General features: G+C 43.5%; 2 protein-coding genes and 1 pseudogene across 6 annotated transcripts in view; 1 reads left to right on the plus strand and 2 right to left on the minus strand.

Moving 5' to 3' along the window:
• Positions 1 to 43,919, minus strand: part of OSBPL9 (oxysterol binding protein like 9) — a 139,696-nt gene extending 95,777 nt beyond the window's left edge. For 2 of the 5 annotated variants that reach the window (XM_040978553.1, XM_040978552.1), the window contains exons 1-2: positions 43,581 to 43,748; positions 14,534 to 14,584 (exon numbers count right to left, since the gene is read on the minus strand). In XM_040978553.1, the coding sequence (XP_040834487.1) occupies positions 14,534 to 14,584; positions 43,581 to 43,691 (162 nt within the window). In that variant the 5' untranslated portion in view covers positions 43,692 to 43,748. Of the gene's footprint in view, positions 1 to 14,533; positions 14,585 to 43,580 lie in introns of all 5 variants that reach the window. The other 3 variants (XM_040978554.1, XM_040978551.1, XM_040978555.1) reach the window with 3 other exon arrangements.
• A 19,951-nt stretch (positions 43,920 to 63,870) lies between these two features.
• LOC121155320 (calreticulin-like) lies at positions 63,871 to 104,983 on the plus strand. Its single transcript, XM_040978614.1, has 9 exons — positions 63,871 to 63,970; positions 85,460 to 85,561; positions 87,963 to 88,166; positions 92,468 to 92,562; positions 93,731 to 93,940; positions 96,768 to 96,881; positions 97,652 to 97,795; positions 102,711 to 102,803; positions 104,735 to 104,983. Exons 1-9 carry the CDS (start codon positions 63,871 to 63,873, stop codon positions 104,981 to 104,983), a joined length of 1,311 nt encoding a protein of 436 aa, XP_040834548.1.
• On the minus strand, positions 72,971 to 82,923 carry LOC121155299 (annotated as a pseudogene).
• Positions 104,984 to 116,438: the final 11,455 nt, after the last annotated feature.

Raw genomic sequence — 116,438 nt, forward strand, 5'->3', positions numbered from 1 at the left:
GGTTTTCTTCTTGTCCAAAGGTTTTTAAATTTGAATGTTGCAAAAATCTATCAATCATTGTGATCATAATTTATGCTTTTAAAACATTTTGCCCTACCTTGATATCCTATTCTTCTATATTTCTCCTAATTTTCAATTTTCATTTTAAAAATTCTGGAGTCCGGGCCCAGCGGCGTGGCCTAGGGGCTAAAGTCCTTGCCTTGAACGCAAAGGGATCCCATATGGGCGCCGGTTATAATCCCAGCAGCTCCACTTCCCATCCAGCTCCCTGCTTGTGGCCTGGGAAAGCAGTTGAGGACGGCCCAAAGCTTTGGGACCCTGCACCTGTGTGGGAGACCCGGAAGAGGTTCCTGGTTCCCGGCTTCGGATCAGCGTAGCACCAGCCGTTGCGCTCACTTGGGCAGTAAATCATCGGATGGAAGATCTTCCTCTCTGTCTCTCCTCTCTGTATATCTGACTTTCCAATAAAAATAAATAAATCTTAAAAAAAAAAGATAAATTAAAAAAATAGTATGAGGAAGCAAGTAAATTTCATTTCTTGTTAATGGACACTGATTGACCAAGCATCACTCCGAGTGACAGTTGTGTATTTTCCAATGCTCTGAATATGCCAAATTCCAAAACATGGTTGGTTCTACTTATAACTGTTCCAATTCCATTGATCTGTTTCCTTCCCCTGTAAAACCTTAAATTACCATAAATGTACAAAAAGTCTTAACATCTGGAGTGGCAAACTGTCAGCTTTTTATGTTTTAAAATTTGTTTTTTATTCTATTATCACTTTAAATTATTTTAGAATCACCTTGTCAAGTTTGTCATTAAGCCTAACTGTTGTTTTCCCTAGACCTGCACTATGCCTACAGATTAACTTGGAGAGACTGAATATACAATGCGATATTAATTCTAAACAGACATAATTTTCCTTTATTCAAGTCTTCCTTTAAGTTTCAAAAATGTGTCACGGGCCCGGCGCGGTGGCGCAAGTGGTTAAAGGTCCTCGCCTCGCACGCCCAGGATCCCATATGGGCGCCGGTTCTAATCCCGGCAGTCCCGCTTCCCTTCCAGCTCCCTGCCTGTGGCCCGGGAAAGCAGTCGAGGACGTCCCAAAGCTTTGGGACCCTGCACCCACGTGGGAGACCCAGAAGAGGCTCCTGGCTTCGGATCGGCATAGTATCGGCCGTTGCGGCTCACTTGGGGAGTGAATCATCGGACGGAAGATCTTCCTCTCTGTATCTCCTCTCTGTATATCCGCCTTTCCAATAAAAAATAATAAAAAATAAATCTTAAAAAAAAAATAAATAAAATAAAATAAAATAAAAAATGTGTCACAATTTTTCTACTTTGAAGCGATGCATTTATCCTAGAAATATATTACCAGGTAACTTAAGAGTTTGTTTTACTACTGCAAATAGAGTTTTTTAATGTTAATTTTTAAATTGTGTGTGCGATATAGAACATCACTGATTTTTATGCATTGATGTCACATCCAAAAACTCTACTGAACGTTATTCTCATAGTTTTTGGAAGGGCTTTTTTTTTATTTATATATTTTGACAATCTTTACATAGTTAATTAGGGTAAAAAGGGTCAAAGGCTATAGGAAAGTGTGTAAGACTATTATTTTTTCCAAATTGTTTCCCTCATGTTTAAAGGGGGATATTAAGGAAGAAGGCCCCCAATTTCCCACCCTCCCAAGTTCCCGGATGTAGGGTATGCTCTGAGGTTCTTGCTCAAGTAGTTTTGATATTTCAACAGTTATGAATCGCTGCCAATCTTGCCACTCCAAGCACTATGAAGTCCTTGAGGATTCCACTGATTGACCTAGTCCATCATAGAGTCTCTGTTTACTCCATATTTCACTGCCAAGATATAGCTGAGATGGTTGGTTGACTTGTTCTGTCTTCTCTGTTTTCTTGGTTAGGGTTCTGAGTCCAGCATTTTGATTGGGGAGATTTCCAATGAAACTTTGTCTGAGGTGTTCTCAGACCTGATTCTTGTATGTGCCAGCAAGTACAGGGCCCGGCTCAGTCCATCGCCCTGATCAGCTGGTGGCTGCAATTGCTGCGTTGGTTCTGTTTTCACTCCCAACTTCCACTGGAACCAATGGGCGTTGCAGTCCAGCCTGGTTCTGCCCAGCACATACTCGGCTCTCGCATAAACCAGTGGGAGCTGCAGCCTAGTTGGAGCGACCCGCAATGACCCCCACCAGGCCCGCCCCCTTCCCTGGTTTGCCAGTATGTGTAGCAGTAGTCCAGTCTGTCCCACACCCCATTCCATCCCAGCTGCTGTCCTAGTTTTATGCCCTCCCGTAGAAGTGGTAACCCAAGAGGGATGAGCCCACTGTTTCCCTCCCAGGCCTCTCCCACTCCCAGATTATGCACTCTCCAGATAGTTCTGTGGTTTGACTTGACAGAACTAGCCCCTAGTGCCAGCTTCTGTCAGCTGATGCTGTGGCTAAGCCCAAACAACCCTCACCCACTCTAATTTTGTTTGTACCAGTAGGAATAATCAGTCCAGCTTGGCTTTTCCCTGATCTAGTCCACATGAGGCGTACAGGTGTTGTAGCCCTGCCTAGTCTGGTCTGTTCCCATCCCAGCCCACACTCTCCAGTGGGAGTAGCTGTCCAGCAAAGGAACCTTCCCTTATTCCCCTGCTGGCTCTGCCCCCTCCCTTCCTTGTCCTCACGCTTGCTGGTTGGGCACTGCGGTCCCTTCCCGTACAGGCAACCTCACCTTGGCATTCCGTATTGTGTACTAGTCTTTGTTGCGACTGAACCTGGCTCGACCCACACTGTCTGGTGATTGGATGTGCCAGTGGATGACATGGACAGATTCAGCCTGGTCTTCCCCCGACCCCTGCCAATTGTATGCCAGTGGGTAACTTTCCATGGCCTGTTCTGGGCTGTTTCCTATCATGTTTCTTGAGGTTACCTGCCAGGTCTGTGTCCTGCCAGGGGAGTTGCCCAGGCTCTGGAGAGGCTTTTCTTAATGCAGACAATTACATCATCTGCAAATATCACTGATATTTGTTCTTCTCTCCTGGTTTTTTAAAAGATTTATTTATTTTTATTGAAAAGACAGATTTATAGAGAGAGAGAGAGAAAGACCCTCCATTTGCTAATCACTCCCCAAGTGGCAGCAACAGCCCGCACTACGCCAATCTGAAGCCAGGAGCCAGGAGTTTCTTCCAGGTCACCCACACAGAGGCAGGGTCACAAGGCTTTGGGCCATCCTCTACTGCTTTCCCAAGCTATAAGCAGGGAGCTAGAAGGAAAGTGGAGCGGCAAGGACATGAACCGGTTCCTATATGAGATCCCAGCGCTTGCAGGGTAAGGTTTTAGCAATTGAGACACTCCACTGGGCCCCTCTTCTGATTCTTTACCCCACTTCTGTATCCTATTCTTTCAATGCCACATTTGCCAGAACCTCTACAGAAGGTATTTGGCCTGACATGATAGCCTAGTGGCTAAATCCTCGCCTTGCATGCTCTGGGAGCCCAAATGGGCTCTGGTTGGTGTTCCAACTACTACACTTCCTACACAGCTCCCTGCTTGTGGTCTTGGAAAGCAGTAACAATGGCCCAAAACCTTGGGACCCTGCACCCACATGGTAGATCCAGAAGAAGCTCCTGACTCCAGGCTTTGGATTGGCTCAGCTCTGGCCACTGTGGCCACTTGGGAGATGAACCAGCCTATGGAAAGTGTCTGTCTCTGTCTCTCCTTCTCTCTGTAAATCTGAATTTCCAATAAAAGAAAAAAGAACATTACCTGAAGATACTAATTTTGATTCTTCCTTACATGCCTTCTATTTTTTTGTTCTTTCCTTATTTTATAGCATTCACTAAGATCCTGGTGTGTAACATTGCAAAGCAGGAGCAAAATTGGTGCCTACACCTTTGTTGCCGGTTTTATAAAGACAATAGTCACACAGCTTAACTATTAAATGTACGCAGCCCTTCAGCACATATTCCTTATTAGGTTAAGAAATTCTTCCCTGTCCCTAACTTGGCTAAGTCTTAAACGCATACTTTATTTTTCACTGATGCTTCCATGCTTGACAGATAGCCATTAGTTTTTCTCTTTGAATTCAACAACAGGGTAAGTTAATTAAAGTTAAAATCAGCATTCTATTATTCTCAGAATAAATCACATTTTGTTGTAACACTTAATAAGACACTGTTGGGAAGAGTTAACTATATTTTGTCTAAAATTTTGATAGCTACATTAATGAAAACATCCTTTCCTATTGGTCCTGAATGGCAAGCTTTATGGTTCAGTAAACTGAACTGTCGCCTATGATCATAACATCGTGTATGGGCGCTGGTGTGCTGGTTCAAGTTGCAGCTGTTGCACTTTTGATCCAGGCTCCTTGCTAACAGATCCCAGGAAGGCAGCAGCAGATGACCCAAGATCTTGGCCCTCTGCCACCTATGTGGGAGACTGGGACACTGGCCCAGCTCTGGTTGCTGTGGCATTTAGGGAGTGAACAAATGGATGAAAGTTTCTTTCTCTCTCACTCCTTCTAACTCTTACAGACAAATAAATAAATAATTTAAGTCCTCTCTTTTTTCTAACCTTAATAGGATACAATATAGAACCAATATGGTTAAATGTTTGATAAACCTAACACCTCATTTGTGAGTAGTTTTAAAATTTATTTCATTTGGGCCCAGCATGATAGCATGGTGGTTAAAAGTTCTCGACTTGCACACCTGAGATCCAATATGGGTGCTGGTTCTAATCCCGGCAACCCTGCTTCCCATCCAGCTCTTTGCCTGTGGCATGGGAAAGCAGTCAAGGATAACCCAAAGCCTTGAGACCCTGCACCCGCATGGGAGACCCAGAAGAGTTACCGGTTCTTGGTTTCGGATTGGCTCAGCTCCAGCCATTGCGGCCTATCGGGAAGTGAATCATCAGACAGAAGATCTTTCTTTCTGTCTTTCCTCCTCTCTGTATATCTGACTTTCCAATAAAAATAAACAAAATTTTTTAAAAATTTATTTAATTTTTATTGGAAATGCAGAGTTAATAGAGAAGGAAAGAAAGAGATCTTCTACCCGCCGGTTCACTCCCCAGATGCCTGCAATGGCCAGAGCTGGGCTGATCCTAGAGCTTCCTCTGGGACTCCACGTGCATTCAGGTGCCTAGGACTGGGCCCTCCTCCACTGCCTTGCCAGGCCATTACAGGGATTTGCATCAGAAGTGGAATCACTGGGACTTGAACTGGAGCCCACATGAGATGCTGGCACCACTGGAGGCTTAGCCTGGAATACTACAGCATCAGCCCTTGAGAGCCCTTGAATAGACTTTTTAAACCATTGATTAAATTTCTTTGATGGTTATGGTACTTAAAAAGATTTATCTGGGACGAGGAGTTATGGCATAGTATCTGCAATGTTGGGCGCACTGGTTCAAGTCCTATTTGCTCTACTTCTGATCCAGCTCTCTGCTAATGTTCCTAAGAAGAGAGCAGCAGAGACCCAAGTCCTCAGGCCCCAGCTCTCCATGTAGGAGACCCACTGGAGTTCCTGGCTGCTGGCTGCAGCCCTGACCCGGCCTCAGGTCAGCCCTTTGAGGACTGAATCAGCACACAGAAGACTGACTTCTCTCTCTCTCTCTCCCCTCCCCTCTTTCTTTCCCCCCTCTACTACTACACCTTTCAAATAAATAAAATGAAGTCTTGAGGAACAACAACAAAAAATCGTCTATTTTAAAAAGTGACGAAAGGGAAGAGGGAGGGGAAGATAGAAAGAGAAAGAAAGAGAGAGAGAAATCCTTCACTTGTTGGTTCACACCCTAAATGTCCTCAACAGCCAGGGCTGGGACAGGCTGAATCTAGGAGTCAGGAAGTTCTTTAGAATTTCCCACATGGCTGTCATGGCTCTTATCTGCTGTCTTCCAGGCAGCCAGACTGGAGGCAGAAAGCTGGGACCAGAACCAGAACTTCGACATAAATACAATATTCCAAACAGCAGCTTAAAATTTACTGTACCACAACACCCATCCTAGAGTACTATTCATTTTCTACTTCTTAATTCTTATGATTTAAACTGGCTTAGTAATCATTTATTCCCATAGAAATACTTGAAATTTATTGAGAAAAATGTTTTATAGTAGCTCCCTGACAGTTTTTTACCTTCACTATCTATGTACTTTTCTCTCCTTTTTTACTCTTAATATTGTTTATTTGTACCTTTGCTTTCCCCTCAGGCTATGGGTTTATATCACTGTTTTTCATAAAATCAGCTTTCAGTTTGCTATTTATTTCCCATTTGAGTAACACATTCTTCATTATGTTCTTATTTCTACTTTCTCATGTTACTCTTCTTATTCAGACTTCGTAAATTTAATGATTAGTTCATTAATTTTCAATCTTCATCTTATAAAATATTCATTTAATATCATAAATCACAGACATCTTTAGATACAATTTTGACACATGGGTCCTTCATTATCATTCAGGCTTAAATATTTCAATATTTCCATTATGATTTCTACTCTCACTGATGAATCATTTAGGACATAGGCTTTGTTAAGATTTCTAATTTATTCACTGTTGTCACAGAATGTCACCTATATGACAGAGTCTTTGCTATTCTTTTTTCAAAATTTAAATTTGTTCCATACTTTTATATAGTATTAATCTTTTTTTTTCTATTTTCTTGCAGTTAACATTTGTCTGGCTCAGCTCCAGCTGTTGCAGCCACTTGGGTTGTGAACTAGTGGACAGAGGATCTTTCTATCTGTCTCTCCTTCTCTCTGGAAATCTGCCTTTCCAATAAAAATAAATACATCTTAAAAACAATTTTTTATGTTGTAATTTGGGTCTTATCCCTAAGAATCTCATTATGCAGATTTCAAAACTTGCACAGAATATGAAAGAGGATTTCAAAACTTGCACAGAATATTAAATAAGAAATTCATTTTTGAGTAAAATCTTCTCTTAACTCATGTGTATTCTGTTGTGATGTGCATCTTCCATGAGCTTTTTGAGGATCCCCCTCTTACATGCAACTGTTCTGAAGCCTGAACCACTTGTGATCCCAAATATTTAGATACTCAATTTGTAGTCGATCCTGCTGGTTGGAATGTTACTTTAAGTCACACAAGATTGTTTGTTCAGAAATATAAAATGTGGACCCAACGTGGTGGTCTGGCAGCTAAAGTCCTCGCCTTGAACGCATGGGATCCCATATGGACGCTGGTTCTAGTCCAGGCAGCTCCACTTCCCATCCAGCTCCCTGCCTGTGGCCTGGGAAAGCAGTCGAGGACGGCCCAGAGAATTAGGACCCTCCACTCGTGTGGGAGACCTGGAGGAGCTCCTGGCTCCTGGCTCCTGGCTTCAGATTGGCACAGCACCAGCCACTGGGTCGCTGTCTCTCCTCCTCTCTGTATATCTGACTTTACAATAAAAATAACATAAATCTTAAAAAACAAAAAGAAATATAAAATGTTTTATTTTAAAACATTGGGAAAACATTAAAAGATAAATATCCATTATTTATTCAGACATATTAACTATAAATCTTCTAAAATGTGGCAGGCACTTCCAGAGAGCTAAACACTGAGAATAACATCATCTTCTACTCTAATACTAATAATGTTTGATATGGTGACAAAATCAAGAAGACTCCATAATCATTCAAAGTCATCGTCTTTGGATTCAACTTAATTACACAAGCTAAAGTGTTTTCCAATATATTCCTGACACTTGAAGCTTCCACATGAACTTCACAAATATTAGCAGAAGCATTTTTTTTGCCTGTGTGTGCCCAAGTACTGGTACACTGGTGGTCTATACCCACAAGACACTGGTTTTATGCCAGTCTAAGTGTCTTCAAGCATTTAGAAGACACTTAGAAGTATTAGAAGCATCTTCATGCATTTTGAAATAATTTTCCAAGTCAGTACACATTCTTTTTCCTCTACCACACCCGGATACAAACAAAGCATGTGTGCTTGGAGAGCGGGGGGTTGGGTCTGTTGCTGCCCTGGGGAGTAGAAGCCAGGGAAACTGCCTCGAGACCAAAGCCATCCCAGAGAAGCTGTGGCAGTGTCGCAGACAGTGGCCACTTCTGCAAGGCCTAGATAGAGCTCACAAAGTGCCATTTGGGTGCAGGCTCCCTGCATCCATGTGGGAAACCTAGAAGAAGTTCCTGGCTCAGCTCCACCCCACTGCAGCCATCTGGGGAGCAAACCAGTGGATGGAAGATCTTTCTCCCTTTCTCTTTTATTCTCCCTGCCTCTGTGTAATTCTTTCAAATAAAAATAAATAAGTCTTAAAAAAAAAATTAAGTCCCAAACACTGTGCTACATACTTTAATGTATCAATATGTTATTCACAATTCTATTAGCAAATGGTATGACACAGCACGATCTTCATTCCAGAAGTAAACAAAATAGTGTCTGGAGATGAACGGATGAGTTACCTTAAGTTCCAAAGCTAGAAGGTGGCAGAATCCAGTTCTGAATTATTTTATACAAACCTATTTTTGCTTCTACCTCACACTGCCTCTTTAACATTGCTATTTTATCCATTTTGTAGATATTACCAGAAAATGATAATACTTTTGCTTTTGGTTGGTATATATGGTAGAGGGCCCCAGAATACAAGCAACATTTTATTTATTCATCAAGGCAAGAGCACCACCTAGTGGCACAAACTTTGTAAACAGAACAATTGTCAGTGTTTTTCACTTCTCTGCTTTGTTCCTCTATTATTTATTATCATAATTATTATCATTATTATTATTATGGCAGAAGTAGAGAGACAGAAAGGTGAATAGATGAAGAAAGAGATCACCCACCCAACAGTTCATTCCCCAAATGGCTGCAAAGCCAAACCTGGATCAAGTCAATACCAGGAGCCAAGAACTTCTTCAAGGTCTCTTGTGGTCACTTTGGACATGTCCTGCCACTTTCCTCAGTCACTAGCAGTCAGCTGGACTGGAAATAGAGCAGTCAGGACAGGAATCTGGATGCTGACAATGCAGCCGTCAGCTTACCTCACTACACCACAATGCCCACTGGCTCCTCTGTTTCTACACTGCTTTGCAACAACTTGAGGTCATCTCCACTCACTCACCTGGTTCAGACAAATGGGAACTTAGCACCGTTAAGAAATGAGTGCAATTTTGGAATGAGGTAGGCTCAAGTTGAAGCCCAGATTCACAATCACAGTGATCTAGGTAAAGTAGTTTTTAAGTCTCAGCCTTGTCATCTGTAAAATGAAGTAACACCATTGACCAACAGGGTTGTCAGCGGAATCTTAGTGAAAATTATCTGGCATAGTGTCTGGTCTGAGTTTCTCCATGTTTCTTATCCCTTCTCTATTTTATGTGGTCTAAAACCACATGGGTGGTCTGCTTTATTTTACAGAAAAGATATATCAACAGCTCATACTGTGTCTTGAGGATAAACAAATTCCATAATGCTTTTGTATGTAAATCATAGTAAGGAAAAAATCTACAATATTTAACTCACTGTTTTTATAAGTACTTAGAATTATACTGATAAGCACATTTTTGGGTATATATTTACTATGTGCGTGACAATTTGGGAAGTTACTACCTAGTAGAAAAAGCATGCAAGTTTGTGTGTAATATCAGCAGCAAGTACTCACATGTCTGTTAGCAACATGTTAAGAGGAAGGAAGGGGAGAACCCAACCTGAAGGGAAGATGTGGAACAAAAAGCTTTCACAGAAGAGAAAGTGTTTGAAAGTCTGCTAAGAAGTGACAGAGAGGAGTGCAGAGCATTCGGGACACACACGCCACACCAGAAGCCACAGTGAAGGCCGTGCTTCACTCAGCTCTCCCCCTTACTGTGATTTAGGGCCAATTTCTTAAGCTCTACGAAGATTAACATTTGCAGAGGTGTGAAGCTTGCCAAAGGTCTGGCACACAGTTCCCATCCAGCAAATGATCAGTGTTAACAGACAGCAGTGACGGGAACAGTGATGACGGCAGATAAGACGATAATGTCTGGATTGCAAACAGGCTTGGTGAGCTATCACTGACTGTACTTCTGATCCTGTCCTTTCCCCACCCATCATCGCACCCTGTGTTCAAATTATACAACACAGCCAAGTAATTATCACAAATTTCAGCATGAATGATAGTAAAGAAAAGAAAATTCAAATTTGGGAGTTGGTAAATAGCTTACCTCTTCCAAACAACAAAGCAAAGGGGTAAAAAAAGGGGGGAGGGATTCAAACTCATGTCTTTCCGGTTCCTCCCTGTCATTCTACATGGTAAGCAAACTCTAAGAACAACTATTACTGTCTGAGCTCCTCCCCTGAGTGTGGATAGAAACTGTGAAATCAGTAATATATCTGGTGGTTCTAATCCAATCATATCTAACCAAGAAGCCTTACAAGCAGAGCATTTTCTGCAGCTGGCAGCAGAATGAGGGAGGGGTCAGAGGAGACTCAACGCACAGGAAGAATTCCTTGTACGTGTGTGACCTGAAAGTGGACAGATGGAGTGGGCCACACGGCAAAGTCCACATGCTGAGAGCAGATCAGAACTGACAGCCAGCAAGAAAAACAAGGACTCCGGCCCCAAGAACACAAGGCATTGAATGTTGCCAGGGCCCTGAATGGGCTTGGAAAGGATCTCTCAGCCCCCAGGCATGAGTACAGCCTGTGAGAACTCTGACCTATAGAACTGCGAGGTAACAGCAGGGGGGCTTCTCTGTATGCGGTGGTAAGCGAGGCTAACATGAAATCTACCTCTCACAGCCAGTGTTAAAGCACACAGCTTAGGGGTATCACTTACACACTCACTTCGGCGCGCAACAAGCCCCATTGTCGCTACAGCTTCTTCATCTTTCCCATCTGACAAGCATGAACTTGTCATTCCCCCAACCCTCAGCTCCAGCCTCTGGGAACTCCCTTTGTACATTTGGTTTCTATGAATCTGATTACTCTAGGTACCTTTATGTAAGTGAAATCATGCAACATTTGTATTTTTCTGATTGTTTTATCGCAGCATAATAGATTTAGTTCATTCCTGTTTTCACATGTGCCAGAATTTCCTTCAGCACTAAATAATATAGGGCCTGGGGCAGTAGCCTAACAGCTAAAGTCCTTGCCTTGAACGCTCCGGGACCCCATATGGGCGCTAGTTCTAATCCCGGCAGCCCTGCTTCCCATCCAGCTCCCTGCTTGTGGCCTAGGAAGCCCAAAGCCTTGGGCCCCTGCACCCACAAGGCAGACACAGAAGAAGCTCCTGGTTCCTGGCTCCTGGCTATTGCGGCCGCTTGGGGAGTGAATCAGCAGACAGAAGATCTTCCTCTCTGACTTTCCTCCTCTCTGTATATCTGACTTTCCAATAAAAATAAATAACTCTTTTTTAAAAAAGAGTAAATAATATTGCATTTTTTCGGTTTAATGCATTTTGTTTATCTCTTTACCCATGGAAGAACACTTGGGTTGCTCACTTCTGCCTCCTGCTTGTTATGACTGCGGATGCAATGGAAAGGATAGGATGTGCTTGAGTCCGTTCACAACTCTCTCAGATTATATATAAATGGGTGCTGTTAAAGTCCATTCATTACTTCGAAAACTGGGTATGGAAATGGGAAGAACCACAGTTGTCGTGCTTCTTGGAACTATAACCAACCAACACATGGAGAGAAATATCTTCTTATAAAACCATTTTTTATAAAAAAAATTAAAAATAAATAAATAATAGACCTTCATGATTTGCAACCGCTAATGAGTTAATACGGTAGTTACTGTGTATCAATGCCTGGTAATATCAATAAAGAACTAAAACTAGACACTGTGCGCTTCCTGCTAAAAGAACAGCAGATCTACTGTCACCCCAAAAGGACTAAATCTGAGTCTGATTTAGTCTCATGATATATTTCTTTTTTTTTAAGATTTATTTATTTTTATTGGCAAGGCAGATATACACAGAGGAGGAGACACAGAGAGGAAGGCCTTCTCTCTGATGGTTCATTCCCCAAGCGGCCACACAGCTGGACTGAGCCAATGCGAAGTCAGGAGCTTTTTCCAAATCTCCTATACGGGTACAAGGTCCCAAAGCTTTGGGCCATCCTCGACTGCTTTCCCAGGCCACAAGCAGGGAGCTAGATGGGAAGCAGGGCTACCAGGATTAGAACTAGCACCCATGTTGGATCCCTGTGCACTCAAGGCGAGGTCTTTAACCACTAGGCTCTCGTGCCAGACCCTATATCAGACAATTTTCACAAAAAAGACAAGGGACAGAGGAACACAGCAAAATGTATCAGTTGTACAATCAGTAAAACCATCTGATTTTTGGTCTAATAGGCCAAAGGCTTTGAATAACAAGTGGATAAAATGTAAATGAAAGGCATTAAGTTAAAAATAAGATAAAAGTAGAATTTAGAGATATTCATAAGAGTGATAAAAGTCCAAAAAATAATTCAAGCAGTGATTATATAGCAGTGGTTACTTTAGGACACACTAAAGGGGAATAATTTAATTGGGGCATACTAGAAAGGCTTCAGAGACAGTGGGTAAAATCTTTCACCTAGCTAGTGGTTATGATGGTTAATAATTACCGTAACTATACTCAAAAACAATAAACAAAACAAAAACAAACAATGCATTCACTGAAACAATGAAGCAATGGCCAAAATCCAAAAAAAATTCAACTGAAGTGTTGTCTCAACACAGCTCTGCCAAAGTCTCACTCCTGACCCAATCTCAAGCCAAAAAAGCAGTTAATATCAGACTGAGTGGGAACTGAGGTCAATAGAAGTGCTTAGGAAGGCAATTAGACCAAGCAAACAAAAGGGATATTAAGAAGAAGTAGTTTTCATAAGTAAGATATGTTGAATTATTAAAAACCTTAATGGTACCACATATACTCCAGCTGTGCAAATGCAAAGCAGCTCCAATTTCCATCCCGCAAATCATTATTCCTGTAGAGCTGAGATCATTTTTTCAAAATAATTTAGTTTCTTAAGTTATTCTCAATTCTGTCCAATACTCTTAGAAAAAGCAACAGTATGTCAAATATATTCACATCTTGAAAAATAGGAATGCAGACAAAAGATGGCAAGAAAAAAAAAAAGCACAGGATTCAAACAAACAAACAAAAGTGAAGGCTCCTAGCTGATTTACCTAGCTGTGACCAAGCTCAGTACCTTCTTCAGGGAAACGGAGCAGCAGAAACTAGAACTCCATCATGCTTTTGTTCTTGTTTTTATCTACTTGGACAATGGTGGTAAAAAAAAAAGCACTTAAAATGCAGCAAGAGGTTTGGGTCTATACTATTAAAAAGATGGGCACTGGGCCCACCTCAAAAGCACAGCGAGAATGAACTAAGATGTGCTCTGAGTATAAAGTAGATGTGAAAACTGCTATGGAACTGGTCAAAGTGTGCTTAGTGTAAAAGGTGAGCTTCCAAAGGCTAGATTAAAAAAAGAATATAAACTATCTTAATAATTCTTACTGTTTACATGATAGTATTTTAGATATATTGGCCCAGACAAAATATTAATTTTGCCTGCTTCTAACATTTTAAATGTGCTACTAAAAATTTTAAATTCTACATACAGTTCAAGTTATATATTTCTACTGGACAACACAGCTGTATATACCACCATCAAAAAATGTAAACCAGGAGGTAAGCACAAGAAGCATGATAGCAAACAGCCCCAGCCCAGAAAAGGCAATGGAAAGTATCCTACTGGCATACATTTGGCATGGATCAGGGGCAGACCAGGATGAACCAGGTCACAAGACCCACTGGCGAATCCGAACACCAGAACTCAGACTCAGATCCCTAACCATGAAAAGGCAGAGGACAAAACAAATAAATCAACTACCCCAGCGATATGTTGGCAGTGAAAAACAGGGCAAATGGAGACTCTAAGCTAGACTACCTCAATCAGAGGAATCCTCAGTGACCTCATCGTGCTAGGAATGGTGAGACTGGCAGCAATTCATAACTGCTGAACTATCAAAACCACTTGTGCAAGACCCTCAGAGCATGCCTGGGATGGGTGGGAGACTAGTGGGGCTTCTCCCTTTTACCTCCCTCTTTACCCAAGATGTAGAAAAAAAAAAATGTGTGAAAATGGTGGTCTTACCCATTTTCCTGTAGCCCTTGAACCTTTGTGCCCTAATCAATTATGTAAAGATTGTAAAAAATATAATTTTAAAAAATGGGAAAAAAATAACGGAGACCAGGACAAATCAAGCAACTAATAATGGAAACCTTTCAGCTTCTTCTATTGCTACTATACTACCAACAGCACAACTCAATTATTTTCCAGCCCCTGTCCCAGGAATTAAAACAAACAAACAAAAAACCAGTAGGCCATTGAACCACAGATATCACATTAAACCATAAGTCAAAATAACATTCTAATCCTGGTTGTGATACTAATAGTTACTCAGGAAGTCAATTTTCTCCTCTGAGATTTCAGCTGCCTTCCCTAACAATGACGTGAAGAAGCTATATTATATTTAGATGTCTATGATTTTATCAAAGTACAATTTCTATCAAAATTGGTGTTCATGAAATTGAATACTCACTCTAAGTCTAACACATCCTCTGCGAGAGCCTCTCATCATCTTGTCCTTGGACTGAAACAAAAACAAAACATTCAATTAATAAAGGATTAATTGATAAATTGTTTTTAAGAGAAAAGGCTAAGGTTTATAGTGATATTCACCTCATCTGTCAATTACTTATTAATAGAAGAATGATCAGATTTTAAAGTAAAGCAGTTTACAGAAATCAGACAAGTGGTCTATATAAATTAGCCAATCATAAAACTGCACAGTAATGTAATATACATTACATTCAATTCTTTTTTTTTTTTTAAAGATTTACTTTTATTATTTTTTCATTGGAAAGGCGGATATACAGAGAGGAGAGACAGAGAGGAAGATCTTCCGTCCGATGATTCACTCCCCAAGTGAGCGCAACGGGCCGATACTATGCCAATCCGAAGCCAGGAGCCTCTTCTGGGTCTCCCATGCAGGTGCAGGGTCCCAAAGCTTTGGGCCGTCCTCGACTGCTTTCCCAGGCCACAGGCAGGGAGCTGGAAGGGAAGCGGGGCTGCCGGGATTAGAACCGGCGCCCATATGGGATCCCGGGCGTGCAAGGCGAGGACCTTTAACCACTTGCGCCACCGCGCCGGGCCCGACATTCAATTCTTATTCTTTTTTCATACCCCTTAATTCTAGATGAATGTGTCTCATACTAGTAGATGTTCATTTTATCTATTAATCTTTATTTTGTTTCATAAAGAGAAAGAAATAAAATCTTACATCTGCTGGTTCATTCCCAAAATCCTGTAACAGTCAGGATTGGGCCAGGCTGAAGCCAGGAATCCAGAATTCCGTCTGGCTGTCTGTCTCACATGATGACAGCAGCTCAACTACTACAGACAGCGTCATCTACTGTCTTCGAGGATGCAGCAGAAATCCTGATCTAAAGTACCCAAGTCCAGAACCAGCATTCAAATACGCAACAAAAGCACCCCCCAAGCAACAGCTTAACCTGTGGCAACAAGTCAGAGTCAGAAAGTGGCAAATCACCTGAAAGAACCATGCTTCTGGATGATTCTGACAGCACAAAGGACCACACCTCGAGAAACCATGCTCTCAGTTTACCTCCTTGTAATTTCCCAGCGAGGTCACTTTTTTTCTTTTTTCCTGTTGCCTCTGTGACTCCTCATTCAATGTTCCTCGGTTCAGAATATTCTTGACCCAGATTCCTGACTGGCTAACTAACATCTATCAGGTACCTTAGCTTTCTCACTTGGTAACACACAGGGAGCCCCTCCCTCTGGGTTACAATGGCAGGTTTCATTGGCTGACTAACCCAGAGGAATGCAAAACCCTTAGATAGTAGGAATTTCATGACTTAATGCTTCAGAAGAATGTCTGTTGTCTATTAGGTACTCAAAACCCAATTACTGATAAACGGTGCTTGCCCTTTCTCTGTCCCTCACCAGGCTGAGTCATTCAAGGGCAACGGTAGACACAGCACAGCGGTTACTTTCACTGACTATTCTTACATGAGTCCTATATTATCCCACCCATGTAAGATACATAGTACAACAAAACAACAACAATAAAATCCTTCATCAGAATTCAACAAATATTAAATACTGGCACAGCTGGTATTTTTCTGTACCAAAGTGAAAAGAAACAAAGCAATCCAACACCATAATTACATTTTAAAGAAAACTATCCTCTTAAAATCACAGGAACCCTGTGCATTCAATCTCAAGTCATTAAATTCAGGCTTGTAAGTGATATGTGGTTACTCTTATTATTTTATGCACAAGAAAGAATAACACATGTATGAGGAAAAGAAAGTTCCCAATACCAGGCAGGACTAAAAAGAGTTCTTTACCAATAACACGATTAGTGGGAACACAGCAAAAACATTAACTGAAGCATTAAACAGCCCTTTTATCATTCCATATAACCTTCTCCAAAAGTACAAAGGCAAAATACAAGAATGATAATCAGGTTCAAAAATACACAATGAGGTGAGAATGCAAAGTTAATTCAAACAAGGTAAGAACCAACATATTTGTCCTTGATCCTCTTCCACCATAAAACAGCTCAAAAACTAAAATTATAATAAGCAAAGAGCAAGATAGTTCTCAGTGACAGTATCACCAATTGCATTATGGATGAGGAAAAAACAGAAAAAAAAACACTGAAGATAATTAAAACATTACAAGGAAATAATTGGGAAATTTCAGAATGTGGAACATTCTACAAAAATAACTGACTCAGTCTCTTGCAAATGTCAACAAGAAAAAAAAAAAAAAGTAGAGAAACTCAGGAAAGACTAGCATGTGTGGGCCCAGCCTTGTGGTGTAATGCATTACGCTGCCACTTGGGACGGTTCTACTCCCGCCAGTGCTAAGCCTGGCAGCCCAGCTTCCCATCCAGCTCCCTGCTTGTGGCCTGGGAAAGCCTTGGGACCCTGCACCCATGTAGGAGACCCAGAAGAGCTCCTGGTTCCTAGCTTCAGACTGGCTTAGCTCCAGTCATTGCTGCTGCTTGGGGAGTGAACCATTGGACGGAAGATCTTCCTCTCTGTCTCATCTGCCTTTCCAATAAAAATAAATAAATCTTAAAAAAAAAAAAAATCCAACCTCTGCTAAATGCACCTGGGGAGGCAATGGATTTTGGCCCAAGAGCTACTTGGGATTCTGCCACCGATGTGGTACACCCAGATGGAGTTCCTGGATCTTGGCTTCTCCCTGGCACAGCCTCGGCTGTTGTAGGCATTTGGGGAGTGTACCAGAGGATGAAAGATCTCTACTCTGTTTCTCCCTCTCTTTTTGTCCCTTTCAAGTAAATAAAAACTTCCTCAAATGAGTAGCTGGGAGAAGAAGAATTAAGCAGGCAGGCAGGCAGGCAGGCACAGTTACCAAACGGAATAAAGTGAATGTAAGTAGTATATGACTAAAGGCGTAAAGTGCTAGAAGGAAAAAGATTAGGAGAGAGAATCCTGAGGTGATCAGGTCAGGTTTAAGTTTAAATCCGGGGATTTGAAAAACAAGAAGAAAGGCAGATAAAGGAGGAAAGAGCAGAAAACAAAAGGTCATCCCAAGGCAAGGGAACAGGAACAAAGGCACAGAAGCAGAAAATTTTACTTTCTTTTCTATTCACAGGAGATTATAATTAGGGACCAGAGTGCAAAGAGGACCTCAGATGGGAAGCTGAAAAGATTACTGGAACCAGATCCTGAAGGATCTAAAAAGAAATACTTCATAAAGAAACTCAACTTTGCTTAACAATGACTAGAGAAATATTGAAGTTTTACAAGGAGGAAAAGAGACATTCTCAAATATGTAACACTTAAATAACACTTAAATCCAGGACTTGGGGGAAAAACGGCAGCAGTCACAATAGATTCTCACTCATCAATCCCCTCTACATGACTTTATACACAGTAAGCTCACAAGACTTTGCATGGTAAGAATTCTTTACATATTGGAAATTACAGTGTAAACCACCTAATGTTAGACACTTCATTCTGCAGGTTGCAGCAGTTTGATGTAACAGGCCAACTGAGAACAGTTGCCTTGCAAATAATTCCCTGTCCAAATCTACACTCTACTAGCCTCAAATTCTCCTCCACAACAACAGAGGAATTGCAGTCTAACCAACCAAGCTCTCAGCTGACTAGAGAGAAACTGGTGAGACTCTATCTCTCAGAATATTCTAGTAAGACTAACTCTAGGAGCCAGTACCATGACATATCTGGTCAATCTTCCGCCTGCAGTGACAGGCGGAACCATATGGACACTGGTTTGTGTCCCAGTCGCTCCACTTCCCACATAGCTCCCTACTAATGGGCTGGGAAAGCAGTGGAGGGTGGATCAAGTCCTTGGGCCGCTGGACCTACATGGAGAGACCAGAAGGATGCTCTGGGATCCTGGCTTCAGACTGTCCCAACTCCAGCTGTTGTGGCCATTTGGGGACTGAACCAGTGGATGAAAGACTTCTCTTTCTCTGTAATTTTGCTTTTCAACTGAAACCAAACAAGCATTTAATTAAAAAAAAAAAAAAAAAGACTAGCTCCAAGGAAAGGAACCTTTGTTTTTTAGGCTACCATCTCCATACCTGTTTGAGATTTCTCTTTAAAAGGTTCCACACACCAACCCCACCAATAAAGAAACCTATTAGGGCTGCTGATTCCAAACATCCTAACAATACTGTGGGAGTAGCCATAGGTAACGAACACCTCAGAATACTCAGTCTCTTCAGTACATCCCCAACGTGAAAAAAATCCATTTTTTCTGTAGACCTAAATAGATACTTGCCTTGGCATTGAGTGTTAACCCCAGGAAGCCAAGGAAAAGCCTAACCCCCAACTGTTCTGATAACAGTTGTTGGTGCAGCCAATACATTCATAAGCTCCTACTGAAAAGCAATCTAGCATGGGGTTAAGCAATCCAGAGCAGTTTTCTGCCAGTTGTAGAATAAAGGAGAAAATTAATAAATGAGTAAAATCTGAACAATTTTATTTTTTCCATGGTAACAAACTTTAAAGAGTTAACAAGATCTGGGCTTGGCGCAATAGCATAGTGGTTAAATGGCCTCGCCTTGAATGCACCAGGATCCCATATGGACACCAGTTCTAATCTCGGCAGGCCCCACTTCCCAACCAGCTCCCTGCTTGTAGCCTGGGAAAGCAGTCAAGGATGGTCCAAAGCCTTGGGACCCTGCACTCGCATGCAAGACCCGGAAGAGCTCCTGGCTCCTGGCTTCGGATTGGCTCAGCTCCAGCCATTGCGGCCTCTTGGAGAGTGAACCATCGGATGGAAGATGTTCCTCTCTGTCTCTCCTCTCTGTATATCCACCTTTCCAATCGAAATAAATAAATCTTTTTTTAAAAAAAAGAGTTAAAAAGATCACTAGAAAAAAAATTTACCTTGCCAAAATTAATTTCATCAATTAGTCTAAAGAATACATTGGCGACAGATATACCTATATGGACACAAGCAGCAAGGGACTGAATTTTATGCTCCCCTGAAAATCCTGTGTTGAAACACTAACCCCAAGGTGTTCATGCAAGAAGTTGGGGCATCTAGGAAGTGATGAGATTGTGAGGGTAGCGTCCAGGAATTGATGAGCATCTTTATAGAAAGAGGCAAAAAGAACACAATCTCCCCTTCTTGGCATGTGGGACACAGCAAGAAAGCACATTTATGACACAGAAATCAGGACTACAACAGACACTCAATCTACCAGAACCCTGACCTTGAACTTCTAAGCTGCTAAAACTATGAGAATTGAGTTTCTAGTGTCTATAAGCACCCAGTGCCTGGTATTTCATTAAAGCAGTCCAAATAGACTAAAACACACATACACATATATCTCTCACACCAATCCCATATTCTTTCTCTCTGTCCTCTTAACTCCCCAACAGCTACTTTAGGGAAAAGGACAAGAAGCACAGCGGGAAAAAAAAAGGTACAAATCATGCTATCTATATGATAGCTAAAGTAAATAGGCTCTGGGCTAGCACAATGACTCAACTAATTAATCTTCTACCTGCAAGTGCTAGTATCCCAAGTGGCACTGGCTTGGGTCCCGGCTGCTCCACTTCTCATGCAGTTCCCTGTTTATGGCTTGCAAAAGCAGCAGAGGATGGCCCAAAGCCTTGGGACTCTGCACTCATGAGGGAGATCCAGAAGAAGTTCCTGGCTTTGGATCAGTTCAGCTCTGGCCATTGTGGCCATTTGGGGAGTGAACCAGTGGACAGAAGATCTTTCTGTCTCTCCTTCTCTCTGTAAAATCTGCCTTTCCAATAAAAACAAACTAATCTTTTTAAGATTTATTTATTTTTATTGGAAAGGTGGATATACAGAGAGGAGGAAAAGCAGAGAGGAAGATCTTCTGTCAGATGGTTCACTCTCCAAATGGCTGCAACAGCTGGAGCTGAGCCAATCCGAAGCCAGGAACCAGGAGCTCTTCCGGGTCTGTCAAGCGGGTGCAGGGTCCCAAAGATTTGGACCATCTTCAACTGCTGTCCCAGGCCACAAGCAGGGAGCTGGTTGGGAAGCAGGACCGCTGTGATTAGAACCAGTGAGTATATGGGATCCCGGAGTGCACAAGGCGCACACCGCGCCACTGTGCTGGGCCCAAAATAAATTAATCTTTAAAAAACAAAATAGTAAATTGTCTTCACTGCTTGAGAAACTATCAATGAAGAAGAAATTGTATAGAAAATAATGTAATTTCTGTTACAAGTGCTTTTAAAAAAAAAAAACTTACTTGAAGAGCAGAATTACATAAACAGAGAGAGAGAGAGAAAAAGAAAAAGGTCTGCTGATTCACACTCCAAATGTCCACAAAGGCCAGGGTTGGGTCAGTCCAATGCTAGGAGTTCCCACAGGAATGACAGGGGCCCAGAGACTTGGGCCATCTTATGATGTTTTACCAGGTGTATTAATAGGAAGCTAGATCAATAGCAGAGCCCTGGGAGTCCAGGTAAGTATGAGCAGTGATGTAGGATATCCGCCCAGGCTTCCTGCTGGGGATCCTAGCTTCCCATTCACCCCTGCTAGGTGGGGGGAGGGTCCTGGGCTTGTCCAAGCCCGAGGTCTGAGAATCTTCTCTGTCCACAGTGACCTCCTACACTGGGGACAGATCTCACCATTGCTCAAAGGTACTGGGGTTGGGAATAAGTGGGACAGATCCAGGCTGCAGCACCTGCATGAGTACCCTAAAACAGGGTGTGAGGAAGGCTGGGCCACACCAGCTCACACAAAGGCCCGGATGGATGGGATAGGACATGTCAGGTAAGGGCCAAGCACCTGCTAACATGTGTGAGATCTGGGTCTGGAAGTAGCCCAAGTGGGGGACCCTGGGAAACTCCCCTAATGGGATATAGCTCCCACTGACGAGCACGTGGTCCAGGACCGGGTTTTGGGCAAGCTGGGCAGGGTAGCTCCAACTGTTGGCAAATGTGTGAGCTGGTTTTGGAAGGGGGTAGACCAGGCAGCACCAGGCAAACCATAGCCCACTGAAAGTGCAGAAACCAGGAGGGAGTGCAGGTCATGCTGGGCTAGGCTGCCACATCTACTGGTTTGCAAGAGCCAGGCATGAGAGCAGACTGAGCAGGGCCAGGTTGCAGCAACTGCCAGTGAGAGTTGGGACAGAGGCCAGCTGAGTCAGGCCAGGCTGCAGCATCCAAAGGCAAAGGCCACGACAGTGGAGGGGCTATGTCAAGCTGGATCAGAACAACCACTGGCACGCGCAAGATCTGTGGCTGGGATCAGGCCTGGTTGGGGAGCTAAGTGGACCCCTTGGTTGGGTTGTGGTGCCCACTGGTGAGCATGGGGACCAGAATGGGGGCTGCAGTCTGGACATGGATGCAGTCTCCCTCGGCACGGGTTGGACTGGTTTGGAGCATGCAAGACTGGACTACACTCCAGCACCCATTGGAGCTCGTGAGAAGGAAGATGGGTGTGGGATGGGCTGGGTTAGGTCTCTGTCCCTGCTGAGCCATGCATGAACTATGTCTGGGTATGGACCAGGCTTGGCTGGGCTCTAGCATCCATCAGTAAGAACCAGAATGGGTGAGGGCTGGTCAGCAAAGGCCACTGGTCCTGCTAGGACAGGAGGTGGACTAAGTAGGTCTGGCCCATGGACCCACTGGTATGCACGAGATCTGGCATTGGGAGAGGTTCTGATGTAGGAGCTTGGCAAATCCTTTGTCAGGACACAGTCACAGCAGGTAAGCACAAGAACCAAGAAAGGGAGCAGCCCAAACCAGGACAGGTTACAGTACCCACAGGCTTACCTTTAGGTCAGGACTCGGGCGACCCAGGCTGAGAGAGTTCATATCACCCACTGACAAATCCAAGAGCCAGATGGTGTGTGAATCATGCCAGGCCGGGCCATAATACCAACGAGTTCACATTAGGGCCAGGACTGGGGGCTGGCTGGGCTGCTGGGCTGGCTAGGCTATAATCACAACCAGCATGAGCAGGAACTGGGGGTAGGTCAGGCTGGGCCACAGCACCCATTGGCAAATGCTGAGGTGAGGCGGGCCATACCAGACTGGGCTGCAACGCCCAACCAGCACACGAGAGACCCAGGGGAGAGTGGGCAACCCCGCCAGGGGGCTGCAGGGAGTTCCTCTGCTGGACTACCACTCCCACTGGTGAGTGTGAGAGTTGGGACTGGGAGCAGATCAGGTTGGGCAGGGCTACAACACCTGTTGGCCTACATATAAGCAGGATCAGGGACAAGCAAGGCTTGTACCTACTGGTATAAGCCAGAGGGTATGAGGGTTGGTTGGGCTTTGCTGCAGCATCAACTAGCAGATGCAGGCACAGGGGCTAGGTTGAGCTAAACTGCATTACCACCTGGAGAGTACAAGATCCAGGAGTGGGAGTCGGCCCAATAGGGAAACAGTGAGCACCTCCCTCTTGGGTTGCCATTCCCATTGGTGAGCATGAGAACCAGGACTGGGGCAGGCATAGCTAGAAAGAGAGTGGCGCTTGCCAGTACATGTGTGAACTGGGCAGTGGGGCTGGTTGGGTTGAGCTAGGCTTCAATGCCCATTAACATGCATGAGAGCTGAATGGGATGTGGAACAGACAGGACCAGTCTGGTACGCATACTGGCAAGCACAGGAGTCAGGGCAGGAAGCAGGCCTGGTGGGGATTGTTACGGGTTGCCCCAACTAGGCTGCAGTTCCCACTGGCTTGTGTGGGGCCAAGTGTATAGTGGGCAAGACTGGGCTGGACTGCAACACCCATTAGTTTGTGTAGAAGACAGAGCTGGAGGCAGAACTGATCAAGCAATTGCAACTAACAGTGTGCGCATAGGCTAATTTGGGTGAAATTCTGTGCCAGACCCTGTATTGGCATGCACACATAAGAATCAAGTCTGGGATCACCTTAGATGAAGTTTCTTTGGGATCCCCTCAACTGAACTCCTGGACTCAGAACCCAACCAATGGAGGAAACTGCAGGTTCCATGCCCTGACTGTGGAATGCATGTGTCAGAGCTGGGTCTCCTCAGTGGCTTAGATAAAACAGTGGACAGCATATCCAGATGCACATGGGAAATAAAACAGTACCTTATAGTCTGTAGAGGACACCTGGTACCATAGAGAGGATGGAGGGCAGAATGAATCGATCAACTACCCCAGCCAAGAGTTGGCAGTGAATATCTGCGCAAATGGAGACTCTAAGATGGACTATGTCAGCCAGTGGATTCTGGAGAGATTTCAGCATGCTTGGAGTGGCAAGATCGGCAGCAATTTAAAACAGCTGAACTATCAAAACCACTTGAGCAGGACCCTCAGAGAATGCTCCACTTCGGGGAACTTGGGATGGTTGGGAGAATAGGTGTGGCTTCTCTCTTATCCCCCAGAAACAGGAAGGAAAACAGAGAATGTCAAAACATGGTCTCACTCACTTTCTTCTAGCCTTTGACTCTTCGCACCCTAATTAAATATGTAAAAATTATTAAAAAGAAAGTGTATACAATTTTTTAAAAAGTGGAGTATCCAGGACTCAAAAAAGAGCTCACATGGGATTTCTGTGTCACAGATGACAGCTTCACTTGTTCCACAGTGCTGGACCTTGTTTGTTTTGTTCCAAATACATCCTGCTTTTCTGTACATTTCCATGCCTCCACCTCTGAATCCTTACATACATGAAGGGAAGAAGCTTATCCAGGTACCTCTCCCCTAGTCCCACAAAACTTAGACTTTCATATTTTATATGGCTCCCATGAACATGTGCATGTAATATATTTCTATGTTAATATGTCTATTGCCATTTTATTCCAGTAGATTCAAGCATTTAATGAGGGAAGAAATATTCCTTCCCTTTGCCTCTATACTTCCATTCAGGCTTGTCAAATACTGTCAAACTCTACCCCCTCTATACATACTATACACACACACACACCCCAGCCTACTTTAGTAATAATAAACCACTTCAGAAAAAGAGCAGAACAAGCATCAAAATAAAACATATCCCCTTCCCCTCCTTCAAACTTACACAGTTCTTTGGAGCATTTCCCCACTCAGTTTCTTTACTCGGGTTCAATTAACTGCTTTCTCCTCAATTTAAAGATGTTTCTATACCCTTGTTACTCTATTATATTATAGTGGTTTGTCAGTTCTCCTAGTTAACTGGTCAGTAAAGCTAATTATCTTTGAGCTACTGTTATCCCCACCCTATCTTCCAGAACTTAATTAATACCTGGAACCTGGAAAATATTACATAAATGTTTGCTGAATGAATACTTCCAAGTGTCCCATTCATTCACCAAACAATTCACTCAACACACAATTCACTTCAATCCCAATTCAAGCTATTCAACACTTTGAATAAGACAGAAGAAATGTGTTTGCTTTTCCTCAAAACGCTGTATTCTTCTGATTGGTTGTTTATTTTTGGTTTTGTTTTGAAAGGGAGAGTGACAGAGGGGAGAAAAAGAGAGATCTTCCACTTGGCTGGTTCATTCCCCAGATGCCTGCAGCAGCTAGGGTTTGGCCAGACCAAACCCAGGGGCCCAAACTCTATCGGGGTCTCTGACATGGGTGGCCAGCAGTGTCTGAATCATCATCTGCTCCCTTCCAGGGTACACTTTATGTGGAAGCTGTATCTGAAACAAAGGCAGGATTCAAACCCAGACTATCTATTTTGGAATGTAGGCATCCCACACAGCAGCTTAACTCTCTGAGTCTATATACCTATCCCATTCTCATTTGTTTTTAATCAAATTTTCAGAACTGCACTTTAAAATGTTGCCATAAAAATTAGACATTAGTAATAACTCCCAATTACGGTATACACACACTAAAGCAAATAAAATTTAGCACTATGTAACTATTTAGCTGTATCCTAATTTTAATTCCTTAAATCTATCTCCAGCAAAATTACAACATCAAGATAAGCTCATCATACTTAATGCATACAGTGTGTGCTCAAACTTCTCTTATTAAGTTAGTAAACTGACTCACAATACTAACTTGTCAGTATACAGTGTATTAGAGGCTGGCTGTAGTGTATGGGACAGACAGAAAGGGATAAGAGGTAAATTTGCCAGGAGGGTAACAATACTCTAAATTTTGACTGGGATGTTACTAATAAGGCTGAAAATAAATGTCAAGACACATCAAAGTATACACTTAAAATTCATGTTTCTACTGGCTAGAACTATACCTCAGTAGAAAGTAAATAAGTAAATGTACTTGCCAAATTCCACAAACAACATTACTTACAACAATTACAATTAGGATGAAAGATCTACCACTATAATTTCCGTTCTATTTGTGAGAGCACAGGCCCTTTAAGTCACCCTGAAAGCATTTAATGTACTAGAGAACCCTCATGAATTACTGCCCTGAACATCATGTTGTTGCAAAGCCATAACAACAGCAACTCTGACTCATAATCACAGAACATTTTCCCCATCATCCACCCCTTACATTTTCACAGAGAACCCCCTTATCCCCACACAATCCAGCTACAGATGGCCTTTTTTTGAGCAGCAGCCTTAGTGTCTTATGTACCCCACAGATGGAGCCTTAGGAAAACACATTAACTCCAGAAACAAGATGGCAGTGACGTTGGGGATCTTTTTTTTTTTTTAAGAGTTATTGTTATTGAAAAGTCAGATATACAGAGAGGAAGATCCTCCGTCGGATGGTTCACTCCCCAAGCGGCCGGAACACCCAAATGGGCGCCGGTTCTAATCCCAGCAGCCCCACTTCCCATCCAGCTCCCTGCTTGTGGCCTGGGAAAGCAGTCTAGGACAGCCCAAAACCTTAGGACTCTGCACCCATGTGGAAGACCTGGAGGAGCTCCTGGCTTCAGATAGGCACAGCCCTGGCTATTGTGGTCACTTGGGGAGTGAATCATCGGACAGAAGATCTTCCTCTCTGTCTATCTGACTTTGTAATGAAAATAAAATAAATCTTTATATATATATAATACAAGGTCATCTTAAAGAGACAGAACAGCCTGGAGGTCATTATACCAAATAGCATAAAGCACTAACTAAACTAGAGAAAGACCAGAACTAGAACCAGCAGGCCAGGAGAGAAATTTTGTTGACTCAAAGATTGAGCACTAAATCTGAAAACAGCACATTTTGATGTCAATGTCTGAAGCCATTAGGTATCTATAAGTAAAATTCCTTCAGTCTGCTGCTGTTTTACAAATCTGGCTCTCATATAGCTTGCTTTCAGAGAGTACATGCATCAATAAACTAATCATATAAAGGTAGAACCTTCTTAGCAGTTACATTTATTGTAAGATATTCAAGTGGACTGCTGGCTTGTACAGCAGTGAGCACACTGCACAGTAAATGCTGCATCAAATGCTTTCACCAACTTCAGCTTTTGTTACCATTTTCTGAGCAGTTGTTATGCACTAGACACTGTGCTGGTACTTTAAAGACAATGTCATTCTCACAATAACCTTGTGGATAACAGGCTCAGAAGACTCAGTAATCGGTCACAGATTCACAAGTAGTAAGACAAACAGGATGTGAACTCAGGTGTGACTTCAAAATCACAGTCATGCCACCCCCACCATAAATCCGGTGAATTTAAGTCTTCCAAGTTTTTCTGAGTCACAATATCTGAGTGTGAAATCAGTGATCCTTCGAATTAAGTCACATAAACATGGTACCCTCAACTTCTAAACTGTCTCGGCATTCACACTGTGAGGCTACCAGGTAGAAACAAGGGGTCCACATTCTTTATCCTAAGATAAAGATCCTTCTGGATCAAACGTGCTCTGGAATCTGCAGCTTTAGAAAGGCAGTACACACATGGCACACAACTGTGTCACACCTGCAGTAAGGCCTAGGGTACAAGCAGATTGGTTTCAGCATCGAGAGCATTGATTTCTACAACATAGCATACAAATAGATGTACACAGTGAAACAGAGATGACAAACAGACACAAATCTCAAGACAGCTTGTCTCAAATTGGTACAACTAAAATTTAGGGCAAAAAACTTGGGGAGTCAGCGTCTTGCAAAATTTTGGGTAAATAACTTGGACTTACATTTTGACTTAGTTCTCTACTGTACTGTAATGTGCCAAGTTTTTAAAAAAAGATTTTTACCTTCACGTCAGAACACAAAATAATTCTATTGTTGTTTTGCTTCTCAAATACTGCAAAAAATCATAAATAATTCATTTGATTTTTTTTTAAGATTTATTTTTATTATTTTTTTATTGGAAAGGCGGATATACAGAGAGGAGAGACAGAGAGGAAGATCTTCCGTCCGATGATTCACTCCCCAAGTGAGCGCAACGGCCGATGCTATGCCAATACGAAGCCAGGAGCCTCTTCGGGGTCTCCCACGCAGGTGCAGAGTCCCAAAGCTTTGGGCCGTCCTCGACTGCCTTCCCGGGCCACAGGCAGGGAGCTGGAAGGGAAGCGGGGCTGCCGGGATTAGAACCGGTGCCCATATGGGATCCTGGGCGTGCAAGGCGAGGACCTAACCACTTGCGCCACTGCGCCGGGCCCATTGACTTGATTTTTTAAGAGAATTAATTTAAGTAAATTATGGGGGAGTGCTAAACTCCAAGTAATTTTTAAATATTAGTACTTCTGCTACCCAAACTATAAAATAGTAACCTATTACTATCATTTAACTGCACTTCTCCAGCAAGAATTGCCAAAAGACCTTTTTCATGTTTGAAAAAGACTGATTCAGGACCCACAGTAATAGGAATATGGAAAAAAATTACACCACAAACATCTAAAGATAGGAAAATCTTTCTAATACCCAATAAAAACCTAATCAACCAGAACCATGGCATGTTATATGCTTGGTCCTAATTCCAAACTCATTCATTCTACAGGCCTTAATTTAGAACAGGGTTATGCTCCCAAATCATGTTCCTTGTTCAAATCTGAAGTTTTGGATCCAAAAAATTTTCGCAAAGAAAGAAACTATTAAAAATAATTTCCAGGTCAACTAAGAAATACATTTTAAAGTACATTCTGTAACAAGACATGGAGTAAAACATGGCTATGGAGTTCAAATGCTACCTAATAGATGATTCTCTCAGAAATTATCAGTGCTTAAGAGAAACCAGAATTATGAGAATAAGGAAATAGGTCACTAATTCAAGAGCTATGCCAAACTTTCAAGGGCTTGAGAAGTTCATGAGATACGAAAAAAGAGTTGGAAAACTTGATTTGTACATAGAAATTACTGTTAAGTTTCAACGGCTCCAGACTTCTGCCTGTCCCAGCCCTAGTTAACGGAGGCATTTGGGAGTGAGCTGGAGCATAGGAGAGCTGAAGGCCTACTTTGGATGGTTTGTTAGAGAAAGTCTTGTCTGAGCAGTGACGTGTAAATGAAGATGTATATAAGAAGCGATTAGTCATGCTGACTCAGGGTGCTGTAATCAGTCCAAAGAGGCACAAATTATACTCAAAGGTCATGAAGCAGGAAGACATCTGAGGCATTCTAGCAACAGAGAAAAAGCACTAAGGTACAGAGTAGTGAGCAAAGCGAATACTGAAAGGTGACTAGGCAGAGCAGATAAAGCCTAGGTCACAGTAAAGAGTGGATTTGTTTAAAATGTAAACAAGCCTGTTTTGAAAAAGTTAAAGAAAGGGGAGCGACACCAAGAGAGCTTCCATCTGCTAGTTCACTCTCCAGATACTGCAACAGCCAGCATCGGGTCAGGCAGACACCAGGGAGTCAGAAGTTTCTTCTGGGTCTCCTACATGGGTGCAGGGGCTCAAGCACTCAGGCCATCTTCCACTGATTTCCTAGGAGCATTAGAGGTAGCTCAATCGGAAGTGGAGTGGCCTGGACTCAAACCAGTGTCCACTGCTAGCCGTAAGAGTAGATCTTTTTCCTATAAGTCCCCAGAACTTAAAGAAGAGAATTAACATGATCTTATTTATTTCTCTCTTTCTTAAACATGATGTACAACACTGATAAAACTGTTTCTAGAGATTATTGAAACAGACAACAGTTAAAAGATGAAAAAAATCACAATGAAAGTAATGCCTAGGGCCCCGCACAATAGCCTAGTGGCTAAAGTCCTCACCTTGAACGTGCCAGGATCCCATATGGGCGCTGGTGACCCCGCTTCTCATTCAGCTCCCTGAGTGTAGCCTGAGAAAGCAGTCAAGGACGGCCCAAAGCCTTGGGACCCTGCACCCGTATGAGAGACCCTGAAGAAGCTCCTGGCTCCTGGCTTCAGATTGGCTCAGCTCCAGCTGAGGAGTGAACCATGGGATGGAAGATCTTCCTCTCTGTCTCTCCTCTTCTCTGTATATGTGACTTAGCAATAAAAATAAATAAATCTTAAAAAAAATGTAATTTTGAAATAGCTTTTCAAAACAAAGTTGAGAGGCTGTTTCAGGAACAGGACTAAGCAGGTTCAAGTTCTTGCCTAACTAGATGAACTCTGGTCACTCTTCCTTTTGACTGCAGCACATGAGAAGAGCAGAACAGTCAGATAATTACATTGTGACCAACAATCTCAAGACACTCAGGAAGTTATCAGAGTCTTATTTTTTGGGCCTGGCGCAATGGCATAGTGGTTAGAGTCCTTGCCTTGTATGCACTGGGATCCCATATGGGCACCAGTTCTAATCCAGGTGGCCCCACTTCCCATCCAGCTCCCTGCTTGCGGCCTGGGAAAGCAGTCAAGGACAGCCCAAAGCCTTGGAATCCTGCAAACCTCCCCGCCCCGCGACCCCCACCCCCATAGGAGACCTGGAAGAAGTTCCTGGTTCCTGGCTTCAGATTGGCTCAGTTCCGGCCATTGAGGCCAATTGGGGAGTGAACCATTGGATGGAGGATCTTCTTCTCTGTCTCTCCTCCTCTATGTATATCTGCCTTTCCAATAAAAATAAATAAATCTTTTTTAAAAAATTATACTTTTTGCATGGACCTTTTTACCAAATACATCTCCTATTTCTCTAATTTCTATTGGTCACTCAGCCTGTGTTCTTCAGAAAAAATTCCAGCTAAGGAACTTCAAACACTTTGCTTATCCACATAAGCTCCTACTTCTTCCCTAAAATACCTATTCAGTGCTATCTGAATCTAGGTTTCCCAGATCCCAATTCCTCAGACTCCAAACAGAGTTCATCTGCTTAAGTCTCTGAGCTTGAATTTATCAACAAGAGTTATGAAATTTTACAAAAACCAGATGAGACACCACAGTTGCCTAAATTTTACAGTGGAAAATTTTACAATGGAAAACACAAATGATCTCGATAAAATTGTGGGGCTTAATGAAATGTTACACTAGGTAATGTCAGAAAAAGCCCACAACAGTGATTAACATATATTACAGATTTGTGGTAGACTGCATTTCCCAAATTGCCACAATAGCATTTCTGATTCCACATACTTTTCTAGAACACTGTCACTCCCTCATCAAGAAGCAGATTTTGTGTCTCCTCTTCTTGCCTGTGGGAAGGTTTATATAACTGCTGCAACTAGGAGTAATGCCCAAAGGAATAAAGCCATTGAAGAAAGACTACAGTCATCACTCAGTTTTGTTTTCCATCATTTCAGTTACCGTGGTCAATTATGCTCCAAATATATTAAATGGAAAATTCCAGACATTTTAAAATTCATGAGTTTTAAATTGATGAATAAGGAAATTAGTCTAGTGCCCATATCCAACATTGGAATGCCTTAATTAGATTACTGCTCATGGCTCCTGGCTACAACTTCCAACAAATGCAGATGCTGAAAGGCAGTGATGACAATTCAAATAATTTTATCACCCATGTGGGAGACCAGAATGGAGCCTGTTCCTGGTTCAAGCAGTTGTAGGCTGTTGCAGGCATGTGGGAAATAGACAAGAGTTCTCTCTCAAGTAAGTAAGTAAATTATTTTTTTTCAAATTTTATTTATTTCATTCATGCAATTTTTAAGACATATTTATTTTTATTGGAAAGTCAGATATGGAGAGAAGGAGAGACAGAGAGGAAGATCTTCCATCCGCTGATTCACTCCCCAAGCGGCCGCAATGGCCAGAGCCGAGCCAATCCAAAGCCAGGAGCCTCTTCTGGGTTTCCCACATAGGTACAGAGTTCCCAAGTTTTGGGGCAGTCCTTGACTGCTTTCCCAGGCTACAAGCAGGGTGCTAGATGAGAAGCGGGGCCACTGGGATTAGAACAAGTGCCCATATGGGATCCTGTCGCGTGCAAGTTGAGGACTTTAGCCACTAGGCTACCGTGCCAGGCCCAGAAAATATTTACATTTTAATTGCATGCATTCTAAGTATAATAAAATTTTGCACTGTCCCATTTCATTCTAGCCAAGACATGACTCATCCCTTTGACCAGCATATCCACATGTAGTTTACCCATGCACCCACTAGTCACTTAATAGCCATCTCAGTTACCAGGTCAACTGTGGAGAAATTGCAGGGCTGCTGTTCAAGTAACCCTTACTTAGTTGCTTAACACTAAATCATAATACCTACATCAATCATTTCATTTCCTCTCATCACATAACACTACTATAACAACAAGGGTGAGCACAAAACAATAAGATATTTTGAAGAGGGATTACTTTCACAAATGTTATTATGTTGTTAAAATACTCCATTGCATTATCCATTATTATTTTTTACTATTCCTAATCTTAAAGTTTAGTTTACAATGGAAATGCATAGATCCATATAGGGGCAAATTCTACTCAATTCCACGCAGCACCAGCCAGTTCATATTAGAGCCAGGGCTGGGGGCTGGCTGGGCTGGGCTGGGCTAGGCTGCAGCACCCACCAGCATGAGCTGGAACCAGAGACAGACCAGGCTGGGCCAGGCTATAGCACCCGCCAGCAAATGCTGAGGTGAGATGGACCATAACAGACTGGGCCACAGCACCCACCAGCACATGCAAGACCCAGGGGTGGAGGCTATGAGCCCGGTAGTGAGGTTGTGGGGGGCACCCCTGCTGAGCCACTGTTCCCACTGGTGAGCGTGAGAACTGGGATCAGGGACAGGTCAGGCCAGGCAGGGCCACAACACCTGTTGGCCTGCATGTGAACAGGATTAGGGGGAGAGTCAAGCTGGGCTAACCAACTGCACCTGTTGGTGCCTGCATGAGCCACAGTAAGTGAAAGTTGGATGTGATTTGCCACAGCATCATATGGCAAGCACTAGGACTGGGAGCAAATCCTGTTAAACTAGACTGCACAACGACCTGAACAGTACAAGATCTGGGAGTGTGCCCAGCAGGGAAACCATGGGCATCTCTGTGATGGGCTGCAACTCTTACTGGTGAGCATGAGAAACAGGGCTGGGGGCGGGCCTGGATAGACAAATGGTGGCATTCGCGGGCATGAGTATTGGCTGGAGAGTGGGGAAGGCTGGACTGAGCTAGGCTTCAATGCCCATTGACAAGTACAAGAGCTAAATGGGATATGGGACAGACTAGAGCAATTTGCTGCAATACTGGCAAGCACAGGAACCAGGGCTAGGGGTGGGGCTGGAGGAGGTTATTGGGGGTCACTCCAATTAAGCTGCAGTTTCCGCTGGTGTACATGAGGGCTGAGTGTATGGCGGACAGAGTTGGACTAGGCCACTGCACTCATTGCTTTACGTAAGAGATGGGGCTGGAGACCGAACTGACCCAGCAATTTCAACTACCAATTTGTGCATAGGCTGATGTGGGTGACAGACTGAGCTGCACCCCATAATGACAAGCACACACAAGAGTCAGGTTGGGGATCACTTCGGAGGAGGCTTCCTTGGGGAACTCCCAACATGGGGGGAATCACAGGATCTACGGTCTGACCATGTAGTATATGTGTCAGAACTGAGCCTCCTCAGTGGCTAAGACTGTGCAGCGGACGGCATGCCCATATGCACATGGAGGGTATGGCAGTCCATTGCGGCCTGCAGAGGACATCTGGTACCATAGCAGAAGAAGGAGGACAGAACAAAGGACAGTGAAGCATTGATAGCAAATATCTGGGTGAAGGGAGACTCTAAGGTAGATTATGTCAGCCAATGGACCTTGGAAGAATGTTCTCATACTTGGAGTGGCAAGATTGACAGCATTTTAAAACTACTGAAACCACCTGAGCAGAACCCTTGGAGCATGCTCCACAACAGGGATCCTGGAATGACATAGGGTGACTGTTCCCCATCCCCAAGTACTGAGACAATTAGAGGCTCAGTTCAGCTTGCCTTCCATTCCCCCAGAAACAGGAAGAAGAAAAAGGAAAATTTGGAAGCAATGATCTCATTCACTTTCCATTAACCCTCAACCTTTCCCACCCTAATCAACTACGTAAACATCATCAAAAATAAAATCTATAAATAAATGAAAAAATAAAAATTTAGTGCAATGTGACAATGAATGAGACACTATAGCAGTGGCATAAGGATAGACATATAAGTGAAATAGATTTACAAGTCCAGAAATAAACCTTTACATTACAGTCAACTGACTTTCAACAATGATGTCATTGTGGTTTTCATGTGCTGGAAGCTTGACCCCAAAGTATTGATCTGAGAAATGATCAAACACTTTAGCAATAATCATGCCTTGAATAAATCTCACTGACTATGATACTGCGACTGTGCAAAGCTAAGATCTAATGGAACCTTAAGTGGGAGGGAATTGGGGTTTGGTGGCACCACTCTTAGAAGGGACTAATGCTTGTGCTGAGAGTATATATCAGTTACATTGAGATGAGGGTGGCTATAAAGTGAAGCCACTCCACACATTCAGTCTCTTTCAAATGTGTCACTCACCACTGTTACTCATGCCCATACCATGTGATGCCAACCACCATGAGGCCTCCACCAGAAGCCTCAAAGATGTTTGGATGATGAACTCAGAACTCCAGAACGGTGAGTTAAATAAACGTCTCCTATAATTTTCCTAGTCCAGGTTTTCTGTCATAACAACAACAAATGGATTAAAGAGCCAAGACAATTAAATGGAGAAAGAATGTCTATTCAGGGCCCAGCACAATAGCCTAATGTCTAAAGTCCTCGCCTTGTACACATTTAGGATCCCATATGGGCGCCCATTCATGACCCAATGGCCACACTTACCATCCAGTTCCCTGCTTGTGGCCTGGGGAAGCAGTTGAGGACAGCCCAAAGCCTTAGGACCCTGCACCCATGGGGGAGACCCAAAAGAAGTTCCTGGCTCCTGGCTTTGGACCAGTTCAGCTCTGGCTGTGTGGCCACTTCTGGAATGAACCATCGGATGGACAGAAGATTTTCCTCTCTGTCTCTCCTCCTCTGTGTATTTCTGATTGTCCAATAAAAATCAATAAATCTTTAAAACAAATGTCTATTTAACAAATAGTACAGGATAATCTACATACAAAAGAATCAAGTTGAGCCCGCGCCATAGCAAAGGATTTTAAGCTATTGCCTGAAGGAAGTGCCAGCATCCCATATGAGTGCTGGTTCAAGTCTTAGCTGCTCCACTTCCAATTCAACTCCCTGTTGATGACCTGGGAGAACAGTGGAGGATGGCCCAAACCTTCAGGCCTCTGGATGCATTTGGGAAACCCAGAAACTACTAACTCCCAGTCAGAATGGCACAGCTCTGACCATTGTGGCCATTTCGGGAATGAACTAATGGATGGAAGATCTCTCTGTCTCTTTAGAAAAAAAAAAAAAAAAAAAAGAATCAAGTTGTATCTTTACCTCACATCATACTAAAAACAAATAAAGTATCAAAAACCTAAACTGCATTAAAAGAATAAAAGTTGGGCCCGGCGTGATAGCATAGTGGTTAAGGTCCTTGCCTTGCACGCACCAGGATCCCATATGGGTGCTGGTTCTAATCCCAGCAGCTCTGCTTCCCATCCAGCTCCTTGCTTGTGGCCTGGGAAAGCAGTTGAGGACGGCCCAAAGCCTTGGGACCCTGCACCCGTGTGGGAGACCCAGAAGAAGTTCCTGGATCCTGGCTTCGGATCAGCATAGCATCAGCTGCTGCGTTCACTTGGGGAGTGAATCATCAGACAGAAGCTCTTCCTCTCTGTCTCTCCTCCTCTCTGTATATCTGACTTTCCAATAAATAAATAAATCTTAAAAAAAAAAAAAGAGAGAAGAAGAAAAGAAAAAAGGGAGCTGGATTGGAAGCAGAGCAGCCCAGACACAAATCAGCACCCATGTGAGATGCCAGTGTCGCAGGTGGCAGCTTTACCCACTACATGTCTACACTGACACTGAGATCCCACACAGTTTTAAGCTCTGGATGATTAAACAAAAGCCACTGTTGATAATATAAACTCAATCAGGTTTTAAAGAACCATGGAAACAAAATTTTGCTATCAGTATAGTGTGTAACACTTACAAGGTTATGGGAACAAAAATTTCAGTTAGATTTCTGCATCTCACTGCTAAGCCTACTTGAACGGTTAAGGACCTTGGACGTACCATCCTCTAAAGTGTTACACCGTAAAGCTTGAAGGTGATAATGCTCAGCACACACTGCCATCAAGGACTTTACAACTTGTACAGATAAAGAATGTTTTAGAGATAAGGTTAGTTATAACAAAGTGAAATGATTAAATACCCAAAAGAGTTATATGAGCAAGACTCGGGAGTTTTGAAAAAGGGGGGGGGGGGAAAATCAAGACTGCCAACCACATTCAAGCAAAGCAAAAGATAAATTGTTCATACTCTTCCTCCCACTGATACCACCTTTTGAGTTAAAACAGGTTTTCTTTTGTTCCTTTTACAATGTAAAGATTCCTCTATTAGAACTAAACTATAGATTTAGGATGGCTAATACAAAATTCTGAAATCTGAAATATTTCCAAATTGAAAACTTTTTAATGCCAATATGGCATCAGAAGAAAATTCCACACTTGACCTCACGTGTGATCAAAATGCAGGTGCATTAAAAGTATTAAATACAAGTAATTAAGACTAGATGTGTAAAGCATGTGAACAGAAACAAACCTTATGGTTAGATTTGAGGCCTATCTCCAAACTACACACACACACGTAAATGTTGCAAAATCTGAAGGAAAAAAACCTAAAATACTTCTAGTTCCAAACATTTCAGATAAGGGGTTCTTACACATATTAAAATATACCAAAAAATAAATAAATAAAACATACCATACACGCTTAATGAAAATCACAGTCGATATAATCAGGAACAGCTTATTTAGGAGAATATAAGTTCATATTTAAACATTTATGAGAATAGCACTGATATCTTTCTGGGAAAATCTGAACTATCTCTTTTACATATGCAGAAGACAAATATATACACTAAAGCTGTTTGAAAACCTAAAATCTAAAAATTAGGCAATTTTTTTTTACCCTTTTTCTAGTTACTGCTAAGCACTGCCAAAAAAAAAAATTCTAAATGTGTTTTGCCTAGCAGTGGTTTTAAAATGCAAAGTCATTATGAGTCTCTTCCAGTCACTGTTTAACAGTAAAGAACAGATGGTATCACTAATGTTTCCCTTTACAAAGACTATCTTGAATGATCCAGGTAATTAATTCATTAGCTCTAACCTTCTCTTCAAAATGTGATTAAAAAATTTCAAATTAAGAAGCAGGTTTAGACTTAAGGGTAATGACAAAATAATCCATATTTTACAATTTCAACTAGTTTCTCATATAACCCTCTAGCTTATAGTTAGCTTATAGTTAGTCCCATTTCTTTACTGTACTAATTATATCCTAACTATATTCTCTCTATAAAAAATGTTTATTTATTTGAAAGGCAGAGTTGGGTCTGATGCAATAGCTCAGTAGCTAAATCTTTACTTTGCATCCACCAGGCACCCATTCGTGTCCTTGCTGCTCCACTTCCCACCCAGCTCCCTGCTTGTGGCTGGACAAAGCATTAGAGGACAGCCAAAGTATCTGAGACCCTGCACCCATGTGGGAGACCTGGAAGAAGTTCCTGGCTTCCAGTTTCAGATCAGCTTAGCTCCAGCCAATGCAGCCACTTGGGGAGTGAACCAGTGAAAGGAAGATCTTTCTGTATCTCATTCTTCTATAACTCAGCTTTTCCAACAAAGATAAATAAATCTTTTTTAAAAAGAAAGGCACAGTCAGGGCCTGGCATGGTGGCCTAGCGCCGGGATCACACATGGGCACCGGTTCTAATCCCAGCAGCTCCACTTCCCGTCCAGCTCCCTGCTTATGGCCTGGGCAAGCAGTTGAGGATGGCCCAAAGCCTTGGAACCTTGCACCCGCATGGGAGACCTGGAGAAGTTTCTGGCTCCTGGCTTTGGATTGGCGCAGCACCGGCCACTGCGGTCACTTGGGGAGTGAATCACCGGACGGAAGATCTCTGTCTCTCCTCCTCTCTAGCTGCCTTCCCAATGAAAATAAAATAAATCTTAAAAAAAAAAAAGGGGGACAGTTAAAGAGAATGAAGAGAAGAGAGAGAGAGCACTCTTCCATCTGTTGGTTCACTCCTCAAATGGCCCTAATGGACAAAACTGGGCAGATCTGAGGCCAGGAGCCAGGAGTCTCTTCAAGGTGACCCACATGGGAGCAGGAGGTCAAGCCATCCTCCACTGCTTTCCCAAGCCATCAGTAGGCAATGGATCAGAAGTGGACTGGACTGGAGTCTATAGGGGATGCCCATGTCACAGGTAGAGGCTTACTTAATGTGCTATGCTACATTGCCAGCCCCACTATCCTCATTTATAACATGAAACTTGCTTTACATTCCTGCATGTTTAAACATAGCAAAACACGATCCCTAACAAAATCCAGACTATAGAAAACTCTACAGAGCAAATGACCAGGTCTTTCAAACAAGAGATAGAATGAGAAACCCATAGATTAATGGGACTCATGAATTTTATTTGTAGATCTTCTTTGGAATATTGACTGAAACCAAATGGTGAGACATATTATGTTTGACATAATCAAAGGAACTGAGAACCCTGGATACTAGGCATTATTAAATTAGCACTGCTATATAACTGCAATAATGATATTTGGATACCATCCTTTAAATAGAGAGACCTTAGCTTGTATAATCATATGCATGAAATATGCACAAATGAACTACAGTAATATGGAATCTACTTTAAAATAATCCAATGGAGAAGGAAAGAGGCAATGAGAATACTGCTAAAACGAGATTGGCTATATAATGACAGTTATACAAGCTAGATGACAGGAATTCATTTTTTTCCCCTCTTTCCTCTTATACACATCAGAAATCTTCTGTATTAAATTCTTTTCCTCTGATAAAGCACACTAACAATCCTGAAACTGCTCGCCACCGCCCTGGAGATAAGGTTCAAATTCATCCTTATCAACATTTGCCAAAAAGCCTTTCATTCTCTGGCCTCTGCTCAGTTCTCCAGCTCATCTTTCATTACCACCACTTTCACAATCCAAGTTACAGGGCTGACAAGCTAAAAACAAAACAAAAAATACCAGAAAGTTCTTTTTCCTTTTATCTCAAGCAGTTGCCCCTCCACTCCCATGGTTACTTCACACCCATTCAGGTAACAGCAAACCTGCTTCTTCTATTACACCTTTCCTAACTCCCCAAGTAAAACCACCCATGAACCCCTCCCCTCTCAATACCATAGCTCTCCTCATATTAGCTCCTAATTGATATATCCCCCAGCTGACAGCATGCCTGGAGTCCTCTTACTTGCCACTTTAACCCCAATTCCTAGCAAAGAGCCAGGCATGCAGTATGTACTCAATAAACACCGGATAGCCACTTCAGATGAGGTTTCTTTGGGGACCCCTTTGTCCCACAACTGAACAGTTGGAACTCCAACCACAGGAGGAATCAAAGGAACTGTAGTCTGACCGTGGAGTTGCGTGTATCAGAACTGGGCCTCCTCAGTTGCTAAGACAGGACAGTGGATGGCCTGCGCAGATGCACATGGGAAACACGGCAATCCACTGAGGCCTCCAGAGGACATCTAGTACCACAGCAAAGGATGGTGGGCAAAACAAACTGGTCAACTACCCCAGCCAAGCGTTGACAGCAAGTATCTAGGCAAATGCAGACATTGAAATGGACTGTGTCAACCAATGGACCTTAAAAGGATTTTCTCATCCTTGGAGCAATAAAATCAACAGTATTTCAGAACTATCGACACCACCTAAGCAGAATCCTCGGAGCATGTTTCACACCTGGCACCTTCAATGACATCAGGTGGCTGTTCCCCATCACCAGGTGCTGATATGGTTAGAATAGAGGGTGCAGCTTCTTCCCTTCCCCGGCCCTTTCCCCCAGACCAGATATAGGAAGATAAAGAAAATTGGAAACAAGGGTCTCATCCAATATTCCCTAATCCTTGATCCTTCCCATCCTAATCAGTGATCCACATGGCCATGCATCCTTCTTAACTATGTAAACATCATCAAAAATAAATCTTTAATAATAATTTTTTTAAAAAGTTGTTAAAAAAAAAAAAAACACTGGATAGAGGTCAGCATTGTGGTGTAGCAAGGAAAGCCACTGCCTGCTACACTGGCACCCCATTTAGGCACCAGTTCCTGTCCTCTTCTCCCAGTCCAACACCCTGATAATGGCCTGGAAAAATAACAAGCTGGCCCAAGTGTTTAAGTCCTGCATCCACATGGTAGACCAGGAAGAAGCTCCTGGCTCATGGGGCTTCCACACCTGACTCAATGCTGGCTCTTTTGCCATCTGGGGAATGAATCAGCACTTGGAAGGCTCCCTCCCTCTCTCTCTCCTCTCCTCTCTCCTCTCTCTGTCACCAACTTTCAAATAAATAAATAAAAAAAAATTTAAAGGCACTGGATAAATTCAAAAAGGACACAAACCCCACTTACGTGCTACCTTCCAACTACTTCTGTGCCTAGAGCCCTCAGTCTTCCATCCCTTCTCATCTTCCTTTGCGATTATGTTTCACATGCACCGTTGGGGGTTGACATGACTTTTTCCAAATGTATAGCCTTAGCCCTCTCTGAGTATCTAATTTTTTAAAATTCCACTAAAACATTACGTGCTATAACCCAAGAGATCTTTATCCCCAGGCCTGATTTATGGGCCTAACTGCCTTCTGGGTTTAATCTCCTATTATCTTCCACATACACCTTTACACTAAAGCTGCTTGGAAATTCTCAATATCCTCTTAATGTACATTACAGTCTCAATATACGCACATTCTTTCGTACTCCCTGAAATGCCCGTCTCCTTTTACCCTGAAAGCCTCAGCTCAAATACCTCCCTGGCCTTTTCCAGCAGCGTTCTCATAGCACTCTATTATTTCTATTGCGGGATTTGTCACACTTTTTAAAAATTAAGCCTCAGTGTCTTCTCTGCCACATCACAAGTTTCTACATGGAGAAATTTGCTCTTTGTCAGGGTTATACTCCCAGGATATATAATATAATGCCTATTACAAAGCTGGCCTTAATAAATGCTTGCTAAATGAATTACAGTCTATTACATTTCTAATAATTGAGTTTGAGCTAAAAAGACTGCCTAAATCTACTTTCCTCAAGGTGGTAATCAGTAACTCTTTCAAAATTCAAGCGTCACAGATTGTGAAAACAATAGGAGAATATAAAACGCAAGAATTAGCGCAACAACCACTCTATTCCCTGTGGTTAAGTCTGGTGAGGCTCCAGGGGTGAAGCAAAGCTTGTGTTGACTGTATTCCGTTCACAGTAACTGCAGCAAGCCTAATCCAATTTTGCGATTAACTCGGTATCAGTTCTCATACAGGCCAACTTGAAAGCAGGACCAGTCTGGGTCTTCATCTTACCCTCAAACAGACCTTCAATCACAGAGCAAGACTAGAGCCCACAACTTCAGAAACAATGAATAAAATCACTTGCTCTTCACTGCCCTGCTTAACAGACTGTACAGCTAATTCTTCATTTAGGCAGCTCCAAGCTATCAGCTACAGACAAATCACCAATGTCTGTCCTCAAATCCTACTGCAATGAAGCAGAGTGCCCAAGTAGATATAGCTCTTCATCAACATTCAATGTGTCTCGTATATTCCTATGAAATGAATGCCTATCTTCCCCCACTACCTCATAGTTGCCAAACTTTTATAATTTGGTTTGGGTATCATTTTATTTTCACAAAACAGCACATGATTTCCTGCATGAAAACAGCTTAACACAGAAGTACTGGGGGGGGGGGGGACTTCTAAGCTGTCATTAGCAGGAAATACGATACCGCTGAACCATTACGTTGTAGATCAAAAGGTAGTTTAAATGTGAAGGAAAAATAAAAAGTATATGAAAAGCCTTTGTGTAGCCAGTGAGATGGAGAGTCACTCATCCAAGTACTCAAAAACTAAAAAGGAAAGGAGGTAGAAAAAGAACACATCAAAGGAAGAACAACAGCAAAAAGGAAACTTCTATCTGGACTAGGAGCTGCCAACAACCCCAGATCAGGGCCACTACGGCCCTTGACTGAGACCATAAAACTCTGGATTTATAGAGTAACTTAATTCCACAGTGCCACTCACTGAAATTATCGTACCTTGAACAGGTTCCATGAGGTTTTCTGACTATCACAACTTCTGAAACCCATTATTACCCTACATTTATCTGAGTCATGGGATTTCATAATTCCAGGCTTTTCAGAACATAATATTCAGCTGCTTCTCTTTCATGCCTTCCAAAAGATAATCTTGAACAATATGTGTAAGACTCATTCATGTTTAGCCTTTTTCCCTTTAAAAATTATGTCGAGAAAGGAAGTGGATGGTTGAGGATGGCGGAAGAAATAACGTCTACTTTCGCAAGCGTGCCTTTAGTAATTCACAGCTTGCACTTTTCTCCCCCCCCCCCCCCCGCCATAGTGGAAGAAGTAAAGTACAGTGGGAAGAAAGAAGGCTGAGAAGTCGGCACCCTGATTTCACCACTTAACTGCTGCTATGTGATCTTGAGCACACTGTGAAATGGGGATCTTAAAACAGGGATAATGAAGACCCACCTCATGGAATTACTCAGTAAGATGAAGTGACCCCCTAGATTGGACTGGAAGCTCCAGGGAAGAGAACGGCTCCTGACTTCCTCACCGTGGATTCCTGCCAGTAGCTCCCCCCCCCACCCCACCCCACCCCACCACACACACACACACACACACACACACACAAGACAAGCAGGAGCTCCGTATTGTGTAAATGAGGGAAGAAAGACATTAACGTTAGCTCTTCTTTCATATTCTTATTTTTCTTCACCTTCAAAGAATCCCTGAAGCTTCCAAGACATTCTATCTTTTCCTTTGAAGTAGCTGCCTCCCTCTCCGTGGTTATTATTAACTACACTGCATTCCAAGAAAGTACCTTCGGAAGTAATTTCCCTCTAGTTCCACCCACCTTCCATTTCTATTGCAAATGGGGCGGAGGCGATCATCAGACCAGATTCGCAGGCGTTCATCGGTTTGGCCACAGCCACTGACACGTGCTAGCATCAGCGAGTCCCTGAACCCAGTCCTCCTCCACAATGTAACTTTCAAGGGACACCGCACTCTCCCTCTTCTTTCCCTGGGTTAACAAAAGACTGGCGCGGAGGACAGCCTCTGCTCTCAAAAGTTAAGCGGTCGCTGGCGGTCGCTGGCGGTCGCTGGCGGTCGCTGACGCTCGCGTCCCGCTGCACCGAGGGGTGCGTCCCCTGAAGGAGACACTCAGCCCCGACTGACAGGAAGATTTCAGACCCCTCGGTGTGGGTCCGAGGGTGACCTTTAGACCTGGTCAGTCTCGTCTAGCCACTGTTCAGAGAAAGCGGTGCAGGGGAGCTAAGGGGTGGGGCCCGGCTCACAGAGCCTGGGGTGGGCACAGTGTAAAGTTCACGACAGCAGAACAACACAGCACACCAGGCACGGCCGGAGCCTCTCCATCAGGACCCACGACCACCCATTTCCGCTCACGGCTGGGTGGGACCCCACCACAGCCTGACACCAGACCTCACAAAAAACTCGGCTCGCCCCCACTCCGTAAGTCAGACCGACTGGCAGTGCCCGCATCTCCTTCACCCCCATTGGTTGTCCGGGACGCAAAGCCCTCCCTCACGAGGGAACCCTCCCGTACGGCGGCACCCCCAGCCTAGCAACCTCTCAGCCCCGCCACCCCAGACCCCGGCCCCCGCCTCCACACCCGGAGCGCGGCGCTGGGGTGCTCGGAGCTTTCCCCCCGAGGGCTCACCGTGTAGTAGGAAAGCAGCCCTGCGTTGTAGTCCAGCACGAACCAACGGTACTGCCAGCCCTTCATCACGTTAGTCCATTTGCTCAGCGGCCCTTCCACGATGGACGCCATCTTGGGAGCCGCTAATGACAACAAACGGCCTGACGTCACTCGCCTATATGGCCTTCGGCATGCGGGGGGCGGGGCCTCCAGGGCGGGGGCGGGGTCGAAGGCGGCCTCGCGCTGTGGATTCGCCGAGCCACGCCCACTACGAGTGCTTTGGAACGCGCCGTGTCGGAGTGCCTATTGTGCTTACGAGGAGTAACAAGCCGGGGATGTGAAAAGGCAGGCACGAGGATAATTAGGCGTGCTGATACCTTACCCGTCCAAAAGATTTCACACGTGATACTCATTTACGCGAATACATCGTTAAACAAGTATTTGCTGTGCTCAAGGCAGTTTTCTGGACGTTAGGAAATAGCACAGCCTTCCTGATGGGTGAGGGAGGCGGGAGCAGGCAAAGGTATATAGTAGGTTCCATGAGAAAAAAAAAAATAGTAAATGTCATGGAGAAAAAACGTTAAGGCTAGAGAGAGCTAAGACTGCTCCTTTAAGTTCCCAAATTGAGAACACTTGAATGAAAAAGTTAACTTTGAACAACAGAGCCAGAAGGAGGAAACCCCCCTAAGGCAAAGGAATAACAGACCGTGAGTGTGTCTGCTGTATTGAAGGGACAGCAAGGAGGTCAGTATAACAGGAATAGCGGATCAGGGAAAAAGTGGCTGACCAAGTCACTTACCACTTGCAAGGGCAGTGTAAGGCGTTAATAGCCACCTGCAATATCCGGGCATTCACAGTTCAAGGCCCAGGGAATACAACAGTGAACGCCTGTTGTAATCTAAGAGCCTACATTCCATCACAAAAACAGCTCTGCGATCCTGATAGCGGACACTTTCCCGCAGAGTGACGGAGTTGACCTAATCGAAGAGAAAGCCAGTGCACGGGTCCGTCAGGTTGGACGGTCAGTGCAGGCTTCTCAGAAAGGGCCATGCAGAGCTAGAAACTGAGTCTGTGCTTGGCTGGAGGAATTCCGGAAAGCGAAGTAAGATCAACAAGGGTTTTTGTTTTGTTTTTTCAGACTAAAGGTGCTAAGAAATGTTATTTTACTGATTTTCAGGAGAGGGAGAAACGTGAAATCTGGCAGAGGGAGACAGAGCACAGAACATGGGTTTGTGAGGTGGAGGCAAAATGAAGCAGTTTTTGTCTGGAGGTTCAAACTTTAGGAATTAAGCACATGAACTCTGGAGCCATGCCGCAGTCACAGGCCATTTAGCAACCGTGTTGGTTAGGAACAGAACATGTATGTTATAGTGGTCACCTCAGAACATAATGGAGCTCAAAAAAATTGCTATTGCCTAGTGACCTGGAGCCGTTTGTACTCTTACTGTATTGTGTAATTCAGATGTTTAAGGATGGTGCTGCTGTAAACATAGTCATCTGAAAGCCGGCCAGTCCTAGGAAAGCATAGCACACACAATTAGGTACAATACTCAATATTTGATTGTGACAAAAAAAAAATGACTGTGTTATTGGTGTATGTATTTACTATTTTGTTTATTATTATTATTTTACAGTGTGTTGATTCTTATTTTTAAAAAGGGGGAAGGAAAGTTTGAAGCCAGTGCTGTGGTTCAACAGGCACCACCACCTGCACCACTCGTTTCCCATATGGCTGCTGGGTCTATCCCTGACTATTCCACTTCCCATCCAGCTCCCTGCCTGTGGCCTAGGAAAGCAGCAGAGGTAGGTCCAGTTCCTTGGGCCCCTGCACCTATGTGAGAGACCTGGAAGAAGCTCCAGGCTCCTGGCTTCAGATAAGCTCAGCTCGGTCATTGAGGTCATTTGGGAAATGAAGCAGCAGATGAAAGATCTCTGTGTCCTTCTCTCTGGGGTAACCATGAAACAACCTCCGGCAAGTCCTCCAGGAGGTATTTCAGAAACAGGAGATGACTGTGCCACTGCCCTTGAAGACCTTCCAACGAAATGAGATGTGGAGGCAGAATACAGTAACACTAATGATCCTGACATCCTGTGTAGTCCTAGGCCAGCAGGTGTGTTTGTGTCTTAGTTTTTAATGACAAAATTTGAAAAGTAAAAATTAAAAAGTTTAAAATGGGCTATAGATCCTCTTCAGTTGTGTAGCACCTAGACCCTCTAGATTTGTGCAAGTCTACTCTCTGATGTTCACACAGTGATGAAACTGCCTAACAATGCAATTCTTAAAACATGGCCTGGTTGTCACTATACCTCAGTTTGAAACCCAGATCCATTACTTAGTAGCTATGTAGTGTTAGGCAAGTTTTCTAATTTCTCTATGCTTTAGCTTCCCCTCACATTCACTCTTTAAGATGTGACTCACAACACTAACTGCCTGCAGAGGATTGCTTTGAGGATTAAATGAGCTTATAAGGAGCTTACAACAGTGCCTGATGGACAGTAATGCCTGGATAACCAGGGCACAGATATGCACAACTGAGCATAATACAAAACTGCTCCCTTGCCTTTTGGATATTTTATTTCTGATTAATTTCACCATTTGTTATCTTTTCTGTGCTAGAAATTCTGCCAGAAATATTATATGCCTTATCACATTTAACCATCACAATAACTCTGAGTGTATCAGATGCCACATTTTATAAATAGGGAATCTGGGCAGGAGATGGGGAGCTTGCTGTTATGGCACAGCAAGTTAAGCAGCTAAATGCATTGCAGACATCCCATATTGGAGTTCTGATTCTAGCCCTGCTGCTCCACTTCTTATCCAGCTCCATGCTAATGCACCTGGGAAAGCAGCAGAAGATGCGTGGGTCCTGGCATCCTTGTGGGAAAGCTGGATGGAGTTACAGGCTCCTGGTTTTTGCCTGACCCAGCTCAAGCCACTGTGGTCATTTGGGGCATGAAGCAGAAGACACAACCAATTCTCTCTCTCTCCCACCCTTTCTCTCTCTCTCTCTCTCCAATTCTGCCTTTCAAATAAATGAATCTTTTAAAAAGAGAAAAATTTTAAAAAGAGAGCAGGAACACTACAGTCTTAGAACCTTGCTCAGTGCTGGGCCCACAAAGGTGCTTAATCATTGCTAGATTCTGATGTATGTTTTACATTGAAACTGATCTACTAAATTTCAAGGATAATGCTGAAGGCATTTCTGACATTTACTTGTTTAATCCCCCCAGTAATCCTTCGAGATTTGGATTGTTGGGGCTGGCATTGTGGCATAATTGGTAAAGCTGCCTGCTGTTGGGCCATAGGGGCATTGCATATCTCAGATGCCCCACTTCCAACCCAGCCCCCTGTTAACAGCCTTGGAGAAGCAGAAGAAGATGGCCCAAGTGTCTGGGCCCCCTGCTGCTCATGTGAGAGACCTAGATGAGGTAACTGTCTTCAGCCTGTCCAGTGCTAGCTATTGGAGACGTCTGAGGAAGCAAGGTCTCATGCTTTCTGTATTTCTGCGCCTCTGACTTTAAAAAATAAATATGTATTATTATAGAGAAGAACACTAGAACTTGCCAAAAGTTACATAACTAGTAAACAGAAAACTAGAATTAGAATCTGGGTCTTTTTACCCTGGATTCATTTCATCTAGCTGTAAGTATTTGTGTATAAATAAATGTCTTGTATATGACCCAGGTATAAATGATGTTAACTCCTAAACATCATAAGACAGAAATTGGAACTAGTTTATCCTGCCATTTGGAAGAAAAATAAATTGGAAGACATAATTTTTTTTTTAGATTTAATTTTTATTATTTTTTTATTTATTGGAAAGGCAGATATACAGAGAGGAGAGACAGAGAGGAAGATCTTCCGCCCAATGATTCACTCCCCAAGTGAGCGCAACGGCCGATGCTATGCTGATCTGAAGCCAGGAGCCTCTTCGGGGTCTCCCACGCAGGTGCAGGGTCCCAAAGCTTTGGGCCGTCCTTGGCTGCTTTCCCAGGCCACCGGCAGGGAGCTGGAAGGGAAGTGGGGCTGCCGGGATAGAACCGGCACCCATATGGGATCCCGGGTGTGCAAGGCGAGGACCTTAACCACTTGCGCCACCGCGCCGGGCCCAGGAAGACATAATTTTGAAAAGATTTTCTTGGAACAAAACTGAAGATAAGATAAATAGGGATCTTATTGACAATGGGAAGACAAAGAGGCTTTTTAAAAAGACAAATAAGAAATAAGGAGTCCAGGCTTGGACAATGACATCAGGGATGGATAATAGAAAGATACTCTTACTGTGTATTTACTAAGAAAGGGTTTGGAGATAAGATTTTAAAACAATGGACGGGACAGGGAGAGACAGGAGAGGATCAGAGACAACACCAAAGTTTGAAACTTGTGTAATGACTAATCATGTAAGTAGCCACGCTTGGGTTCTATTGAAAAGCAAACAACAAAAATGGATTGCATTTTTTCAAAATAACAGTTCCTTCCTTTACACAGCTGTTCAGAAATGTGATTTTTTTTTGTTTTAGTCTCTAGCAAAAATAATTTCTAACTTTTTCACAGCCTGGAGTGTAGGTGCAAATTACTCCATACTGCCTTCTGTTGTTGGTGGTAGACTGCTTTTTCCCCCTAAACTTCTCACCAACTGCTTTTTGTTTTGGCCATTATTATTGTCATATTTGGTTGGCATGTGTTATCCATTAAATAAAACAGCATTTCCAGAACGCTGCCTTCTTAAAGGAAAACAGAAAATTATAGGAAGCAGTCCTTTGCTGGGTGTAGGGGAAAAAAAAGGAGATTATGCTCAAATTTAGGAAAAGTGAAATGAGACATGGCTTATTCTGTCCATAAACAAGTCCTGGATAGTTCCTATCCTTCTTCTAGTTGGAGAGTAAGAAGCATCGAGTTTAAGAAAACTTGGCTATGATTTGGAACCTAAAAGTATTTAGGGAAGGGAGAAAAAATATTTTAGGACATCTAGGTTCTATGAATGTTTTAGTTAGAGAAAAGAAAAATGAACTGATCTTTTATCCTTTCCTTCTTTTTTTAAGATTTATTTATTTGTATATTTATTTATTTATTTATTTGCAAAGTCAGATATACAAAGAGGAGGAAAGACAGAGGAAGACCTTGCATCTGAGTGAGCACAATGGCCAAAGCTGAACTGATCTGAAGCCAGGTACCAGGAGTCTCTTCCAAGTCTCCCATGCGGGTACAGGGTTCCAAAGCTTTGGGCCATCCTTGACTGCTTTCCTAGGCTGCAAGCAGGGAGCTGGATGGGAAGTGGAGCTGCCAGGTATAGAATCAGCGGCCATATGGGATCCCAGCGTGATCAAGGCAGGAACTTTAGCCACTAGACTACTGCACTGGGCCCTACCTTTTACTTCTAATGTTCTACAGATCCCAATCCCAGATACCCTAAGTTTCCAGGGTTTTATTGATATCCTTCTCCTTTAGGTAGAACTGATTATTCATCCCTTTGTGTCTTAAAAAATTTTAACAGAGCCCAAGACATCTTTTTTCATTTTATTTATTTCAAAGGAGAAACAGAGAGATACATTCACAGAGAGAGGAAGAGAGAGAGAGCGAGAGAGAGAGCAATATGTAGAAAGAAACCTTTTGCTTGCTTCACTCCTTCACTCTACACTAACTGGATCAAGAGAACCAGAACTCCAGTCTCTCACATGGAATTGAAGGGACTGAAGTACTAGGCCATTACCATAGCCTTCCATATAATAATATGAAACACCTGATAGCATTGTTTTGTTTTGTTGTTTCTTCTTTGGTGTCTAATTCCTCAACCTAAGGGTTTGGTCATTTGTGCAGCCTCAAGTTTAGCACAGAGCCTCCTTGTTAGACACTAAGGCAGTGGCAGTGGTGCCAACCTGCCTAGCGGCTACAGCCGATCTTAAGAAAAGGGGAGGCATAGAAACATAGGTTTAAACTTACATTTTATATATTTATTTGAGTTGGCTTGGAGGAGCTAGTAGATTAGAGGAATACATCTTCGATACCATTTGTCTCAATATACGTAAGTCAAGGGGGCCCAACGCAGTGACTTAGTGGGTGAAGTCCTCACCTTGAACACACCAGGATCTCATATGGGTGCCGGCTCCAGTCCCTGCTGTTCCACTTCCCATCCAGCTCCTTGCTTGTGGCCTGGGAAAGCAGTTGAGGATGGCCCAAAGCGTTAGGATCCTTTACCCGTGAGGGAGACCTGGAGGAGGTTCCCAGCTCCTAGCTTCAGATTGGCACAACACCGTTGTGCTCACTTGGGGAGTGAATCATTGGATGGAAGATCTTCCTCTCTGTCTCTCCTCCTCTCTCTATATCTGATCTTGCAATAAAAATAAGTTACTCTGTAAAAAAAAAAAAAAAAAAAAGGAAAAAGGAAATTCAAGGAAAAAGTAGTTTCTTTAGGTAATTGACTTGCTTGCTCCTAAACCTCCAGTATAAGAATGCTATTTATGGGCCCGGCAGCATGGCCTAGCAGCTAAAGTCCTCACCTTGAATGTGCTCCCCGGATCCCATATGAGCACCAGTTCTGATTCCAGCAGCCCTGTTTCCCATCCAGCTCCCTGCTTGTGGTCTGGGAAAGCAGCTGAGGACAGGCCAAAGCCTTGGGACCCTGCACCCATGTGGGAGACCTGAAGCAGGTTCCTGGCTCCTGGCTTTGGATTGGTGCAGCACTGGCCGTTGCGCTCACTTGGGGAGTGAATCATCAGACGGAAGATCTTCCTCTCTGTCTCTCCTCATATATATATCTGACTTTGCAATAAAAATAAATAAATCTTTAAAAAAAAGAGTACTATTTATGACATAGCAGCCCACATTGAGTATGAAACCAATTTGCACTACGCTCCTTGCTTTTGCTTTCTGCTTCCCTCTCTGTCTCTCACACTAAAACCTAGCACATTTTTTCACCTTAATGTTGCACTCATTTATTGTTGTGATAGCATATTTTGAATGACTGCCTCCTTGCCTATCTCTTGCTATTCTCTCATCCTGGAATGTCCTTCCCCACTTTCGCTGCCTAGGGAAAGTATTAGCATTGAAATCCCAACTCAAATGGCAGTTCCTCTTTGAGATAGTCTGTAGATTATCACTCTGGTGTCCACTCACAGCTAGAACTGATCTTCCCATTGCTATGTTTCATACCAAGATACACACTCCTATAACTCAGAAGGCAATTCTTTCACACATCCTTAATAAGTGTGACGTGGAATATTGTGACAAGACAATGCGATGTTGTCGGATATATATGGTTTAGAAGGGCAACTCTGCTGTCATGAGGACTGATGCCTTACCAGAGTCAGGAAAATCAGTCTCTGAGAGTCAATGAGCCTGGGTAAAAGCATGGACAGAGTACATGGAAAGGTTAGGATGAAGACAAGAAAGGTTGAGATGCTACGAAAGGAGAGGAGTCAGGTGAACTCCAGGTTGGAAACACATGAAAGAGAGAGGGTTGGAAAGAACGCTGATTTCTGTTGAACATGTTGAGTGTGTTTTTAAGAATTTATTTTATTTATTTCAAAGACAGACTTACAGCAAGCAGGAGAAACAGAGAAAGAGAGATCTTCCTTGACTGGTTCACTCCCTCAAAAAGCCAAAGGCATGACCTGCACCAAGAGGCCAGCTCCCAGAATGTGTTGAGTTTGAAGCAGGTGACACATCCAAATGAAGACTCGTGGTTAACGAGCAAGTCAGTACATTTATTTGAAGGTGAAGAAAGACATCTAATATTAAGATAACAAATTTCAAGACTGCAATACAGTGAAGGTGGCTGAAGGGATAGGCAGCACTGAGATCACCCAGGATGTAGAGTGTGGCACAGGGTGAGACTCTAGAGGACAGCAACAGTTAGAGAAGAGGCCAGGGGAAAGTCAGAGAATGAACAGTTAGAAAAGAGAAAGAATGAGAGAAGCCTGAAGAAGTCCAGACCTGGGGGAAAAAAAAAAACCCTCAAAGTCAAATGCAGAATATTAAGAACCCCCACACATCTTTCTCTGTGAATCACAAGGTCTTCTGCAGGCGGGTACAGGGAGCAAAGCAGGAGGGATGGGTCAAGGGTAGATAAACATAGTGAATGTCAAGGTGATACAGTATATAAGGCAAGAGGGTGGGATTCGGTCAAATGAAAAAGTAGCAGAAGGCCAGGCTGAATTTGAAGATACTACACATACTGTACTGGTAGCACTGATTTATTTGTTGTGGCATTTTCTCCCAGCAGCTCTTAGCAATGTGACTAGGAGAAGAGGGTACGTGTGGCTGGAATTGTCCAAGGTTAGGAGGATTTATAGGGTAGGTGTTCCCCTACTACCACCCAGTTGAGAAGAAAGGAGTTGAGAAGATCAAGTTAGAGCACAGAAAATTCACAATAATGACAAAAGAGAAGGATAGAATGGCAGAAAGGACTCAAAGAGAATAAGAGAGATGAGAGGGTAGAGGTTGAAATCAGAACAAGGAAGAAGCTTTAGAAGTTAAAGGTGAAGCAGTGACAAATAATTGGAAGGCTGTGGATGTAGCCATGAAGTGGAAGCTGCAGTGTAGAGAGAAGTACAGGTTACCAGAGATCTCAAAGCCAAAGGACCGGGAGGCCACCATTCCTGGTGCTTTCTGTGTGGTAAGCATCAAATTCCTCACAGAATTATCTGTATGACAGCAGGGATTGGAAAGCTGAAGAAAGCTGTAAGTCAGGTATCATGATCTCAATGAAGTAAGTTATCAAATAACAGCCATGACAAATGACAGATCCTCTGTGATGCTCAAATTTTCCCAGGGACTTAAGCAGAAGACAAAGAGAGCCAGGTTAACTTTAGCGAATCATTCAAGTTTACAACTTCTTTATAAATATCTGTTATCCAGAATCTCTGTTGAGAAAGATCTTGCACTGCTCTACTCCCCAAATCCCAATAACAGCTGGGACTGAACCAGGTTGAAACCAGGACCCAAAAACTCTATCTTGGTCTCCTGCATGGGATGTGGCAAGAACCCACCTTCTTGAACCATTACTTTCTGCCTTTCAAGGTTCACATTAGCAGGAGGCTGGATCAAAGACAGAAATAAGAATTAAACCCAGGTACTCCTACACAGGACATGAACTTTCCAAATGCCTGCCCCCAGGTCCAGCTCTTAGATTCAATCTTCCTGCTAAACAGAGCGTACGGAACAACAGATGATCAGATGATGGCCAAGTGATAAGGTGTCTGCCACCCAATGGGAAACCTGGGTATCAGCCCAGTCCAGTTCTGGCCACTGAGGGCAGCTGGAGGATGAATCAGTGATGGGCATGCTGTCTCTGTCTGTCTCTCTGACTCTCTGTCTCTCAAAATTAATGTGAGTAATAATGATAAAAATAAAACAAATTACCACCAAGTTTCCCACATGTAAGTTGAAATTTTTTTCTCTCCAAACCTAAAAATTGTTTGCTCAATTCTCATTGACTTGCCGTCAGTTAATTTACTTTAAACCGTACATGCTTTTGTTTTGTTGTGTTTTTTAAACATTTTATTATTATTATTATCATTTTATGATACAAATCCATAGGCTCCTGGCATTTCCCTTATCCCTTCCCCAAATCCCCCCCCCCCACCTAGTTCCTCTATATCATTACTAAGATGTAATTCTTCATACATAGTCATATGTCCATCATTGTGGGCATGGACAGTGGCAGAGAGTCCAGCATCCTATTGTCAAGATAGTGAACAAGGGCCCGACAGCATGGCCTAGTGGCTAAAGTCCTCGCCTTGAACGCACAGGGATTCCATATGAGCGCTGGTTCTCATCCCGGCAGCTCCACTTCCCTTACAGCTCTCTGCTTGTGGCCTGGGAAAGCAGTCGAGGATGGCACAAAGCCTTGGGACCCTGCACCTGTGTGGGAGACCCAGAAGAGGTTCCTGGTTCCCGGCTTCAGATCGGCACAGCACTGGCTGTTGCAGCCACTTGGGAAGTGAATCATCAGATGGAAGATCTTCCTCTCTGTCTCTCCTCCTCTCTGTATATCTGACTTTCCAATAAAATAAATAAATCTTTAAAAAAAAATAGTGAACAGGTTCATTGTAAGTAAATCTTTGTCCGGAAGTTGAAATGCATACTGCATTGTATCCTCACATCTGGATGTTACTCTCCATTTCACAGCTACTGTACATCCCCTTAAATGAAAAGTCATAATACAAAATCAACAATAGAAAGAAAAATAGAAATTTACAATGCCATGAAGTTAAATGACATGTTACTAGATATGACAGTCTCCATTATACACAGCTACTATACATCCCCTTAAATGAAAAACCACAAAACAAAATCAACATCAGGGAGAAAAAAGAAATTAACAACATTATGAAGTTCAATAACATGCTACTACATGACTAACGTGTAGCTGAAGAAATGAAAATCAAGAACCTTCTTGCAGAAAATGATGCTACTGTATGATCTATGAGTCATTGAATGATTTAATCAGAAGAAAGTGTTTTGAACAGATGAAACCAACAGAAAACAACAAAACCCATGTGATATAGTTTCTGCTGGTTTTTTTTTTTTTTGGTGAAGTGTGTCTCTTCTAAACAATGAATAGATGGGTTTTGTTTTTTAACCCAGTCTGCTAATCTATGGCATTTGATTGAGCTTAAGCCATTTACATTCAGAGTTTAGTATGTATGGGTGATAAATTGGTCCTGTCATTTTAGCAATAGGTTGTTCATTGATTTAGTCTCCTGTTGTCATTTTACTGGGATGTTCTTCCCATTTGCCTTTGGTTTTGGTAGGTGCTATTCCTCTTCTCTGTCAAGAGAACATCTTGAAGCATCATTTGTAGGGCAAGTTTGAAAGAGGCAAATTCTTTTAACTGTTCTTTACTCTGAAAGAATTGTATTTCATTTTCAAGATAAAATAAAGCTTTGCTGGATATGTTATCCTAGGCCGACAATTTTTTTCTTTTAGAATCTGGAATATGTCACTCCATTCTCTTGTTGCCTGTAGAGTTTCCTGTGAGAGATAATTGGCATTTCTTTATATGTCAGTAGATTATTTTTTTCACGTGCACATCTAAGGATCTTTTCCTTAGGTTTGGTTGAAGAGAGCTTGAAGATCATGTGTCTTTTGATCAAGGTTGTTGGGAGTTCTGTGCCCCTCCTGGATCTTGTCTCCCAATTCTTTCCTCAGATTAGGGAATTTTTCCTTGATTATTTCCTTAAATAGATTTGCAAACTCAGCTTCTCTTTCTGCACCTTCCGGGACTCCCATAACTCTTATATTTGGCCTCTTAATAGTGTCTTCCAATTCTTGAATACTTTTTTTGGTCTGATCCAGCTCTGCTTCTAGCTTTTTGTTTGCTTCCCCCTGATGACAGGAAATATATTCCAATTCTGAGATTCTTTGTTCTGCTTGCTTCATGCTATTTTGGAGACTCTCCACTGTACTTTTAATTTGCTCTACTGTATTCTTAATTTCTGATATATCAGCCCTGATTTGCTTTACTGCTTCCTTAAATTCTTTGAACTCTTGTATATGCTTCTCATTTTTTATCAGAAGCTTTAAAATGAGTCTTATGGATTCTGTATTCCCCATTTTCTTGATGTCTTCCTCAGTGAACTCTGAGGTTGGCATAGGGTTTTGCTCCTTTGCAGAGGAGTTTTCAGTAATGTTTATTGTGCTTTTGTCTCTTCTTTTGCTCTTGATCATTGTACCTCTGGTTAGCAGAGTCTTTTCCTTGGGGCAGGTTTCTAAGCTTTGTCAACCACAGGTCTACAATGCGATTTTACTTATTGAAGTTGTCACACAACTCTTTGCTTGCAGCCACTTGTGCCACAACCTCCAGCGAGATCCAGGTCTGGGTTCTTATGTCAGATTTCCACCGTGGTCTCCATATCCCCAGCTCCTGGCTCACCACTCGCCACTTCCTGTGATACCGTGCTGAGGCTGCACCATTGTCTCTGCAACCTTTCTCCCACTTCTGGTTGGAGCAGGTCCCAGGATTAGAGACACCAGGTGTCCTATCTAGTTAGGTTGTTGGTGGCACTGATCTTGCTGGAACCTGTTGGACGTTAGGTCTGTGTGCCACATGGATCTATTTTGACCAGTACAATGCCACAGTTGTATTATTTTCCTGCAGGTCCATTGCAATTCATGGACCTCAGGGAGTTCTCGCGAGCTCAGCACATGCACAGTTCACTGTTGTCCCCTGCAGTCCTAAAGTTATTGCCACAGTGTGCAGAAATGGCACCTGATGCACCACTACTAGAGTTCTTGATCTGCCGGCCATCAGGTCTGAGGGCTCCCCAGACCTGTCTTGGGTGGAACCTGTAGAATGCCACATTGCTGCAGTTCACTGAATCAGAAATGAGTTTACTCCCAGCTCAGTGTATGCTCAGTCCTTTCCCTTGCCTTTGCCTCCTTACGCAAAATGGCACCCAATTCAGCTCTAGGGGGCTGACTCGGCTGTGAAATCCACCCTGTTCTCGCACTGCCTGTCTGGGATCTGCTGCTCTGTCTCTGCTCCTGGTCAAATCAAACAGACCAGCAGAATGGACAGTTCCTTGTCTGGGCTCACCTCCCAAGCTCCCAGTGAAAGTCCCTTCCTACCTGGTTGCTGGTGGAGTTCCTGCTGCTGGTGGAGTTCAGATCGCTGTTAGCTGAATGCCACTGGAGTATCAGTCACTGCAACACCACACTGCTGTGCCCACTGCTTTCCTGTGTCTGTCAGTCTCCAGGTACCCCTCTGCTGTTGTTCTGTCCTTTCCTATTTCCTGGAATGTGTCCTCTCTGCTTCATCCTGATTAAATGTTTTTCTGTCCGTTTAAACGTGTCCTTATCCTATTCTGCCATCTTGATTCTCCTGTACATGCTTTTGTTATTCCTGTTTTGTTTGTTTTTTCATCTGCATCTCTGAGCTTGTTTTCTTATCCACCTTGCTAGCTTTCGAGAGCAGGAACTTCACTGTATGCTGATTTTTAACTAAGTGAAATCATATATTTGAAAATTGCCTGCACATGCAATGCATGTTGTTATTTTTCACCTTATTTTGTCAACATGTTTGCATACCTACCTGTCATTGTGCAAGCAATTAAAGATACAGAAAGAAATAAGATTCATCTTCTGATTAGTTATTTGATGAGGTAGGGTTAGGCCTTGTAGCATAGAAGGTTAAGTCTACATGAGATGACTGTTGGTTTGAGTCCTGGTACCTCTGCTTCCAATCTGGTTTCCTGCTGATGCAGCCTAGGAAGTGCCAGATGATGTCTCAAGTGCTTGAGCCCTTACCACCACATGGGACACTCACAAAGAGTTTTGGGCTCCTGGCTTCAGTTTGGCCCAGTCCTCTGCTCTGGGAAGTGAATCAGCAAATGGAAGAGTCATTCTCTCTCTCCTTCCTCTGTTGCTTTGTCTTTCAAGTAGATGAAAACAAACATTAAAAATAATAATTTAGTGAAAGAGACAGATTTGAATGTATAGAAATACATTTTTCATAGCCACAGTTTCATTGGGGCTGTGATTGTGGTACAGCACATTAAACTACCACCAGTGTTACCAGCACCCCATATGGGTACCAGTTTGAGTCTTGACTGCTCCACCTTGCATGCAGCTCCCCTGCTAATGCACCTGGGAATTCAACAACAGGCGGCCTAGGTGCTTGGGTTCTGCAACCCCATGGAAGACCCGGATAGAATAATAGACTTTGGCCTGGCCCAGCTCCAATCATTGCAGCCATTTGGGGATTAATTCAAATGATGAAATATTTTTTCCCCTCTCTCCCTGTGTAACTCTGGCTTTCAAATAAGTAAATAAATGTTAAAAAAAAAATGATTATATAATGAAACATACGTTGAGATAGGACATGATGGAAAGGTTTTGCAAGATCCAAAAATAGAATTGATTTGCTTAAGGTAATTTAACTTTCTGCATCAGTTCTGAGGGGCAAATCATATTGAAATCCCAGCTGCTTAAGAGGGAGATGTTGGGCAGAAGTGGCTGTTCGAAGAACTCTCCTCCTGTTGCCGGTGTCCGGAGTTTGAATGTGCAGCTAGCCCTGCAGAACTAAAGACGCTGCCTTTTACAGCAAGAAGCTCTCACAGCCTGCAAGGTCTCAGCTCCTAAGTGGAAGCATATCAATTACAAAGCGCAAACCTCCTATCTAATTCCCAGGACTACTGGGTGATTTCCACAACATGGGCCTTAGTGCATAATTTATGCACTCACTTTGTAGCTTTGTAATTAAATCTGCAGAGGATTTGGAGAGACATGGCTGTCCTGGCACAACTCCCTGCATCTGTAAAATCCACTCTACTGCAGCGCAAAGCCATGGCATTGAGCACTCCCCTGCCCCACCCAGACAGCTAATGACAGATTGTACTATGGCTGCAATTAAGTAGGAAGTAGACACTGGACAAATAAGCAAAATTAACAAGCATGTGAATTGATTAACCCACATATCCTTCCAGACTGAATTCCCATTAAATTCAGGGTCTTTACCACACATTTCAACTTCCTGATGTATATTATGTGTGTCCTAAATTTTCTCCCAGGAGCACTAGTAAAATAAATCTAACATTTATCAAGTGTTAATAATCTGGTATTCTGGCCCCCTGTGAGTGATTTCACATTCATTTTATTTTTAACATAATATCTATTTGAAAGTCAGTTACAGAGAGACACAACACAGAAAGCTGCAACCACCAGGGCAGCCAGGCTAAAGCCAGGAGCTTGTTCTGTTTCTCTCACATGGATGCAAGGATACAAAGAGTTTGGCCATCTTTCTCTGCCTTTCCCAGTCCAGGAACAGACAGCTGGGTCAGAAGCAAAGCCACTGGGACTCTGACTGTGAGTTCCTCTCTGGCAACAGGGAGACCAAACTGGCAACCATTGAAATGCCAGTCCCAGACAGTGGCTTTATCTACTGTACCACAATACAGGCCCTACATTAATCTTATTGGGAATTTGTTCAATATCAAGAGTTTCAAAGTGCCCATTAGGGAGCATGACTTGGTTTGTGCCCCAATACATGTCTAAGTATCTGTAGTAAACTTTATACCAACACTTCACAACTGAAACTTGAAGGAGGGGGATGTGAGAATTTGATGAGCTCAATAATTGGCTCCAAATCTAAATTATTCATTAGGCCAAGAAGACACAATTCTTAGGGCTCAGGGGCAAGACCATGTCTTTTTGATTTATTGATTTTTATTGGAAAGGCAGATTTACAGAGAGAAGGAGAGACAGAGAGAAAGATCTTCTGCCTGCTGGTTCATGCTCCAAATGGTAGCAATGGCCAGAGTTGAGCCAATTCAAAGCCAGGAGCCAGGAGCCTTTGCTGGGTCTCCCACACAGGGCAAGGGTCCCAAGACTTTGGGCCATCCCTCAAGTGCTTTCCAGGGCACAAGCGGGGAGTTGGAGGAGAACTGGATCAGCTGGGACATGAACCTGAACCTGTATGTGATCATGACCCACAAGACAGTATCTTTATTTTAATCTTTTTCAAAAACAGAAGAAAGAGCCTGGTGCAATGCCTCTGTGACTAAATACTTTGCATGTGCCTGGATCCTGTGTGGGATGAAAAATAAAGTATCAAAAAATAAAATAATAATAGTATAATGATAATGACAGTGACGTTTCTGGTCCAGGTTCTGGCTACTCCATACTTCTAACCCAGCCTCTGACTGATGTGCATTCTTGGAGGCAGCAGGTGATGGTTCAGTACTTGGGCTGGAGCTCTTGATTCCTCCTTTCAGTGGAGCCAACCCTGGCTAATCAAAGCCGTTTGAGGAGCAAAAGATCCATTGATCTACTGTCTATCTAATCTATTGTTCTCTCTGTTTCTGTCTCTTGGCTCTTCCAACTCATCATTCTGCCTTTCAAATAAATAAACACATTTTTTTTTTTAAAAAGCATAATGTGGCCCTAATTACCTCCTAAATCACACAACTAGGTTAGGCACAAGATCAGTTAGGGCCTGCAAGCAAGACTCACATTTGGATAGATGCATCTAGAGGTTGAAAACTGTGCTTTTGTTTCTCTTCCTGTGCCTGGCTCATAAAGATAACTCAATAAACACTGAATTGAGTCACCCCAATGGATATTATACAGTGATGCTAGGGTTTGAATGTATGTGTCCTTGCAAAATACATATGTTGAAACCTGCTTAAATGCCAAGTGATGGAATAAAAAGACAGAGCTTGGAGAGGTGATTATTGTCCTATTAAAGAGCACTTTCGAGAGCTGCCTGTCTAGTCCTTCCCTCTCTTATGCTATGAAAAAAACATGGCACTAGTCTATGGCCATACCACCCTGAACACGCCCGATCTCGCCTGATCTCGGAAAAGACATGGCACTAGTCCACTTTCGTCTCCTTCTACCATGTTATGATGCAGAAGACGCTGAATTTGCAGGCATCCTGCTCATGGACGTCCTCCAAAACTGTAAGCTATAGATGTCTGACCTGAACTAGTTATTCAGTCTTAGGGAGTTTGTTACAGCAGCACAAATGGACCAAGACAAATGAATGCTGCCTTATTTTTTTTTTTTAAGATTTATTTATTTTTATTCACTCCCCAAGTGGCTGCAACAGCCAGAGCTGAGCCCATCCAAACCCAGGAGCCAGGAGCTACTTTGGATGTCCTGTGTTGGGTGCAGGGTCCCAAGGCTTTGGGCCATCTTCAACTGCTTTCCCAGGCCACAAGCAAGGAGCTGAATGGGAAGTGGGGCTGCTGGGATTAGAACCAGCGCTCATATGGAATCCTGGCACGTGGGAGGACTTTAGCTGCTAGGCTACTGCACTGGGCCCAACACTGCCTTCCTAAGGCTAAGAAAACCCTGTGGATTTTTAAACCTTTGCATTTATCAATTTGCAGAGTTTTGAAATCACAAGATTAAGCAGACATATTTGCTCATGAATAAATACATGTGCCTTTTGACCATATCTCAGACTTTAATATATCTCATGATTTATGATATCAGCATAACATCCTACCAGTAAATATAGTTTCATGTATAATGAAATTTTTAAATCCATCAATTCATTTCACCTCTCACTATGCTAAGAACTGAGAACATAGAGGCAAAGAAGCTACAGAAGTCACTGCCCTTGAGATCATGGCCGACTTGATTCACCCTTCCACAGAAGGTGAGCAGAAAGTACCACAGTAGTACAGGAGGTTCCAACTTATCAGAATAGAAATGATTTCCCATAAAGGCTCGTGTGCACTGTGGATGCAACAATGGTTATCATAGCAGAGATATTAAGACGGCTTTCCTATTGTTCATCATATCACATTCCTTCCAAAAGCCTGGCCCCATTGGTGCTTAGAGCAGAGTTCTTAAGTAGAGGCCAGTTTTGCACACATGCACACATACACACACACACACACACACACACACACACACACACACACTCACACACTCACACACACCAGAGCACGTTTGGCAAATTGCTGGAGACATTTTTAATTGACACCCTTCCTGAGAGAAGCACTGGGAACATCAAAAAGCCAGTGATGCTGTTAAAATCCGACAGTGTAGAAGACAGGCCCTCACAAAGCATTATCTAGACCAAAATATCAGTAGAACTGAGATAGAAAAATTATGACCTTGAGGAATCAGATCTGACCTCTCCCAGGTGGAATTCAAGGTTTGGACCAATTTGGCTCTGTTCTACATTTCTGCTTTATCTTTTTCTTCTTTGTTTTCTGGATCTTCTGTCTTCCCAGGAACCTTATGTTTCAAACCTACGTGACTTGAAGAAAGTTAAGAGTCGTAAAGCACTTGGAGTCCAAAGTCTGGCAGCTCCTGCTGTGTGAATCCAAGCTTGACTATTTGTAAATCGTGTATGTGTGCCTGGACAAGTTAGCCTCCATCTGTAATGGGAAGAGCAATGCTTATTGCTATTGTGAGGACTATGAGACAAGGCAAGCAGTTTTGCATGCTACCTGGTGCATCCCTCTACCCTGAGCTCTTGCTGGGCTCGCCTTTCTTTACTAGCACCAATCCCAGGCTTCCTTGTTGCTCCATGTTTGAGCATTTCATGTAATTCTCAGCCAATCTTTCCTTCCACTTACAAAGATCTCATCTGGCTGTGTGGTGTAAAATGATACATGACCCCCAAATTTATAGTTCACTTCTGTGAATTTCAGGTTTATATGTTTTAATTGCCTTGATGTTCCTGATTGTCTATCAACCTCTCCAACTTAGTATCATCAAAGTGAGCTTTAAAAAAAAAAATCAACTGGGCCCAGTGGCGTGGCCTAGCAGCTTGAGTCCTCGCCTTGAACGCGCCAGGATCCCATATGGGTGCCGGTTCTAATCCCGGCAGCTCCACTTCCCATCCAGCTCCCTGCTTGTGGCCTGGGAAAGCAGTGGAGGGTGGCCCAAAGCCTTGGGACCTGCACCCATGTGGGATCTGCATAGCACTGGCTGTTGCGCTCACTTGGGGAGTGAATCATCGGATGGAAGATCTTCCTCTCTGTCTCTCCTCCTCTCTGTATATCTGACTTTCCAATCAAAATAAAATAAATCTTAAAAAAAAAAAACAACCAAGTGATGTCACTGTTTTCAACGATATCCCATTGTATTGATCCTTCCCATGATCTGTAAGCCATTTGATGTCTTGACTCGACCCCCTTTTCACCCTTATCTCCTGACATTGTCGTCTTTTCTCACAGCATCAAGCTACATTGGCTATCTGATGATCAGACGACATAGATTCATTTGCCTTTTCAGTGCCTTTGCACTTGATGTTGTGTTTGCCTGGAAAAATTATCCTAGAGCAACACGTGGTTTCTCATTCAGGTCTCAACAGCAGTATTATTTCAAGAAGGCCTTTTCTCAGCCTGTTTTCTCTCCTGGACTACAGACTGCTTCATCTCCTCTAAGGAAGTCATTAGCTTGTCTTACTTTTTAGAGTGTGTAACATTCTCTGATGTTTATTTGCCTCTTTTGGGATGCTTGGTCTCCCCCCGATAGAAAGTGAGCTTCATGAAAGCAGAAGATGTGTCAGCCTCATTTTCCACTGAATCTTCAGTACGTACCCCAGTGTCTGGCAGATCGGACCTCAACAGATGGATAATGAATGGATGACTGGTGTGAAATGAAAGTGTGGTAAGAAGATTTGAGTTTTAACTCCTTTTTCATTTCTGAGTGACCCTGGCAAGTCACTCTTTCTCTTTAGAACCTGTTTATTCCTCTGTAAAGTAAGCATAATGGCATCCTCCTCACATATTGGTGTGAGGATTGAGTGATAATGTTACATGATAAGTGCCTGACGCAGTGCTTTGTACACAGCCTAATGTTCAACAGATGCTGGTGCTGAGGTATGTGTTGGGGTGCAATGGCTAACGCCATATTTGCCATGTTTGCATCCCACATTGGAATGCAGGTTTGAGTCTCGGCTATTCCACTTCTGATTCTGCTTCCTGTTAATGTGCCTTGGAAGGCAAAAGATAAAATACTTGAATCTGGGTATCACTAGTCCCCTTACATGGGAGCAACAGATGGAATTCTTAGCTCCTGACTTCCAGCGTGACCCAGCCCCAGCTATTTCAACCATTTGGGGGAATGAACCAGCATATGGAAAAATCTCTGTCACTCTGCCTTTCAAATAAATAAATCTTTGTTTAATGTTGATTTTTTTTTTTCTTTCTTGGAGCCTCATTCTCCACACAGAAGGGGGAATAGCATGGGTTGTATGGCGCTGAGTTGTTGCGGAAATGATAATAACTTGCAATTCTTTCCCCTTTTTGCCTTTGCACTTAGCATTCCCTTTGCTTCTTGCCTGGTTCACTCCAGCGGCACTCCTTCTGGAAACCCTTGCTGAGCTCCTACATGGGTTAGGGCCTTTGTTGGGCGCCCCGGCCCTGGGTGTTTCTGTTGAAATAAGCAGGCATCACAGGCTACTGCTTCTTCCCTGGTTGGGGGAGCGGATGCATGGATGGACTGGTGGAGAGATGACATAAGCAGTTGTGTGAGAGTGCTTTGAACCCAGCTACACCAAAGTTGCCCAAGGCTCACAGAACCCCCCAAGGGCCAGCCTCAGCTGGCCCTGCCACTCCCCTACTCCCTAGGAACCCTGCCTGCAGCTCCCTTAAGATTTGGCTACTTGACTTTCCCACCCCCAGCACCTCAGCCCTTTAACATCTTCCCGTGTGGTCTCCAACCATTGGCTGCAACCTCATTACTGTCCCCTACTCCTCTGAGGCCTCGAATGGGAGGCAACCAGGTGACAGCTGCAGATAATCTTGGCCCCTGCCCCAGGGCCAAAGAAGAGACAGTGACAGTGGAGCGAAGGATCTGGCCAGAGCGCGGTGAGGTTGGACGCGGGAACACAGATGAAAAATGAAGCAGCTGCAGCTACTACCACTGCTGCTGGCCACCTGCACTCTTGGGATGCAGGTGCAGCGCCAGGTCTATCTGCGTGAAGAATTCCTAGATGGGGGTGAGTGGTCTGTTGGGTGGAGGGACACCAAACCACACTTCACAACCTCTTCCTCCTTCCTCTACTTTAGGGGTCAGGCAACTTTCCTATAAGGACAAAGTGCAGTCTGCAAGCTGAGCAAGCCTGGAAGAGCAGGTGACCCACCTGCATTTCCCTTTCTTTCTACCCAATGAGGACAATGAGGGTCTTGGAAAATTAGTTCTGAGAATTAAAGCAATGCAAAGCAGTGCCCTTGGTCTATAGTAGGTGTGCAATAAATGTTCTCTTCTTTCCAACCTGAAAGCATGAACAAGTTAACCCTGGAGGGACGAGTTAGAGCTGTAATTTTGACAGTGAATGTTCCGTGTTTTATGAAACATCAGCGCTTAGTTGGGATTTTGGAGGACATTTGGTCTGATTTCCTCCCTGGATACCTAGGAACAAGCAGAAATTATGGCAAAGTTTACTCACCTAAGGACAGGTGTTCAATGCTGCTGCTTCAGGTACTCCCCTCAAAACGCCTCCCCCACATCGTGTGTGTGTGTGTGTGTGTGTGTGTGTGCGTGTGTGTGCGTGTGTGTGTGTGTGTTGGATATCAAGATGAGTCCATATTCCATCCTAAAACCTAGATCAGCCCTTTCCCCTTTCTGGGACTCAGTTTTCCAATCTGTGATACAGGTATCTGTGTGTTTGAGCATGGTAAGTTGCAGAGTAAAGAATTAGTGAGTCCAGGCAAGGGAATGAGTCAGGAAGGCTTCAGCAGCAGGGTGAATCCCCAGCAATGATTTAAAGGATAGCCAAGAGCTTATAGGACTACGAGAAAGGCATCCCAGCAAAAAGGAATAACATGAACAAAATCCGCAAATTGTTATGATTGAACAGCAAGGTTTCTTCAGGGTGTGCGGGGGGATGGTGGTTAAAATGAACCTCGAGGGCAGGGAGGGGCCGGATCAGAGAGCATGGGGAGGACTCAGGTCTTGGCCTGCTGCTGAAAGCAGTAGGAGGGCCAGTCGAGGTGGCAAGCTGGGACAAACAAACTCCATTCAGGTTTCAGAAAGAGTACTTCGGCGAATGTGTGGCCATGGATTGTGGAGCTGGAGACAGAAAACCGTCTAGGAGGCAGCTGTAGCCTCTTGGTGAGACGTGAAGAAGCTGTACCTGCATAATGGCAATTCAGGGGAGGGGGCAGACACGGGGAATGATTCCGAATTGGCTGATCTACGGGCTATAAGAACCATTCTTGTTCACCAACACTATAGGGGAGCCTTTTTCCAGGGACAGGTGGGTGGTCCGCATTTCCTGATTGCCTTCAGTCATCCTTTACATAGAGCCCCATGAGGCTAAAGCATCTCACTGCTGCCTCTTTGATCCAGATCTGAGCTTAGCTGGCTTCAGCTGTCCCACAATCCCTGGGGCAGAAGGCAGAGAACATGCTCAGGCCTGTCCTCACTTCCCCAAGGACCACACTCCAGTTGCCCCACGCAGCAGAGTGAAACGCCCAAGGGTTTTGGCAGCATGTGTTTCTGAAATGCTCTCTGGAATCAGTGAACAAGTCAGCTCAAGGCCCAAAGCAGTTGACAGGGTCAAAATCAAGATAAAATCCAGTGGCACCTTATGTGCAAGAGAGGCTCTCCACCTGACATCGCCTTGTCCAGGAAGCCTCGTGTAGAGTTGCCCTAGCTTCCTGGGCCTGTTGTTGTCAGCCCTGCCCACACCATAGCTGTCCAAATACCTGGTTCTCTTTTGTGTTTCCCATGTAAAACTCAGTAGCTGGCTAGTGAGGTACCCAATTAAGGACTATGGAGTGATTGAAAAGAACCTGGACACACACCAAAACTATAACATCCCCAAAATAAAACAATTCAAGGGCTGGCGTCTTGATGCAATGAGCTAAGGCACTACTTCCAACACTAACAACCCAAATCCAAGTGCAGGTTTGAGTTCCAGATGTTTTACTTCCCATCCAGTTCCCTGGTAATGTGCTTGGGAAGGCAGCAAATGATAGCCCAAGTGCCTGGACTCCTGATACTCATGTGGGAAACCTGGATGGAGTTCCAGATTCCTGACTTTGACCTGAACCAGCCCTGGCTGTTGCAAACATATCGGGAGTGAATTAGCGGATGGAAGATCCCTCTTTCTCTCTCTCTCTCATACCCATGCGCACGCGCACACACACACACATACACACACACACTTTCTATTCCTCTGCCTTCAAGTAAGTAATTTTTAAATCTTTTATTTATTATTATTGTCATTTTATGATACAGTTCCATAGTCCCTGGGATTTGACTTATCCCCTCCCCAATTGTCCTCACAATGAGTTCCCCATATCAGTACTAAAGTATAGTTCTTCATACACAGTCATATGTCCATCATCCTATTGTCATATAGTGAACAGTTTCACTAGGAGTCTATCTTTGTCTGGAAGTAGAAATGCATACTGCATTGTATCCTCACATCTGTATATGTTACTCTCCATTTCACAGTTACTGTACATCCCCTTAAATGAAAAGTCATAATACAAAATCAATAATAGGAAGAAAAATAGAAATTTACATTGCCATGAAGTTAAATGACATGTTACTAGATATGACAGTCTCCATTACACAGCTACTATACATTCTCTTAAATGAAAAACCACAAAACAAAATCAGCAACATCAGGGAGAAAAAAGAAATTAACAACACCATGAAGTTAAATAACATGCTACTACATGACTAATGTGTTGCTGAAGAAATGAAAAAGTAAATCAAGAACCTTCTTGCAGAAAATGACGCTACCATATGATCTACGAGTCACTGAAAGTGTTTTGAAGAGATAAAACTAACAAGAAAAAAAAAATCAAAATCCACGAGATATAGTTTCCACTGATCTTTGTTGGTGAAATGTATCTCCTGTAGGCAACAAATAGATGGGTTTTATGTTTGATTGAGCTTAAGCCATTGTCATTCAGGGTTAATATGTATGGGTAATAAATTGGTCCTGTCATTTTAGGAATGGGTTGATCATTGATTTAGTCTCCTGTTGTTATTTTACTAGGATGTTCTTCCCATTTGCCTTTGGTTTTGTTGGGCGCTATTCCTTTTCTCTAACAAGAAGAACATCTTTAAGTATCCTTTGTAGGGCAGGTTTGAAAGAGGCAAATTCTTTTAGCTTTTGTTTACTCTGGAAGAATTTTATTTCATTTTCAAAGACAAAAGAAAGTTTTGCTGGATATGTTATCCAAGGCCGACAATTTTTTTCTTTTAGAATCTGGAATATGTCACTCCATTCTCTTGTTGCCTGTAGAGTTTCCTGTGAGAGATCTCCTGTGAGCTTAATTGACATTTCTTTGTATGTCAGTAGATTTTTTTCATGTGCACATCTAAGGATCTTTTCCTTAGGTTTGGTTGAAGAGAGCTTGATTTTCATATGTCTTGCTGAAGATCGCTTTTGATCAAGTAATTTTTTTCTCCTAAAGAATCTTACTGGACGGAAGAACGTTCATGGGAAATGCACATTGTTTTTTTTTTAAAAAAAAGCAGAGATTTCAAGAAATTGCATAAAAATAAATGTATCTTTCCATGCCATTTTCCCCTTACATTTTGCAGTTCCATTGTAATTGTTAAGGGCAAGAGCTTATCCTAGAGGAAGCAACTCTAATTGTAGTTATTGGGCTAAGAGGAGAGACATTAAGAGACCCATGCTGAGAGTTTGATTTTGCTCAGGTTGAGCAGTGTTGTGAAGTGGAGTCCCCAGGGCTCTGAGATTTATCTTCAGCTGAGAAGATCCAGGAATCTGATATTGTTTATGTACTTCAAACCAGGAGGGGATGCAGCTGAGTTGTTCTACCCACTCTCACATAAACAGATACATTAATAAGATGCTAATACATTCATGAGCATCTTAGACTTCACCTGTCTCAGGCAACACTTTTGTGTTACAGCTGAGGTTTCTCTCTCTCTCTTGGTCTTCATCTTAGAAAGTGGCCCAAGCATTCTCCTGGTTTATCAGATTTGGAAAAAAAAATCTAGGAGTTATTTTTGATTCCTTTGTTTTCTTCTCCTACATCTAACCTGTTAGCAAGTTTAGTTGATGCCACCTTCACAATATGTGCCAAACATGGTATGTTACAACTCTCCTATCACCACTTTCCAAGTCTCTCATGGGGACTCTTCCAGTAACTTACTTGAATAGCCTCTTCTGCTTCTGCTTCCTTCTAGTCATTTCTTCCATAAACTTTGGGATGATCTTTTTGAAGTGTAAATAGAACAGCATCATGCTGGAAATTTAAAACGTCTGTTGCCTTCCTGTTCAATTGAAAATGAAATCTAACTTCCTTATCACTCCGTAGAAGAACCTCTATGAGCTGTTCCCTGCTTACCTCTCTATTCTTACTCCCTACTCATTTATTACATCCCAGTGGCTTTCTAGATCTTTCTCAGATACCTCAAGTTCAGTTTCCTCCCAGGACCTTTTCTTCTTTTGGATCCCCAACATGTTTTTCTCCTTCTCATCATTCAGTTTTCTGCTTAAATGTTACCTCAAAGGGGCTCCTCTTGTTCAGTTGTCAAAAATTATTCCCCCATTTTTCAATTATACTGTATCTTTTTATGTGATTTAATTGTTTGGAGATGTAACTTGTATACAGTAAAATGCACCCATGTAGACTATATCACAAGGCAGGCGTTTTGCATGGTGGTTAAGCTATTGCCTGAGAAATCTGCATCCCATATCGGAATGCTTGGATTCCACTCCCAGCTCCATTCTGATTCTAGTTTCCTGCTTGTGTTCACCCTGGGAGGCACCAGGTGATAGTTCAGGTACTTTGGTCTCTGCCACAGCCCCTACCAGCCACCAAGAAACCTAGATTGAGTTCTGAGCTGTTGGCCTGACACAGCCTCAGGTTTTCTGAGCATTTGGCAAATGAATCAGCAAAGGGAAGATTTGTCTTTCTCTGTCTCTCTACCCTTCAAATCAATTAAATAACTAAAAATCTTAAAACAAAGTTACTGCTCCTTGAATTTTGAGAAGTGAATATATCTGTGTGACTAATCAACATAAAGAATATTACTCTACCCCACTAAGTTTTCTTGTGAACATTTGCATGCTAAATTTCAAGGAATACTTTTCACTCTACGATACAATTCTAGTTTGTGTATTTATTTCTTGTTATCATCATCATTAAATTAGCTTCCTGAGAAGAAGTGCTTAATTTTGTTGAATGCCTGTTGCATAGCACTGTACTTTCTCTTTACATGTGGTTTTATTAAATATCTTTGTAGTTCTCTAAGGAAGATATAGCAATGTTTTAGTAATGAGGAAACTGAGGTGAAAAGCACTCGAATGATTTTCCCTAGTTTGCACAGCTAATGTCAAAAGCAGTTAGTTGGAATTAGTAGGCGACATCTGGAAAGTATCCCATGTGAGCTTAAGTCATGGCTCGCTGAGGTAGTGGGAATGGAAGCCTGACTACAGCAGTGCAGAAAGTGGATGAGATTAGATGGTGAATACAACAGGTGTGTGTTATGTTTTGGAGTATTCTGACTGAAGAGGAGGTTGAATAGAACCTAATTACTTCAGTAGATAATTGGTGATGCAAAGTGCTTGTACGCAGTTAACACAAGGTAGGGATTTTGCAGAAAGGCCAATATGGCAGACATCTGCTGTAAGGAGTAACTTTGGTGATGGTTCTACATCTCTTTTAACTTTATAATGTATGCTCAATTCAAATTTTGTGGAAGGAAGGAAAGAAGGGATGAAACAGTTGGGCAGAAGGAAGCCAAGTGACAGAAAAGAAACAGGGTTTGGGGGCTGGAGGTGGGATGGGGGATTGATGTGATGGCTCAACTGGCTAATACTCTACCTGAAAGTTCAGGTATTCCATATGGGTACCAATCAATGTCTCAGTTGCTCTATTTACCATCCAGCTCTCTGATTACGGCCTGGAAAAGTAGTGGAGGATGACCCAAAGCCTTGGGACCCTGCACCCATGTTGGAGACACAGAAGAGCCTCTTGGCTTCAAATTGGCTCAGCTCTAGCCATTGTGGCCATTTGGGGAGTGAATCAGCAGATGGAATATCTTTCTATCTTTCCTTCTAGCCTGTAAATCTGTCTTTCCAATAAAAATAACTGAGTCTTTTTTTAATCACTTGGATTCTTTTTTATTTTAAGATTTATTTGTTTTTATTGGAAAGTCAGATATACAAAGAGGAGGAAAGATAGAGAGGAAGATCTTCCATCTGATGATTCACTCCCCAAGAGGCTGCAACAGTTGGAACTGAGCCAATCCGAAGCCAGGAGCTAGGAGCTCTTCTGAATCTCCCATGTGGATACAGGGTCCCAAGGCTTTAGGCCATCCTCAACTGCTTTCCCAGACCACATGCACGGAGCTGGATGGGAAGCAGGGCTGCTGGGATTAGAACTGGTGGCCATATGGAATCCTGTGAGTGCAAATTGAGGATTTTAACCACTATACTATTACGCTTGACCCAATAAATCTTTTTTAAAATAATTATTTAATTTTATTGTAAAGTCAGAAATATACAGAGGAGGAGAGACAGAGGGTAAGATCTTCTGTCCACTGATTTACTCCCCAAGCAGCTGCAGCGGTTGGAGCTACGCCGATCCAAAGCCAGAAGTCCAGAGCCTCTTCTAGGTCTCCCATGCGGGTACAGGGTCCCAAGGCTTTGGGCCATTCAAAACTGCTTTCACAGACCACAAGCAGGGAGCTGGATGGGAAGTGGGGCAGCTGGGATTAGAACCAGTGCCCAAATGGGATCCTGGTGCATGCAAGGTGAGGACTTTCTAGCCAATAGGCTACCACACTGGGCCCAAAATAAATAAATCTTAAAAAAAAAGATTGAAAAAAGAAACAATTGGAGCAAGAGGATGTGTGAGAATAGGTACTCATCAAGCAACAGGGTGTAAGAATCGGAGCAGAAGAGGCCAGGGTTATGGATAGGAGGAAGTCATATAGTTTGATATTTCAGAGCAATATCTGGTGATAAGGTCCAAGGTGTGAATTTGTGGGCAGATGGCCAAACTGGAATGTAATTGAAAGTTAGTAGAAATGGGGAGAGGCCAAGGTATGGATGGGTTGTCCTGTAGACAGGGAAGTCACCGGTATGGTGGTAGACTTGAGTGAATGGGAAGACCGTGCTGGGTGCCAGTACTTTGAGCAAATGACATAACTGAGATGGTAAATGATCAGGGAAAGCAAGGTAGGAAGTAAGAGCAAAGAAGACTCTATAGGCAACCCCTGACCTGCAAGCCACGATGCTCTCCACTTCAGCTCTGGACAAGGTGTTCCAAAGGACTGCAGGCTGGTGGATGGCGCAAAACACTTTTCAGTGTCTGTGGCTTCTGTCCTGATGATGGGATTGCTAGTGCAGCCTTTCTAAGGCACAGGATGGGATATCAATCAACAACCTTGGTATTGTTCATGCCATCTTCCCTTTGTCTAGGAATTTTTTTTCCATTGAGGAAATAGCAATCAGAAATGTAACAGCACTCGATAAATATATAACATAAATAATGTGAATAGCTAATATTTGGATAATTTTTAATGTCATGAGTTAACATGATGTAATATTGGATATAAAAAATACAAAATTATTTATTCTCTGTGTTTAGACCTGCCAGCAGGCCCCGAGGTCACCAAGGACATTGTCCTTCAGCTGTAAAAACCACCAGACAAGCTGGTGAGGAATGTCTGCTTTATTATGCACAGGCTGCAGCTTTTAAAGGGTGAGGAAGGGGAGGGCAGGAGCGTGTCTTCGACCCCGCCCCCCACCTCTCCCATCACAGACACTGTAATTGGCTATATAGCACTTCTATTCCTCTTGACCTTCTATCCATGTTGGAGGACACACTCCATGTGTAGGCCTGGGAGTTGTGCCTGAGGGCCATTGGGTAGTAAACTCTAAGCCACACCCACCAGGTTACAGGGTAGGGGCCTGGGGCGAATGCCCACAATTTATAATTCATAGATTGTCATTATGTAAGATATATTTGTGCATAGAAAAAGAAAAGGAAGAAAACATACCAAAATGTAAATAGTATCGAGGCCGGAAGCAGGCTAATTCCCAGTCCACAGCACGGGCATCCCATAAAGGTGCTAATTTGTGTTCCTCCCCACTGCTCAGCTTCTGATTCAGCTCCCTGCTTATACCCTGGGATAGCAGTGGAGATGGCCCAAGTCCTTGGGACCCTGCATCCACATGGTAGATCTGGAGGAAACTCTTGGCTTCTGGCTTTGGGTTGGCTCAGCTCCACTTGTTGCAGTCATTTGGTGGGGGTTGACCCAGTGGATGGAAGCTTTCTTTGTCTCTTTTTCCCTTTCTCTCTCTGTCCGTCCTTCTTTCTATATATTTCCTTCTTTCTTTCTGTGCTTTTCTGCCTTCAAATAAATAAAGCAATCTTTTAAAAATGGTATTCAAAAGTAGGAAATTCAGTACCAAGAATAAAAGGAAAGTCAAAATAGTTCTTTCAGCTTAGAAAGCTTGTATTCTTATGAATAAAATTGATTGTATAAAACAAAAACTAAAGAAAAAGGCATTTCCATAGGTATTTTATCCTAATTCCCACAACAGCCCTGTGAGGTAGGCATTGGCCCATTTTACAGGTCTCACTGAGTGGAAGGTTATTGCTTGATATACTTCTGATGGCCACAGATTCTCATTAGTTAGAGGTTCTCACTGACCAGTGACTAACTGGTCCAGGGCTCTCACTGGCCAGCACTCCTAGTGGTTGCTCTAAGATTCAAATCTTCAAATTACCAGTATTTTTGCTTTCCAAGAGTACTGGATTGGGTGGAGTAAGAGGGAATGAAGGAGACCCAGTGGGTGTCTCCCTTGAAGCACCTTTGGTTTGCTTTGGTCATGGCGGCACAGGTGGCTGGGAGAAGAGGGCTCATGGCTAGAGGTCTTCCCGGTTCCGTAGGATGAGCTTCCTCACCAGCGCTGTGATGTGGGGCCGGATCTCCTCCACGGGCACAGTGGGATCCCAGGTCCAATTACCTTTCTGTCTGGGGCCACGAGTTACTTCCAGAAGTTCCAGGTGGGCTCCTTCCCAGAAGTCTGCAGCAGGTACTTGAAGGTGGAGTGGACACCAGTGGCAGTGATGGCGACCTTGCTGAACATGGGGAAAGAGCTGTTGTAGGTACAGTGAGCAGAGCTCTTGATCTCCTTGTTGCTGTCAGGCTCCTGCTGTTCAAACTGCTTGTACGGGAAGGTGATCACATTGAAATGGCAGGGACCTAGGTCTCTGTACAGCTGGTCCACGAAGCAGTGCTTAGTAGCTAAGGAAGGCAAATCTTACATTCTTTGAGTTTGAGAACTAACAAGAACAAGAATGCTGGGACCTGATCTTATGCAAAACACTCTCCTGTTCTCCATATGAGAAAACTGCTCCAGGGAAGGTACATGGCTTGCAGGGTGATGTTAGGAGTTTGCACAGAGTGTGAGAAGCAGGTTTTTTTCTTTCTGTTGTTTGCCCAGCATATCCTAGGCCATGTGGCTGCGCAATAATCAGAGCCAGCACCAGGCCCTTAGACTCTAGCCTTTTCTGCACCAGTAAGAAAGTGAGACCCAGTGGCTTCCCAAAAACACGCCATGGGTATGACTGGCCCATTGAGGTTTCCAGCCTTCGAAAGGGACTCGTTGGCTGCTGCTGTAGACAGCTGTGTATCAGGTGGCCAGTGAGTCAGAAGACCAGTAGCTTTGGTGACAGCAGAAGCTTTTGGCATCCCAGAACTTGCTTAGGAATTGGCACATTAACACATGCAGACATGTTGGGAGATGGTGCAGGACACCCATTAAAGAATGGCATTAACAGGTATGAAGGAGAGAGTTAATGGGGACAGCAGGCACCCAGTGACAATTATAGGAGTACAGAGTCAGCAGAAAGAAATCAGAATTCAAATAAGGGACTGAATGAAACAGGAGACACAAAGCTGTGTGTGTGTGTGTGTGTGTGGGTGTGTGTGTGTGTGTGAATGTTAATTCTCTCAGCTCTCAAACTTTAGAAACTTGGCCAAAGAGGCACTCTAGAACAAAGAGCCTCTGTGCCCAGCTGGCACAGACATACTGAGGACAGCCCAACAGGGCTGCGGAACACCCTGCTGCTCAGGCCACCGACTGATAAACGGCAGAGAACAGCTGTGAATCGTGAATGCTTGGACAAGCCGAGTTTGCAGAAGGATGCCCCTGGACGGATGCCTGGACTGAGAAGGCCTGGTCCAGCTGGCCTTCCCGGGTCTCAAGTGCATGGTGACAGGCCGAAAGGATCTCTGTGGAGGCTGCAGGAGATGGAAGCAAGAGCCGTGACCTTGGGTCAGACAAATGAGAGCCAGCTCTGACTGCTGCTACTCACTCAGTGGATGACTTTGGGCAATCCACAACTTGCATGAGTTTTCCCAAAAGGAGTGTGACAACGCTAGCTAACTTCCTTGCTTTCCTTTCTGTGGTATTCCCCTCCCAATACCACCCACACCCCTACAGAGCTCATGTGGAATCTAGCTCACTCTCCCTCAGCCAATCTCTGTTCAGACACCATCTCAGTACAGAGGCTGGGCACTCCCATTTAAATAACACCTTCACATTCTTAATTTTCTTTATAGAATACAGAGAAATATGCTATCATAGTGAGAACTGATGTATGCAGAGAATTGTGCTAGTGGGTTATACTGTACTTAGTTATAATTATATATATTGCATATTGAGTGTTTATCTGTTGCTTTGTCTAAAATTTGTCATCCACCAATGAGAATGTAAATTCCATGAGGGAAGGAATATATATTTGTGTGTATATATATATATTTTTTTTATGAATAAACCCTTTGTTAATAAGGGAAGGCAGCAGAGAGAAGAAAGAAGAAGGGAAATTATTGAAGACTGTGGCAGTTCCTCTCTCCGCCCTTGGCAGATGTGACCATTATGACTTGACCACTGTTTTTTGTTGTTGTTGTTGTTGTTGTTGTTGCTTGAAGATGCGAGGGGATTTCAAAAAGTTAATGGAAAGATGGAATCAAAGGAACAATTAGGGACCAGTATTATGACACAGTGGGTTAAACCACCATTTGAGATAGTAGCAGCATCTCATGCTAGAGGGCTAATTCAAGACCCCACCTGCCCTGCTTCCCATCCAGATGTTTGCTAATCCATCTGGGAAAGCAGCAGCAGATGGCCCAAGATGCTTGGGTCCCTGTCACCCACGTGGGTGATCTGGATGGACTTCCTGGCTTTGGCCTGCCCTAATCCCACTGTTGGTGGTCATTCCTGGAGTAAACGATGGAAGACCTTTTTATTTCTCTCCCTCTCGTTCTCCCACCTTGTTTTTCAAATAAACAAAAGTAGATCTTTATCTAAAAAAAAATACGTTTATCTTGTGCAAAACATATTTGGAGCCCATGCATAGACTTTTCTTTTTTAATTTGTCTTTCCCATTGGCTTTTTAGAAGCTTTCCTATAATATAGGAGGTAGAAGTGGGAGAAGTGACCTATACAATTAATTCTTCAATTTATAATCATAATTTCAGGTTTCTGGATACTTTGTCTTAATTTTTTCTTTCTTTCTTAGAATTTTATTCAGCTGTGCACTTCTGGTTTGTCCACTTATCTGAACAAATGCTACTCTCTAATTAAAATACTTGAAAACAATAATGGCAACCAGAGGTCTGATCATGGTTTATAAACCATTCTCCAACTGAAGGAATTAGGCTTCCAGAGAGAAATGGCTGATCCTTGGACTGGGGAAGAGATTAGACACAATAAATCTTGAACACTGTGTAGTTCCAGAAACTAAGGACATGTTCAAAACACGAAAAGATGGGAATCCCATCCAAGGGACACAGGAACCAACTGAAAGATTTTCTAATAGCTGAGGATATTTGCACAACAAAATGAAGTGCAGCGTTATACTCATAAGCATTAGCTAGATAGTCACTAGTCCATACTGAATCAATACAGATAAGTAGGTAAACTTGCTGGGCAGAAGAATTCAAATAATTCGTGTGGTTACTTTGACCTCCAGGAGGTGGACCTTCATCTCTTACCTCCTATGTGGTGTCTGGACAAGAGACTCTGGACAAAAGAGTTCGGTCTGGAGAACAAGAGGAATGGAGGAGTTTTCCAGGATGGAAACCTGATGGATGCTTCTGCCACTGTTGACACCACCAGTGATAAACCAAGTTACTATGTGGACCACTGACAGGATGTGATGAGCATGGTACTTTACCTCTGCACTCCTGTTTCTCCAAACCTACATACATTGAGGACAACCTCAGACAATCCCAGCTGAAGGACATTCAACAAAATGTCTGAGTAGAACTTCTCAAAAGTCAAGGTCACAAAAAAAAAAACCCAACAACAACAACAACGAAAAAAAAAAAAAAAGCAAAATCTGATACTGTCATCACCGAGAGTGGCCTAAGAAGACATGAATACTAAATGTGGTCCAGGATAGAATCCTGGAACTGCAAGCTATCATTACAGAAAAACTAAGGAAATCCATAAAAGTATGGACTTTAGCTGATAAGAAATCAATTTAGATCCATTAATTATGGCAAAAGCACCACAATAATGTTGACAAGAGAAGAAATAGTGCAAAATATACAAGAATTATGTAATAGCCTTGAAACTTTTGTCAGAAACCTAAAGCTATCTTGAAGTAAAAGTCTATTTTAAAAAACAGGATGTATACAACCATCTTGCCTGAAAAGAGAATATATTACTACGCCTAAAATTTTTCTCCAAGACTTTTTATTGAAAAAAAAAAGCAATAAAAAAATCTTGTTTCTCCTCTCCCTTCCCCCCATTTCAAATAGAGCTTTTATTTCTTTCCTAACAGCTTCTTCTCATGCTTTCTTGCCGGGATGCCTTTGGAGCAGATGCTTTCTGGGCTAAACATCTGTCCTTCTGAGCCCTAGCAGGTGCTGTCTTCTGGCCTAGGGCCTTCTGGGCAGGGGTCTTCTGAGCTGCAGTTTTCTTGCCAGCTGTGGTCACCTTCTTTGCTGGAACCTTAGCAGCTGTTGCCATGGCAGCTGCTGCAGCCACAGCACCCTTAGCAACAGGTGCTTTTTATAGGAGACACTTTAAACAGAGCTGCCCTTTGAAGTTTCTTAACTTCATTCTTGATTATTCTATTTCTTGTCTTCCTTGCCTGCTGGACTTTGCAGTGGTCAAAATCAGTCATTTTTGCTTTCCTTTCTCTGGCTTCAATCTTTGTGGCACATCTTGTGGCTGCCCATTTTGCATTGATATTGTCTTCTCCTACCCAGGCTTTTTGGACATACTTCTGGTGGGCACTGTGTGGAAACGAGAGAATGAAATCAGTCAGCTGCATGCATTTAAAAGACATGGCCTGTCTTGTGACCTACATGCAGGGTCTATCTACCAAAGCCCTGTTCTGATCAGTGACATCTATAATCGCGACCAGGTTCCTGACATGAGTCCCCAAGGAGACATAGGCCACAAAGCCAGCCTCCAGGAAGCCCCTGAATGCCACGTCAGCAACGATCTGTAAGAAGAAAATCTTATTCTTTCATCCAGTTAAGCCTCCGAGGAAGTACCTGAATGTAAACAGACTTCAGTTACTCTGAGCAGAATTTATAAATGTACACATTTTACAATCATCAAAACATTAAAACCATACCATGAGGTAGATAAATCATAGTATAGTCAAGTGATAGGAATCTATGCCAAGCATGAAAAAATATTTTTTATTAAAGTTTTTATGACAGGGAAATAAATATACTTTAGTGAAATTGAGTGAATTACAATTGTGTGTATGGTGTGTGTGAGAGAGAAAACAAGAGCGAGAGAGCATTCAATTGTATACAGGAAAAATGCATTTCAAGAAGCTGGAAAATATATATAAAAATGTTATCACTGGTCATTTCTGGGAAGTAGGTTATGGATGCTTCTACTGTTTATTTCTGCTTTCTGGGCATTATATTTTGAAACAAATGAATTTGAAAAGCCAAGAAATATACAATTAAAAAGCAGATGGTTCCTTTGCCTGCTTCTCCCGTTAGGCAGGGAGCTCCTTGAGGGCCTGGGGAATTCTCTCGCACGCCCTTCCCCCGCTGGAGTGCAGCCCTCAGCACGGGGAGGAGTCTAGTAAACATGTAGGTGGATGCCTTGCATTCTTTCTTCTTCTAGTACCTAGGCTCTGGTTTAATATACACTTTCTTAACAATCTCTATTAAATGTGCACGGTGTAGCTAGTTGGAAACCACAGACTCCCGGATGAATGAAGGGCCTTCACAAGGGTCTCATGCCAGCAACAGTGAAGATTTGTATTATCACCATGACTTTGGTCCTAATGCCAACCCATCACTTTATAATCCCATATGGAGCAGATGCTACAGCTATGTGTACATGGCTCTTTTATTTACAGATTCTTAAAAAACATTTATTCATTTATTTGAAAGACAGAATTACAGAGAAAGGCAAAGAAAGTTATACAGAGAGAGACACGGAGAGAGAGAGGTCTTCCATCATTGGGTTCACTCCCCAAATGGCAGAAAAAACCAGATCTGGGCCGGGCTAAACCCAGGAGTCTGAAAAGCAATCTAGGTCAAACCCAGGTGGACGACAGGGGGCCATGAACGTGGGCCATTTTCTGCTGCTCTTCCAGGCATATTAGCAAGGAGCTGGATTGGAAGTGGAACTGCGGGGACTCAAATTAGCACCATTACAGGATACCCATGTTGAAAACGGTGGCTTAATCCACTGGGCCACAATACTGACCCCTAGAGTTAAAATATATGCTCACTTATAAGGACACAGATGTAGAAAAACAATCAGATCATGTACCTAAACGGCTGGGAGGGTGCAGATCTTGACACTATTCACCACCCGTAAGGCTTTTTCCCAGTCGATTCATATTTGAGCAAGTAGGATCTGTACAACAGTCAGGAGGTAACCTGACAGACAGAATACAAAGTGGTCAGGCAAATTGGCCAGTAGATGAGGCAGGCATGTGAGTTCACTGATCTTGTGAGACTTGGGTGTGTTGCTAGAGCCGCACACATTGACCTTGGGGATGGGTGTGCACCATACACAGCACAGGAGCCATGGAGGGAGGCAGGAAAACCTCAAAGCCAGCCCTGCACCTCCACTTCACATGACGGCCTAGTACAAATGTGAAACATTCAAAAATTTAGACTATTTTTTAAAAAAGAATTCTTTGCACAAGAGGACAGGACCTTTTATGATATACAGAAATACATCTTCATTGCTTCTCAGCCTTTTGGCTAAGATCAAGTATAGAAATACATTTTCTATTAAAAAATGGTGACAAGGACCCAGCACAATAGTGTAGTGGTTAAGGTCCTTGCCTTGCACGTGCCGGGATCCCATATGGGTGCCAGTTCTAATCCTGGCAGCCCTGCTTCCCATCCAGCTTCCTGCTTGTGGCCTGGGAAAGCAGTCGAGGACGGCCCAAAGCTTTGGGACCCTGCACCTGCATGGGAGACCTGGAAAGAAGTTCCTGGCTCCTGGCTTCGGATCGGCATAGCACCAGCCATGGCGGCCGCTTGGGGAGTGAATCATTGGATGGAAGATCTTCCTCTCTGTCTCTCCTCCTCTCTGTATATCTGCCTTTCCAATAAAAATAAAATAAATCTTTTTAAAAAATGGTGACAAAATGTTGCTACCTGAAGGGGAAAGCTTTTTATGTTATCTGTGAAGCTCTTTTGCGAAATATATACTGATGATTCTGAGAAAATGCGGCTAAGAGGTACCTTTACCTAACCACACAAGCAGTTTCTAACAAGTCCGTTCTGTTTCAGGTTCAGATGTAGGCACTTTTTATAGTAGGTATGACTTTTTAAAACAAATTTATTATTTTCCATGACATAGTTTTGTTGGTATAGGTATTTCTCCCTTTTCTCCCCCTTTTCCCACCCCTCACATTATTATAGTAATATAGTCCTTTAATAACAGTTACAAGTTTAATATTCTATTATTTGAATTCATCATGGCGTTGTAGGTATAGACAAAGGTAGAAAATTCAGTATCATATTGTCAAGGTAAATGTAATTGTTTCACTGGGAATCCGCTTTTTATTTTGCAGTAGAAATGCCTACTGCAATGTATGGAAGGAACAACTTTTACCTTTCAACCTATAAATAGTTAATATCACTTTCCTTTTGCTGCTATATCTGTCCTATGCTGTGCACATATTCAGCCTCAAGTGGCATTTATTGAGTACTTACTATATGCCCAATACTGTGTTGTGCACTATTTCGTTTAAATTTCCCAGAAAGTATTGTGCCACGGTAAAGCTGTTGCTTATGCTAACATCCCATATTCCAGTCTTGGTTGCTCTGCTTCTGATCTAGCTCACTGTAAATGCTTCTGGGGAAGCAGTGGAAGGTGGTCCAGGTGCCTGGGCTTCTGCCACCTAGGTGGAGGAGTTCCTGGCACCTGACCTTGACGTGGCTTAGGTCTTTCATGTGGGTGGTAAGGGCCCAAGCACTTGGGTCATCTTCCACGTTCATAGGCACATTAGCAGGCAGTTGAATCAGAAGCAGAGCAGCCAGGCCTCAAACATGTACTCATATGGGATGCTAGTGTTGAAGAGGCAGCAGCCTACCCCGATAACACTACAATGTCAGCCTCTGGGTAACCCCTTTGGACAGGTGAGGAAACAGTTCAGTGGAGTTAAAAATCACTACTAGAACTGGTGGCAGTGATGGATCCCTAGCTCAGTCTTCTGATTTGAAGTCTGTGAGAAGCCAGGCATAGTGGAAGGTGCAGATATGGAAATAAGCTCATTTGACCAGGGAATCATGGTTATATGGCTTCCTTGGCTCCATATCTCTACCACTGGAATGTAACATGTGCCCTTATCAACAAGAGATACTAGCTTCTATACATGTGGCCCTTTTTGATGTGCATCTCTGCGGACCTATAGCTGGCTGGTTAATTTGAAGGAAAGGGGAGATGACATGGTAACACTCAACCCAGGTTAACCTATATTATTCCTCCCAATTAATGAACTCTCCTTGGTCTTCCCCTTGTTTCCTCTATTCTGAAAAACCACACATCACCTGTTGCAGGCTCCCTGAAACACAATGCTGTTTTAAGCCTCTGGGCCTTTGCACCTGCAGATTGTTCTGTTTGGAACACTCTATGTTTTCAAGTTTTATTTCTCCTGGTATTTATTTCTTACTTCTTCTGTGTAGTCAGTGCTGTTTGAAATTTCACTGCCCTGTGCTTCCTTCTGTCACTACTGTTCTTACTTACCACACTGCTGTTAGATTCATTTGCTCTTCAGCTGTTTGTCTGTGCCTCTCCTCCACCAGACTTTGAACTCCACGAAGCTCCTAAATCCACAAAGGATCTTGTCAGGTTTGTGTCTGTTGCTGGCACAGAGTGAATGTTCAAATGCTAATTGAATGAAGAAATAAAAGCCTAGAGACACAGTGCAGATGAACTTAATTGTAGAATGGGATTGACTGCTAAGAACCATGTGTCCTTGAATAGATTGTTTCCTCTTCTGGGGCTTCAATTCCCCCATCTGGAACAGAAGGAAATCAGATTGTGGGATCACCAAGAGTCACTCTGGTTTTGATCTTTTATGTTGTTATGATGTTAAGAGGAAACACATGAAATCAAGTGGGACTTTATGAGGCCAGCGACATGACACAATAAGCTAAGCTTCTGCCTATGGCACCAGCATCCCATGTGGGCAGCAGATCCTATTCCAATTGCTTCACTTCCAATGCAGCTCCCTGCTTATAAAGTGGGAAGAGAGGATGGCACAAGTCTTTGTGCCCTGTACTCATGTGGGAGAGCCAGAGGAAGCTCCTGGCTCCCGGCTTCAGAAAGACTTAGTTATTGGCTCTAGTAGCCATTTAGGTTTTGGGGAGTGAACCAGGGGATAGCAGATCTCTCTCCTCTCTCTCTCTCTCCTCTCTGTAACTCTGCCTTTCATATAACAATTTCTTAAAAAGTGGGACTTGGTTAATTGCACAGCAGCATTACTTCTCAGCCTTTTGGCTAAGAGCAAATGTATTAATTACATGACATTATTTTCCTAACAAGAGGGGCTCCTTGTTTGAGACACCCTAAATTATGTTATGCATGGTTTGCATCAATACTGTTCACCAGGAAAAAAATTAGTAGTGAGGAGTCCCGAGTTCAAGGCTGAAGTTGCACAGTTGTTTTTACATGCTTGGTCCTAATTTGTCAAACAGATGAACTGGTGTGTCAATCCATCTGTAAAGTTGAGATTCTCACGGCTCAGACAAAGGCGGGATTCTTCATGCACTCAATTATTGAACAAAAATTTTGATGATTTATTATGGGCTTAATACTGGAGTACATTGCTCAGGGAAACAGTTGAGAAACTTGCCATTTTGGTTGGGAAGACCTACATTACTCAAGTTACTGACTGAGTATAAGCTACCAACTGTAAAGTGCTGCACTTCTGTAATAAAGGGTTTATATGCACTTCTGTAATAAAGGTAATAAAGGGTTTTTCACACATGTGGCCTCTTGGAACATCAAATGTATAAGAATTAAAAGTACAAATTTTGGTGCTATGGAGACCTGGGTCTGAGCCTGTTTGCTCATTTATTTACAAATTGAGATCTCAGATGCTGAACTCTAGCTTCCTTGTCTTTTGAAAGGAATGTTCATCGCAGCCTAATAATATTAAGAGAATGCATTGAGATCATCATTGTAAAGAACTGGGTTCAATGAGTGACACACACTTGCTAAATAGTAGATATTTTATTGCTATGCACTTTTTCCCTATACAGTATTTTACATGGCATATTCCAATTCTTTCCAAGGAAAGGTAATTAAGAAATCCAGCCGATTTGAATTCATATCTCAGGTCCACCACTCACTAGACACAACATGGAACTAATGCTAGCTGTCTTACAGCACTATCAATGGGAGGAAATGAGGTATAGTTTTAGGGGAGCTACACGAGGGTCTCATAAGCTTGCCTTTTCTGACTTTGATACCTGGTCCATTGCCTCACTGGGCCACGGTGGTCAGGGAGGCTGGGTCTGCCTCATTCAAGCCACAGCATTAGATAGAAGGGAACTTCCGGGACCCCTCTTAAAGGAGCAAATAAGCAAGGTGGGCATCCAGATGTCCTTGTGTGCCCAATACTGAGACCTTGAGTCGGGGAGCGGGGAGGAAGAGCTCAGAAAAGATTAGGTAGGCAAAATTTTACTTCACCCTTTTACATTTTTTTTTTTTCAGTTAGGCTTAAGATTTCAATTGACACAAGGCAGATTTTCTTTTTAAGCACTTATTTTACTTGAAAGTCAGAGTTACAGAGAGAGAGAGGAAGAGATACACACAGAAAAGTCTTCCTTCTCTGATTCACTTCCCAAATGGCTGCAAAAGCCAGAGCTGAGCCACTCCAAGCTGGGAGCTGGGAACTTCTAGGATGCTGGTTCTGCAGGCTAAGGATTAGCATGTTATAGCACTGCCCAGCCCCCAGGCTGAACTTTTGACTCAAATCATCAACTCTCTCTAGAGAGTCACTGTCTGAGGGCAAGCTTCCAACCACCCCATCTCCTCCCATTGGCCCCACCTCTCTGATGTCATCCTCAGAGCAAGTTTCCACTCTTAAACCATCAACTGTTACCATTAACAGCCAAAATTAAACAGCTGCATGAATTTTAGGGAGAAAAATACTATATGTGAGATCCCTCATAGTGAAATGAAGACTCGAGGAAGCACCTAGAGTCAGTTTTTTTACATTAAAGTCAGAGAGAGAAGAAGCTGGAATGTGACAAGGCAAAGGGGCTTGAGCAAGGTTGGTTAATTGGGAAGAGAAGTGACCAGGAAGAAAAAGGTTCATATATAACAAAATCTGTTTATATAACTCTCCCTTGGCTTCCTTTTTCTGTCCCTGATAAAAGAAATACAATTTACAGAGGCAAGCATTTGGTATGGCAGCTAAGTAATATACTCCCTGGGAGGCAACACGTGATGTTTCAGGTACTAACTGGGGTCCCTGTCACCCCTGCTGGGGACCTAAATTGAGTCATAGTCCCCAGCCAGGCCCAGCTCCATCTGTTGCAGGTATTTGGAGAATAAACCCAAATGGAGACTGCTCTCTTTATATGCGTTTCAAATACATAAACCAAATCTAAAAAAAAAAAAAAAAAAGTAAAAAAATGTTACTTTAAGAAAAAAAAAATAAAAGACTGTATTTTTCTTTTTGGATATAAAGAAGACATCTCTCACATGAACATTCCAATCCTTACTTTGAACAGCCAGAATGAAGGTCAGAGTGACAGTTGCTATTTTGAGAGCAGCATATTTTGGGGCGTATTCTCAACTCCTTCCAACGCAAGCCCAAATCCCCTGGGTCTCATGATGAAAGATAGCTGAGTCACCAGACTCAAGAAATAGGAGCTGACCCAGCAGCACAGGGTCCTTTTATTGGATGTGTGTTAATAACAGGGTTTTATGGAAGGCGCTAGAGCAATAACCTTAGAGATGAGGCTGTGGGATTGGAGAAGTGTTCGTTTAGCTTGAGAGAGGAGATGAAATGAAGGCCACCCTCAAGGTCACTTCTGCCCAATCTCCCTGGGATGCTGGGATCCTGGCGGGTCCAGGAATTAGAAGTCAGCCACACTGGACCTACAATCAGAAAGGCACAGGATGGAGAACCAGCTCCAAGAAGAATACTTCTTTGTCTACACGCCATCTATGACAAGACATCATGGATTTATTAGTATCTCCTTGAAACTGCAAGGAAGGGTCTAAAAAATTTAAGCAACAAGAAGGTAAATGGAAATTGATTCTCATCATTACTAATTCAAGGAGTATAAAATGATATCGTTAATGTTTCAGTGTGCTGAGTTGATTATTTTACTATACTAAGCATACATATGCATAAGGACTTAGCATTTTTTCATCTTTTTAAAAAGTAAAAATATAATTATTTGTCTGAAAGGCACAGTCACAGGGAGAGAAGGAGAGACAGGGAGGACAGAGATCTTCCATCTGCTGATTCATTCTCCAAATGGCTCCAATGACCAGGGCTGGGCTATGCTGAAGCCAGGAGACTGGAACTCCATTGGATCTGTCACATAGGTGCAGCAAACACTTGGGCCATCTGCTGCTTTCTGAGGCGTGTTAGCAGGGATCTGGAAACGGAGGAGATCAGGGCTCATATGGGGACCACTGGCACCACAATGGCTTCCCTGGCTGTAACACAACACGGGCTCCACCATCTACTTTTACAAGAATAAATGATTCATGCATTTCAACCACAGTCTCATAATGATATTTAAGATTTAACTGTCATGTAAGAGGATAGGGCAGGGCAGTAACTTACCAATGGCTCAACTATTTGGTATTTAAACCAATCCACCTAGGAGTAGAGACAGGAAGGTGCTGCACATGCGAAGGATCTCAGGAAATGTGTAGCCATTCCCCAACACACCCTTGCCATTCTGCTAAGTCCCAGCATGAGCAGGATCTTACGGTCTTTAAGAAAACAAGTACTTTCTTTGTATTGTTGTTTTCTCCTTTATCTTTTAGATGGATGGAAGAAGCGATGGGTGGAATCTAAACATCAACCGGATTATGGTAAATTTCAGCTCGCTGCAGGAAAATTTTATGGAGACAAAGAAAAAGACAAAGGTACACGCTGAGGACTTAGGAATACACTAATTAATTAGAAAAATGTTCTTTTTGTGCGATTGTCTTTTATCTACAATTCTTTTTCTTAAAAAATCAAAAAAAATGTACAGAGAGAAAAAAAAATAAACCCCTCCTGCAAAAATAATATCTATTTGTTGAATAACAGGCATCTTACAGACATGCCTGCCTTAATCTCCACAGCCACTCGGCGAGGTGATTATTGTTAATTTCTCAGTTTTACAGGAACATCTCAGAGAGCCTGAGCTGCTTGCCCAAGGCTGTATATGCAGCTGGCAAAGTGGTGGGGCTGAGATCTGATCCTGGATCTGACTCCAGGGACTGTCTTCATTACCATTACCTGTGCTGCTTTTCCCAGTCCCCCAGGGTTTTTCAAAGATCACTCTGCCTGAAGCAGAGGAAAGCACTGTAGAAAACATAGATATTTCTCTGCCCTAAAACAGCGTAGTGGGGTGGGCAACGTAGCAGATAAACCTAGGGCTGACTCCTGTGATTCCTTGCTGCGTCATTTGAGCAAATCTTCTATCATTTGAGCCTTGATATTAGATGGAGGTAACAGTCATGGCCTACCATTAGTCTTGGCTGCTGCTGGCACCTTTTATTTCTTTTTTTTTTTTTTTCTTTGCCTGAGAAAGCTTTTGTCCTATAAATAGAATCCACTGATGGTCCCCCTGGAGTGATTTCCCGTCTTCTCCCTCCTGGCTACTGTTATGAATCTGATTTTCATGTTTATTAAGGGGGAGAATTATGAACTGGCTTGAGCACTTTGAATCTCATTTAAATCCACTCTGGAAAATTGTTTCCAGAGAAGAGACAATTGGAGACTGAGCAGTCCCTGGGAGGCCTGTGCCTCCCTGACCTTTGTAAGTACTCTCTGCTGTGGCCCAGCTCAGCCCTGCTTTGTTTCTTAGTTGTTGCCTCTCACATCTCATCCCATTAGGGCTTATTAGATTCTGCTTGGCTGTCTAGTAGGGTCGTGGGGTGCAAATGAGCGTCCAGGAAGGGGAGAAGGGTATTGAATTGAGCAGCACAGTGGCTCAAAGCTTAGTGTTCTGCCTATAAATTTTAGGATCTTTTCCTTGAACCCACTCCTCCCCCATGCAGCCTTAGGATTACTCTGGATGCCCCTCCACTTCTAAGATCTTTGGGGCACTAAGTATACTCTTCAAAATGTAGACGGCTCTAACACAGTGACCCCCATGAAAGCACTTACCCCTGGCATGTGGTAAGTGTCCAGGAGGCACTGTCAGGATCAGATCCAAGGACTTCCAAGCAAGTCAGCATGTTTCATGTGACTTTCCACACTGATGATTTCCAAAGTACTTGTCACCTCTCTTACCCCTCAGTGGTCCTCACTAGAATTCCTAGAATTAGAAATAATTACCCACAGGTTGCCAATGAAGACCTGAGACAGAAAGACACAAAGGTGCCTCATTGCAAACTGAGGACTTGGCTTGTGTACTGCATTTGCGACAGCATGAGCTGACCTAAGTAACTTTCCCTCTCTGGAGCCTGGTCTCTTCATCTCTAGAGTGATGCAGCTAGTCTAGAAAGGCCCTCAGATCCCCAACAGTCCTGATGCTTTCTATAGGAGAGGTGGAATGGTTGAAGGTGGGAGCTCTGAATTCTGTGGATGGCTTGGGGTTGCACCTCACATGGCAAACCATTATCTATAAGAGGCAGTGTAGAACTTCTTTGTGCAAAAACCTTTGTGCATAGCACAGCCTCATTCTGGCCACTTGGGGGGCTTCTTTGTGAAGCTGCAGAACAGAAGTCACCAGTCTCTTGGGAATAAAAGACAGTAGGGTCTAGGGAGAAAAACAAACCAAACACATGTGGCTGAGCATCTGAGCTTGGAGGGATGGGTGTTTGGCCACTTGAGTGTCTTGAACCTGCATCCTGCATTGGATTTGAAGCCCCTTTCTGCTCCTGATTCCAGTTTCACACAAGCATATGTCCTGGGAGGCAGCAGGCGATGGTGCAAATCCTTGGGTTTCTGCTACCCACATGGGAGACCTGGATTAGATTTCCATCTCCTGGCTTCATCTTGGTCCAGCCCTGGTCATTGTGGCTACTAGGGGAATGAGCCCAGCAGATCTCTCTCTCTTTCTCTCATTCTCTGTGCCTTTCATAAATAAACTTTAAAAAAAAAATCTTAGCTTGACCAGCTAGGTACGCAATGTTGATCATTTCATCTCCCTGGTTGCTAGGATGGGAAACTCATTTTACAAGGTTGCTTGGTGGCGTGCAGGAGGCATGTATAAAGCTCCCAGCACAGTGCCTGGCACACACCAGGGCAGCTTTGGGTCAAGCTAGGCCAAATGCTGTGTATCTGGTTGCTTTCTGGGTATGTATGAAGACTATGCTCTCTCCCCCCTCCCAGGTCTCCAGACAACTGAAGATGCCAAGTTTTATGCCCTTTCGACCAGGTTTAAGCCATTCAACAATGTGAACGAGACCTTGGTGGTTCAGTTTTCAGTAAAACACGAGCAGGGCATCGATTGTGGTGGCGGGTATGTGAAACTCTTTCCTGCCATTCTGAACCAGGAGGATATGCATTCGGAATCAGAGTATTACATCATGTTCGGTAAGTGCTCAGGTAGCTGTCAGCCTCACAGGATCCTCCTGTAAGAGTCACTGTGGCTGTTGGAACGATTCAGACTGACCTGGAAAAGAATCCTTTTTATGTAATAGCCCCACATGTCGCCTGCAGTACGACGCTATTAAAAACACACACACACACAGCAGTCCTAAAGCTAAATGTTAATACAAATAGACCCCAAAGAGGGGAAGAAGCCAGTGTTAACTAAGTCTACAGTATGCAGACATATTCCCCAGTTCTCCAAAAAGGGGAAGGGGGAAGGGAGTCACAGGTGTGGACATTCCTCCAGGCAGTTAGAGCAGTGGGGCCCGTGCTCTGCTTCAGGAAGAGAAAGGTGCAGGAAGAAGCCCAGGAAATGGTCCTCATTAAGCATCTGTCCTCTGCTCTGAAGGCTGCATCAGATCCACCCTGAGGCCTCCCTTAGCTCCATCTAACCTTGAATCCAGTTACACCCTTGTTGATGTTTAAATAGCCACCCATCCAATTCCCAAAGCACAGCAGGAGACTGTGGATTGCACTGAGTGTTTCTGGATCAAGTCAGAGGGAAGGGTATGCTGCACATCCCACAGCAAGATTCCCTTCAAGTCTGTCCTCCATATGATTCCCTTTTTTCAGGGAACATCAGAGGTCTTGTCTCAATCCTCCCTGCACCATTTCTGTCTGCAGCCTCCTCCCAGCTGTTCTTTTCTTCTTATGCAGAGCAATATTTTACTCTGGGTGTCTCTAACTCGCACCTTCCCTGGCTGACGTTAATGTATGTATGTATGTGGTGGTGCTGGTAGGGACATCAGAAATAATTTTTAAAATTGTTTTTTATATGAATATTATTCTGTGTTCAAATAACCCAACTGATTGGGCTTTTATCTCCACATTACAGATAAGGAAGGCAAGGACGTTGCCCAAGGAAAGCAGGAAACTAGTGTTTGAAGCCAGTCTGTCTGGCACTAAAGCTTATGTTTTATTATACTCCACCATTTCTACTTTCAGGCATGTGATGTTAGAATCCGGGCTAAAGCCCCCGGACGTCAGGGTGAGAGCTAGTCAATCCCCAGAGAACGACAGAGTCTCACTGGTAATGCAAAGAGCAAACAGAGTTTATTGCGCCAGCATGCTGGGGTCAGACCGCATTTGGGGCACACAGGCCAGCCAAGCGGGCGGTTGGACCCCGAACAGCCCAAGACAGAAACTTATATAGGCTCTTTTGGGCTGGGAAATACATTAAAAGTAACAACTTTAGACATGTTCATTTTTATGGCCTTCAGGCACAGTCAGACTGTTCTGTTCCCATACCCATTATCTGTATGGCTCATCCCATTCTCACACCCTTCTTTCTCTTGTTTTTGGGACCGGAGAAGAATTGTGCCCTTGCCCCCCTGCACCTGGGTTCACAAAGTTGCAGGACAGCAAAGAACAGATTTATCACTAAAGTGGAATCCTCCCAAAGTCCAGGCGTCTCCTGGCCTGGCAAAGTAGCAGTTTTCTCTACACAAAGGAACCTCACACTGCCCAACAATAGCATTTTACCCACACTCTAACAGTGAATAAGTTTTCAGAAGGCTGAGTGAAAAAACATACCTTTATAAAGGTATTGATGAGTCACTATGAGATCATAGAAGAAGGCATGATTCAACCCAACTGGGGGCTTTATGGAGAAGATATTAATGGTTCTTTAAAGGATGAATTCAATTTTAACAGGCAAGGAGGTGGAAGAAGTACAACAAGGGCAGAGGAAACAACATATGCAAAAGCTCAATCATGAAATTCAAATGCAGGTAGAGAAATGGCAAGACCACTGTGGACACACTGTGTACATGTGTGTATGTGTCTTTGTCTTTTTGCAGGTCAGTGAGCAATTACATGGAAGGTTGGATTTAGGTTGAAGGGCAGGTGGCTAGCCTAGTGGCAAACATCTGCATTCCTCAGGAAAGTACCCAGGTTCAGTACCAGCTCCAGTTTCCAGTCAGGCTTTCTGTTAGATTCACCGCTAGCCAAAATTTTAGATTCGCCAACCACCAGGGAAAGAATAACTCAGCCAAATATATGAAAAGAATTTAGATGGCCTTGATTTCAGGGAACCACTGTCATGGGCTTCCCTTCCCCATGCAGCAGACAGACAGATGTGAAGGAGTGGGCTGCACAGGAAGAGCACGGAAGAGACAGGGAAGGGGCTTTTAAACTCTTCTTGACAAGGAAACCGAAGGGGGGGAGGGGTTGCCTCATCCCTTATTGGTGGGGGGATAGGGGTCTGTGTCCCTCACTGGTGAACGGTGGTCTCATGGCCCTATGAGTCCACCAGAATTCTGCCATCCGTTCTGGGTTTGGTTGCAGGCAAACTCCGCCCTTCTCTGGTTACCATGGTAGCCACTACTTTCTGCTCACACAAACTGTGGGAGGCAGCAGCAATTGATCAAAAGTCCCTGGGTCCCTGCCACCCATGTTGGAGAGCTGACCTCTCTCTCTCTCTCTCTCTCTCTCTCAGATTTACTTATTTTTATTGGAAAGACAGAGCCAAAGAGAGGAGAGACAAAAATCTTCCATCTTTTGTTTCACTCCCCAAATGGCTGCAATGGCCAGAGCTGAACTGATCCCAAAGCCAGAAGCCAGAAGCTTCTTCCAGGTCTCCCACATGGGTACAGAGTTCCAAGGCTTTGGGACATTCTCCTCTGCTTTCCTGGGCCACAAGCAGGGAGCTGGATGGAGATTGGAGCATCCAGAGGCAAAGCAGTGCCAGTATGGGATACCAGAGCTTAAAGGGGGAGGATTAGCTAATCAGGCATTGCACAGAGCCGAAATCGGCTTCTGACTCTGGCCCAGCCCTAATGGTTGTTTGGATATTTGAGGATATCCAGTGAGTAGGAGCTGATGGCTACCATGGTAACCAGAGAAGGGCGGAGTTTGCCTGCAACCAAACCCAGAACGGATGGCAGAATTCTGGTGGACTCATAGGGCCATAAGACCACCGTTCACCAGTGAGGGACACAGACCCATATCCCCCCACCAATAAGGGATGAGGCAACCCCTCCCCCTTCGGTTTCCTTGTCAAGGAGAGTTTAAAAGCCCCTTCCCTGTCTCTTCCGTGCTCTTCCTGTGCAGCCCACTCCTTCACATCTGTCTGTCTGCTGCATGGGGAAGGGTAGCCCATGACAGTGGCTCCCTGAAATCAAGGCCATCTAAATTATTTTCATATATTTGGCTGAGTTATTCTTTCCCTGGTGGTTGGCGAATCTAAAATTTTGGCTAGCGGTGAATCTAACAGGAGTTCTTTGTATTTTTCCCCTCTGTCTCTCAAATAATTTTAAAGGGATTCATTTATTTATTTGTTTATTTGAAAGGCAAATTTACAGGCAGCGATGGAGAGATGAGGTGGGGGTGGGAAATGGGAGGGGATTTTTCAGCCATTCATTCACTCCTCACATGGCCACTCCTGTAGAAGCCAGGAGCCTAGAATTGCACCAGGGTCTCCCATGTGGGAGCAGGGGTACAAACGCTTGTGCCATCTTCAGTACTTTTCTCCCTGTGTTAGCAAGGAGCTGGATCAGAAGTGGAGCAGCCAGGACTCAAACTGGTGCTTATCTGGAATGCTGGTGTTTCAGGTGAAGGCACAACACTTGCCCCTCAAATAATTTTTCCATAAAGAACATTATATTCAAACTTGTTTTTGGACCTTTGGCAAATAAAGCTCTCTAGGCCCAAAGGCACTTATCAACAGTTTCCTCTGGTTTTCACAAAATGGAAAGGACCCTGGGGTAATTTTTGCTTGTTTCGCTTTTTATGCGAGGGTTTGAATCTCAGACTACCAGCGAGCTGTCTGATTTTGGGCTAGTTGACTTGGAGTTAACTTTTCTGAATGACAATATTCGCAGCTAAAAGCACTACCTACTTGTGAGAATTAAAGGACTTGATAGAAAACGCCTGGCACAGGTTTGGTCAGTGGAAACTCTGGCTGGAAAGAAGGAGAGAGAAGAGTTTCTCACCTGAAAGTCAGCTTCTTTCCCCCTCCTCCTGGCTCTGCTAACCACTCGCTCTCCTGGTCCCTGCAAGCCTGGAGGACCGATTACTGTTGCTGGTCTGAGGATAGGGCTCTTTGTTTTCCCAATGTCCTGCTTCACCTTTGTCAATAATCCTCTTATTAAACCCTTTCCCAATAATTCCAAATTGAGTGTACCATCTATTTCCTGCTGAGATCCTAATAAATATACAGGCAGTGTCTGTCCTAGGTCCTGACCTCAAACTGGGCAAACTGCCTAAAAGAGATGTGAAATTATGCTTTGGGGTTTAATTTCCAGGCCCTGACATTTGCGGCTTTGGCAACAACAAAGTACAGGTCATCCTCCATTACCAAGGGAAATACCATGAGAACAACAAGACCATCAAGTGCAGGGTGAGTGCGTGGGCTGGTTCTAACTCCAGGGGGAAGCATGAATGTTTTATTTATGTTAATTCATGTAATCCTTGCAGAAGCCTATAAATTAAATACCAATGCCTCCATTTTACAGGTTAGAAAGTAGACTTAGAAAAGTACTGTAAATTGTAGGAATTTGCAAAGGAACCATTAAGCCAAAAAGCTAGAGCAAGCCACCTAAGGTTCTGTCTTGGCTAGTTCTCCACTGCTGAGTATTGGAGCAGACATGGGAGGTGAGAGTGCTGGGCTTAGCAATGGGTGGTGGAAGGACAAGTGCATTTTAGCAACATCAAGTTGGCTCATTAATTGATAGTGGATGGATTTCATCTGAAACCAGATGAGCATTAACTCAATTCTAAATCCATGCTGGGCCTTGGGCTAGGGACAGAGTGAGCCAGACATGGCCTCCCACCTTATAGAATTCACAGTCAGCTGGAGGTAAGAATCAAGCAAAGCAAAATGACTGCCTAGTATGATTGGGGTTTGTAGGGAAACAGGAGGTTCCCCTTGGAAGCCTATCCCAGAGGTTTCTCTGTGCTGAACTTCAGAACATAAACATGACTTGATCCTAGCAGGAGGCACAAAATTTCAAAAACTGAAATCCTGGAAAAGATAATTCTATGAGAAAAGTCAAGGCAATTTGAGAAATAAGGGCAAAGGAAGTGATTTGGTACAGCTAGAGCACATGGGGAGAGGCAGAAAGCAAGTCTAGAGTATCCCATAGGGCTTGGGTCATTGGAGAACTTGTGTTCAGACCCAGGATCCTCCTTAACAAGACTGTACATGGACTACATGTGTAGAGGCTCCCCGAAGTACCCTTGGGCATGCCTTGTGATAGAAGCTGTGGGCCCAACTGTTGATATGATCCTCGCAGCCAAGGGGGCCAGACAGAAAAACAGATAAGATCATAGACTGAACAGAGGTGCAGGGGTAAGAAGGCTGGTGGCTCAGGGAGACCAGAGGAGTATAGATGAGGAGAGTAAAACTCAGAATCCCTGTAGAGTTAACCAGAGAAATGGACTGAGGGGCATGGTCAAAGTAAATATTGTAGGGGTGCCTTCAAGGGAATGGGTGCTGTGGTCACTTGGAGCTTTAAGTCTAAAGAAGTCCAATGTGGAAATAAACTATCTCCACCTTTCCTTCATAGATCAATAAAGACACTCATCTATACACACTGATAATTCGCCCCAATGCTACATATGAAGTAAAAATTGACAACCAGCAAGTTGCAGCTGGGCAACTGGAGGATGACTGGGACTTCTTGCCTCCTAGAAAAATCAAAGACCCCTATGCCCGGAAGCCAAGGAAATGGGATGAGCGCCTGCAAATAGAGGATCCTGAAGATAAGAAGCCTGAGGTCAGAGGGTTTGGCTGGGAAATTGACAGAATCTTCCACAGTGGGGAAAAGAGGAGGAGGCTAGACTCTATGAAACAAAGACTAGGGGCATCGATTCCTCAAGGAGGTGTGCAATTGGATATTGGTATCCAAAGGTCCCAGGAGAACAGCGGCTCACATCTGCTGAGGACCTGTCGAACCTTCTGGCAGCCTCTGTGGGCAGGGTGTTGCTCAGAGAAGGAAGTGCCTCACCCAAGCACACACATGTTAGAACCATGATTTGAAAACACATTTGTCTGACTCCCAAGTTACTGATATGGGGAATGAGCACAATGTATTTATTATATTTTGGAAAGCTATCCTGGACAGAGATGTGAGATCCTTGCCTCCAAGGACTCAGTCTAGAGGGGGAGGCAGGTAAGAAACTGTTGGCAACGCCCACGTCGCCGCGTACCCCGAGCCGAGTGGAGGGACTAGGGTTGTGAGACAGACAAAACAGACAACACACAGTGGCTCATCCTTGTGAAGAGAAGGCCCGTTTATTCAAAGTCAAGCTGCATCTTTATAGTCTGCATGGCCCCTCCCAGCACTTTCCCAATGCTCAAGCAACACTTAAGCTCCCCTGAGGGCATGTAAAAAGGGGCAGCAGGAAGGAGGGAACTTGCAGTCAAGTCAGGGGCTAAATGTATCAGACCAAGATTGCCCACCCTGTTACACGTTGAAAAACAAGCTAAGCTGTGGAGTTAACTCTTGGGAGACCGGGGCCTACAAGAAACCAAGAAACGTCCTTGTGCAGTCATTGTGGAGAGCCAGGGGAGCCAAAGGCTTGAAGAGCCTAGGAGAGGCTCCGTCCTGGGATGGGAAACAGGCCTGGGAAAGAGGAAGTAATGCTTGAGTGATTGGCATACCCAAGGACAAATTGAGAGACAGACACAAGGCTGAGTGGCTGAGCTCCAGAGTACTGTAATTAAAATTCATCTATTTACCTGGAAGGCAGAGTGATAGGGAGAGACAAAGATGACTCACCCTCCAAAAGACAAGTTCTGGCCCAGACCAAAGCCAGGAGCCAGAAATTCCATCTTGTTCTGCCACATCGGTCACAGGAAGCTAAGTACTTGTGCCATCATCTGCAGTCTTCATAGGATCAGTAGCAGAGTAACTGGGACCAGAAAGGGCACTTCAAGGGATGCTGTTGTTGCCAGCAGTGATGACACGTACTGCATCACAGTGCTGGTCCCTGGGCTCCAATATTTACTGTGACTATCCAACTTGTCAATAATTAGGGAATAATTGACTTCTGTTAAAACCAGTTTTGTAAACAGATGTCATAATACCTATGTATAAAGGTTGTCATGAAGAATAAATAACCTAGCACGAAACACAAACTATATAGTAAGTTCTTAATATATGATCTTACTATGCTAACAGTATTTAGTTATATAAAATAGTGAACTCATTAGAGTAAGAAAAGTGGGTTAAGAGTTTGGCACTGTAGAACAGTGTGTAAAGTCACCTCCTGTAGCATTGGCATTTCATATAGGTGCCATTTAGAGGCCAGGTACTCACTTCCAATTCCACTCCCTGCTGATGTATCTGGGAAATCAGCAGGAGATGAGCCAGGTCCTTGGGTCCATGCACTCACATGGGAGACCTAGAAGAAGCTCCTGGCTTCTGGCTTCCACCTGCTTTCTCTCAGGTTGTTGCAGCTACTTGGGAAGCAAATCCATGGATGGAAGGTTTCTCTCTCTGTCTCTTCCTCTCTGTGTAACCTTGCCTTTCAAATAAATCTATTAATTTATTTATTTTAAAAAGAAAAAAATGGATTGAAGGGAAGATCTTCCAGACCCATGGAACAACAGAAATAACGGCCCAATAGTTAAGTGGAAAATAATATGGCTGTGTAAAAGCTGCTCAGCTGTTAGGAAGTGTGAAGTTCAAAGTGGGGCCCAATGGAAAATGAGGCTGGAAATGTCTGTTGGAATCAAGGGTCTCAGTGTGCCATGTTACTAGTCCTCGGGTCAGAGCAAGGTCAGCCTCAGGCAGAGGGGATGCTTGGCAACAGGCAACAGATGGCGAGGAAACCCAGTAGCTGAGTCCAGTCTCCAAGAAGAGGCCAATGTAGTGATGAACAGCAGCACAGCCATGTGTAGGAAAATTCTGCAAAAGAACTCCATCTCCAAGGAGTGAGAGTTTTCCTCAAGAAGTTAAGGCAGATAACCAGGTGAAGTATGTGGGCCTTCAGCAGCACGGGAAGATAGGGAGTTAAGGTTCCTGCCTTAGGCTCAGGGCAGCAAGACTAACCACAGAACCTCCCTTTCTGATGCCTCAAGGGGCTGCAGGCTTCAGTGTTCCTTCACTGAAAGGACCAAGTGAAGACAGACACCGGTCAGCTGAGTGTGAACTTCATCCAGACCACAGGCCCAAGGATGGGACACAGTATTTGTCTCAGGTGTTTGGCACTTCCTAAAGCAGAGTTAGGATTCTGAAGGTGGGGAACCTATAAGACCATTGAGTTCTGTCCAGCTTATTTTCTCGGGAACAGAAATAGCTCTCAATTTACACTGGCAACTAATTTCTTGCAGAAGCAGACCACATTCCAACCATGGCAGGGCATGTTGCTGGGGGAAGAAGGAAGGTGGGAAAACATGGGAGCAATGGTGAAGCCAGGGGAAGAGCTACAGATGCTCAGAGGCGTTTTGCTGTCCTGCACTGGGTTTGTGGGCAGTTTAAAGGCTGGCTTTTATACAGGCGAGAGCAGGATGGAATGGGTGGCATACCAGATCTAACCAGCCTGCACTCTGAACCTGAGTGTTATCCCAGTCCTCAAGAAGGGGCTTTTTCATTTTAGGACTGGGAAGACTCTGAGTACATCCCAGACCCAGAGGCCAAGAAGCCCGCTGACTGGAACGAAGCCATGGATGGGGAGTGGGAAGGGCCCCTGATACCGAACGTGAAATACAAGGTGAGGAGCTTCAATTTCCTGGGAGTGTGAGAAGGTGGACAGAGAGGTCAGTCCAAATGCATGAAGCAGAAACTCTGAGATCTTGTGGTCATCTTCTGCTCTCAGGGAGGAGTCTAGTTGGGAGCGAGAGGGCTACTGAAGCCAACACTGAAGGGAGCAGTTCAGGCAACCTTGGGCACCAAGAATTTTCTAGCCCAGGGTGCTAGAAAGCATCCAAAGGGACAGGATCGAAACAGGAAGTGGGTCTCAGTTCACGGACTAGAAGGCTCTGAAGTTGGCCTGAAGAGACAAGGTTAGGACAAGAGCCAAACGTGTTGGGGGCAGGACAACTTTTAGAAGGACTAACACCTGACCTCATTTCAGAAGGCAAGAAGAACGGGGGATCAGCTAATGCTACAGTGGTAAAATTGACTGAAGTAAGCATACTTTACGTGGCCCTTATGTCCTTTGCTATGTACCAGAAGGACAAGGGTCCCAAGCACAGGATACTAAGAGAATTTTCTCTGAGAAGCTGCTTTTCCTTAACTTCATGAATGAGCTTGTGCAGAGACCTAGGCTCAGGGTCAGAAGCCACCACATTTGGCTCCCTCTGGGTAGAAAAGGGGTCTCATCAGCATCTTGCATTAAAGAAAAGGAAGGAAGTTCCTAGGATCTTAACTCTGAACTTTTAAGTGCAATGTACTTAAATATAAGAACTAATGAAGGATTATATGAGATCAGAAGAGTGGTGAAATTGTTAATGTCATGTTCATTCTGGTTCTTTGCTTTAGGGGGAATGGAAACCCCGGATCATTGACAACCCCAATTACCAAGGGGAATGGATTCATCCAGAAATAGACAACCCTGAATACAAGCCTGACCCTACCATTTGTCACTATTACAACATCAGCGTCCTCGGCCTGGACCTGTGGCAGGTAAAGCTCCCTGGACTCAGAGCCCTTCCTCAATAAGCTGGTGGTGTTTCTACAAAGTGTAAAGAGTTCCAGGTTGGACATCAGGAGACTTTAAGTGTCTCTTGATCTTACTAAGTCTCAAACTGCTCATCTGTAAAATGGGAGTAATTACATCCATCCTAATAATTAGAACAGCTGCTGCTTACTGAGTCACTACCATAGACTAAGTCCTGTGTTAAAGCCTGTGCATTTGTCATTTAATTTTCACTGTGAAATCTCTTATTCTCCAATGTAATGAGGAGGCTCAGAGAAGGCTGGTTATGTGCCTGAAGACACACATCTGGTAAGGTAAGCAAAAGTCAGGAGCTGAGCACAAATCTTTCTAGTACTCCAGTAGCTTGGTCTGCCTCTGCTGGTCCTGCATGACCCTTAGTGGGTGTTTTGGTGAATATACAGAAATATCGAAACCCTCAGACAGGTGTTAGAGGTCATTCTCCCAGCTGTGAAGACAGGACCTGGTCCAGCTCCTCCCTTCCTGCGTATCATCTTTCCTCCCGAATGAATAGGAAAGACGAGGCTCACTTAGGTCTTTGAATAATTGTCCTCCACCCCAACCTCTGGTTCTTTCTCCTGGAGCTTTGTTACTGAAGGAGGTGTGGTTGGTGAGGGGAGGATTCTTCCCCAACTCAGAAAGAGAAGAGCCCCAGCTCAGGCCCCAGCGGGAAGCCCTGCGCACTGGAGGCCTGCAGAAGCTGTGGTCTACACAGTCCTGGAAGAGGATTACCCTGGAGAAGAAAAGAACTTGGGTTTGTTCATCACTAGGCTTTACATGTAGTTCTCTTAATTCTCACAGCTCTCTGAGCTGTCCCGGATTATTCCATATTACTACTTCTCACATCAGAGACCTGAGACTCAAAAATGTCACAGGATATGCCCAAGGGTACAGAGCTGGCACATAGTAGACGCAGGATTCACTCAGTGGTCTGTCGGCCTCGAAACCCTGGCTGGGATGATGACTACACCCATTACACTACAAGATCTCTGGTGGCCATGGCCACTTGTATGCTGGCAGGTCCTGTAGCCATGGAGACCGCTGTCTCTGACCTGTGATTTCCACAGTTCCCAGCTGCCAGAGTCCCTGGAGCAGACTCCCCCTACTTACTTTGGATCTCCTGCTTTCCATTTTCTTAGTTTCCTGGCTCAAGGGGCCCAACGTAGGGGAGTGTAAGGAGGCCAAGTGTGTAAGTTACCAGCTAGGGGTTCAGGAGAGAAGGAAGAAAGAGGGGACTGAAGGAGGGAAGGAGGCAGACACACATCTTATATCCTCTGTCCTTCTTTCTTTCCTCCCTGAAGAATACAGTTTCCATCACTACCTCTTTTGTGTTCAGTTGTCCTCCATTCCTTTTTGTTGTTGTTGTTTATTTGAGAACTAGACAAAGCTCTCATCTGCTGCCATGGCTGCCTTTATGGGGCCAAAGCCAGAAGCCAGAAATTCAGTGCAACTTTCCCTGTATGAGTGGCAGGAATCCATTTACTTGAGTCGTCCCTACAGCATCCCAGAATCTGTGTTGACAGGAAGCTGGGTTCAGGAAACAGGGCTAGAACCCTGGCACTCTAGCATATGGGATACAGGCATCCTAACCAACATCTTTCCTGCAGGGCTAAACATGTGCCCCTAGTCATCCCTTTTTCTGTAGAACAGCTTGATAAATGTGTGATCATATTAATTTGCTTAATCTTAAAATATGTTTCCTTAAAATGCTCTCCTGTCCAACCCCACCACTGAAGACATTGCGATACACATTTTAAACTGTATTTTTGCACATCTACAAAATTTAAAAGTATTTGACACTCATTGTTCTGGGTTTGATCAACCCCTCTCAAGTGGTAATCCTTTCTATTGGAAGAATTTAAACCATGCTCCTCCAACTTGCACATGCTTGTGAATCCCTGTGGAATTTAAAAAAAATGATCCAGCTGGATTGGGAGGAAGCTCAGATCTCCAAATCTGTGGTGTGAATCTATCTTGTGGAATTTTTTTTTTTTTTGTCTTTTTGAGGGAAAGGTGTTGAAATGTGAGTTGGAATGTGTATGTGTATGTGTGTGTGTGTGAGAGAGAGAGAGAGAGGTGTTAGAATTCTGCTTGAGCCCACTTTCCCTCCCTCTCATTTCTCGTTGGCTCTGGCACTCACAGGTCCAGCTCTACCCTTCTCACTCAGTCAGTGGGAACCGGGAACATCCAGTTTACTGTTCATCCCTTACACATCATTGGAAAAGTCAAGCAACAGTTGGCCAGGAGATAGGTGGGAATGTTTGCCTGTCTTGCCCTCCCTGTGCCCATGGCTGCTTTCCAGCCTTTTAGATGCTGCCATCTCTGTCACTCCTCTGCTCAGTCACCTTGCCGTGCCTACTCCCTGGCCATCTCCTCCCCCTCCCCCGCCCCCCGCATTCCCTGTTCTCACATCTTCAAACACAGTGGCTTGAGCTTTCTTGCCCTGGTCGGCACGAGGAGTAGAGGCTGGAAGGAGATGACAGAGAACAAATCTTTGGACCCCCTTATGGTCTCTGAAGGAGCTATGGCACAAACTGCAAGGGCCACAGGGCAAAGCCTGTTCATGTCCCTTCCATCAAATGTTCTGGGCCCCAGCCTCCCATCCCCATATGACTGATGAGAAAACTGGCTCAGAGAGGTGACCTGACTTTTGCAGCACCACAACCATAAATCCTCAAGCCCACACATGTTCCGTTAGGTGAGGTGAATGGGGCAATGCCAGAAACCGGTCATTTCCAGGGCACTGACTCTCATTTGCCCTCAGGATCTCATTCAGGTTTCGCGCAGCCTAACAGAGCTCGTTTTCATGTGTTGCTTTCTTCTGACAACTGACTACAAAAAGCAGGGAAGCTGTGTTTTCTTTCATTTTGCCATTTTGCAAACAAAGGCCTGTAAGCAAAGAGCCAGGCCACCCCACCAGTGGGCTTTAGGTAGTAAGCTGGCTCCCATGTGACCCATGAGTTTCCTGTAAGGGTGCCAGGCGAAGCGTCACTGAAGAGAATAGGGCAGATGAAGAACCTTTATCTTGCAAGTGTGGAAAATACAGGAACTCATCAAACAGGCAGTTTTTTCTAGGCGAAATTGCTGTAATTTAGTAGAAAAAAAAATCCCAGGGGTAGGAAAATATCTTAAACTTGTACAAAGAGTTTTAAAAGCCAATTTTAAAAAATGAGAGCAAAAGAATGTCAATTTTGTCATTTGCTTTTCTGTTGGAGGTAGGGTTGATGTGAGCCAAATAAAAGCTTTAGTTATTTTTAAAAACTATTTATTTATTTGAACCGAAAAAAAGCAAACAGGGGCTTTTTCACAGCCTGTGGAGGGTGACATGCAACTTCAGGTTTCAGACATTTTTTTGGTCACAAGCTTCACAAAATTAGTGTGCTGACTTAGTTAACTCATTGCTAAAGCAAAAAGATGCATAAAGTCTTTTTTTTCTCCTTCTCAAACATATGCAGATTCTGAAAGCTTAACCTGATAGTATTGAGCAACTACTAACTATCAGACCATGTGTTGTATTTAGTTTCTGTAATTCTATTGACACTCCTGCCAGGAGGTGATCATTTTCTTTGTTTTTTTTTTTTTATGAGGGAAGAGGCTCAGAGGGGTTGAGCAACTTGCCCATGGTCACACAGCTCATGGAGCTACTATTTCTGAGGCCATGATTTGGAACACTGAAAGTGTGGGGTTTTGCCACTGCTTGGGACATCTACATTCTGTGTCGAAGTGCCTAGGTTCGAGTCCTGGCCCCACCATCATTTCCAGCTTCCTGTTAGAGCACACCCTGGACGGTGGCAGGTGACAGTTCAAGTTTTTGGGTCATCGCTACCCATATGAAGATCCAAATTCAGTTTCTGGCTCCTTGCTGAGGCCTGACCCAACCCTGGCTGCCTTGGCCATTTGGGGAGTGAATTGACACACCAAAGATCTCTCTGTGTTGGTGTCTAGCTCTCTGTCTTTCAAATAAATAAATAAAGTAGTAATTGAGAAATGAATACTGAAGACACATTACTATGGATTTCATTAATGTTATTTTTAAGAAATGTTATTTTTAAGAAAACAGAAACAGGGCATTCTAAATGGTAGAGAATATATCTTTTGCTTGTATGTCTGGTCAAATCTTTTGTTCCTCCACTGTCCTTTTAGCTTTTCTGGTTACATTAAGGAGATAATCCCTAAAAGGGCATCTGAAAAGAAGCATCATAGGAGGTAGGCACTGTCCTCAGCGGGGATAAAAGCCACCAGTTGTCTGTTTGGACACTAGCAGAGTTTCATCACAAAACTCAAAAATAGGACCTGGCAGAGTGGCCTAGCAGCTAAAGACCTCTCATTGACTGCACCAGGATCCCATGTGGGCGCTGATTCTAATTCCGACAGCCCCACTTCCCATCCAGCTCCCTGCTTGTGCCTGGGCAAAGCAGTTGAGGACAGCCCAAAGCTTTGGGACCCTGCACCTGCGTGGGAGATCTGGAGGAGGTTCCTGGCTCCTGGCTACAGATCAGCGCAACATCGGCCGTTGCACTCACTTGGGGAGTGAATCATCGGATGGAAGATCTTCCTCTCTGTCTCTCCTCCTCTCTGTATATCTGACTTTGCAATAGCAATAAAATAAATCTTTAAAAAAAAAAAAAACCTCAAAAATACTGTTCAGAGGCTGAGGAACCCAGAACCTTAAGAAACCATCTTTGAATTCTTTCTAGAGTGGGTCAGCTAGGGCATCCCAGGGCCCTTTATATGGTCAACAGTCTTTGTATTTCCTCTTCTAGCTCTCCTTATGGAGACCTGTGCCCAGCAAATCTGTGTGCATCAAGAACTCCCTGGTGATTTTTAAGCCCTTCAACATATCAGTAGGTGGTTCTAATCATTTCATTGTTTTCATTTTCACAGGTGAAATCAGGCAGCATCTTTGACAATTTTCTTCTAACAAACGATGAAGAGTTTGCAGAGGAAGTGGGAAATAATACCTGGGGACGAAGAAAAGTAAGATGTTCCCTGCCCTGGGGTTCTGGATGTCTTCCTTCTCTGCTGAGCTTTGTTATGAGTCATTTACAAAATAACTTTGCAGTTACTGGTCTCTGCTCTCTTGCTGTGATTCCCATTCACTCCACAGCCACAAGTTGGTGCCTGTAACTCTGTGAGCACTTTCTACTTTTGCAAGGCACTTGGCATTTGACCCTTTGTTCAGATGTAGGAACTGACATTCAGAGTATACACTGCCCAGGGCTGTACACAGCCTTTAACTTGTTGAGCCAGAATTAAAGTATATATAGATGGAAAGACAGAGGCAAAGAATTTTCCATCTGCTTGTTCACTCCCCAGTGGCTGTAATGGTCATGGCTGAGTTGATTTAAAGCTGGAAGCCAGGAATTTCTTCTGGAGTCTCTCACATGGGTGCAGGGGCCCAAGGCTTTGGGCCATCCTCTGCTGCTTTCCCAGGCCATAAACAGGCAGCTGAATCAGAAGTGAAACAGCCAGGATTCAAACAGGCACCCATATGGCATGCAGAAACTGCAGATGGAAGCTTAGATTGCTTAGATTACACCATGACTCCAGCCCCTTGAGCGAGAATTTAAACCCAGAACTCATGCTCCTCTCATGTTGTACACTGTCTGTGCACAGTGTGGTCACCTAGGAGGGAGCCCCCAAGCACACTTTTGAGAGCCATCTGGGAAGAAGGAAGACGGAGGCAGCTGCTGTCTGCCAGCTTCCCTGCCCTCCCCGGACTACTCCATGGGTGGAGTGATACTCAGGGCAACGGCCTCATGGTCCTGACATCATTCCTCCAGACCTCATTCTGCATGCTTATCTAAGCAGGCTTGTGATTACTGCTTGATGATCCAATTAGGCAAATTAAGCTTATGGTAAGAAAAGCAGCAAAGAACAAGCATTACAAAAAATGCTTCGGGGAGAACTTTAATACATGAGGTTTCCAAAACAGCACTGGAGTCATGGGAAAACTTTGTCATGTTTACAAATACTTTTTAGCCTGAATCTGTCTTGTTTCACTATGGAATTATCATCTAATTATCCACTGTTTTGTGGAGGCACTACCACATATCACATACAAATATGAGCTTAGGGTGAGGCTGGGCCAGGTTGAAGCTAGGAACCTAGAACTCCATTTGGGTCTTTCACATGGGTGGCAGGGCCCAAGTACTCTGCTCATCTTCTGATGCTTTTCTAGGCACATTAGCAAGGAGCCGAATCATCAATAGAGCAGCCAGGACTCAAACTGGCACTCTTAGGAGATGCTGGCATCACAGGTGGTAGCATAATACACTGTACCACAGTGCTGGTCCCAGGCTATGCTCTTTACTAACCATGTGAACTTGGCTAAGATATTGAACCTCTCTTTACCTGTAAATCGGGAATACTGATGGAAACTACCTTATACTTTCCTGGCATAGAGTATGTGTTCCTGAACATGGTAGCTACTACCACTAACAATACATTTGCTTCCAAGTATGTGTGGAGGGCCTGCTTCAGAGCACTGTAGTCACTGAAAATATAGCAGTGAACTAAAGAGAAATTTCCACATGCTTGGGGTTTCTGTTCAGTTTGGGGAGACCTTCAAAAGACCAAAAAGAAGTCCAAACCCCCCATGCCTCATCTGACAGATGAAATGAGCAACACTTCACCCGTGTATTGCTGTGAGGAACACAATAATGTGTGCAGATTGCCCTGTGCTGTGTTTAGCAATGCAATAAGCATTCAATAAATGTTGCATTGAAAACAGTTTTATTTGTGAACAAATTACACACACACATTTCTGTCACTCCACACATACTTAAAATGTTTGTAAGTAAGCAACATTCCAGAATCCATCATGGAAAAGGCCAGACATTTCTAAAGTGGGGTAACTTTCTTTGTACCATTATTAAATCATTTTTGAAATTCCATATCCTAAACAGGACATAGAGAAACAATGGAGAGAATTGTATGAAGAAATCGAAAAACAGAAACAGGAAGAAGAAGCTAAGAAGAAAAAGGAAAAGGAACAGGAAGAAAAAGAGGACATCTGGGGACTTGAAAAAGAGGAAGATGAAGAGGATCTAGAAGAGGAACCAGAAAATGATAGGCCGATGCCAGAAGGAGACACTGGAGAAATATTTCTGCATGAAAACAAAAATGTCATGGTTGACCAGAAGGACGAACTGTAACTGGGAAGAAATGTTTCCAAAGGAGACAGAATTCAGGAAGCAAAATAACCTACTGTATCTGAATAAACTTTGAGTTTGTATTTCTATCCCACCTTCTTTGCTCAGCATGGTTTTGTGAAGGGCTCATCACAAAATGATGGGGCTTCCTTGGGCTTCTGTTTCCTTATTGGTGGAAAGGGAGTGATCGCTTCTGTTTTACAAGGTTGTTACAGATTTGTATGAGCCTGTATGTGGGAGATCACCCCTGAATTTCTGTGCCCATGTGGGAGGTCATAGGGATGAGGCACACTGGGAACCTCTAACAATGGTCTTGGGTCACAAAGACCTCAACTTGACCAAATCACTGGCTATGCAGACGAGTATGGTAGGCCTCATCCCAGTTTCTCTTTTGTCCTTGGACAGCTGTGCTGAGACTTCCTTGATAATCAACTCTGAGAAGTCAGGTGCGGTCCTTGTTACGTGTCAGCTTATGTGTTGTACGTAACCCACAGCCACACGTTGTGAACGTGATCTGTGACATACCTGCCAGCCGTGTATGTTGTACATGACTTACTACGTGACTGGAGGGTCCAGAGAGATGGACATGCCTTCTAGCCAATTACTGTGTCTTTGTTGGTTGGGAGGACTGCCGGGAGATGCCCTTCTGCCTTCCCCCTTTCTTAGTCTGTATAAGTTTGTGCTTGCTTCTTAATAAAAGGACATGATGCTCAACCAGACTGTTTCAGATGATTCTTGCTGCTGAACACTGTTGCCTCACCTCTCACTGATTTCAGGGGCTTGCTGGTTCAGGAAACCCCTGAGATTCATGTATATAAACTGCCACAGTATGTGTGCATATGCAGTCAAAAATAGTACCTGTAACTACTATCATTATTGGGGTGCTTGTGAAATAAGTTGTCATACAAACTTCATCTTCATTTTCAGATAATCCCCATATACCTAAGGTTCTAACTCTGTTCAAGTTTCTGTGCTATTGTTTTTGAGCAGCACTGATGGTTGTACCATGTTTTTTCCTGGTAGGTGTATCAAGCCCTTAAGAAATAAAATCAGCCTTCCCCTTCATTGTAAGGAAAAAAACTTTGTGAAGGTTCTTCTTCTTTTCTGCTGTTTTGTGCCCTAATTTTTGAAGAGTCGTTACTCGTTTGCTGGTTTTATAATTATCTTTTTTGTGCCACCTTCCCACAATGTCATTATCATGTACATTCTGGAGTTCTTTCCAGATTAGAATGTGCTTTCCCATAATTATGTGGTACTTATACACCATTTTAACCATTATAAAAGATGTCACTGTTATCTTTGTTTTACAGATGTACAAACTGTTCAGAGCAGGCAAGTCACTGGCTCAGTGTCAAAACAGTAAAGGATGGGGTCAAGTGGCTGAACTCAAGTCCTTCTACTTCCAAAACTTAGCCTTCCACTGCCCCAGGCTGTTGGATGAGTGACTGAATCCTGGGTATTACCAGGAATGCATATCAGGCATCATTTCCTATGGAAAAAATACCCTTAGAATTATATTTCTTTTTAAATTACATTCAGGAGTGAGAGAGGCAGACTCAGCATTACACAATTCAGTAAATGACAACGTAGGGCTACCCCTGTGAATCTGGAATAATGTAGATGCTCAGGAAAAATTAATGATACAATAAGCAAAACCTTGCCTGGTGATCTCAGAAAGTTCCATCAAGGAAATGACCTCTAAGCCAGATCTTTAAAAATTCTTGAGTGTGCCTGGCTCAATTAGCTGAATCCTCAGCTTGCATCCACTGGGATCCCATACGGGTGCCAGTTCATGTCCTGGCTGTTCTACCTCCCATCCAGGTCTCTGCTTGTGGCATGAGAAAGCAGTAGAGAATGACCCAAAGCCTTGGGGTCCTGCATCTGTGTGAGAGACCCGGAAAAAGCTCTCAGCTCCTGGTTCAGAGTGGCTCAGCTCTGGCTGTTGCAACCAGTTGGGGAGTGAACCAGCAGATAGAATATTTTTCTATTTGTCTTTCTCTGTAAATCTGACTGTTTGATAAAAAAAAAAATGCTCAAGTGTGGGGCACTGACATTTTGGGTTAGCTGTCTATGATGCCAACATCCCATATAGGCACTGATTCGTGTCCCAGCTGCTCCACTTTTGATACAGCGTCCTGATAATGTGCCTTGGAAAAGTAACAGAATGTGACTCAGATGCTTGGGCCCCTGCACCCACATGGGAGACTTGGAAGAAGCTTCTAGCCTGGTTTTAGCCTGACCATTGTTATCACTTCAGGAGTGAAACAGCAGATGGAAGACTTTTTTTTCTGTCTTTCCCATCTCTCTGTAACTCTGGCTTTCAAATAAATAATAACCTTTTAAAATTGCTTAAGAACCTGTCTGAAGGAGAAGGTGATGTGTGGAGCAATTTCACAGCCCAAGCCGCGCATCCAGACAATAGGAATTGGGGTGGTGAGGTCAGCATAGCAGCAAAACTGCATCCTCCCTTCCTGTAGGCTGGTGCCTGGTGCAGAATCTGGCTTGGGACACTTGACTTTATAACCTTTTCCATAGGTTAAGAATCTGTGGAGCTCAGCACAATCGCCTAATTGGCTAATCTCTCTCTTGTAAGTAGTGGAATCCATACGGACTCCAGTTCTTGTCCCTTCCAGTTTCCTGCATGTGGCCTGGAAAAGCAGTGTAGGATCATTTGAAGCCTTGGGACCCTGTACCCTTGTGGCAGAAGTGGAAGAAGCTCCAGGCTCATGACCACTTGGGGAGTGAACCAGTGGTTGGGAAATCTTTCTCTCTGTCTTTCCTTCTCTCTGTAGATCTGCCTTTCCAATAAAAATAAGTAAATATTTAAAATGAAAAAAAAAAAGTCTGCTGTGTGAAAAGAGCATTTTCTCTTGGAACTGGAGGGTTGGTTTGCTGCGACACTTGTATTTTAAGGATGCCAGTTTGGTATGGGAATTGTTTGCCACCTGTGTCTGTCCTGATTAGTCAGAAAGTTGCTGTGCCAGTTGACATTCAGTATCACCAGACAAAAGAGTTCATGCAAAATTTTGGCATAATAAGGATGCATATGGATTGACTGCTCTCACATTTCTCTTATTCTTTTATAAAAATTATTTATTTTTGTTTGAAAGGCAAAGTTGCAGAGAGAAGTAAAGTCACAGAGAGAGTTCTATCCACATTAAGCATTTCATTCTCTTAACTAGTTACCTTGTGCACAGTATCCGGTGTTGACTAGAAATCCTTGATTTTGATGTTGCTGTATCCAGTGATATATTTGTGTTATATTTCACAGTTTTTGCAGTTTTGCTTTTCCCTTATCTTCAGTCATAAACTGTAATAATCCCCAATATTTCCGTTATAATTTTACTTTTTAAAAGATTTATTTATTTATTTATTGCAAAGTCAAATATACAGAGAGGAGGAGAGACAGAGAGGAAGATCTTCTGTCTGATGATTCACTCCCCAAGTGACCACAACGGCTGGTGCTGCGCTGATCTGAAGCCAGGATCCAAGAACTTCCTCCAGGTCTCCCACACGGGTGCAGGGTCCCAAGGGTTTGGGGCATCCTCGACTGCTTTCCTAGGCCACAAACAGGGAGCTGGAGGGGAAGTGGGGCTGTCGGGATTAGAACCAGCACCCATATGGGACCCCAGTGTGGTCAAGACAAGGACTTCAGCTGCTAGGCCACTGTGCCAGGTCCCATAATTTCACTTTTCAAATTCACTGTACCATTAACCCTCGTAGAGTCTACTCTTCTTAGATAAGATGAACACTGAAATATAGCAATTACACTATTCAATGTTTCAGTTTCTGAGAGGAGTAACTTAAAGTCTTCAGATGCAGGGCCTGGCATATTAGCTCAATTGTCTAATCCTCACCTTGCAAACACCAGGATCCCATGTGTGTGCTGGTTTGTATCCCATCAGCTCCTTGCTGATTAACCTGGGAAAGCAGCAAAGGATAGCCCAAGTTCTTGGGACCCTGCATCTATGTGGGAGACTTAAAAGAAGTTCCTGGCTCCTGGCTTCAGACAGCTCAGCTCCGGCTATTTTAGCCAATTGGGGAATGAACAAATGGATGGAAGGTCTTTCTCTCTGTAAATCTGTCTTTCCAATAAAAACAAATCTTTTTTTAAAAAGGAAAGTCTTCAGATGTAAATATGTATCTCTACAGTTCTGTGGTTTTATGTATTTTAGGACTGTGTGATTAGATTTTATGTGTTTTGACTGCTGTATCTGTATGCTTGTTTATAGTTTCTTTTATGAGCAGATAATGACTTAATCTCATCTCTCTGACAGAAAATGACACAATTCCTACTTATTTGATGTATTTTTTAATCTTTATTTATTTATTTATTGTAAAGGCAGATCTACAGAGAGGACAGAGAGAACGATCTTCCATTTGCTGCCCTACTCCCCAAGTGGCCTTAATGGCCACAGCCTAGCTGATCAGTAGTGAGGAAACAGGAGCCTCCTGCAGGTCTCCCATGGTTGTGCAGCGTCCCAAGGCTTTGGGCCATCTGCCATCCTGTACTGCTTCCCCAGGCTACAATCATGGAGCTGGAAAGGAAGTAGAGCAGTTGGAACATGAACCAGCACCCATATGGGATCCCAGCACTTGCAAGGCGAGGATTTAGTCACTAAGCTGTTATACCAGGCCTGTTTTTCAAGATGTATTTTATTTACTTGAGAAGCATAGTGGTACAGATGAGAGGGAGAGAGAAAGAGACAGAGAGAAAGTTTTTTCATCTGCTGGTTCACACCACAAATTGCTACAACACCCAGGGCTGAGCCAGGCAGAAGCCAGGAACAATTTCCCACATGGGTGATAAGAGTCCAGGTACTTACACCATGTTCTTTAGCCATCCCAAGTGCATTAGCAAGACCTGGCTTGGAAGCGGAACAGCTGGGATTGGACCCATGCTCTGATATAAGGTAGTGACATCATAGGTTGTGGCTCAACCCAGAGCTCCTATTACTTTATTTTTGCATTTTTTCTTTCTTTTTATTGTAACCTTCTTTTAGAGTCAACCTATTGCTGACTATAATTTCTAATTGGTGAAATGAACTTATTTACATTTAAATGATTACACTGTATATTATTAGTATATGTAATTACTTATGGATAGTTATAATTACTTATAATCACCACATATTAAGATGAGAAAAGAGTATCCCATTGATTTAATCAGGATTGTAAGTGGCATGGGAAGCTTCAGAAATAAAGACTCTAATACACCTCGGTTCAACAACAAAAATGGATGGCCATGCACAACTGTGATGAGACAAGAGTTGGCTCTGTTGCTGATAAACTAAGAAGGGAAACCCAGCCTGACCTGTCCAGATTCCTCTTGGCTTTCAGGGTATCGAGCAGGACTCCTTCTGGAATAAAGGTCTTACAAATTATGTAGGAGATCTTCCACAGGAAGGCAGAGGTAGGTTAGAGCAATATTGTTAATTTGTATGATCCAGCTTAGAAAAGAGATATTCTGGTTTCCATGACGACCGTTGGGAAAGAAAGAAGGATGGGAGGTAGAAAGATGGGAGGTCAGAGAAGGACTTTGTTTCTGGGGCCCTTCCATTGCCCCAGTATCAGTATCCGAAAACACCATATATTTGGGGCATCCTTTTTGAGGCCCAATACATCCATGTACTGAATATTTCTGTTTTTAATTTCAGTTTACTTCTTAAAAGAATTTTTTTTACAAAAAAATTTATTTATTTGAGAGGCAGAATTACAGAGACAGAGAGAGGAACAGAGAGAAGGAAATCTTCCATCTGCTGAATCACTTCCCAAATGGCCACCAAAGCTGAACCTGAGCCAGGCCAAAGCTGGGGACCCAGAATGCCATCTGGGCCTCATACTCAGATGGCAGAAATTCAAGTACTTAAACCATCACTGCTGCTTCTGCGGACATTAGTAGGGAGCTGCTCATTGAAGTAAGCTGAATTTCTTCTGCTGCCTTACAAATTTATGCATAATTCATAATGCATAAGTGACCCTCGCCAAGACACTTTAATTCTCTAAGCCTTAAATTCTTTGAAAAATAGAGGTCTTGAAAAAAAAAAAAAACCTGTTGTGACAGAGTTTTGATACAATTACAGAACTAAATAAGACTGTATGTGAAAGGCACCACAAGGTGAAAATTGGCTCATTTTGGTTTTGCTACACTATGACTAGGTTTACTGCAGATGTTTCTACATGCCTGAAGGACATTAAGTTACTCTGCTTTTTGGAGAGTAACTGTTGTCCTCCTCAAAGGCTCCATGAGAGTTTGGATTAGGAACATGAACAGCACAGATTTGTCCTCTGGAGAGAAATCTTGATCCCTAGAGATAATCAGAATTGATAATTCTGTTCTTTTTTTTGCATATGAAAATTTTTTATGTAGACTGAAAAGAACAGAAGCGCCTGCTATGTCTACTGAAATAAATTCTCCTATTACTTAACTTCTTTAGAAAGAGACACAGAGGGCCCGGCGCGGTGGTGCAAGTGGTTAAGGTCCTCGCCTTGCACGCCCGGGGTTCCCATATGGGTGCAGGTTCTGGTCCCGGTGGCCCTGCTTCCCATCCAGCTCCCTGCCTGTGGCCTGGGAAAGCAGTTGAGGACGGCCCAAAGCTTTGGGACTCTGCACCCACGTGGGAGACCAGGAAGAGGCTTTGGTTCGGCATAGCGCTCGCTTGGGGAATGAATCATCGGACGGAAGATCTTCCTCTCTGTCTCTCCTCTCTGTGCATCCGCCTTTCCAATAAAAAAATAAATAAATAAATCTAAAAAAAAAAAAAAAGAAAGAGAGACAGAGACAGGCTAGCGTAGTGAAAAGATGGGCCTCAGAATCAGAAAGACCTAAATCAAGATTCTGGCACTGCCATTTTCTAGATCTTCAATTTGATGCTGTGATATAATTTCTTAAATCTAGTCCCTCATCTAGAAATAGACAATTACAATAATGTCCGCTTTACACAAATATTGGGAGGTTGGGTTGCGGGAACATAGATGAAACACAGTGCTTGGCACATGGAAAGTACTCCATAAATACTCAGGCACTTGATACATATGTATGAAGTGGTCAGCTCGCACACAGCACACCTACAGCCCTGCCTGGTTAGAACATTCCGTAATCCTTACATTCCTTAAGAATTTTTCATGGAACATTCAAAAACTTGCCCTTACAAATCCTTTGGGCAGTAATTCAAAATTACAATCCTATCAAGGAAATGAGGGAGCAAGATACACGGACAGGCACTCATGCAAGCACAGGCATCATGGTGCAGCAGGCTGCTTGGGCCTACTCCAACCCATGTTGAAGTGCCTGTGGTCAAGTTCGACCGCTGGCTCCGTGAATGCTCACAGGGCTACTGGAGGCATAGATGCGGATGGATGCAGACACTCTTTGCAGGATTGGAAGTGCTGTGTAAATGTGAGGGGATTTCAGTTTGTGTCTACTGTTCTCTTTAGAAGAATAGTAAAGTGGATTCTAGGACGACCTTTGGCCTAACCCTTAACACTGGAGGCCTGGAATGAAGATGTAAACTTGGCAGACAGAGAAATAGTTGAGATCTAGAAGAGAAGGTTCAGAGAGAAATGGAGAAAACCAAGAAGAGTACTGAGAAGTGGCAAACCTAGGGAAGGAAGAGAGGCCTACAAGAAGAAAATATAATCATAGGAATGTGGTGTCATCAAAATCAAGACAGGAAAGCGTTTCGAGAAAATTGGAGAGATCAGCTGAGCATGGAAAGGTCAAGTAAGACAAGGACAGACAAATGTTGGCTACTGATGGGTAGTTTCAAGGAATGGTTTCAGGGAAACAAGGGACCCAACTAGAAATCCAATGGTTTGAAGACAGGACCAGAGAAGTGCTTGCTTTGATAGAATCGAAAAAACACAGAGAAATTGACATGACTCTTACAGATGACACACAACTCTGCAGAGCAATCCATGTTCTTTCTGAATGGATTGGTATTTTAGGATAAGGCTAGATTTTTTTTCAAGAATGATATGTTTTTTATTTGAAAGGCAGAGTTACAAAAAGAAAGATAAAGACAGATATTTCATTCTCTGGTTCATTGCCAAAATGGCTACAATGACCAAGACTGGGCAGAGGCCTGGTAGGGGCTTAAGTATTTGAGCCATCTTCTGCTGCTTTCCTAGGTCATTAGCAGGGAGCTAGATTGTAAGTGGAAGTGTTGGACAACAACCAGCACCCGTATAGGATGCCAGCTTTGCAGGTGGCAGCCCAGTTGGCTATGCCACAATGCTGCACCAACAATATTAGCCTTCATATATTGAAAAAGAAAATTTTGGGGTCCGGCGCGGTGGTGCAGTGGTTAAGGTCCTCGCCTTGCACCCATATGGGCGCCGGTTCTAATCCTGGCGGCCCTGCTTCCCTTCCAGCTCCCTGCCTGTGGCCCGGGAAAGCAGTCAAGGACGGCCCAAAGCTTTGGGAACCTGCACCCGCGTGGGAGACCCGGAAGAGGCTCCTGGCTTTGGATCGGCATAGCATCGGCCTCTTGGGGAGTGAATCATCGGACGGAAGATCTTCCTCTCTGTCTCTCCTCTCTGTATATCTGCCTTTCCAATAAAATAAAATAATAAAAATAAATCTTTAAAAAAAAAAAAAGAAAATTTTGGACCTGGCATTATGGTACAGCAGGCTATATAACCTCCTACAATGGCAGCATCCCATCTGAGCACTGGATCCAGTTTCAGCTGTTTTACTTCTGGCCAAGCTCTGCTAATTTGCCTTGGATCCCTGACACCTACTTGGGAGGTGCAGATAAAGCTCTTAACTTCTAACTTTGGCTTGGCCCAGAACTGTCTCCAGTCATTTTGGAGATAAACCAGAGGATGGGAAATTCTCCCTCTCTTCTTCAAATAAATAAATAGATAGATAGATAGATTTTTTTTTAAGGAAATTTCAACAGTATTGAAGGTATGCTAAAGCTGAATATCAGCAAAAGCAAATAAATCCAACTATACTTGAGTATGTAGTACAAGCATTCTGAGGGGAAAAAGACTAAGTCAAGTGCTTTTTTTTTAAAGATTTATTTTTATTGGAAAGTCAGATATACAAGAGAAGAGGAGACAGAGAGGAAGATCTTCCGTCCATTGATTCACTTCCCAAGTGAGCACAACGGCTAGAACTGAGTTGATCTGAAGCCAGGAGCCTTCTCTGGGTCTCCCATGTGGGTAAAGGATCTTAACACTTTGGGCCGTCCTCGACTGCTTTCCCAGGCCACAAGCAGGGAGCTGGATGGGAAGCAGGCTGTTGGGATTAGAACCTGTGCCCATATGGGATCCCAGTGAATACAAGGCTAGGACTTCAGCTGCTGGGTTACTGCGCTGGGCCCCAAGCCAAGTGCTTTTAAACACAGTAGTTGGAACCCTTAGATTAAAAACAACACTGGAAATCTTTAACTCTACTTAGGAGTGTGCCTTTGATAATGGAATGAATGTAACAATTCCTGAGGCTGTTCTGTGTATATCCTAACACTGAGTGGATAGACACTGATGGTGGTGAGAGTCAGTGCTCTCTCTGAGGGAAAAGGAAGATGGGAATAAGAGGAAGCATCCTGTGGCCTTGAATTGGAATTGAGGTCCTAGTAACAAATTCAAGGTCAAAGTAGTTGAACTAAATTAAATTGTCAAGGCTAGCACTGTGGCACAGCTGTAAAGCTACAGCCTGTAACATTAGCATCCCACATGGGCATTAGTACAAATCTTGGCTGATCCACTTCTGATCCAGCTTCCTGTTTATGTATCTGGAAAAGCTCCAGAGGCTGGTCCCAGTACTTGGGCCTGTACCCACATGGGAGACGCAGAAGAAGCTCCTGCCCCTGGCTTTAGAATGACCCAGCTATGGCTATTAAAGGCTTTTAGGGAGGGGGTTTGTGAACCAGTGGAAGAAAAATCTTTCTCTCTCTATAACTCTGCCTTTCAAATAAATAAAACAGATATTTAAAGAATTAAATTGCTTGTTTAGTGAAAAGGCCTAGCATCCCTAAGCAGATTTTTTTTTTTTTTCAAATCTTGGATTCCAAGTCTATTTTCTACAAAAAGATAGATCAGGGCAAGTGGCCATTATGATATAGCAGGTTAGGCTGCTGCTCGAGTTGCCTCATTTGAATTCTGGCTACTCTAAGCTTCTGACTAACCTTTCAGGTAATGCACATAAGGTAATTCAGTGGTTGATGGTCTAAATACTTGGGTTCTGATCACCCATGTGAGAGATCCAGGCAGAGTTTCTGGATCCTGTTTCAGCCTGGCCTACCTTCAGGGAATGAACCAGCAAAGGGAACATCTTTCTATGCCTCACTCTCTCTGTCACTCTCCTTTTTAAATAAGTACATAAATCTTTTTAGAACATTTTAAAAAAACAATAGCCTAGTGGCTAAGTCCTTTCCTTGTATGTGCCGGGATTCTATATGGGTCCCTTTTTGTGTCCCGGCTGCTCCACTTCCCATCCCACTCCCTGTGCTTGTGGCCTGGGAAAGCCCAAGGCCTTGAGATCCTGGACCCGCGTGGGAGACTTGGAAGAAGCTCCTGGCTTCGGATCAGCTCAGCTACAGCTGTTGCAGCCACTTGGGGAGTGAGCCAGCAGACAGAAAGTCTTCCTCTCTGTATCTCTTTCTCTCTATAAATCTAACTTTACAACAGAAAATTTTAAAAATACATGTTTTTTTTTTTTTAAAGTGAGGTCAGTATTGTGACATAGTAGGGTAAAGCTACCATCTACAACACCAGCATCTCACATGGATGCCAGTTCAACTTCTGGAACTGTGGTTGTTCCACTTCCAATCCAGCTCCCTGCTAATGGCCTGGATAAGCAGTAGAATATGGCCCAAGTGCTTGCTGCTCTGTATAGGATGCACTGAATAGATAATATTCTTACCCTCTGTTGGAAAAAAAAAAATGAATGCGTAACATCTAATCAGGAAGAAGCGGATGCTAGATCCAAACTGGGCTGCTGGCCAGTACTCTGTAAAAATACATCACGAATGCAACAGAAGTCTGGGGAACTAGATTACAGGAGTATAAACAATCCTGACAATTGAATACAATGCAGTATCTGGATCAGACACTGAGGGTGTGAGAACGGCTGTCTAGCACATCATTGGGCCAACTAGTGAACTTTGAATACAGACTGTAAATAAGGATGTCGAGTTTTAATTTCCTGAATATAATAATATGGGGTAAGTGTAAAGGAGCATAAAGGAATGTCCCAGAAGAGCTATCCTTGTGGTGAAGTGGGTTAAGTCACCCATTGCAATAGCAATGTCCCATATCAGAGGGCTGGGTGGAGCTCTGGCTCCTTTGCTTCCCACCCAGATTCCAACTAAAGAGCCTGTAAAGGCAGAGGAAGATGGCTCAAGTGCTTGGACTCCTGACACCTGCATGGGAGCCAAGGATGGAGTTCTTCGCTCTTGGCTTCAGCCTGGCCCAGACCTGGCTGTTGCTGCCATTTGGGAAGTGAATCAGT

Source organism: Ochotona curzoniae, unplaced genomic scaffold (genome assembly GCF_017591425.1).
Source record: "Ochotona curzoniae isolate NIBS_2020 unplaced genomic scaffold, NIBS_Ocur_1.0 contig_291, whole genome shotgun sequence".
Taxonomy (NCBI): Eukaryota; Metazoa; Chordata; class Mammalia; order Lagomorpha; family Ochotonidae; genus Ochotona; species Ochotona curzoniae.

What these genes read in the sequence shown, in the direction of transcription:
- LOC121155320 (XM_040978614.1), top strand. Translation starts at nt 63,871, where the DNA reads ATGAAGCAGCTGCAGCTACTACCACTGCTGCTGGCCACCTGCACTCTT. An exon ending in AGACAAAGAAAAAGACAAAG is followed by an intron (nt 85,562 to 87,962) that starts GTACACGCTGAG and finishes CCCCCCTCCCAG; the next exon opens with GTCTCCAGACAACTGAAGAT. An exon ending in ACAAGACCATCAAGTGCAGG is followed by an intron (nt 92,563 to 93,730) that starts GTGAGTGCGTGG and finishes TTTCCTTCATAG; the next exon opens with ATCAATAAAGACACTCATCT.